The 144179-nt window shown below is 45.1% G+C and overlaps 2 protein-coding genes across 3 annotated transcripts; both read left to right on the top strand.

The window, feature by feature from the left end:
* Window positions 1-29768: 29768 nt before the first annotated feature.
* Window positions 29769-90615, top strand: LOC135399705 (uncharacterized). Of its 2 annotated transcripts, XM_064631442.1 has the most exons (15): window positions 29769-29797; window positions 30422-30509; window positions 30991-31158; window positions 31538-31636; window positions 73853-73971; window positions 75112-75166; window positions 78335-78461; window positions 79210-79298; window positions 81777-81878; window positions 81933-81983; window positions 86512-86622; window positions 88392-88409; window positions 88770-88808; window positions 88884-88937; window positions 90212-90615. In XM_064631442.1, exons 6-15 carry the CDS (start codon window positions 75113-75115, stop codon window positions 90506-90508), a joined length of 942 nt encoding a protein of 313 aa, XP_064487512.1. In that variant the 5' UTR covers window positions 29769-29797; window positions 30422-30509; window positions 30991-31158; window positions 31538-31636; window positions 73853-73971; window position 75112; the 3' UTR covers window positions 90509-90615. The 2 variants fall into 2 exon arrangements, with proteins under 2 accessions (XP_064487512.1, XP_064487520.1); XM_064631450.1 differs by lacking the exons at window positions 29769-29797; window positions 30422-30509; window positions 30991-31158; ... (2 more) ...; window positions 75112-75166; window positions 79210-79298 and having other exon boundaries at window positions 78341-78461.
* Window positions 60693-61673, top strand: LOC135399152 (uncharacterized). The gene has a single exon (XM_064630933.1). It carries the CDS (start codon window positions 60693-60695, stop codon window positions 61671-61673), a length of 981 nt encoding a protein of 326 aa, XP_064487003.1.
* Window positions 90616-144179: the final 53564 nt, after the last annotated feature.

Below are 144179 nucleotides of genomic sequence, written 5' to 3'. Positions count from 1 at the left end.
GGCGGAGACCATTCATCTGTGGCCAGCTATAGGCCCATTTCAGTTTTGCCGGTATTCTCTAAGCCACTTGAGATTATCATACACTCAAGGCTAAACGCTTTCTTCTTATTACGTTCTGTCTAGAATGATATGCAGTTTGGATTCCGAAAGCGCCGCACTGCTCAAAATGCACTTCTCACAATGAAATAGTTGATATTGCGGAACATTGAACGTAGGTTGTATAGTCTCGGGAATTTCATTTACTTCACGGAACGATTCGATCTTTTAGTTCATTCCATACTTCTACAAACACTAGAAGATCGTGGTATATGTGGATTACTGCTTGCCCTCAGTAGTAGAGATTCGTGGCCCACAAGAACCACTGTTTTCTAATCCATTTCTAGGGATTTCTAATTCAACGCCGGCCAATTCTAATCCAGGTCAAACCACTTCTAAGTCCTCGGTCTGCTGGTCGGTCAGAGATACACCTCTTCACGCTCATTGATCGATCCAGGCCATGTCCCTTCACGGTGATCCCTCCAATGCCTACTTGATTGGCTACACTTCATTGCCACCCTATCAACTCACGTGCTCATAGACACCAAAATGGTCTATTCTATTTGTTTCTAAATCTGCTCATAGGCTCCCAAATTGCTCACATGTCTATTGGTCCAACGGTGGTCACTTCCATTCATTTCTAAACTTAGTGATTCGCTCAGGATCCTATTGGCTACCTCTCATATATTCTCCATAGACTCACTGGTCATTTCTACTCACTGCATGGTTACTCGCTCTATGCTTTCAACTGCTTATTGCTTCATAATTTCAGCTGTTTTATCGAAGACCACCGGTCGATCACTTCCATTCATTTCTGGGCCCGCTCACAGGCCCTCAAGTTGCTTTTTCGTCCAGGATGCTTTTCTCGTTCGGCCTGGATGGCTTTCCGCAATGGTTCAGACACAGAAAATCCTGGAAAATAGTTTTCAACGTGTATTAAGCACATCATGGCAGTCTCAGAAATTTGAAGTTCCCTCTGGAGGGGAACTTTGAGGCACACTGGACATTTTCGCTCACACCGATGGCTTTGTTCCCATGAGTATCATGCGGATCACCCAGGCATTCAATCCTCTCCGTTCACGGTCCAGTGCCAAACCGCACGAAGGAACAGAATGTGACAGAAGTATTAGTTCTCTTCCTGAACATCTTCTGAAGCAAAAAAGAACATTATGAGCTTCACTATTTGCATCCCCCGTTTAAACTTACCATATTCACAGCTTCCGTAACGGTAGGAGTCAATGTCATTGCAGAGGTATCGCTTGTTGTCGTATGCTATCAAACTTCCAACTATTCACACTTGCTCGTTCGATACGCTCGTGTGGTTGAACAAGTTATCATAGTATGTCTCGTGAAGTAGGTGCTTGCGTACAATATACTTTTTGGCCCCTTTAGCTTTTGCAGTTTGCTTTCCTTGAGCTAATTTGATGGAGTAGATTTTAGCTTTCAAACATATTACCAGTAATGGCCAGTAGTTAACTACATGTAGTTAAAGTACTAGTGAAAAAGTAGTTATCAACTACTTGCAGAAATGTAGTGGCAACTACTAGTTACGCTACTATTTGAAGTAGTTAACTACAGTAGTTAGGCTACTGCAGGCACCAACTACTTCCGATTTTGCTGCAAGCTTTACGGCAAGATTTCGCTTCCGACTTTTACCTTGAGCTACTCTTTTGATGAGAACGGAGATGCAGAGCAATTGTGCCGTGCATTTGTACTAAATCTCCACTTTTAATGCTTGTCTAGTAAAGCCTCATTGGCTGTGAAATAATTCTGCAACTTAGTTTATCGCGTAGGCACAGAACGAATCCCGCCCCAAGCTTTGTATTTGACAATCGTAGCAATGGCTTGAGCCAAAGTTCGCCGTGTCCTGCGTGTGCGGTGAGGAGGTGAGCATTGGTCATGTGACATCCTTGCGGAGATGCGGTCAGCTCGCAGCAAGCTCTTTTGTCAGCGCATAATATACAAGAGACAGGCAGTGGGTTTTAAGACTATGTGAATTAAGCGACGTAGGCACAAGAGTATATTTTAAACATCATTATCACTGCTTGTCATTCATGTTTAAGTGTTCAAGAACACTACAAGAGATTGGTCTAGATGGACAAAGTTAAGTAGTTATAGATGTAGTTAAAATACATTGCAGTAGTTAAAGAAGTAGTTTTAACTACTCCCTGAAAAGTAGTTGAACTACTAGTTAAACTACTTCATCACAAAGCAGTTAGTAGTTATAGTTAAACTACTGTATAAGTAGTTAGTGGCCATCACTGCATATTACTTCCTCTATAGGTACACAACTAGTCTCGCTTTTTGAAAGCCCAATGTCTCCCACGATTCTTTTCACTGTACAGTAGATCATCCCGGTCGAAGGAAGACAAATCTAAATGGTAGTCAGCGATCGATCGTAATTGATCTTCGTAGTTCTTACAGAACAGGCAGAGGATAAGAGAATCCTTGTCAAAGTAACAGGTAATCACCGGAAAAGTGAGCTTACTCAACAGGGTTTCATAGTAGAATGAGTACATGGTTAATTTACTCAATTCTACAATTGTAAAGCCAATCTGGAGGGGGAAATCGCATCGCAATTTTCTTTTGTGCATTTCGTACATGACAAAATCCGGGGACAAAATTTCCATCCTCACGCATTCTGCTCGACTCCCGAGACGACACGCAGTCTCCTCATGGAAGGATACTCGAATATCACTCATGTTAAATTTATTTAAAAGCATTCTCCCGAAGACTGCATTATTTGTGAGTTTATAGAAATTTTTTTCGAATGTTGTGCCCGAGGCAACGCGTCTGGCAACATTGTCCTCAGTGTAGGGACACAGGAATGGTGCCTGGCAAAATTTTATAATTTGGTGAATTTTCGAAGAATAAAATCCACAGAGCTAAAATCCTTGACCCATTCGAAATTACCGACGGGGAGGTGTTTTATCACACTGAATCTGTAAAGATTGTTGCAGTCTATGTATGATATGTACACCTCTTCTTTATCAGGATCATAGGCACCGCACACGGGGTTGTTGGCACGTAAATGACGTCTGCTCGCCCGACAGAGCCCGCCTCTAACTCCTGATTCAATGGTTTTGTACATGTCTTCTTCGGTGATCAATTCTAATTTTGTGTTCGTATAATTTAGGGTGCATTGCCACGAATAGGATGCCAAAAAAACGCAATGTAGCAATTCCAATCCGCGCGCGCTGTAGCACAGAGGTCGGAAGTGCTGCATCACGTCCGCATGTAATAGGGCATCCGTTTTCAAGTACAATGCATTATAATCCCGTAAATTGGAGCATCCAAAACGTTCAAATATGAGCAACGCATACTAGTAGCCCTCCTCGCTTATATCCTTCCCCGTGAGATTGTTTCAAAAGGAGGATTTTTCCGGCAAGGCCAATTCATCATGCACCATAAAAGAACTGACATGGCTGTATGGGAATACAGCTTTACGAAGTAAAATTTCGTAGCCGTTTCGAAACACCTGCTTCAAGCATTGGAACGCCTCTGCACCCCCATGGATTTGACGGTTTCCATTATCCAGGTGCCAATTTCATATGAACAAATTTTTTCCATGGAGCGGGCCACAATGAAGGGAGGTTGCTTCCACCCAAGAATGTGAAATTCCGCAGCAGTCCGGCCAAATCGTAGGACAAACTGTGTACTACGATCAGCAATTTTTTTCTCGTCGTGCACACGACGTTACAGGGGTTACACAATGTCACAATATAATTTGTCTCGCCCGCACTACAATGCTTTGAATGGTGATGCCGAACATGGTGTAGATCTTCGGCGAACACCTGTTTACTGTACGCACAGGAGGCAGCAGCTCTGTGCTCACTGCATTGCTCATCATTCAGCACCATTGCGGCGGGGCAAGCGTTCAGGGCAATCATCTCATCCTGCATTTCCATCAAAGCTGGGTCATTCCATGCCAAACGTTCCAGACATTGTGCTCGACCATCCCCGATTTCTTTCAAATATAATGTGGTTGATCGTTCCCATGCAGCCAATGCTCTCCCGGCTTATTTTTGCCACAAAAAATGTTTCGAGTCATGGCGGCCTCTTGAAGATGGCGATTTGACATGTAACCTACCTGACGAAAGAAAATTCTAACAAAATAGCTTTTGCGAAAATTCCAACCAAATCTCTTCTGAGTGAAGGCAAAGCATATTACTTTCGTGCGAAGACCCGTTGAAGTTTGATCGACACTTTTTATCGAGAGTTTATGACCTGAGAAAACTGTAAAATTTTGTGGACTTTTGGATTTTTTAACGGAACTTTGCCATTTTTTCATAGCTATTTAAACTGTTTAGCGCTGTTGTGCAGGAGGCGTAGAACGTGTTAAAAATATTTTGAGGGGCGCAGGCTTGGAAGAATACGCAGAAAAAAATCATGAATTTCGGAAATATTGCTTTTTACCAGATATTCAGCCGTCAATTGCACACTGTGGTGGTCCTGATAAAAATATGAGACAAATTGCATTTAACAGTACGCCCCTTGAACACTTATTTTACAAAGTTTCATCGAAACACTTTTTGTTTTAGCAGCGAAAACAAATTTTGAACTTGACCACGCCCGCTCTCATCCGGCATTGCCCCGCAAGCCTTCTTCACCCCAAGACGCATCGCCGCCGCTGCCGCCAAACGGACACTGGAGCTGCCCAAATCGATTTCCGTTCTTCAGCCAAAAAAAGAGAGAGAGAAAGAAAAAAACAATTCTTCCAAGCTTCAGGTTCTCACGAGAACGGCCTACTATGGCGACGCAGTTCAATAGGAGCACTGCATGGGCCTGGGGCTGGGGGGATATCTATTAGAACAAAGAAAAAAGAGGAAAGGTCAGCCAAACGGTATGTCGGCTTGCTATTCTGCAAAACAGAAAGAAAGAAACACGGGATTTACTTCGGAGAGCAGGCGTCATTTACAGGCCAACAACCCCATGTGCAGTGCCTATGGTCCCGATAAAGAAAAGGTGTACCCATATCATACATAGATTGCAACAATCTTTACGGATTCAGTATGACAAAGCACCTCCTTGTCGGTGATTTTGACTGGGTCAAGGATTTTAGCTCCGTGGATCTTATGCGTCACCCCATAGGTTCCAACGTGGGGCACGTGCAGGTATGTGACTTGGAGTATCCAAAATCTACCCACACTCCAACGCGGTACTTCCCCCTGGCTCCCGAGAAGACGGTAGTCCTGAAGGAATGGCTCTTGCCATTCCAGCGAGGGCTTCTCGAAGAATTAATGTATCAGCCAGCGAACAGCCAAAGATCTGTTGCTCACTTGCGAGGACAAAGTCAAGTACGTTGTTCATTACGCACTGCTTGCACTCATTGTAGATTGTGTATGAGGGTGACAAAAATTCACCGAATTCTAAAATTTCGCGAGGCTTCATTCCTGCATCCCCACATCGAGGACAATGTTGCCAGACGCGTTGCCTCGGGCACGACATTTAAAAAAATTTATATAAACTCTCAAATAACGCAGTCTTCGGGAGAACGCTTCTAAATAAATTTAACAAGCGTGATATTCGAGTAGCCTTCGATGAGGAGATGGCGAGACATCTCGGGAGTCTAGTAGAATGCAGGAGGATGAAACTTTTGTCCCCGGATTGTGTCATGTACGAAATGCGTAAAAGAAAAGTGTGATGCGATTTTTGTTAAATTAACCATGTATTCATTCTACTATGAAACCCTATTGAGTAAGCTTGCTTGTCTGGTGATTACCTGTTACTTTGACACGGATTCTCTTATCCTCGGCCTGTTCTGTAAGAACTACGAAGATCAATTACGATCGATCGCTGACGACCATTCAGATTTGTCTTCCTTCGACCTGGATCATCCAGTGAAAAGAATCGTGGGAGACTTGGGGCTTTCAAAAGCGAGACTGGTAGTGTAGCTATCGAGGAAGTAATATGTTTGAAAGCTAAAATGCACTCCATCGAATTAGCTGGAGAAATCCAAATTGCAAGAGCTAAAGCAGTCAAAAAGAATATTGTACACAAGCACCTCTTTCACGAGACATACTGCGAGACCTTGTTCAACCACACGAGCGTATCGAACGAGCTAGTGTCAATAGTTGGAAAGAAGCAGCGCACGTACACCACCAGAAACGTCAAAAGAAGTTTGATGGCATACAGCGACAAGCGATACCTCTGCATATGGACTGGCTCCTCATGCAAGAAGATTTGAGCATCTCTTGTCATGCATCTTGCAGTCTGTTATGCCTCACCCAATGGAAGTTACTCTAGCTTTTGCTCTCCATTCGGTACTGTTCCTGATATACATGAAATTTCACAGGTGCATCACTGAGTCGCACTCAGGCAGCTCCTGGTCACGTTATGCCAGAACACGGTATGTGATTAATGTGTAAGATCACGAATATTACAGCACTGAAGTTTTTCTTGTGCATTTCACATAATCTATTGTTTTCAGAATTTCAACTCCAGGTCTTACGAAGCCTAAATGTTATACATCTGGCCATGCAACAACAAAGTGATTTGCTATCACAACTGACGCCGCCTTCAAGGGACCCTGTCGGTGATGTTCAGCAGCTTGCCGCACAACCATTCAGTCGTATCGAAGACTTCGAGCAGTTTGAGAGCACATTAACCCCCGCCCTGGAGAACCAATTTGTAAATTTTGGTCACCGTTTCAATTATGCCTGCACTCGACACCTCACCTTGGCAAATACAACGCTTTTGAATAATCCAGGTCCAAAAGCTGACACTCCTAGGTGAAGCTACACTTAAGGCCGCCGTTAAGCGGATCCTGGAATACGTCATGACCAACCAGGTCGCGGAAAAATACAGCTGGGAAGGACGTAAGGAGAAGAATGTGTTCCGCGACCTTCGTCTACCTAACATTATAATGTGTAAGTGTGTCACGTTACATGCAAGGGTATGCTGATAGCTAAAAATGTGCTAACGTTTTCGGGTGCTGTTCATGCGCAAAAACAGCTGTCAAAGTGCACGAACTACGACCTAGCAAATGCTACAAAGGACTGGCTTCGTCACTCAGCCGACAGACTCAAGCGGGTTGCGGATTGAACCTTCGCCACGCCACACACACAACGCGATACAGTGCTTTATTCGTAACCTTTTACTGCATTTTCTGCTTCCTGGTTTCATTCACGCCAGTTAACACTGTGCTACGGTTATGCTTATCTTATCGCATGCTCAGTCCCTCCGCTCTCATCTGAAACGGTACTTAGCAATCGTGTAGCAAGTCATGGTACAACTGTGTGCATTGGTACAGCTTGGGACAAAAGTTTACGGAACACAGCACCTGCGTATTTCTTCAGCGGAGCGGCCCCCTGTTAATTATCAGGAAAAGATCAAGTAAGAAAGAGGTGGCCGGTAATTTCATCCATTTCTCAGTATGTGTGTTGACTTGGGTTTGCTGCAAGATAGCCGCTCCATTGGAGAAATGAGACACCCCGGTGTTCCGTAAACGTTTGTCCCAAGCTGTACGTGCTGAGTGAAGTTAAATTTAAGTTAGCAAGTGTTAAGTTAGAGAGTTTTACTGAAAGAACGTTGTTCCTGAAATTGATCCCCAGTAACACCAATACATAATATTGTGTACATTGAGCAGATGACTTTGGTGCAATGGCAAAGCGATATAATTACCGAGGCACATACACAGTGCCTTGAATTCTGCAGGTTTGCCACGTGGACACTAATGCAGACTTTTCTTTTTCAGTGTACTCATTCCTTCATATGAAGCATCGGCCAACAAGCAGGTTGCACATCATATTTCCATATGCATTATATATATATACGAGGGGCGTTCAAGTCAAACCGGGACTTTTCATTTTTCGCAAAAGTAAAATGAACTTACAGGCGAGAAATTAGTTTTATTTTTCAACATTATCTCCAGCTACACTAATGCACTAGTACCAGCATTTCACAGAGGGCTTGGGTGCCAGCAGCGTAGAAATCCTTACCGGCGCGTAGCACCCATGATCGGACCGCATTCTTCACCTCGTCGTCGCAGCTGGGCCCCCAAGGAACACCTTCAGTGGCCCGAAGAGATGGAAATCGCTGCAGGCGAGGTCTGGACTGTAAGGGGGATGTGGCAGCAACTGCCATGCAGCCAAGTTCCTGTAAGGTGCGCTTTCGTGAGATGCGCGGTATGCCTGGGTGCATTGTCCTGTAGGAGGAGGACTCCTTTGGTGATGAGGCCCGGCCGCTTTCGCTTCAGCGCCTTATGCACATCCCTGAGAACCTGGCAGTAATATGCACTATTGATGGTTGTACCACTGGGCAGAAAGTCAACATGAACAATGCCAGCCTTGTCCCAGACAACCGTGGCCATGACCTTACCCGCAGACAGGGTGCTTCGGAACTTCTTGGGAGCTGGCGAGCCCGGATGCTTCCACTGTTTTGATGCGCGTTTAGACTCTGGAGTGAAATGGTGCACCCACGTTTCATCGCACGTGATGATCCAATCAAGGAACGGCTATCCTTCAGTGTCGAAACGGTACCTTAGCTCTTGGAAGATTTCCAGTCTTCTCTGCCGGTCAAACACGAAGAGCTGCCTCGGGACCCAACAGGCACTAACTTTCCAAAACTGGAGGTGTTCATGAATGATAGTGTTCAACGTTCCCACAGAAAGGTCCGTCTTTCGAGCCAGTTCAAGACATGCTATCCATCAGTCCTTGAGGATCAGGCGCTCCACAAGTTGGATGTTCTCAGGAACTCTGACACTGGGCTCTGAACTGCCCCGGCCGGGATCATCCTCCACTGATGTACGGCCGTCTCGGAACCGTTCGCACCACTCAAACGCTTTGCTGCGGCTAAGTGTATCGTGGCCATACTGAGCCTGTAGCCTTCTGTGAATTTCAGATGACTTTACGCCTCCATTCACGAGAAACTTCATGCCAATTCGCTGTTCGATGTGCGCGCTCACCTCGTTGTTGGCCGTCTTGTCCAGCACGTGCCTTCTGTTTTGCACAAACTTTGGAGCACCACGTGGTGAACGCAGAAGCCTGTCGTGTGTGAAAATGACGAAAAAGAAGTAGCGTGAGCCATTTGTACACTCAGGAGACAGAAAGTCCCGGTTTGACTTGAACACCCCTCGTATATTCTGATATTATGAGGTGTGTACACGAAATAAACAATGTCTGAGGCTTAAAATCTGTTGTGCCATTTATTCAAGTAAGAAAATTATGTAATTTTAAAGAAAAATGTGTGATTTAGCAGTCCTATTTATGTCTCAAATCCTATAATTGACGTTCCATGGGTGTTCCTGGGACATCTGTTTTGGGGTAAAAGCATAGTCCCATGGATACCCCATGGTGATCCCCAGGCTTTCTGGGTAGGTCCCATGGATATCCGAAGATCCATTTTGCGGGATGTCTATGGTCTACTGGGCAATGACATCGACTCCTACCTAGGGCTGGCAATGGGGGGGGGGGGGCGAGTAAGGCGACCGCCCTAGGCCCCGTGCTTGCATAGGCCCCGCGCAGGCCTAGCGGGGCCTGTGAAGCAGGCCCCGTGATGTGCCTTTGCCTCAGGCCCCGCACACCACTAGCACCGGCCCTACTCCTACCCTTACTGAAGCTGTGAATATGGTAAGTTTAAACGGGTGATGCAAATAGTGAAGCTCATAATGTTCTTTTTTGCTTCAGATGATGTGCAGGAAGTGAACTAATACTTCTGCCACATTCTGTTCCCTCGTGCGGTTTGGCACTGGACCGTGGACGGAGGGGGATGAATGCCTGGGTGATCCACATGGTACTTATGCGAGCAACGCCATGGTTGCGAGCGGAAATGTCCAGTGTGCCTGGAAGTTCCCCTCCAGAGGGAACCACAATCTTTCCGAGACTGCCATGATGTGCTTAATAAACGTTGAAAACTATTTCCCATGTTTTCTTCTGTGTCTGAACTGTTGTGGAGAGCCATCCAGGCCTAACGAGAAAGCAGCCTTGGGGACCTGTGAGCAGGCCCAGCAATGAATGGAACTGACCGTCCAGTCGTTGTCTATGAAACAGCTGGAATTATGAACCAATAAGCAGTTGAAAGCCTATGAGTGAGTAACCACTGTGTAGAAATGACCAATGAGTCTGGAGCATGTATGAGAAGTAACCAATAGGATCCTGAGCCAATCACTAGGTTTAGAAATGAATGGAAGTGACCACCCCTGAAGCAATAGACAGGTGAGCAATTTGGGAGCCTATGAGCAGACTTAGAAATGAACAGAATTTTGGTGTCTATGAGCATGTGAGTTGATAGGGTGGCAATGAAGGGTAGCCAATCAAGTAGACATTGGAGGGATCACCGTGAAGGGGCAGAGCCTGGATCGATCAAAGAGTGCGAAGTGGTGTATCTCTAACCAACTAGAGGACTTAGAGGTGGCTTGACCTGGATTAGAATTGGCGTTGGATTAGAAATTCCTGGAACTGGATTAGAAAAAAATGGTTCTTGTGGGGCACGAATCTGTACTACTGCCCTCCTCACCTCTTACCTTAATAAAAGGTGTCAGTATGTGGAACTCAATAGATATCAGTAAGTTGGTAATTCGAAACGGTGTTCCACAGGGTAGCGTCCTCGGGCCACTCCTTTTTAACATCTACATTAATGATATCATTAACTGTTCAGCATGACCTGTGTTTATCACATAGTCTGACAAGTTTTTATCACATAGCGGATGACACAAGCATTATGCGTTATGAACAATCTGAGAGAGATATATATACTACCACTGTCTGTTAATTGATGCTCATCTTCAATGCTTTAATCATGTCGCACATTTTATTCTGTCATTTAGTGTGGGCTACAACTTCTAAGCATAACATTACATCCCTTTTCTTGTTACAGAAAAAGACAGTGCGCGTCATTGAAAATGTGCGGTATGATCATCCCACCAAAGGATTGTTCAACAAATACAGAATATTTAAAGTTTTATCACTATACTTACTCGGTAAACACTATCATTCATCGGAACCTTTCAGACACACAGTTCTTATCACTTTGCAACCTCTCAATCATATTCGCCTCATCACAATACTCGTGTTACACCAAGATGGGTAGTCCCTCAACGTCGAACTAACTACGGTGCTCAAATGCTAAGTTTCACTTTATCTTGTTTAGTCAATGAACTTCATGGTTGCCATATGGACCCCGATGTCATGACAATTGGTGCATTCAGGACGTTCATCTTTTCGGAAGCCTCCTGGTTGCAGGCGATTTAATTATGTAACACATATACTTTCAATTGATACCTGTAGTACCCTTTTAATACCTGTATTGCCAATTTATTTGAAATGCAGAAGTGACTGTGATATTCAGTGTTTCACTTCTATACCTTGAACCATCATTAATGTACTTGCATGCAACTTTATTTGTACATTGTTTGTATTGTATTCGTTGTATGTGCCTGCACCGCAGCTGTTGGCCAAATGTAACGCAGGGAGGCTGGGCATTGTCAAGCACACTTCTGTTGGTTTCTGCCCAGTCCCCCCAGCATCATCTTTTGGTGCAAAAATGAACTGGACTGAACTGAGAATGCGTCGCTTAGAGAAACCGGTTCGCTCTGATATGGATGTCTGGTCATAGCTTTTTGGTTGCTATTGTTTGTGTTCCTCGGTTCTTCAGCGTTGAGTCTGGGCTAGTCACAGTTGGAAATTATTAAACGTGTAATGTTCCTCGTTTTGATAGATTGTTTCGCTCTTATTTTCCTGCATGTATCTGTTCTTTGCGTGTTGGAGGATGCACAGGTTTGGCTCTCGATTAGTGCAAGCTGTTGTTCGTGTTGTGTTCTTTCTCATTATTTCCTTACATCTGTACTATTCACTTAATAAGAAATTGATTAATTAAAAGTTGTGTCATATGTTGGAACAAAACATATGCAACTTAGATTCCGTGTTGTGCTCAAAATTCCTTACAGAACTTAACAAAAAAGTCCACGCTACATGATAATGAAGAAATTGTTAGTGTTGCAATAATGGTGATCACGACTCAGACTTGTTATAATAAAACTTGCAATTTTGATTGTAATCGCATTGGTTAAGATTGTCTTCTTTGACTAAATGTAGTGTCCTTTGTTATACATTTTATTTCCTCTTGTGGTTGTGTCATCAGGGTCTCTGTTGTGCACAATTAATTACTTACATCTACCAGAACATGTAATTGAAATTAAAACCAGGGTGTCGAACTGCAAAAAATACAGGTTCGGTTCGGTTCGGGTTCGCATTTCTTGGATTTCGTTCCAGTTCAGTTCTGGTTCGGCCGCGCCAAAAGCTTGTGCCGGTTTGCAAACCAGTTCGCAGTCCCGAACCGGTTTGCGAACTGCTTCAACGCTTCCATTTTATATCTCCCATAAAACTGCTTTTATCGAGAAATACGCAACTAATAGCTTACTGCTACTGTCTGCATTGACGTTTTTAGTGGCCGGGTAGTCCCTTTAGCGAAAGAAAGGAGAAGTGGCTGAACACTTCCCTCTGATGAAGCGGTGTAGCCCTGCTACTATGTTCCCAAAATCACTGTTTTCACACGTACACTGCCATCAAATACACTTAAAGGAAACCAAATAATATAGAGAGCATTTTACATAGGCGATGGTACGAATGCGGCACCCTCCATTCCCAGAGTGAATCGATCTGAAACCGTGCTGAGGCATGTAGAAAATATGCCTGCGAGGCTTGCTCTGTCTGTGCTCACAGCAGTGTAATAGTTAATCCACAACACAAAGGCAATGTGTCACAACACGATTGCACTACGAGTAAGCAGAACTACATTTATTTGTCAAACCACCTCCTATCATACAGGCCCCGTTTTGGGTATGCTCCTTCTCCACTTCTCATGTTTCTGACTTGTTTAATTTTTACTGCTCACGTGTACATGGAGATGTTAGAAGCTTGCGTTAGACTACTTTTATGCCCGAACTGTTTCGTTGCGATCCGGTTACCGCTATTATTTTTTCTGGCTCTGCTCCAGTGCAGGTTCAATAGTGTCATGGAAATTTCGGTTCGGTTGTGGTAAAAATAACGATTCGAGTGCGGTTTTGAGTTCGAATTCGGGTTCGGTTCGACACCCTGATTAAAACCCTACTACTGTTAGTGTCACAATGATGGTGGTCACGTATAGGAATCAGACTTTCTATAATAAAACTTGTAATTTTAATTGTAATCATAGTCATTAAGAATATATTCTTTAAATGGATGTGGTGTTTTATACAGATTTTAATTCTTGTGTTTGTATAGTCCCTCTATGTGACATATCAAATTTTCGAGGGATGTATTTGGTAGGATTCTTATATAAATGCTTCCGAAATTCGTCATTTTTCGGATGTATGGTGCTACCTAAAGAGGTATCGCTTACGTTCCTGAGAGACTAGAGCAGCAAATTATATACCATTCAATAACCCCATGAATGAAAAATTAAATGGCATCAAGCTCAATCTTATCCATTTTGTACTTCGTCGGGAAAGTTGCAGTGAATATGGTGTTTTTTGGCGCTCTGAGTCAACTTTGATATTTTTTTCCAGACAAACAAAAACCGACACAGCATTGTCAACGCAGGAGACTTTTGTGCTATAGGTGGTCTAAAGCCAGAGCAAGAAATCACTAGAATGCGACAAGAAATAGCCTTGCAGAGGACTCTCAAACCCGCGCGCGACGACATAGTCTTCTGAGAGGCTATTTCCCCCCCTCTCGTATTTCCCGAACCGCGCAGCGCAGAGAATTCCGAAAGCGTTTATTTCTTTTAACTGACCGATGGCTTCAACATGTATCTCTCTTTTTTTTTCGCTCATTCGAGACATCAAATGTACCGGCTTATTCGACCTGAGATGGAAGTAGCCAGCATCGAAACGCCGTCCGTGCTCGTGCAATGAGCGGCGTAACGATTCTGCGATGTTCAGGCGATGCCAGCAACGCGCGCTGTCTGGGGTTTTTCCTCAGACGCTTACAGACATATGTCGGCACAGTTCCTTTAGAAGTCGGCCCAGGACGCACATTTCCCCAGGGCGTCAATCGTGACGTTGCCCACCTCTGTGAGGCAGACAACGGCAAGCCCTTTCACCACCACGACCACCACCGCTACAGAGTGAATGCAGTCAACGAACGAGGTTGTGGTCACAAATATTCGGCGTCTCATACGAAAACAAGCCGTAAAATAATAGCACAGGGCTGACAAAGATGGCACTGTACATTTTCCTCTCAAGCATATAGCATTCCTCTCCCTGAATATCCACGTTCTAAACCTTGAATAGAGCACACGTGAAACGATCTCACTTACTCACATAGTGGAACGAAGAACAATAAGAAGTACAACTCATAACATAAGTAACCTTTCATACTCCGCCTCGCGCACACACTAGCACAAGGTCTCGAATGTCTAGTGCTGTTCTCCATGAGAAAATATTAGCGTTCATTCAGCAACCCCCTTTAAATGTCATCCTTTTCTTCCCCATCCTTCATTTCGCTGGCATCTGTAGCAAACTTCAAGATCTTCTTTGACGCTTTACGCCAGCGTAAGCGCAACAGAAATTCAAACATCCCCACAGCTATTGACCACCACGCGAAGTGCACAACGCGCTACACCGAGAGCGCGTACAGTCAGGAACAAATCACGAAATCACATCCTGCACTCTCGCGAGCTGCGAAAGGAACAAGCAGGAAAAAGAGAAACAAAGTAAGTGACGAGGCACCGATTGTGGGAGGACGCGTTATCGCGTCAGCGTGTGAATGTTTCCCTGATACTGCCCTCCCAAACTTATCACTGCTGTCGCGCCGCAAAGTTCTGAAAGCGAATTTTGATTTAACCACACCATTTTCCGTGTTCGAAAAATATTTTTTCAAGCCAGGTCAGATGCTAGACCGTACCTCATCTCGACACGGTCGTAGCTCCTACGCGACATCGCTGATACGGAACTGATGGGGCACGGGCCGGATATTCTTGACAACAGTGTCCCAAACAGTACATCGTTCGAAAGCAGTCACGGCACGCGAGCTACAGAAATATGAAAGCGCCCACCCAATATAGGTAGAAATAAGAGAAAAAAAAAGACAAGCTGATGGTGAAACAATAAGCGGACGTTTTACTGAACTAAGAGCAACATTTCAAAGGAACGGGTTGATCATGACAATCAAAAGTATTGGTCATCTGTTTGGAAGGGCTGTCAGTGATCTTGATTGTGCTGCTCTACACTGCAGAAGAGGGCAGCATACCTGAAAAGACAACTCGACGAAACATAATGTTGAAGGATAAATGCTTGTATGGCAACGTGACTTCCGTTAACCCGCTAAGTGGTTCTTGTAATAGCGGGTCTGGAAGTTGCCAAACATTGCTGTTATGATCACACAACGTGAATGCATCCAGGAACCTCTCGATATACAGAAGCACGTGTATGACAAAGCAAAATTAAAACGAGAGATATACCAGTCACGATGCTTCGAACCATCGGGCAGCTAGGCAGGCAGTAGTGGGTCTCGAGGAATGTCTGCTTCAATCCACGCCATGAAGATCCCAAAGACACTGTGTAACAGAGTCTCGATGCCATCGGGAAACCTGAAAGACATCCTATACGAACCCCCCCTCCCCCCACTTAACCAGTCGGTACGCGAAAGCCACCGTAGGCAGGGAGTGCACACGGAGCACTGCGGCGCGATACATACCTAACAAACCAAAGCTAAAAGCGGAACGTCCCCCCGTTCTCCCACACCTGTGTAATGGATAGTAGTGACTCTCCGGTCACTGTGGGTCACTGAATAAGCTTCGCTAAGCGAACCTTATTCGGTGACAATACGCAGCCTTAATAGGCGTGTTTTGTGTGCATACAAAACCTGGTACCCCTCCCAGCTATGCCACGTCCAGGCTATGACAAGCTGGAAAACCTCGGAGGACGCCTGGATAACTCAGTGAGCCGATGGTGGCACAAGACTCCGTCCTCCCAGTGGGTAGCATCCAACCCTGACGACATCGTACTTGCTGCGTGTCTGAGTACCTGGGTGATAAAATGATACAAGAACAGAAAATTTCAGAAAAGTCGAATCACGTAGTGAAAACAATTAAAAACACATAATCCGAGTACATAATGGCCGTGCACGGCATACGGGCGGAGATTACACGTAACTACGCTTTGCCAGAGATATCTGCGAACGCAACAGTGGCCGCCATATTAACCGCGGTTGGCAAGCATGGCTTGGGCTGGGTAACCGACAACATGGCGGTGCATGCACGACCGTGATAGACCATTTTCATTGACCTCATTCCGTCCACCATACTTTTGTGTTCGCACGTGCTCGCACCACAGTTAATGCTGGTAGCGTGCACGCGCCATGCACAAAAGTATGGCTGCCACAAGCAGGGGGCAAGGCTATGCCGTCTGCGACAGTGACGTCAGATGAAAAGAGCGTATAGTGATAGAATCCTCCTTACAGCATATGAATTGACCTGCCACAACGACAGAAGCATTGATAAGCATAACTTATCGGCAATGCCATCCTACACAGACACAGTACACATACTTACAATGGAATGACAGAATAGTTAAATGCTCCCGTCCGGCTTTCGCACCACCGCTCGCCGCGCAATGTCCAGGGACAATGGCGGGCTACCAACAAACAACCACCCAGACCAAACCAACCGAACCAAACCGCCCCAAACCAAACCAACCAAACCACCTGAACCACGTGATCTTCAGGAGCCGCTCACAGCGCTCCCGTGAACGCAGCGCAGGAAAATACGTGGGTGAAGTGCGCATGCCCGTTTGACCTCGTTTTCGTTCTCTCCTCGGGTTTGTGTCGTTCAGCTTGTCGTCGTCCGCCCCGTCTGCTGTCTGTCGCTCTATCAGCTTCGCCTCCATGACAAAAACCCGAGACTGCCCGAGACTAGAGGAAATGATTAAAAATACGCACACAGACACAAGTATGTGTCGGTCCTGAGGCTTGTCTCTGTGTGAGTCTTTTTACTTATTTGCCCTAGTTTCAGGTTTTTCGCATGGATATCAGCCACGAGCGTGCTATCTTTTTTTATCGTTACAGCTTCGCCCGTTTTTTTTCGGCGTTTGCTCCTATAAGCAACGTCATGCGGACATGCACAAAACACTGCGCAAAAGTATTTAAAATAAGATACTAAATACCCTGCGTAATAAGTATTTAAAATAGAGTACAATACTCAAAACAAAGTAATTGGAGTACTAAATACTCTAAGAAATGTTTAAGATACTCTTTAAAGTACTTGAAACGCGTATTCTGAACGTGGCCGTACAAATGAAAGGAATAAACTTCATCCGTCACACTTAAGCATATTGTTTACTTGTCAAGTAATGTTTGGTAAACTTTGGTGATATGTTCTGACCCAAAACTTCGTAATCCCTCCTGTATGTCAGCTCGGGTCCTTCAACTTCTGGCGCGTAATTATTGCTTGACCAAGGAAATAAATGCCGGGATTCTCTTGTACATAACCCCCTGAGGATTCACCTCGCAATATAAACAGGAACCGTTTTCAGACGAAGGGCTTGGGCTATTGACGAGCAAGGCCAAGCGTGGGAACAGCCTATTGTACAGGAGAATAAATGACAGATCCGCAAATTCCCCAAAAAGAAAAAAAAAAGGGGGGGGAAGTTCCAGCGAGCTGAAAATGTGGACACTGCGGGGAAGTGTGCTGGATACAGTTTAAAGAGGTAGGAAAGTATTTTGAGTACCGAGTAGCAGAAAAAAGTTAAAGGGGTGTTCAAGTCAAACCGGGACTTTTGATTTTTCGCAAAAGTAAAAAGAACTTACAGGCGAGAAATTAGTTTTATTTGTCAACGTAATTCAGCTGCACTTGTCCCAGCGTTTCACGAGGGCTTGGATGCCAGCAGCGTAGAAATCCTTACCGGCGCGTAGCAGCCATGATCGGACCGCATTCTTGACCTCGTCGTCGCAGCTGAAGTGGCGGCCCCCAAGGAACGCCTTGAGTGACCCGAAGAGATGGAAATCGCTGGGGGCAAGGTCTGGACTGTCAGGGGGATGTGGCAGCAACTTCCAGCCAAGTTCCTGTAAGGTGCGTGTCGTGAGATGCGCGGTATGCGGGCGCGCCCTATCAAAAATGTGTCTAAAGACCTCTCAAAATTTCCTGAGAAGTCTGAGAGGACCTTTCAAAAAATCTTGAACGGTCCGGTAGTACCCTTTAGCACTTCTGAAGGGTCTGAGAGGACCTTTCAAGAAATTCTGAAAGGTCTGGTAGGACCTTTCAGGCAGCACAGAGGGGTCTGAGAGGACCTCTTAGAGAAAATCTGGAAGACGTTATAGAATCATTCATCTAGCCCTGAGGGGTTTGGGGGGACATCTCAGACAGCTTTGGCGGCAGTGCGTCGTGCAACACCTCCCAGAGCAAGTTGCTACATGTTTTCCGCGCCGCGGGACATGCTACCTCGTCCGCTTTGGAAAATAGTTCACAAGATTTCACATGTTTGTGCATTATTCCTCCAAGGAATACGTGCCGTGATAACCTTGTATTGCCGTTCCCCCTTGAAGATATTGTTCTTGCAATCCGTGCATTATTGCACTGAACGTAAGTGGAAGCGTTTCGGCCAGTCGCCAGCGGTTCAATCAGTCTGTTTTGAAACGTTGAAGTGTGAGGACGTCTACCGCGGATCTCAAGTAATTTGCGTTTCGTCTTCGGGTTTCTAACTGTTTTTGAGGTATGTAGACGATGTGTCAAATATGCTTTTGTGAGTGACAGACATTCCTGTTCACTTTACACTTTTACCACTGTTCGCAGACACGCATTATGAGCGCCGATAGGAAGATTACCAACCACGTTATGTTACCAACGGCGCTTTGTGCCAAACGGTATGTTACATATTTCGAGCCTATACACACTGACTTACACTGGCATTTTGAAATTGTATTTCTTACAGATTAATCTCGTACGAAGCGACAGGTGGTGAGAACTCAAGGTGGTGAGAACCCAATCTCGCCAGTTAGTTGGCGTCTTGCGCAAGCAAGGGAAACTAGATGGTGCATCGCGAGTCCCCAAGTATACGTAAAACAAACGAACTTGATCACCGAGTAGCAGAGTTCCTCAAGAATATTTTTCATCGCCGCTGTACGGACATTGCGAGTATGTATCCCATGAGTTCACGCTTTGTGGAATACGTTGATGATGACTGTATGCTTTCGTAGACATGTAAGCGCTAAATCTAGTTTCGGTTGCTGGCTGTTTACCGTTTCGTGTAGTTTCTTGCGAGCGATCCTTCAACAAATATTAGATATTCACAATTCTGCAAGACATTTGAAATAACTGTTAGATAATCTGATAGCAGTGTGCATGCCTTGAGTGTATCTGTACAATCGAAGGAACTCAATATATGTGGAGTTTTGTGACATGTACTTGTCTCTATCTATCTCTGGTGTATCATAGCACTGTATGATTGTACCGCTCCGACGACAGGTAAAGAATAGACGGCGAAATTGAACATTGATGTTCCGATGTCAGATCTGGGCATTAGCTTCTGAGAGGTCCTGTCAGTCTGAGAGGTCCTCTCAGCCTGAGAGGTCCACCAGCCTGAGAGGACCTCTCAGTCCCATAACACATTAGACCTGAGGGGTCTTTTCACTAGGGGTGCATTGTACTGTAGGAGGATGACTCCTTTGGTGATGAGGCCCGGCCGCTTTTGCTTCAGCGCCTTATGCACATCCCTGAGAACCTGGCAGTAATATGCACCATTGATGGTGGTACCACTGGGCAGAAAAGCAACAAATCAACATGGACAACACCAGCCTTCTCCCAGAAAACCGTGGCCATGGCCTTACCCGCAGACTGGGTGCTTCGGAACTTCTTGGGAGCTGGCGAGCCCGGATGCTTCCACTGTTTTGATGTGCGTTTAGACTCAGGAGTGAAATGGTGCACCTACGTTTCCTCGCACGTGGTGATCCGATCAAGGAACGGCTGTCCTTCAGTGTCGAAACGGTACCTTAGCTTTTGGGAGATTTCCAGTCTTCTTTGCCGGTCAAACACGGAGAGCTGCCTCGGGACCCTACGGGCACTAACTTTCCGAAACTGGAGGTGTTCATGAATGATAGTGTTCAAAGTTCCCACAGAAAGGTCCGTCTTTCCAGCCAGTTCGAGACATGTTATCCGTCGGTCCTTGAGGATCAGGTGCTCCACAAGTTGGATGTTCTCAGGAACTCTGACACTGGGCTCTGAGCCGCCCCGGACGGGATCACCCTGCACTGATGTACGGCCGTCTCGGAACCGTTTGCACCACTCAAACGCTTTGCGTGGCCATACCGAGCCTGAAGTCTTCTGTGAATTTCAGATGACTTTACGCCTTCATTCACGAGAAACTTCATGACAATTCGCTGTTCGATGTGCGCGCTCACCTCGTTGTCGGCCATCTTGTCCAGCACGTGTCTTCTGTTTTGCACAAACTTTGGACCACCACGTGGTGAACGCGGAGGCATGTCGCGTGTGAAAATGACGAAAAACAAGTAGCGCTAGCCATTTGTACACTCAGGAGACAGAAAGTCCCGGTTTGACTTGAACACCCCTCGTACTTTAAATACTTTAAAAATACTCGTAGCAAAAAGTATTGAAGTATTGCAAAGTACAGGAAAAAATATTTTAAATATGTATTTTGAGTATAGTAATCATAGTCCGCACATCCAATATGTACACGTGAAGTTTTTGAAAACAGCTAAGCCAGGTGTGTCGTTGTCCCCGATGGCTGCGGGAGCGCTGAAGACAGAAAGAAGAAGAAAAACGCTGGACCAAAACTACTGTTCTGTTTATGAATAGGCAATATATGCTGATTTCCTGTTGAACACCAAAGGACACGTGTCACAAACATCGCGGGTCATAATTGTTGTGTTGCTTGATATATGATGAGAAGCACGCACCGTCTACTTCACGGTATACTCTTTATTCCGCCATCTTGAGAATTGCCCTGGTTGCCAGCTCAACAATCGGGGCAGACTGTATGTACGTACCTGGCTGATAGGTCATATCAGGTATAGCGGATAATACAGTGACATAATAGTACAGGTAATATATGACATTCCCCCTCCACCTTATATGTAGAAACATTTTCTGGAAAAACTAGGTGAAAGCACAAATGAATAACGCGAGATAACAAAAGGTTCAAAAGTCACAGCTCCCCTGCTTGCAGCTCTACGGGTATAATTGAGCCTGTCTGGTGGCACACCTCTTGAGCTTCTGATGGAGTACCGGTTGGGAGAACCACAGTCCTGTGTACAAACACCGTCGGGGTGTTGATCATCATCTTGTGGAGGCTTACTGGTTTGGTTTTGTGGGTTGTCGCGTCTCGTGTCATCAAGCAGTTCGTCGTCTTCGTCGCTATTTTCTACGTCAGGTGCGTGCTTGTACTCCGCTCCAAGTTTTTTGAAGAGGCTTGCGTTGCGTGTGATGACATGATTACTTCTTTTTGTAATTTTCTTCTGTTTGACCAAAACAGTATCTCCTTTCCGAAGAGTGTGTCACTTCGTATGACGTTTTTCGTCTGCTCGTGCTTTCGATATTTTTTTTGCTCTTGTATCGTTCGAGAGGGTAGTGTCGCGTGTGTCCGTGGTCTCATGGAGTACCGAACTCGGCAAGGTGGTCAACATTTTCCTTCCAAAGAGAAGCTCATATGGCGAAAGCTTTGTAGCGGTGTGTGCAGTAGCGCGGTAGCAGAGCAGAAAGTCATGTATTTTCTGCATCCAGTTCTGCTCTTCCACATGGCACACTTTAATCGCCTTCATGAGTGTTTGGATGAAGCGTTCTGCCTCCCCATTCGCTTCAGGTCACAACGGAGTCACTCTGCGATGTCGGAAACCGAGTTCCTGTTTAAGTTTAAAAGTTTAAAGTTTAAGTTTAAGTTTAAACTCAGAGGAGTTGAAAGGAGGTCCGTTGTCAGTTTTTATTTGCTTCGGGATGCCGAATTGTGACAGAGTCTTTCTTAGCACTGCTATGGTTGGTGACGCTGTGGCTGATGGAACGACTTCCACCACCGGGAAGCGCGAATATTCATCCACAAGTACCAGAAGATACTTTACATTCGGAAATGGGCCTGAAAAGTCCATGGCGAAGTTTTCCCATGGGCCATCAGGCAGTGGAGTTGGCTTTAGAGGATCGCGTTTTCGTTTATGTGTGGTAGCTTGGCATGGAATGCAATTGCGCACTGCCCTTTCTACAAGGGTATCCATTTTGGGAAACCAAATGGACTCGCGGAGCAGTTGTTTAGTCTTCACCATGCCCATGTGTCCTTTGTGGGCAAGCTGAACTGCACGTTCCTGAAGACCTGAAGGGAGCAGTAACCTTGTGCCTCGCAGTATTAGACCTTGTGGCGTCACAGACAGTTCAGTCTCTAGAGGCTTATAGGGTTTGACGTGCGGCTTATTCCACAGATCATGCATCATAGAAGGCCATGCTTGAATTCCCTGTGTGAGCTCTTGACACGTGACACCGGCCAATGTTGCCTTAATGATTTCCTCGGTGTTTATTACATGAGGTACTGCGATTCTTGACAGGAATAGGACATATTCGTCAGGGACCTTGCTGATTCGAAATCTGGGGTTGGTTTGCCCTACAGGATGTCGGGACATGTAATCTGAAGGATTTTCTGGTCCTTTCTGGTGTTGTACGGTGAAGCTGTACTGCTGAATTCGTAGACACAGTCGTTCAGTCCTCGCAGATGGTCGCGAACTTGGATTTTTCAGTATATACACAAGCGGCGTGTGGTCAGTGTGTAACACCAAATGTGTTCCGTAGAGGTAGATATTGAAGTGCTCTATGGCCCAGACCGCAGCAAGAGTCTCTTTTTGGATTTGTGAGTAGCATTCTTCTGCCTTTGTAAGGCTACGGCTGGCATATGCCACCACACGAGTTTTGTCACCACCATCCTGCGCGAGGATGGTTCCTAATCCCGTTGGACCTGCATCAACCGTGAGATAGGTGGTTTTGTTCTGGTCGAAGTAGGCCAGGTTGCTGCTATGCGTGAGCACGTCTTTTAGCTGGTCCAGTGCTTTTTGATGCTCTGTTGTCCAGTTCCATAGTGTTTCCTTCTTTGTCAGGGAACGTAAAGGCGCTGTTAGCTGTGCTAGATTAGGAATGAACCTGCCACAGTAAGTCATCATTCCAAGAAGGCTTCTGACCTCAGACACGTCTCTAGGACGTGACATATTAGGAAGCCTTGTACCTTAGCAGGATCTGGTTTGATGCCTTTCTCTGAGAAGACATGTCCGAAGAATGTTAGCTCACACTGGAACATTTTTTTTTTTTTTACTCAGTGTGATTCCACAGTCGGCGAGACGTTTCAGGGTAGCGTCAAGGGAGTCGTTGTGTTCTCTTTCGGTCTTGCCGTATACCAGGGTGTCGTCGCTGATGTTTGTCACGCCGGGAATGCCCGCAAGTACATGATGAACCGTATTCTGAAAAAGTTCGGCGGCTGCGTTTATTCCGATGTTCAACCGCTTGTACCTGTAAAGTCCAATGTGAGTTGCGAATGTTGTGATATGACGACAGTCTTCCTTAAGTAGTAGCTGATGGTAGCCGTCGTTTAGGTCCAGTTTCGAGAACATCACTGCACCTTTTAGGCAGGTAACGAGGACTTCTAGCTTAGGTGATGTGTGGCGTTCTCGTATAATAGCTTGGTTAGCGCGGCGCATGTCGACGCACTGACGCACTTGGTCAGGAGCGTGTGGCTTTGGAATCACGACGATGCGGGACACCCACGTTGTTGGATCCGTGGCTTTTTCAATAACATCTAGTGTATCAGCCTGTCGATCTCCTTTTCTACTGCTTCACGAATGTGAAATGGAAGAGGACGCGCTTTCTGTGCGACTGGTGGTACCGTAGGGTCGACGTGAAGCTGAACTTCAAATCCCTTTAACTCTCCAAGGCCAGTGAACAGTTTGGGATACTTGCTTACAGTGTTTTCCTTGCTTGTCACCACGTTGTAAGCAATGGATATGAGCCCAAGTGCTTCAGCGAACCGAAAACAAAGCAATGACTCACTAGGTGTTGTTGTGACAAGGACGGTATCTTTCCTAGCTAGTGTTGTTGTGAATAGTGCCCGGAACTTTCCTAGTAAAGGAAGCTCATTCTTCGATCCATATGCAAAGACCTTTGGCGCGGGTTTGACAAGTTGGGGTCGTTGCGGTAAGCTATTGTGCCTGTCAAGGCTAATTATGTTCACCGTAGCACCTGTGTCTATGATGAATTCTAACTCCTTGTTGAAGTAGTGAGCATTACCCTCGGGGCTTTAGAACTTTTCAGGAACAGTGAAAAGGCTTCATAACTGGACTCGCTGTCTGCACTCTGGTTTGTAACTTCATGAACGACATTTGGTCTTCGCTCGTGTTGTTTTTACTGCGGCACACGACTGCAAAATGGCCACGTTTCCGGCACGCATTGCATGTTGCATTTCGTGCTGGACAAGATTGTTTTCCGCCTTTGTGAGGCAAAGCACCACCACATTTGAAACACTGCTTGTCCTGACGCGTGCTCGTTGACGTTCCCGTGTCAGTAGATGCGTTGCTACGTTGAGACTTTTTGCGTGTAAGACGATGAAGATCTCTGGACATGGATGCCTCAATGTCTTTCACTTGTCGAGTTGTAATTTCGTAAGTGCGGTCTTGTATCAGAAGCTGGTCAAGTGTTGCATCCGTCTGTAGTGCGAAGCGTCTCAGTTTGGTAGACGTTGTACCGAGAACGATTTGAGATTTTATTTCTGCTTCAGTGTTTGCAAACGAGCAATTCCAAGCCATTGTGCGCAAACGCGTATAGAAGGAATCGATGCTCTCATCTTGTTGCGACCTCGTTTCTGTAAAGAGGCCTTTAAGGCCGGAAAGGAGCGCTACTTCAAAGGACTTCTACCCTGCCCTCCCTAGTCCCTACTGTACCTGCTCCATAAGTAAACAAACGAGAGCAGTGTGACACCACAGGGACATCGATGCCCCAAAAGTGCGTCTTTCGCATTACTTTGAGTCTCTGATGCTTGTACCATTACGATAATTAAAAGTTAAACGTGATGAGCTGCAGAATAACTGTCGAAATGAGGGGAACTGCATGCGAGAACCACAGAACACAATAAAAAAAAACAGCAGACCGAGGGAATATTACCGAAGAGTCTCGTTAACCGTGAGGCATAGCGGCAAGCTCTATATGCTGTAAGAACACGAAAAACGTGCTCTCTGCCGACGTCCCTCGAACTCACCATTCGCCCCACGACTTGGCGTTGGGCGTCAACAAGTGTGAACTAGGTATTAGAAGGCTCCTACCCGACGCTGACCTGACTACCTTTCGCGCCTTCTCGCCGTGTCTACATCCACTACGCGCCGGCAAGGTTCGGCACTCGCAACGTGCCATATGTCTATCCGCCCATGCCGACCAATTTGTTGCAGCTCGATTTGGTGAATGAACGACTTATCTCTCCGCGAATGCCATTTATGCAGAATCCCATGCCGGCGCCTCGATCATGCCCTCATGCACTGTGGAGGTCAATACAACATTAAAGGATCAGCTTTAATAGCCTTGAAGGAGAGATGAGATTCAGGTTAGCTGGTTGCACATGAAGGAAAGGAACTCCGAGACAAGGAAAAGCCGTAGGGAGGGACGTTGTTTACCCGTGTACGTCTCCTTCCTGGTCTCGGAGTTCCCTTCCAGCAATTAATAACATTTCTGCAAACACATTTACAAACAAATTTGCAGACCACATGACAAGTGTTGCGACATTTAGCGCCAGTGCCAAACGTTTCGTCAGCGTCAGCAAAAGTCGTAACCATCTGCAGCTGGAAATCGCCACACCTTCCGTGATTGTCTGCAATTTTTTGATTCCATGTTAGTGCCGCAAAGCAACTGTGGCTATGAGCGGTATAGAGACGTGGACAGATGGAGAGAGGACAATAGAAAAGGGTGGGAGACAGGGAAGTTAGTATGCGTCATGGGCCGACTTCAAGGGGAACTGTGCCAACACTCGTTTGGAAAGTCTGCCGGAAAACCCAGGGAAAACCTCAGAGAGCGCAGCCGGTGGTAGGATTCGAACCCACCGCCTCCCAGTCTTCAGCACGACCTTGGCTACCATGAACGAGCGGGACGCCTTAACCTGCTCAGCCGTGCCGCTGGTGTGTTACTTGGCATTGGGCAGGGTTTCAGAAAAAAATAAAATGGAGATTTTGGCTTCACTAGTGCGAGGCCCACAACTCCACATCACTTGCACCAGTTACTTTAGTAGGAAACTCCTGTAATGATGATGCCAATGAAGAGGAGGAGGATGATGGTGATGGTGATGCTGATGATGATGATTAGTGGTGGTGGTGATTGCGACAGAAAACAATTGCACACACAGTGAGATGTCACAGAACGCGCAAACACGCAACACGCAAACAGTCGAACAGCAAAACCCACAAAACACACATAGGCTCAAAACTTGATGTCTGCATCAATGTCCCGGAAAAAATTTCACTATGGTGGAGAACGCCCAGTGTCTGACACTGTGATTCCAGGGCCCAAGTACTTTTGAAACGCTGAGCGGACGGCCGTCCACTGCTGCCAGCTCCGACTGTAGAAGGCGACGAGCTTCAGTGTATCGTACGCAGGACATCAAAATGTGCTCGACACCGCATCTTCCACAACACCGCACATGGAACAGTTTGGGGAGGCTGCTTGTCCGATCATGTGTAGAAAGCTACGGCTGTATTGGACCTTCAGACGAAACCGGTGGATTAGGATCTCCATGGACCGAGGAATCGAGGCTGGGACCACGAACGAAAGGACTGGGTCCATGCTGATCAGTGGCGACCTTCCAGAATCACTGCGCTACAGGTCTGCTTTCTCTTCGTTAAAGCTGACAACGCTAAGCAGGTGTCAAAGGAGGTAAAATACACCTTGCGAACCGTACCGGACTGATGTGCCCGGGAAGCCGCTGCATCCGCCGCGTCATTCCCAGGTATGCAGGAATGGTCAGGGATCCACTGAAGGATGATGTCGTGTAAGTCTTAATGGCGTCGTGTGCGATTGAAGCAAGATCTGCTGATCCGCCCGGCGCTTGTAATGCTCGCAATCCGGTCTGTGAATCACTGTAAACAACCCATGATTTGGGGTCTTCATGTGCTTGTACAAATTGTATCGCCATGATCATCCCATGGAGCTCTGCGGCCGTGGACGACGTGCGATGAGACAATCGTGCGCATCTCTCAATGCAGAGCTCAGGGACGACATATGCACACGTGGATCCTGACTCATTTGTAGACGCATCCGTGAAATGCACACTCTGTCCCTTTGACTGTGCATTACCTGAAGAGTATGCTGACGCACAACACTTGAGGGCACGAACTTTCTTCCCGCGAGACCCGGTACTTTCGCGAACACCCGAGGCTGTAGCAAAGTCCAAGGAGGGCTGGAGTGCACTGGCAAAGGCTTATGCCGGGGGACGTAAGTGCGGCACGGTGTAATAGCTTGATGGAACCATGAAAAACTTCGTGTAGAAATCAGGGTGTCGAACCGCAAAAAATACGGGTTCGGTTCGGGTTCGGGTTGTTTTGATTTTGTTCCGGTTCAGTCCCGGTTCGGCCACGCCAAAAATCGAACCGGTTCGCAAACCGGTTCAACGCTTCCGTTTTATATGTTCCATAAAACTGCTTTTATCAGGAAATGTGTGGCTAATGGCTTACTGCTGTTGTCTGCATTGACGTCTTTAGCGGTGAGGTAGCCCTTTAGCGAGAGAAATGAGAAATGGATGAACACTTATTGCAAATAGAGTCCACGCTTATGAAGCGGTGTAGTCCTGCTACTTTCTGTTCCCAAAATCTCTTTTTTCACACGCACAGTGCCAGCAAGGTACACTTAAAGCAAGCCTAATAAGATGGACAGCGTAACATAGACGACAGTACTTGCCGGCACACTGCCTTCTCAGCGTGAATCGATCTGAAACCGTACTGAAGCATGTCGAAAATAAGCCTGCCAGCCTTACTCTGTCCGAGCTCACAGCAGTGTACTAGTTAATCCACAACAGAAAGGCAATGTGTCACGACACAACTGCACTACCAATAAGCAGAACCACATTTACTTTTCAAACCACGACCAATCAAACAGGCACCGTTCTGCGTACGCTCCTTCTCCCCTTCTCATGTTTCTGACTTGTTTATTTTTTACTGCTCACGTGTAAAGGGAAATCTTGGGCTTTTATTTGATCACATATTCGTCCTGTAGAGCTACATAACAGGCCTACTCCGTTCCTGTTTCATTCGTCCGCGTGGCACCTCGTCTCCGAAGAGTAGACGCCGCACCGCGTGCGTGGGGCGCTAGCCGCGGCGCTCACAAGGACAACTGCGCTTTAACATGTTAAAAAGACGCTGAAAGTATACTTATTATACGTCGTCGTCTGACTGCTAGGTGAAAATTTCTGAAATCCATGATATAGGCGCGTGATGATGATACCAATGTGTCTACGTTCGGGGATAGAGAGGAGCTCTTATGCTGACTTCTTTTATGTCCGAACCGTTTTGTTGCGAACCGGTTACCGCTATTACTTTTTACGGTTCTGCTCCGGTTCGGGTTCAACAGTGTCATGAAAATTTCTGTTCGGGTTCGGTTCCGGCAAAAATAACGGTTCGGGTACGGTTTTCGGTTCGGGTTCGGTTCGACACCCTGGTCGAAATAGCTCTTGACAACGGGTGCTGACGAAATCTCATTGTTAGTCGAACGTAATGGCGAAGCGACTCTACCATCCGTAGCACAGGAAGTGGGGGCTGTCTCGCCTCGGCTACAACAACTGCATTGGACGCTGCTCTGGGAACACCAAGGCAGATCTTGATGCTCTTTGCCAACGCGCGTTCTAGAATAATTTCCGACGACGGCGCATGAGCATGAAGAACTAGGAGGTGGAACGTGAGGGGCGATCGTACCAATGCAGTATGTAGGGTAAGCATTGATGTACACGATGAGCCCCATCGACAAACTGCCAAAAATCGTAGGATATTGGTACGAGCATACAACTTGGTCTTGAGACTTAGGACTTCGGGTCTCCATGAGAGCGAACAATCCCCGATGACTCCAAGGAACCAATGATGCGTAACTCGTGACATAGCATGTCCATTTACATCCAGCTGTAACCTCGGCAACCGTTTCCGCGTGAACGGGAGGAAAACTGTATTTAGCAGAGAGACGTTCATATCCCGCTCTGTGAGAAACCTCATCACCAGGTCAAGGGAGCCCTGCAGCCGGGACTACAGTGCGGGTGTGTTACTGAATAGAAGGAGCAGATTAGAAGTGTGCAAGCGAGCTGGTGGGCATTCGATGAAGGCAACATTCCCTTGAGTTTGAGGAACGAAGAAAAATACAGAAAGATAGGTACTATACACAACCGAGACTCAAACCAGCAATGGGCTAAGTTTTTTTTCCCGCGAAACGTCGAGGGCAAGGTTGAACATTTAGGTGGGAGATAGGAGGTCTACCAAGCAAGGGTGAATTACAATGGTTGGAATTACAACTACTTGTGAAACCATCACTGCTAGTTTGAGTCTCGGATGTACAGTGTCTGCCTTTCTGTATTTTTCTTCGTTCCTCAAACTCAAGGAAATGTTACCTTCACCTTTACTGAATAGCTTTCACGATTGTGCTGTTGACTGTTATTGATAGTTTCTTTTTAAATAGGTATATCGATACTATCAATTGATTGAATTGAGTAGCAAACCAATGGGCCATTTAGCTGACAAACTTCTCCAACTTCATAAAAAACAAAACAGCTTGTCACCGTCGCCACGACTGGGCGTCTCAATACTTAAAAAGAAGAAGACTGGGCGTCCAAGGAAGAAGAAAAACAGGACAACATTAACAGGTGGGTTTCTTACTCCGTGTGGAGCTTGTATAGTGACGAATACAATCAATACTATCCATTTGTACTCGACGTTTCTTCGGGTTTCTTCTCATCATTAACCAGAATCCGACAGGAACAGCCAATTTTCGTGCACGTCACAGAATTCGCGCTAGAACCCAAGATCGCAGTGTGACACCATGCCTCATGCAGGCCAGCCTTGTTGCTCTAGGAAAATCGTGAACTCTAGATGGAAAGATAGATCGTAGAGGAACCGCTTTTCAGTACCTTTAAATAAGGTGCTTTTGACATCAGCGAATCGTCACTATTACATCCGCGCATGGAGAGCATGAAGACCGTGAGCAGGTGGTGTGTCGTGTACGCAGAACCTGGTCGAATTGGCTGTGACCACCGAATGATCATTTTACTTGATTTATTCTCTCGATCCATTTTTGATTATTTTACCAGAAGAAAACAACTCGACATACACACACACCCATCGATCTCCTGGCCAATGGAAGTGCACTCCAGTTCAACTCGTCCTTTGAGGAACTACACGCGAAATTTAAATGAACAAAAGTGAACAAAAACGATTTTTATCACTTCCAGAAAGGCGTTACACTAAGTAGCACCCTTCTGTTTCCGTAGTTGAAGTATGGACTTCGACGTAGCTTACCAGCAAGCAACCACAAGATATATCGGCAGCGCTCATGGATTGTTCACGTTCTTGGAAGGGGTAAGAACATCATCAATGCGAAGAATCGTCAAAGCTTCATCGTGATATTTGACATCATAAAAAAAAAAAAAAAAACGACCTCGAGGTAATATTTTCGGGTTGTGCCCAGATGAGTGAGGACGAATTTTTGCTTCGGCAAACTAAACTAGGTTGATCTCTGTGAAGAGATGTCGCACGCAGAGGTGAGGCAGGCGTTGAAACCGCGTTTATAAGCTGGCCCAGGAAACAATTTCCCAACGATATGTTGTAACAGTCTTACAGTCTGTAGGGCAAAGTGTGACCACTCGGGCGAAGAATCACGTTCTTGTATCATGTGTCATTGGAATCAGTAACATATTTAAGCAGTAAGTAATTATGGGCACTAAATTTTTGCGCATCAGCAAATTGTGTCAGAGGTACGGTGGTGTAACGCAGCTTTAGTTTTTCTCGTTGTACCTTACGAAGTTGGTCTGCAGCAAACTGGATCTAATTGCATTCGCAGTTCATTGGTGCCACCATAGCCAGCTTGTACTTTCTGTTCGGTGTTGAGTCCCGAAGTCAACAGTTCCTCTACCTCTCCGCTATGACTTACGGCATCAATGACATTCACTTGATATTTGCCGGAATACTTTCGGAAGCAGATGCTGTCTTCCTTCCCATTTCGGTATATGTAAGTTTCTTTTTTTGCTTTTGTAGTAGGTCGGACTTGGCCTCTTGGTGTCAGTGTATTCTGTCGTTTAATGAAGGTGCTAATCAAAGACGCAAAGGAAATAGACCCGTGATGCAATGTGATATCGGAGAACTAACAACAGCTTTACGATGAAGTTCTCGCATCAGATGATTATTTTTTTCTTTTTTATAGCACTTCACATAGAGAAATTGATATCGAAATGACAAGGTGATTGTTACTCGTCGCGTTATGTGGCTATTGTGTTCATGCCCAGTGCGTCTAAGAGTCGGGAAATATTCAGGCACGGCGATTGGGAAATTGTCAGTCTTATTGTTTCCGTTACAAGCATGAACAGAATATTTTTTTCTCCTCTCTGTAGTTCCCATTTTACCAGTTTGGAGCGGCGGTCTGCTATGGTATCACAGGTGTTCTCATCCTACAGACGTACAACAGTCCTGGCGACTGCATCTTTGGCGGGGTAAGCCCATTCATTTTCTACATCGCACAAAAAAAGATAAAAGCCTAAACTATAGAACCCCCGTCAATCTTTTAGTCGAAAATAGCGTTGCGGACTCCATCCCAAACCTTAGCAAACGTCTTTCAATCGACCACCCTGGGAACAATTGGCGAATTCAACTGGTCTATCCGGGTAGGATTCACGGTCGTTGAACTCGCTCCGCCACGAATCGCTCTTCCTTCCTCCTCCGAGAAACCTCGGATTGAGCCGGTACTCCAACGAATCCCGGTTGTCACTTCCAGTCCAAACCTTGCGAAACCAAGCGACAGCGAACGTTGGGTTGGCTCGCGCTGTTTGCCGGATGTGGGCAACGACTTCCACCATGCTCTCTGGCCGGAGCGCGATCGCTTTTCGCTGAAGAACTCGAATTCTGTCCCTCGGTACCGAGGGACTTGACTTTCATGCTCAGGAGCCGATTCAGGTGTTCGCACCAGTTCGACCAGTAGAGTTCCCAAAACGACTATGGACAATAAGAATATGCACGTTCCCTTCCCTGCTTATTTTCTTGCCATCTTCATTTCACAACACCATCTGTAAGGTAAATGACATGTGTCTTTCGTGGCACACCGCCGGTCGAGAAACACGCTTTACAGAGCATATCTTCTACGGGCGATGCACAAACATAAATTATCGCTAAATTTTCCACTAAATCTGTGAGAGTGCAAGGGAATAAACCTGGAACGCAAACGCTGCATCAGAGCTCCGAGCTGATATTCGTTTTCTATACCCCCATATCTGTATCACATTACCATACTCGGTGAGTTAGACGACACTGTGAGAAAGCATGCTAGATCATATTGTTTAAAGAAATACTGCAAATAATACACGGAATACCCATATAAACATACATACCGTGAGCTGGGAAACAAAAGTCTCGAGTCATTGTCACTGCAATATAGCGGAGGGAGGGCGCTCTGTTTGAGCGTTATTTTGTATCTGATTAGAAATATCAGCCAGGAGTAGAAAGTGGCCTCTGCATTTTTTATACACCTGAAGCTCTAAATTTTGAGTGCACGTTCACTGTGAAGAGCGCATTTGAGCCTCTAATTTCGAGGATCCCACACCGTATATTCAACATTCCTACTGAAAAATCCTATATGTATAGGTTCCGTACATATGATGTTATGGAATACAGGACCCATAACTGATATAGGCATTACAGGAGTTATGGGTCTTATATGGGTTATAAAAATATAGGTATTATAGGAGATATAGGACCTATTACCCATAGTGTGTGTATGGGGAACAGCATGCACTTTGCCTGTGGTGATACATGCATGCACATGCAATGTACAAAAAAATGTGTTCTACTTCCCTGCTGATTATGTATTAAAATCATTCAGCATTTTTTACATGCAAGGGCACGGCTGTAAAAGCTTGCACTGCCATGGATCAGATGATGGAGTTGCATGGATGAAGTGTATGCCCTGGCACAGTAAACACAAGTTAGTAAAGACCTCTGCAACGCACTCTAGCTTAAATTACTTGATGTCTTTCAACATCTGCGCATCTGTTCATTTTCCCACGTCGTGTGTGTGCTGGCTCCCTGTATTGTTCACCGAAATGAATCCGTCAAAAGCATCTGAAATTCACAGATTCCGCATTAGGAACAGGGTCACTGGAGCTGACAGATAGAGGATAAGGTAATAGGAATGAACAGGGTAATAATCGCACTGAGCGGATAAATAGGAACCCACATGCTAGAAAGGATATCAAACAAAACGGGCACGAAACACCGCTATTAAAAATACCGTATGAAACTCATATGGGTCCTATATCACTTTGTATGGGTCGCATACAGATTTGTATGGATCTTATTTAATATATATGGGTCCCGTATGAAGTCATATGAGGGCACTATGGCATTTGTATGGGTACCATACGAAGTCATAAACGGGGTCAATATAATATTTATATGGGCTTCGTATGAAGTGATATGGTAACAATATGGATGTCGTGCGACTTCGTATCGGGCAGCAATAGTACACATATGGGGCTGTATGATGCCCATATAGGGTTGTATGGGCGACATAGGAATCACATATGACACATAGTTCAGAATATTGATGCTGCTATATAGTTATGATTACAATTATGCCAAACTCATTTTTGAAGTGGGCCACTTAACTGCATCTCCTCAGCCCTCTTACCTTATGAAAATGGATTGTGCTCTGCGAACCAGACTTGTGTCACCGCTCGAGGAATTAAATAAACAAGATAATTAAACTCACTGCTACGATCCTAGGGACAGAATAGTAACGGATGTACGAAAACGATACAGAAATGAGATACACGTTCGGAACGATACCTGACGCACATGACTAAGGGTAGGTCAGGTTGGATCATGTCGCAAAATGCTCTAACGTGCATTTATCCAGCTCTTTATCGTGTTCCCGTACTCAGAGCATCGATTCTTAAGGTATTTACCTGGAGTACACGGGTAGTCCACTCTGGGCTTACTGGGTATTGTGTTCATGGAGTAGTGAGTCTCTTTCTACTGACAGCGATCTCGCTCGATGGGATTTCGGGCGTAATATATCGGCCTAAAACGGTCCTATCGGGACGCGGTTTGTTGTGACGTATTCCCAATTCCTTCCCCTTCACGTGCACGCCCACGGCTTGTGAGAAATACAAACGGTAATCGAGATATTTGGAAATTTTGGGTTTCCATCAGCACTTACAACACATTCGGAGCGCCGTAACTCCTGCCCCATTCGTTCGATTGACTCCAAAATTTGCGTCCGAGTAGGTCTCAAATCGCTCCACGATCGGTCAAATCACACATAGGCTGGCTTTCAGCGGTTCAGAAGTTGTGGGCAGAGATGTATTCGTAATGCTGTTTTTCCAAACTTTGGAGGCTTTTTCGGAAGGAACCCGCGTTTGATAGTGTTCTTTTTTTTTCTGGAGCCTGCTGTTTTCGACGTAGCAGACGTGGCCAAATTTACGGCAGATCTCTAACGTTAGCGGTTCTCGAGATACGAGTTTCCGTGTTTACACTCCTCCCAATACATGGGATGTACGGCTGTCTTTCCTAACACCGCTACTTGAAGCTACATAGTCGTGTGTGAAATCACTTTGAAGGTCTCGACGTGCTCTTTCCAACCGCTTTTGTCCCGTAGGCGCGCGATGTCCCTTTCTCCCATGCCCAGCAATTCGGGACAAAACGTAAAGCAGGCTTCACCTGATACTGCTCCCATAGAAGCCATGTATTAGGAATAGAAAAGTGCGTGTAGCACGTTCCTTTGTTACCGCTTTGCATTCGTTCTCTAGTGAGACGTTCTCTGTGTCATAGCGAAACATATGGTGCAAGTTTCGTTAACGAATATTGGGGTCTTCGAGGTTCCATTTTAGTTCCAAATTTCTGACCTGTAAAGTAGGCTTCACCAGATGCACTGAAGCGCTGGTTGAAGCCCTCTACCTGGTGAGTTAGCGCAAATACTCCATGTACTTTGCAAGAAACGCGTGAGCAATTGAATGCTCTGTACGGCATCTCAAACACTCTGCAAGACAGATAAGTTCGCATAATTTGTTGCGCATGCAAACAAGAAAAAAAAATCTCTTGCTCTCACGAGGCTCTTGCTTCGATGCACGGAGCTTGTGAGGAGGTCTTAGGCCAGTGGCGCGCGCAGCCAAAGAATATCGTGGTATGAGCGGTGGTAAACAAGCACAGAGGCTGATATTAGAGCAACTTTTGCGGTGCGCTCGCACCTTCTGTGGTGCGATCGTACCGTTTCTTTTGTTGTGGGGTAGCAGAATTCGCTTGCGCGAATTCAACCTACCCTTGTTATTTAACCAACCAACAACAAGTTGATTCCTTTCGCATGGTAATAAGCAGGCATCATCTACCTACCGCCGCGGGATGCGCGTATTGAAAATCAAAGAGCGCGTGTAGTGTTGTTTTTGTTATGGTGATGCTTGTAAATGCATATTTGTGGGTGAATATGGTCAGGTTTTTTTGGGGTCTCTCCTGCGTCGACTCCTTCTCAATGTGGCTTTCACCCCACAATTCAAGTGCATGATCAAGTGCTGGCACACAAGCCTCTGCTTAACGTGCGGTGTCGTCGTGAACTCTCAGCACATTCTTATGGAATGTCCACTCTACTGCCCGCAAAGAACATACTGTGTGATGAGGTAGCCCCTATCAAAAAGAGACCACTCAATTTAGCTGCATTCATTGTCCCCATGAAGATCCTGTGCTCCATCCATCTCGGGTTCTTCACCTGGTCATGGACTTCCCGTCTTCCATTGAATGGACGCTCTCATTCTTTCTCGTATTTTCATCCTTCCTTCATCAGCTTCATATAATGTTCCACGTGCAATGGGTTAGGGTACTAAACCACCGCGGTGAAACACCCCATCTCATCGTCATCATCTATTGTTGGTGTTGTCCTTTGAGGTTCCAAACTGTTCCGCTCGGTTTGTTGAGGGAGCTTCACTTGGGAGCCCCAATGTGTGTGTGTGTGTGGGGGGGGGGGGGGATTTTCTCTGCATACTTCCGCATATACTTCGCGTGCTCAACATTCCGCTTGCATGGATTCGAAATAAGGAACAGATCCAATGCTCCTACAACCCGAAGTCTTGAATAGGCTGTGAAAAGAACAATGAAAATCAGGTGAGAAGATGGTGATATTCAGAGGGCGATGGTAACATCCCCTTTCTTTTCCTTTTTTTTCTGCCAATAAATCCTCCCCCCCCCCCCCCCCCGCAATGAATATCTGTTTTCAAAGTCTCGAACGTACACACTCATCCTGGCCTCCTTTAATCTTCTCTATGATTAGTCCTTCAAGGAGCCAGATTTGCGTATGAATGTCTTTGTTTGCGCTACTTGGCTACGCGCGTTTCGGATCGTTTTTCCTCTGTTTGGTTGGTAACATGTGTCATGGTAACATCTATTTCTGTCATTTGTCATCCATTGTACATTCTCCCATCTAATTTTGTACAAGCCAGACATTCTGCTGCTGCACGAAAAAGAAAAGAAACGGAAGAAGCAAAGCTTTTCAGACATAGTATCCGGAAGCAGAATTGGCACAAGCGGAAGACCAGATGTCCAGCACCGGATCAGAATCCGTAAAAGTGAAGCACAATTCACTTTGTTGAGTATGAGGTCATCGTAGTGCAGCGCACAGTTCAAGCAATTCCAAACAGTTCTAGCAATTCGTCGAAACATTTATCTACATAGAGGTGACATCACGGGCTTTTACAGCACCCTGCTGTGTGTGATCAAGAAACTCCAAGAGCGTATACAACGTGTTGCGATAGAACCGTGTCACCTTTGGTTCACCAGTAAAATATCAATGAGAAAACATACAACGCCCTCGTACATTTATCGCTTATCGGTGCTTCAGATGTAAGAGGGAAGCAACGCTGCCTCTGAGACACCCAAAGCGCATAATATCTTCTCTTTTTATCTTCAGATTGATCGAACCACAGTTAAAGCACACGGGTATAAGCAATGGAAGCTATGTGAGCACCTGCTGTACAACGCCTGCGGTCTGTTTATCAGCATCGTGATCATACCATGTAAAGGTTTATTTTAAGCTCTGTACAAAGAGCGGCTGAAACTTCCGAGCATATTGCATGATAAGCCAATCGCCCTGTTTCTTTGAAGCGGGTGGCATCACACTGCTAAGCTTGGATATGAGAATTTATTTATCGTATCGTTTTCGTAGAGTTCTTCCGATGTACTAAAACTCGCTATTAGCGAGGTTTAGCGAGAATTCTTCCGGTGTACTAAAACACACGATAACACGCGATTTAGTGCATCGTACGCTATCGCCTTTGCATACGTAAGGGATAGTGTGGTGGTCCTGCGCAGCTCTCTAATGCGCGAAGCTCTGTTTTCCTCATGCGCAGAACCAACAACGCTATCCTTTACGTGCGCAAAGGAGATACCGTACGATGCACTAAAGCTCACTATCAGATAGTTTTAGTGCATCGTACGCTATCGCCTTTGCGTATGTAACTGATAGCGTTGTTGGTTCTGTGCACGCGTAAAACATAAAGCGATCTACAGAAGATACGCAGCCAGAGCCAAGGGACGACAAACCCGCAACAACTGCATGCTTACTAACAACTGACATAATTTCATGCAACAGAAAACAAGGAAAACACAAGCGGAAGTGATAGGAAAAACTGGCTTGTTAGTCACTATCTTCCTCTTCGGTGGTCTAACAGCGCCTGTCGTACAGGTAGCTAATCTCTTGTGGCGATAAGTCAATTGACCACCGAACAGGAAGGTAATGACTAAGAAGACAACTTTTCTTGTCACTTCTCTTTGGGTTTTACTCGTTTTCTGTTGCATTAAATTCGGTTATTAAGCAGTTCTTGCGTGAAGTCTGTCGTCCCTTGTCTCTAGCTGCGTATCTTCTACAGCGATATGTTCCAGCAAAAGAGAGCTTCGCGCAGTGCGCATAACCACCACGCTATCCCTTTGCACTAAAACTAGCTGTTGGGGATTCCGGTAAATAAGGTACTTTTTACATTGACGCTTGAATGAATGATAACGAAAAGTAAAGTCAGCAAAAGGAAAAAAGAGCATATAGTGCTGTTTTTGACACCCGGAGAAGTTGGCTAATTCGATTACAAACAGCTGAAGAAATATGTCTTCCACATAACACGAACAGCAATTTACCTGCCGAAGCGTGATGTAGGGTACGATCATGGCTTTTCGCTTTTATTTCTTTTTTTTACGTGCGAGTGATCTGAAGCAGTCAGCACCGCATTATTGAGACTCCTCAGTTTGCACTTTGGTTTGATTAGGTAGGAAAACACAGAAATTTCAGTATGCAGAAGGCCACTAAGACAGAAAAGTACAAAAAGTTTCAACAAGAAATGCAGTGGCGGCTCAAGGGCTGTTGCTCAACACACATCGTAATATTTGCCTGAGCTTCCGTATGTCCTTCGAGGTGTCACTATGACAACTCGCCTGATTTGCGTCGAGCTCCGCGCGCAGTTCAGCGTACGTCATTGAACCTACGGATATGTGGTTCCATCAACCTGAAGATAAGAAAAAAAAAACGAAATAAGAAAAACGATATTGTGCGATTTGGGGGCGTCAGAGGCAGCGTTGCTTCCCTCTTAGGTGTCTCTGAAGCACTGATCTCTATGTATAAAGGCTGGATCGCGTATGGGAGAGGGGCTCGTGGGAGAGAGGCACGCATTCGGGCCGCCATGTTGGTGGGCCCTAAAACGCTGCGTGTGCCCATTGGAAACAATGGGAGGCAACAGAGATTGTGAGTATTTATTGCGCTACAGGCGTTGATCATTGTTTGTCGTCACGCGATTTTGTAAGGTGCCAGTATACTGATGTATCCTAACAGTGTTTCGCAGGTGCCCTGCATTTCGATTCTTAATAACGTTATGTTTTGCATTCCGAAACTAGACCGTCACTGCAGTGCAGCGCTGGGAATTGTACTACAGCACGTTTCCCAGCCAATATTTCAATAAGAAATGATGTGAGGTTAACAACAACCATGTATATAATATCCCGTGCTGCGTTCTGGACAAAAATTGTTCCACAAAGAACGGTCCCAGAAGGGATACCCGCATGGTAGAAAGAAATCGCCCCGTAGAATCACAGCCGTTGTTTCAAACAGGCGTATGCGTTTAATTTGATTGATATCAAGCAAGAAAGGGTCTTTTAGTGAACGACAGTGGTGTCTTCGATGTAATGCCTCGCAAATATGAACACACCGAAGCATCCCAAACAATTACTGCTTAGGCCAGTTAATCTAGGTGTTGATGTAAACTTAATAAAGTTATTTAGAAAGTGGTAACACCTCCTTGAGACACAAAACTTATATCCTTTTGAAGTACAGCACTTCTTTTTTCTTCTTCCTTCATTTTTTCTGATTATTTGCAGGTGAAATTGAATGTCCTTCTCGCGTACTCACATGCTTTTGCTGAATAGCACTGCAGCGTGAACAAAGCTGCGTAAGGATGGGGGCCTGCCATCCACTGCTGACTTTGTCATGCTAGTTATGTGGAGCACGTTGCAAAAAATGCAGCTGCACATCTGAAACTCCAATCATTATCATCGTCATCTAAAAGGGAATGTGGTAGCACTGCTGTGAAACCAGGCACGATTTCTGAAAACCCTCTATGGCACTTTCCGCAGTTTGCACACTTTTCTTCAGCGTCAGTCTCTCTCATAGGAGTCACTTTGCATTAACAGTGACTCCCATCTTACATTTTCATATGCGAGGGCTCTCTTGCACTACACATGTACGGTTTCCCAACTGCAACATGACGATTTGGAGCTTGAAACTGGAGCCCTGGTGTTCCCTGTGTATGAAATGATACCAACTGAATCTTGTCAAACGTGATGTTTAGTGGTAGATGGCTTTCTTGGTTGTGCATTCTGAGTGACAAAGATTAACACGATATGCTTTTGTAAAGATAAGTGATGTTATGCTCTATGAATAAAGAAAATATACATTTTTCAAGTTCAGCATTTATTCTGGCATATACGCATTTCAAGATACAATGAATGCGCAGGGAAGTGACAAAACAATACATTTATTGTTTTGTGACCTCCCTGTAATGACAATATATATCACAGAAATGACAACGTACAGGTACACTATGTAAATTTGTTGCACCCAATTTTCATACATGCTGAATTTTAAATTTTTGTTTTGCTGCCTATGTGTTCAGTGTATTACAAATTGCATAATGCAAACAACACTTTGTTAATTTCAAGCTTTTTGCTCCCATCCAAGATATTCCTCTCCTGAAGGAACCGCCCCTTCGACACCATAAATATTCAGTAGGTTTCACTCTGGCAGGCCCTGCCACTGCAAATTTCCTGAATTGAAACCCTTCAATCTGTGTCATAACCTTAAATACGTCAATATTTTTGCAAGTAGTTTACATGCTGGAGGACACTCCTCCTGCAGCTAAGGCAACTACAGAGAGTTCCAAGAGGCCGAAGGTAAACCTACAGCTGCATGAGTTTGATCAACAGTAGTGCATTCTCAAGAAATAATTTTCTTCTTATAGCATATATGTGCATGCCCAGTAACTGAAACAATGACCACAGTTCCGCAACGAATTTTAATTCCTGAGGGTGTACACTGTAGAGGTGGGTTAGATCTACAACAGTTAATACAAGGTATTATATACTATGAATCAGTGATGGCCACTAAGTACTTCTACTATAACTACTAACTACTTTGCAATGGAGTAGTTTAACTAGTAGTTCAACTACTTTTCAGGCAGGGTAGTTAAAACTACTTCTTTAACTACTGCAGTGTAGTTTAACTACATCTATAACTACTTAATGTTGTCCATCAACACCAATCCCATTCTATAACGTTCTAAGACCCCTAAATATGAATCACAAGCAGTGATAAAAGTGAAAATTTAGTACACATGCACGGCACAATTGCTCTGCACCTCCGTTCTCATCAAACAAGTAGCTCAAGGTAAAAATCGGAAGCACAGCCATGCCGTAAAGCTTGCGGCAAAATCGGAAGTAGTTGGCGCCTGCAGTAACCTAACTACTGTAGCCAACTACTCGAAATAGTAGTTTAACTAGTAGTTGCACACTACATTTCTGCAAGTAGTTGATAACTACTTTTTAACTACATGTAGTTAACTACTGGCCATCACTGCTATGAATACCTTTAAAAATCTCATGTGACACATATGCTTTTACTTTTTGGAGGTGCTGCGGTGATCGAAGTTTGTGGGCACTGCTCAGGTTTTGCACTGCTCAGGTTTTGCACCCATTTCTTGCGTATGTCGAGGCAGCTGTGAAGGAGAGAACATTTGTTAGGTTGCAACTAGTTAAAAATAAATATGTTGTTTAGTAAAAGCATCGCATAAATGTTTAAAACATCAGTTTAAAACAGGGTTTACAATCTTGATATCTTTTAAAAATTTCAACGTTTAAACGCTGTTGTAAAAGAAATTATAGCTTCATCACTAAGACACAATGCTGGCTGAAGGGGTCTAAGGTGTATATAAAGCTCTTTGAAGTGATGTGTTCCATGATGTGAACATGTAAAGAGAATGTACAAAATTGAGAGAGGATCACCACAGTGCGTGCACTGGGGTGCTTCCTCCCCGTACAGTAGGAACCCGTGAATGAGGAACATGATACTTATCTGTAAGCTCGATCGCATCAGACGATGACACAGGTGATGCTCGATGACACAGACGATCCTCCGGGTAGCCCCCGTGAGGAAACCTGTATTGAGGGACCACACTGCTGCAAATAACACGACAAGATACAAATTATTATTATCGCAACAAGCTGACAACATAGCTCAGACACAAAGGCGGTATCCAAGTCACACCACACCACCGTTACGTAGGATTCTTTGTCACAAATCAAACCAAGGCACAAAATAATACCAATACAAGAAAAAGGGTGACTATCTTGGTCTTATTATGACGTAATACTGAACTTATACGCGAAGGTGGTTCAAAGAAATGACTGTGCACTTGCTTCCGTAGAGAACACTTGGTACCGTGCTAGCAATGCATGCAGAAAAGCGCTCGAGTGCTCGCACATATTGATGACACCACTATCAGTGTAGTGTAACATGTTATCTCCAGCATGTTATGCACTCAAACTGTATTTGCCGGCGGGTAAAATGCAAGTGGGTTCGATTGAACCTCGGAAGAGCGATCAAACAACTTGCACCCAGTGCTGGTTTTGGACAAAAAAACACTTCATAATTGTCAAATAAATGTACAGAATGGACGCCTATTTATACCTTGATAAAGAATGACTCACCTGTAGAAATTTCGGCCCGGTATCATTGCCGGTACGGTTGGTACGACCGTAATTGCAAGAAGTTGTCATGATCGCTGCGGCGACTGTTTTGGGTACAGTAAGATGGCGGCCGGTTGCCGCACGATCGCGCTCCCTATCCGCGATCCAGCCTTTTACAATCGAGATCAGTGCTCTGAAGTAGCGATAAGCGATAATTCTACCAGGGCGTTGTATGTTTTCTGATTGATATTTTACTGGTGAAGTAAAGATAACGTGGTTCGATCACAACACGTTGCATACACTCGTGGAGCTTCTTCATCGGATACAGCAGGATGCTGTAAAAGCGTCATGATGTTACCTTTATGTGCGTAAATGTTTAAACGAAAATTGCTGGAACTGTGCGCTGCAGTGCGATACTCAGCAAAGGGAATTGACGTTCATTTTTACGAATTATGCTCCGCTGCTGGACAGTTAGTTGGTTTTCCGCTTGATGTGCAGCTTAGGACACCAGTTCACGGCACACCGTGGTGTTGCATTTCTCCATTGGAGCGACAGCCCAGCAACAAACCAGAGCGGGCGCACACACACACTCAGAGAATAGCTGGTCACCCGTTTCTTATTCGATCTCCTCCTGATAGTTAGAAGAGCGCCGCTCCGATGAAGAAATACGTCAGCGCCGTGTTCCGTAAACGTTTATCCCAAGCTGTACCAATAGACCCCCGCAGCGGCACGTCATACCAAGATATCATGAAACTGGGAAAGAGTGGATCTTTGGCAAAGCAAGCACACGTGGTTGTCGCCGTCGTTTAACGTCGTGGTTTTCGCGTTTTGGTGAGGTGAGGTCAGGGTAGTTCTGCCTCGCACATGAAGTTTTCCTTGGTATCTCCTCCTTGCAATGGCATCCATTATCGGAAACAACTCATGTGGTCGGCAGCTGCCAACCCACGTCGCTTTATTTTGCCAACGACGGTCGCGACATTTGGCAGTGTGACGTAGACTGTTCGCAAACAGCGGGTAGTCTATTGCGCACATTCTATGTACGAAATGCTCTGCTTCTTTCTTTTCTTTTGCGGGTAGCAGGAGAATTCCCACCTTGTACAAAGAGAGACGCGATGATAAACACTGGACGACAAAGGACACAAACAATTGCTCTTTTTTAAGTTCAGTGTTAGCGCCGCGAAGCAAATGTAGCTATGAGCGGCGTACAGACGTGGACAGATGCAGAGAGGACAGCAGGAAGGATAGGGGGTTAGTATGCGTCTTCGGCAGATTTCAGCGAGAACTGTGCAGACATCGTCTGGAAAGTCTGCCCGAAAAGCCAGAGAGAACCTCAGACAACACAGCCGGTGCCAGGACTCGAACCCTCGTCACCTCCCAGTCTCTGCGTGGAAATGAGTAATTCTAACCACTATGCCACGGTAGCTAGCACAGAAATATATATTGGGTAATGGGGCAAAATGAGACAGAAATTTGCAATTTAACGTGAAATTTTTATTTTTCGTGTTTTTCAAGAAAACTAGCCATAGACACATTCTCCGGGTTCTACAACTTCTGACCTGTAAATGGAGAACGAATGTAGCCGGTCTAATATAATTACAGAACAAGAAATTTAAAAACGCAGATTGTCTCATTTTGCCCCAACCCTCTGGGCAAGACGAGGCATCGCGTGGGGCAAGATGAGACACGCCGTGGTAATGAACTACACAAATTAGTTTTTGCAATTCATGCAGACAAAGTGAAGCCCGTAGACCCCTACACAATCCCCTGAGCCCACCATAACCACATATAATGTCCAATAAAACCGCACCCAACCCGGTGCTATTTTGCTCCACCGTCCTTTACAAACAGGGCACGGCCCGTCTGACGTGTCGCTGGTGACTCGCTTTTGTGTGCGCTTCTGCTTTGCTGGAAATATCCTAGGAAACAGGAAAATTTGCTGGAAAATACTACACAATATCCACAAAAGAAATCCCTGAGGAACAGGCATAAAGCCACCTAATAGTTGACTTATCAGCTTTTAAATCACATGAAATTGAAATTGCATTCAATTAAAATTACATTAAATTGTCGCGTCTTGCCCCGTGCATGTCATCGGACGCATTATTTTTTCTGTTCAACAGTGAATAACCAAGAGTGCCCATATTTTGTATATACGTATCTAGAAGAATGAATAAAAAAAACGGGATGGTGAACTTCCATTGACAGAAAAGGCTGCGAAACGCTGCCGCACTGATTGCAACAAACGGACTACAGAAAATCGCGCCTTTTTGTCGGGTCTTTACATTCCAGTCAGAAGTAACCGATATTTTTCTCCTAAACGCATACACCAGTACGTACAATTCCCACGTGCAATAAACCGGACATGTAGAGCCGCACATAAGTAAAGTTTCAAGAGCATGCAGCAACGCGTCTCTGAGACAGGCGGCGTCGAGTAAAGAATGTCGCGTCTTTGCCCGTGTCTCATCTTGCCCCACCTTACCCTATATGTTACCAATCAAAGTGAGAAAAAACGATCCGCAACACGCGTAGTCAAGTAGCGCGAACAAAAAATCATCTATACGCAAATATCGCTGCATAAATCAGCTGTTTCAAGGACGAATCATAAAGAAGAAAGATGGCAGATTCTGTACTTTCGAGACTTTCGAATCCGATGTTCGTAACTGGGATGTTACCATTATCGTTTGAATGTATTGCATTATTTGCGCATTAAGATTATTAGCGGTATTTGGAGCACGCGAAGTTCATGCGGAATTGTGCAGAGGAACCATCCAGATTGGGGCTCCCAAGTGAAGCTCCCTCAACAAGCCGAACTGGAAAGTTTGGAACCTCAAGGGACAACAACAACAACAATAAATGATGACTATGAGATGGAGTGTTTCACCGCGGCGGTGCGGTACCCTACCACATTGCACGTGAAACATTATATGAGGAGGATGAATGAAAATACGAGAAAGAATTAGAGCGACTGGAGCAATCCAGTGGACGACAGGAAGTCCATGAACAGGTGAAGAACCCGACGATGGAGCACAGGATCTTCACGGGGACAATGAGTGCAGCTAAATTAAGTGGTGTCTTGCTGATAGGGGCAAGCTCATCACACAGAATCCGCCTTTGCGGGCAGTAGAGTGCACGTTCCATAAGAATGTGCTCAGAGTTCACAACGACACCGCAGGTTGAGCAGAGGCTTGTGTTCCAGCATCTGATCATGCACTGGAATTGTGGGGTGAAAGCCACATTGAGGAGGAGTCGACGCAGGAGAGACCCCAAAGGAACCTGACAATATTCACCCGCAAATATGCATTTAGAAGCATCACTATAAGAAAAACAACGCACTACACGCGCTCTTTGATTTTCAATACGCGCATCCCGTGGCGGTAGGTAGATGATGCATGCTTTACCAGGCGAAAGGAATCAACTTAGTGCTCTAATGTTGGCATCTGTTCTTGTTTACCACCGCTCATACCACGATATTCCTTGCCTGCGCGCCACTGGCCTCAGACCTCCTCACAAGCTCCGTGCATCGAAGCAAGAGTCTCGTGACAGCAAGAGATTTTTTTGCTTGTTTGCATGCGCAACAAATTATGCGAACTTATCTGTCTTGTAGCGTGTTTGAAATGCCGTACAGAACGTTCAATTGCTCACGCGTTTCTTGCAAAATACATGGAGTATTTGCGCTAACTCACCAGGTAGAGGGCTTCAACCAGCGCTTCAGTGCATCTGGTGAAGCCTACTTTACAGGTCAGAAATTTGGAACCAAAATGGAACCTCGAAGACCCCAATATTCGTTAACGAAACTTGCACTAAATGTTTCGCTATGACACAGGCAACGTCCCACTAGAGAACGAATGCAAAGCGGTAAGAACGGAACGTGCTGCACGCGCTTTTCTATTCCTAATACATGGCTTCTATGGGAGCAGTATCAGGTGAAGCCTGCTTTACGTTTTGTCCCGAATTGCTGGGCATGCTGATATCGGCTTCGGAATTTCGGCCCCGACGTGTCTGACTAAAGCAGCACCGAAACGCTTCCCGCTGTTGAGTACCGTAACCAGCTTACCCAACGTCCGACGTATTCTAAAATCTGAGTCCACGTGCTCCGTTCCTTGCGCTACAACTTTCCATTTGGGACAACCCGTCTATTTTCCCATTAATACGGGATTATTGGATATGGAGATTCCCGTATGGGTCGGACGGGTCATATGAGTGGCCATATGGTGCATATAACCTATCTACCCCATATGACCCATAAGCCCCATGTTCAATAATCCTGTATGTATGGGTCCCGGATAATTTCCATGCGTATTGTTTTTCAATAGGAATGGCGCTGCAGGCACACAACTAACCTTCAATTCACGGAATCCAACGGCTTCTGGACGTATCTTCCAAGGTACATACACAGAGACTCGTCCAGGCATCACTAAGGGGCATGTCACACTGGTGCGACACGAGAGGACATGACAGGATGCGACAGCCGGATTTTCAGTGTCCTGTCGTGTCGCATATCAAATCACACCGGCGAGACACGTCAGCTCTGAACACGACATCACTCTGCGACAAGTTGAGTCGCACGCAGTTTACAACACCTCTCGGCAGGTGTCCTGTCGTTTCGCGAGTCACACTGGCTGGGCCCGGGCACCCGAGAGACACCCGACACTGTATGGCGAATGCAAATGGTGGAGGCAGAGGCGTACGCTTCTTTTGCCACGCTTTCAATTCATCTTGCTGTTGACAGCAGTGTAGTGATGCAGAACTTTCGAAATTTTCGATATCGATAAATATCAACATCGTAAAACAATAAACGATAAAATCGACTAAAATAGCGATATTTATATCGATATATCAATAATTTTGAAAGAAATATCGATGTTTGAAAAGCTGTCACGCCAGTACTTGAACAATTTAAAAAAAATAGTACTTGTTTAGTTGTCTTTCATGCGTATTACCGCTGAGGCACGTGATGAAAATTGGGGGTGGCGGTAATGGCAGGATCGGCTCGCTGTTGGCGGTGGCGACGAACAACGTGCATTACGAGGCCCAATGAGGATACGCCCTCAATTATCGTCACAGAAATATTGACGAATAACTAGTGCAAGAATTTAGATGAGTGTAGAGGATATCGCCCTCTTCGGATCCGCACCAACTTGCCTGCCTCCTTCTTCTTTGTTCTTCGAGAAGTGGATATTTGCGCAGACGGAGTCACGGCAGCAACAGAATATCCTCTGTTTTGATTGCCGTGTACGTTGCACGCTCGGTGAACTCGTTCTGCACATTCCAATGCGTCGCTCGGCACGAAGTGAAGCCCTGGACGATCCACGGGCTTTTAGAAACTGACGAAGTTTTTCCCCTAACGTGCATCACATTTTTACAGGAAATGTCGCAAAACCAAATTAAGAGGGAGAGAGGGGCAAAGCCTTCAAGTTTAGTTAATAAACTCGTTGACCCTTTCCTTTTTTCATATCCTATTCCGGCGCAGAAGCCGACGAATTACAGCTATTTCTATCAGCATGCACATCGTTATCTGTATCGATGTAATATCGATATATGCAGGGTGTCCCAGAAAACGTGTCATTGAATTATAATAAAAAAACTACGCCACCTAGAATCATGCGGTCAACGGCATTTGTTCTTGTTAGGTTTTTGCCACCTTGTAAAGGTAATGTCATGTACCCCAAGTTTAATTATGCAAATATTTGCGAACTGAACTCGGAAATTTGCCAAGGGAAGGTCACTTTTTTACCCCACCAATATGAAGATCGTGCCCAATTCACTCAAATTCATGATAATTGGCAGTGATATTCACGAGCTATCCCATCGGAAAAAATAGCCGAATATCATGCTTTTCGGAGCACCGGACCATAACGCGCGATGTCTTTCTGAGCGCAATCGCTCGCAGTGCGACGAAAGGAGGTTCCGAAGCCAGCCCACAGAGGGTGCGTTCCAAAACAAACCCTCGAGTCGAGTAGGTCACATGACCGAGTTGTACCATGTGACCACAGAGTACGCGCCCGGTCGAGTAGCTTTGGGAACGCATGGGGGACACCGACCGAGTTAAGATGGAGGCCGGTGTCATCACCGCTCTCATCTCGCGCGCGTCAGATTTATTTTACAGAGACGACGATAACGACGACTGGGAATGTATTGTGAGCTGTTTACGGGAGTCACCATGCCCCATCAGACATAGTTGCACTCTGTCTTGTCGGCCCAGTGGGCATTTGGCTTTTTCAGCACTTCGTGTATGTATAGTTACTTGTTGCAGTTACATTCAGACATTCCTTGTCTGGTACTATTTCTTCCAAGACACTGCAGAATTATTCTTAAGCCACTCTATTGGAGAATGAAAGGGAAAAGCAACTGACATTGTCGTGATTTATTTGTTAATTTTTTGTGGGATGGGAGTTTTCACGTACCATTAGCTACCCCAAATGCATATAGTGGATACATCCCGTTGCATTTCGTAGTCAAAAGAAATAAAAAAATAAGAGAAATGGTAACACCATGACGACAGAAGATGAAAAATACAAAAGGTGGAAGCTGCTGGTTGGAATCCTGGAACTGAGGTAGTGGTGCGGACGTGGTTTGGGTCACGGAAATGTCCGTGGCGTCGGAGTCGAATGTGAGCTGAACGGCTGAAACAAAACATCCCAGGCAGCACAATGTACTGAAAGTCAAGTGCAATAGGGGTGGAGGGGTAGGTGGAAGGCCTTGAACAGACTCGTGAAACTAAATAAAGTTGATAAGACACGTACCGTCCACCCCCATTGCACTCGACTTTCAGTACATCGTGCTGCTTGGGATGTAATCAGAGCGCGATGAAGCGGTTCTGATAGCACACGTATCGCGGAGCGCGCAAACGCCTCATGCTTCATTTATCTTGAAAGAAGTCTGAGCTTGGGCGAAAAGACGGGAAATTCGTGACAGAGTTCTGTCGTGTTGTCCCTTCCTTCCACAGCTCAGAATTTAGCCAAGTTCCACCCAAGCATTTATCCACCAGCTAGCCTGCGCCTATGGTAGTACATATTTTATCTGAAACCTGTTCACACGAACGTACCGACAAACCATCTTACAACTGTGAAGGTAAAGGAAGAAAAGTAAAATTTCATTTAAAATCCCATTTCCAACACACGCACACAAAAGTAATAATAATAATAATGCTGGACAGTAATAGCCCTTGCTCCTAATATAGTTTTGAACGTTTCACATAGAGCTCCACCTTTACAAGGACCACGTGACTACAAGGCAGTGAAACATTGCAGGGCAGCTGTTAGTGAACACATGCTAAATAGATAATGGAAAAGCAACGTACATGGAGACAAAATAGAAAAGCGCACCAGCGAGACTCATTTTGTCCTAGAAAATGTATCCGGCTCATATGTGTTTGGGTGTTCGCCTGGTCCTCAAAAACCATGTCGCACAATCCGCATAGGAAGAGTGTTGCCATTTCGGTGTCCAGTTGTGTATTGATAACCCGTCGTGGAGGTCGAGGCTTTTTGACAACCACACGTTCAGCTGGTTTCGATGGCGCGCTTTCGCGGAAAACAGCAGACGACAAAAGCATGACGTCATTACTCGGGCGAACCTTCACTGACCGGCCTTCGGAGGAGAGTTGAATCGAGTTAACTCTCTCCTTACTCTACCTTGTTTTGGAACGCGGGTAGTGACGTCATCGAGTTACTCGACCCGGTTTTGGAACGGCGCTTCGGGTAGAGCGCTACTCCCGAGTTGACTCGAGTAGGTTTTGGAACGCACCCAGAGTGATAGTAGAAAAAGTAACTGTTCCTAAAATTGCGAGAGGGAAAGCATTATCCTAGCGAAAGTCGAACGTGATAAGCCATGCCTGTTTTATCTCTTTCTGCGATGTCGGGGTGGGCTGGGTTTCCAACCTCCTTTCGTCGGACTGACACAGATTGCGCTGAAAAATTCATCGTGCGCTATTCTGTGCGACCTCCGTAGAGCATGATGTTCGGCTATTTTTTCCGATGGGAGAGCTCCTGAACATCCCTGTCAATTATTATTAATTTGAGTAAACTAGACACGCTCTTCACATTGGTGGAGTAAAAAAGTGACCTTTACTAGGCAAATTTCCGACTTAAGCTCGCAAAAATTTACATAATTAAACTTACGTCACACGACATTCACATGAGGAGGTGGCAAAAACCCAGTAAGAAAAAATAGCGTTGACCTAATGACTCCAGGTGGTGTAGTTTTTTTATTATAATTCAGTGACACGTTTTCTGGGACACCCGGTATATCTATATCGATGCAATACCCCTGTCACACGGCAAATTGAATGTCATTCCCAGTGAATGATATTCGCACTGAATGACATTCGTTTCGTGTCACACGGTGAAATCAAATGGCAATACATGCGAATGATATTCGCCCAGCGAATGAGTTTGGGGAACTCATTCGCTTTCACTCGCACCGATAGCGTACCCTTATAGTAGGGAGGTATCAAACACACTAGCATATCAACGACACTGACATCATTTTCGAATGACATTCTGTTTTTCGTGTAGCTCGATGTAAGACAAACGAATGACATTCGGTGCGATTGTCATTAGCTGGGAATGACATTCGGTTTGCCGTGTGACAGGGGGACAGGGGTATAAGATTGATATCCATATCGATGTGAATATTGATATTTTTACCGATACATATTGATATTTTGAAAATATCGTTTGATCCCTACAGCCGTGACGACGAGCCTGAGGGGAAGCGAATTTGGTCGCGACCATGGCTACCGCACCGCAAGCGTCTCGGCTGTTATGAGAATTTGATGCGCAAGCTTGCATTGGAGGATCGCAACGGATATCGAAGACAGCGAAGAAAAACGTAAATTGACGTGTTTCTCCCCCAAAATGAAACACAATGGCGGAGAATGTGCCTTAGCGAGCTTAGCTTTAGCGAGCGGTGATCATAGATGTTTGAACAGTTTGAACATCATACGACATGGTCGTACGGCACGTGTCATCCGACTGTTGAATAGGTTCTTCAGTCACACTGACGAAGCAAGTTTTACGACACTGATTTTGTTGTCGTGTTGCGGCAGTGTGACCGTATGTCGGCGACATCCGGAGACGGACCGTATGTCGGCGACATCCGGAAACGACGACTCGACACGACACGACTGCTTTCGACTTCTTATGTCGTGTCGCGGACTGTTGAATGTCATATTCAACATATTATCATGTTTTTGTGCCCTATTAGGGCACAAAAACACAGCCACAGCGAGACACGAGTCCCGAACGGGAGAACTGCCCATACGCGTCTGAACAGTACCGAGGGTTGACGCCGAATGAGCAGGGAAGCGCCCGCCAGAAGCGCTCCGCTCCGAGTCCGAAAGCGCCACCTGTCGCGGCGCTCTTCGCGCAATCCAGAGTATGGAATGTCGTGCAAAGACGGGGCGAAAGCTTTCGGAAAGAGGACCTTTTCCCCGTCAAAACAAGACCTCAATCACCTTCCTACGCCAAAAAACAACTGATATCCGAAGAAATGCCACCGCCCCCTTGTATAAGGAGCCGCTGTTGCCATAGGGCTTAACTCGAGAACGGAGAGAGATAGAACGGTGCCGCAAGTTTCTACGCGTTCGGCGTTCTCGAGTATATTCGACGGAGGCTCGGATATGCCGCTGGGTTCGAACCTAAAATCGGGGGCAAAGGTCGGGTAACGGAGGTTAGCCTCAGGAATTTCGGGAATAACGTCGTAACCGCTGGAAACAAGGAACGCGCATCCACAATTTCGAGTAAATCGGACGTGGGTAAGCAAGTTATGGCACTGAACAGTAAGAAACGTTTCCCTACGGCGTTACCCAGACACGCCGGTGCTGCAAAATCCAAAGTCGATATCTGGAGAACGGAACGCCGCACGCAGCGGTCGAGACCTTCAAAACCGTGTCACTCACACCTATGTGGCTGCAATAGGAGCGGTTCTAGGAAGAAACGGCCGTCATTCCCATGTATTGGGAGGGGTATGAACACGGAGACCGATAAATCGAGAACCGCTAACGTCAGAGAGCTGCGGTAAATTTTGCCACATACATTACGCCGAGAACAGTAGGTTCCCCAAAACTGAACAGTATATACAACGCGGGATTTCTTCCGTAAAGGGCCCCAAAGTTACGAACGCGTGTCTGCCCACAACTTTCGAAAAGCTAAAGACCGGCCCGTGGTGTGATTTGACCGATCGTAGAGCGATATGAGACCTACTAGGATGTAAATTTTGGCGTCCATCCGACGAAAGGGCGGGAGTTACGGCGCTCCGAATGTGTCAGAAGTGCTGACGGAGGCCCAGAATATCCAAATATCTCGACTACCGATAGGGTTTCTCACAAGCCGTGAGCGTGCACATGAAGGGAGAGTAACGAAGAATACGTCACAGCAAACTGCGTTCGGATAGGACCGTTGCAGACCGCGATATTAGACCAGGAAACCCATCGAGCGCGGTGTCGCTCGATGGGGTTCAACCGCCATCGGAAGGTGTCCAACCGCAGGGTATCAACCGCCACCTCAAGTGGGTGTTCACTGCTCAGTCGAAATCCCTGTGCATATCTGATGTAAATAGTATTCAAGTATTGTGATATGCCAAATGTGGGCCTGTCGAGGAATGCACGAATTATGGTATGTTTGATGTTTGGTCGACCAATAATTGACATAACTCTATGCATGTTCCAAAAATGAATGCAGCATCAGTTTTTTTTAAACATTAAAAATTTATTCATTTGCAGAGGGCTGAATGTGTTGCTACACGTTCTGACTTGTTTCAGGTTTTCAGGGACTCATAACTCGTCGGCATAGGACACTATTAAAACTTCTGTGTGGCCAGTATAGGACCCAATATGACTCCTGCATGACCTGCACATAGGACCCCATATAACTCCCACGTGACCGGAATAAAATCCTGTACAACTCCTACATGCTCAATATAGGACCCTTATGACTCCTGCATGACCTGCACATAGGACCCCATATAACTCCCACGTGACCGGAATAAAATCCTGTACAACTCCTACATGCTCAATATAGGACCCTTATGACTCCTGCATGACCTGCACATAGGACCCCATATAACTCCCACGTGACCGGAATAAAATCCTGTACAACTCCTACATGCTCAATATAGGACCCTTATGACTCCTGCATGACCTGCACATAGGACCCCATATAACTCCCACGTGACCGGAATAAAATCCTGTACAACTCCTACATGCTCAATATAGGACCCAATATGACTCCTGCATGACCTGCACATAGGACCCCATATAACTCCCACGTGACCGGAATAAAATCCTGTACAACTCCTACATGCTCAATATAGGACCCTTATGACTCCTGCATGACCTGCACATAGGACCCCATATAACTCCCACGTGACCGGAATAAAATCCTGTACAACTCCTACATGCTCAATATAGGACCCTTATGACTCCTACATGGTTCTACATGACCGATGTGGGACTCTACATAACTCCCGCATGGGCTCGTATAGGATCCCATATTGACCTACACGGAAATTATATAGGTTCCTGTAAAACCTATATGGGTCTTATAGGATCCTGTATAGTCTTTTCAGTTTAGGTCTTTTCAGGTCTAGGTCTTTTCAGTCTAGGATATGATGCTAGGAGCGAAGGTCAGGGTTCGATGCACCGTGTCCTCAAGTTCCTCAAAAGTTATAGACAAAGGAACATAGGAAAAGCTGATCGCTTGCGAATAAGGTTTGCGGTTTGCGAACACGATAAGGGCGCTATCTGGTAATATTAGTATGACGTCATACTAATATTACCAGATAGCGCCCTTATCGTGTTGAAGACAATAGCGAGTTTTAGTGCATCGGAACCATACGCAGACAAATCTTACGTGTAACATCACGGCATATTTAGTGCATCCGAAGAATTCTACGAAAACAATACGATAAAGGAACAGTTGAAATATGGCAGACGTCGAAAACGCCAGACAGTGGGGGGATCTGAACCACGTGCCTCTCGAGTACCGATCAGCCCCAGAACAATTACTTTCCATCATGTTCACCAGATACTGTTCCTCGTACTTGTGCCGTATGAATGTCTGTGTGAAAGGAGAACTGTAAGAGAGAATGTGCGAGTGAATGTGTATCCCGTCAGCCAAATGAGGTCCCGACCAAGTCGTCGGCAAGCTGATGTCAGCGTGGTCGAAGTAGTAAAGGCGCTCGACCGGTAATCGAGAGATGCGTGGTTCAAATTCTGCCGCTGCTGGCTTTTTCGACGGCTGCCATATATGTTTGCGTTGTGTTTGTCCCGTTTTACGATCCAGCCTCGGAAAAATTACTTTCCATCATGGTCGATAAAGGATGTTATCAAATCAAAGCTTAACAATGTGATGTCACTCGCTCCAAAGCAAGAAGGTGATTGGCTAATCATGTTTTCGGAACTGTCATCGTGAACGCCTTCCGATGTACTAAAACTCGCTACTGACACGTATACTTCATTCTTACATTCAGTTACTTCTCAGTCACTTTCCCTATCTTCAAATTATCGCATTTTTTATCACAAAACGCAACCAACTTAAATGCGCGTTCCTCTAAGCGTACCACCTTATGTTTCAGATCGGCGGAGTGCTCTGTGCCCTCCTGCATCTTGGACACATGATTTACTCACTCAAATAAACATTGTTCCAACAATCGAAAACGTTCACCTCCTTTTATGGCGTTTAAAGCTGGAATTGTCCTATAAACAGGGTGTTTGGATTATCCCTTACAGATTTTGTATTAAAAAACGTATGAGTGCAGCATAGATGTGGTTTTTGCAGTTGAGTTATACGACCAAGCGGACATCCTCTGGAAGAGAGTATCTGACTACAAGATGACTAATTACATGAAATTCATTAATTAACTCTTTATTTATTTATTTATTTATTTACCCCACAGGCCAAAAGGGCATCACATGGAGGGAGTGGGAAGCAACACAAAGGGAAAATGAGGAGACATAATTAAAGGGGCCGTAAACGGGTACACAAGGTGCGTATTTCTCTGCGTTATATTATTGCAACTTAAGCAGTCAAAGCTCCTTGCAATTACTAGCGCTCAAAACCAAAAGGCGCTTGCATACGGATGAAATATTCACTGCGCTCTTTCGCTTTTTAGCTCCGCCATGCGCTCTAACTTTACGTCATTTTGACGTGGCGCTTTCCTCACAAATTACGATCAAGTGTTCCACGTATGATTTTATTTCGCTTGCGCAAATTGACTAGATGAATGTGAGTTTTATTCTATTCAAAATCTAAAGAGCCACAACCCCAAACTGAAAAGAAGTGCGTTCAATTTAGATATCACTCGTGCACTACGTTTTCCGCGCAGTAGCACGCAGCACACCGCGAGCGCGAATGAATATCCTGCGCTACAGTTCTGGAGTCTCAGGTGCGCGAAGGGTCATCTTCGGCATCGTCGAATGGTTTGAGCCACGCGGCATTGCGTCATCAGCTCGCGTGGCTCAGTGGTTAACGTGCTGGCCATGTCACGTGGTGACTGGGAGGTACCCGGGTTCCAATCCCGTCATATGATAGCAGCCCAGTTATTGTTGAATTATGCGCTCAGTATTGCTCAGTCCACCCGGAGATGTTGCAGATGTCATGACGCTGAATTTCAGAACCGCCGAGCGCGAAATGTAGTTCCACAAACATAGAAGCACTCCGCCTCACAGCTGATAATCCGTTACACCTCCAGCCGTGAGCTCCACGTCCTTCGAGAGCGTGGAGCTCGCCCCCCCCCCCCCCCCCCCCCCAAAAAAAAAAGGCTACGTAGCCATGCGACGTATACGTGGTGGAGAGAGGCGTGCGGGTTACTCATCTTTGAAAGCGTTTATATGGGCCACTGAGCTGGCACGAGCCCAACGAAATGTATATTTGGGTATTATGACCCGCGTTCTTTCATGGAGTACTATTATTTGTGAAATGCTTGGCGGCCTGTTTACGGCCCTCTAAGGAACAGTAGCAGTACGAGCAGACAAAAGGCAGGCCGCGACATACGTAGGTTATTTACAGACAGTGCATGATAAAACATGTAACCGAAGCCTAAACGATAGGCATCCGCTAATCTAATAAATCTAATCACGAGCTTGGTACCAGCTGACCAGTGTTGCCAACCTACATTCCCATTTTCCCCCGGATTGGACGAAAAATTCCCCAGATTTCCCTAGACTGCAAGTTTTGTCCGGCGGCGGCTCGTATACTCATTGAATTATGGGCGACGGTGTCCAGAACAAATACAAGTAAACAATATCACCTAGGCGCGACCTTGTCCTGTGGTGACAAGCCAGTCACCACGAAAAATACGAATAAATGTGTGAGAAAGTTGTATTTACGTCGTGATTTCATGGTACACTGAACACTTCATAACAGTTTCTCTTCGAGAAAAAAACGAGCATGAGAGGGCGACATGGTGAGAGGCGGCAAGCGGAAAGGAAAACAAAATCGTGGTTCCCTGTCCGAGAGTGGATGTGCGGAGCACATAGGGGCGCCGATCTTGAAGTACCTGCCGTCGGTGCTTGGAAAAATTACGGGACGAAATGATATCAGCGATCAGCCGAAGTCCTTCTGTGGTTACGTTTTTCCTTTGCTTGAGCCAGGAAAAATTTTATATCAGAAAATTTTCGGTACAAGTGTCACCACAGTAAAATTCTCTAGATTTCGAGGAAATTCTTTTTTCACAGACGTCAAATCCCCTAGATCTAGGGAAATTTCCCACACTTGGCAAGACTACAGCTGACCCAAACAGTGTCGTACGTAAATGTGGGTGTATATCTGCTTTGAGGGAGTGATTAATCGAGCTAGATGATGGTTGGTGGTACGAAGGGTATCTTCTTTTTTTATTTTTTATTTTTATTTTTTTGTGTTAGCGCCGCGAAGCAACTGTGGCTATGAGCGGCGTATAGACGTGGACAGATGAAGAGAGGACAGCAGGAAGGAGTGGGGGACAGGGGGGTTAGTATGCGTCCTGGGCCGACTTCAAGGGGAACTGTGCCGACATTCGTCTAGAAAGTCTTCGGAAAACCCAGGGAAAACCTCAGACAGCACAGCCGGTGACAGGATTCGAACCCGTGCCACCTCCCAGTCTCGGCGTGGAAGGCGATCACTCTAACCACTATGCCACGGGAGCTGGTCGAAGGGTATCAAAGTGGGACAAGACAGGGCTGGTAGAAAAATAAAGTTAGATACGGCAATTGGGATAAGTTTAGCGGAAAGATTTCAGGTTCATGTTGGATGATTATTTCATGTGGCAGACTATTCCATTCTATGGCGGCTAGAAGGAAAAAAACATTTGAAGAATGATTGGGGTTAAATGATAACGCTCACATTTAAAGGTGTAATGAGGTGACATTTAACCTCTCTCGAAATCCTGCTTCATCTGTCAAGCTGTCTACCAGGAGTCACAATGCAAAATATTTTCGCTCTGCGATGCGTCATAGCTTTGCAATCGAATTTACAAAAAAAAAAAAAAAAACAGTCGGACAGAGCCAGCCACAGACGGCCGACACGATTCTTGCGTGACGTATTGAGGAGGCTCCGTGCCTTGTTTCTTTGTTTTTTTTCTTCGCAGCTCACGCGCCGCTTATACATGCTTGAGCAAACACCACCTAGATACAGAAAGCCTGCGCGCTCCTTGATGTGACGTAATAATTAAGAGTCAGCCAATCAGGATCGTGTTTTCAACGGTCGTAGCCAATCACGAACGTGCTTTTAGCGGTCGTGGCCATGGAGGAGAACCACCGTCGTCTGCGAGTTGTGATTGAACGTCCCCGCGTACTAAATGGGAAAACTTGGAAATAAAGCGCAAAACGGTCTCAATCTTTCTCAAAACTGGTTTTCTGCAAGCATCTCGCACTTCTTCTCTACATATTTAGGTCTGCAGGTTGCAACAACATCATTCTTATTGGCTATTGTTTAGGGGATACCATTCTCGCAGTCACATGAAGCACTGAAGGGTCAGTTTAAAAAATAAAGGCAATCTGATTTATGTTCTTGCCGACATGGCACAGCGTATGCACGAGGTAGCTCCATTTCAGAAGCGTGAGAACACTAAATGCAATAGACGACCTGAACAAATCCCATGATGCGTCGCGAATCCGCGCAGTGCACGCTGGGCGCCACGTTCTTAGCAATTCAAGATGGCGATCGCGCTTGTCCGGCGGCTATGATGATAGTTGTTATGGTGCTGTTCCTTCGTAACGAACTAAGGGATAGATTTGAGCATTTCAAGAAACTTATGACTGCCTGCAATGCGAGTTTGTCATGAATTGCGACAGCGAACAAAATGAAGGGACGCTCGAGGAAGGGAAGTGTCAGACTTCGCCGGGGCGGCTCGTTTTCGTGTTCTCCTATGCACAGTGACAGTGTTCGTTGTGACATTCAGCCTCAGCACAAGCAGACAGCGTTGTCTCGAATGAGAACACACGTCGTGGTAAAGGAGGAACACGTTGCTGTGTCACTGGCTGCAACAATAACATGGCTTGGGACAGGCATGTCTCCTGGCAAAAGTTTCCCAGTGATCGGGCGACCCAGTTAATATGGGTTAAGAGAGTAAATCGAAAGGGTGAGTGACTTGCTGTTGAACGCACTTGCTAATTGTCATGTGTTTCGAAATTTAGCTGCTTCTGTTTACAGGGCAGGGTGGGAAGTTTTCTCTTTGGCAGCCGACTAAGCACAGTAGGATCTGCCGCATCCATTTTAATGCGTCGGAGAGGAAGGGTTACATGGACAAACTCCCGCGGTTTTTCCCATGGAAGGAATTTCCTCGTGAAATGAATGGTATGCTCGCGTATATGAACAATGCAACTTTTTACATGTTCATTACCCACCTCCAGCTGTGCCAAGGAATAAGAGCACGAAGATGAGTTCCTCATGCGAAGATACCAGAAATGGCCAGAACGAAGCTGGTGGGCTGAATATCTCCTGTGGAGAAGACAGCCCTTTGCAACTTACATTCGACAATGGTGACCTCACTAGTAAGGATCTCACCTTCCACTGCTATTCTAATTTGCTATGAACATTGTTAACCTGAAACTTTATCACATAATGAAAATAACAGCCCCATGCAGGCGATATATTGTACATTTCCCACAATTAGCATTTCCAATATTTTCCAAAATATCAGTTATTTATCTGTGGCATTTTGCAATATCACACCTTGACCAAGGCTTCTACTGCTCAATTGTTAGTGGTTGAATGGTTTTATACAAGGGGAAACAATTGGAAATGGTGTGGAATTGTATTTTGAATGATAATCAAACAATGTCTGCAGTGCTTGCAGGATGCCCCAGTCTGCAGAAATAAACCTCACTTGCCATGACCTCACTGTTGGAGCCATGTTGACCATTGGCAAGTCACCTTCACTTACTGAGCAGACTCAAGCCCCAATGAAACAGCCCACCAACCAGCTGCCACTAAGTCACGGTACGCTACTGCTTGTGCAACATTTTTCAAGAGTGCAAGGTCGGAACGGTCCTGCCAATTCCTACTGCATAAATTCGCTGACTTTTCTCCCTGACAATTTCAACAATACTTCCTGATCATCACAGCATAACGTACCGTCATTTTACATCTCAGGCCACCCACAAAGCTCACCAACTTACTTAATGCAGACAAAGCACGATTTTGCTGAATATATCTGCGTCAGCGATACGCCATTGAAGTAACCAAGGGGTCTGCACATATTCCCTATTCCGGTTCCTCCACTTCAAAAAACCCATTGGCTTGGTCCCTCATTGGCCCCGCTGTCCCTACCCTCTCACTGACTCTTCCCATGAGCAGGGACATGCCTTACTTAGCAAAATCATTGTCCTTGTCCTGTTTGACCTTCTTGATGTTGACGTTCCACTCATCCGCAGGAAAGATCAATGATAAAAGTGCACACAACGATGTGTGTCATAGGTAGGGGCGCTGTGGCAAGTCAGAATTAGTAGTCTTCCGTAACTTTTATCAGCAGTTTGACACTTTACAATTTCCTGAATTTTCCAATCATGTTAAAATTTCCTGACAATTCGCCGTTCTCCAAGTTTTCCAGGTTGGTGGCTACCTTGAGTATAGGGAGCACAACTGTGATTTCGGTACAGATGTTCATACAACTCATCAGTCAATCAATCAGCATACATGCATATCAACTGCTGTTTTCTATGCCGCGTTTTTTACATTGTGCAAGTGTTGTCATGCACACCGTTCGGTAAAATAGACTATGGAGGCGGATCATATTAAAGTGTGCAATGTTCTGCGAAATATTTTAAATGCACCAGTGCCTATTGCTTTGCTTTGCAGACTGCCTGAGCATGGGTACAGTATGCAAGGATGTGCAAAAGAAGCCATTGCAGATTATAGGCGGCGTATGGAGGAGGTCATTGCAGCGAATGCGGTTTTGCAAGCTGAGATTACCAAGATGAAGGCAGCTACATCTGTGCTTGAGAGTAAAATTTGTGTCCTGGAAGCAAAGGTGGCTTCTCAACAAACTGAGCTACTGAAATGTCACACAGCAAAGGCACCTTCCTTTGATGCAATGCTGGCCGATGAGAAGATGTTGAAATTTTACACAGGCTTTTCGAGTCCTGATAGATTCCTCATTTTTGTTCGAGTTGTTGAGAAAGGTGTAGCCAAAAATGAATGTGGGCGACCGACTACGTTAACCCTGCCACAACAGCTAGTCCTAGTCCTAAGCAGACTTCGCGTTGGCCTGCTTGAGGAAGGTTTAGCATACAGGTACGGATTATCCCCGAGCACGGTGAGCAAGATGTGCACTTTCTGGGTACAGTTCTTGGCGAGTTATCTGGAGCAAGTGCCAGTTTGGCCCAGTCGCTTAACAGTAGACCGTTTCATGCCAGAAGCTTTTGTTAAATTGTATCCAACCACCAGAGTAATTTTAGATTGCACCGAGCTCTTTATAGAGACACCAAGCCACTTCAGAACGCAGAGCGACACATACTCCAGCTACAAAAATCACAACACAGCTAAAGGCTTAATTGGGATTGCTCCTAACGGAATGATAACATTCGTGTCAGATTTGGCTCCCGGCAGGCTGTCAGACAAAGCTATCACCAGGAATAGCGGCCCCTACAGCGTGCTGGACAAGGGTGACTCTGTAATGGCCGATAGGGGCTTTCTCATAAAGGATGACCTCGAAAATATTGGTGTGGACTTGAACATCCCTCTGTTCTTGGGTGGAAGGGAACAGGTGTATTCTGAAGAAGTCACAGAAACAACAAAAATTGTGCACCTTAGAATTCATGAAATAACTGATGTTCTGAGGCTTTCATCTTTCATTCATTAGAATTCATGTCGAGCGCATGATTCGAGAAGTAAAGAGATTTAGGATTTTTTTTTTTTACTTTCGTATTTATTTCCAAGGGAAAAGGGAGGTACAGCAAAAAAGCTGCAGAGGCAGCTTGACAGCAACCGTACCCCCAGATACCAGGGTAACAGCAACAGAAAACCCTCTATACAATCCAAGAGCATATCAATCTACCCAACAAGCATTAAAAATATAATGGCAATGCACCACACGCTGCGCGCGCACATTTTGCGCACAGTCTTATTGAAACAGAACCGCATCTGTGGGGAAAAAAGAGAAATATTTAAGCGTAACATCCTGACCTACTTCACCCCTGTGGCAAGGTATTTCTTTAGTTCTCTCTGTAGCATTACAGATATGGCTGACCCGGCGTAAAGGTATGTATTTAATATGTGTGGAATATTGTAAAGTAACATCGGTTTTCCGTATTCTGTTCTGACTGTTGGGATAACCCACCTACATTCTTGTCGCGTGTTATATGATGTAGATGTTTCTCGTACATCCGCTAAACTATTGACATAGGAAATAAACACATCGCCCGAGAAGCGAATTTTTTGAGTAAGAAGAAAATTATAAAGGTCGCGAACACGTACTATTCTAAATTCATTATAAAGTGGTTCTGTATGTACTTATATATGTTTTTCCCAATTCCATGGCGCAGAACCTTAACAGGGCATGGAAGGTGTGCACGCTACTATGCAATTTCACAAACGAGCCACTGGTGACACGGTAGCAGCGAACTAGGTGCACTTCAGGGTTATCCACCCACAATACATGGCTACATATAATTGAATTGAATATAATTGAATTGAAATGCAATAAGGGGATAAGTCGATTTATCACCCTTTTGCAGTTTTTGCTGCAATTAAATCTACATACCGGTATATGTACCTGCCAAAGAAAATTTAGGACCGTATTGCAATCTAATGGCCTGCTACAGGAGGGTAAGAAATGGGAAATGCATGTTTGTCAATGGGACGGACAATCAGATCACGCCTCTTTTCTCGGTTTGGGATTTTTCGACTTATCCCCTTATTGCATAGAGAGGTTCAATTAGACCCTGAAGCTTCAGAGTTTTATTTTTTTCCAAACTCGGGTCTAGATATAATGCAAGATGCCAACACATTTGTATAGAGTCGTCGTGATCAGCCTGGAAGATGTTTGATATAGTCTGAAATTGTCATCATACGATCACAAAGCAAGGGGTACTGCTTTATTTCCTTAAGGAGAACGTACCTCCTTCTGAGTGTCATTTACACACCTACACAGTAACACGTCTCGGTGCACTGTTATGCTGTTGAAAAGCAACTGACAGCTGTAAGGAAGTCATGTAAACGTACTGTTAATATGCAAATAAATGCTCTTTTGTGAAATGCATGCATTACGCTCTTGAGTAATCCTTCCTCTTAACGATGAAGCAAAACAACATGCAGGATGTCTCACTTGAACTGTTAAAAAATCAAAATAAAGTTGTGTGTTCCAAGGCTACATGTTGGGAAAAAATAAATGGCATGGTCCTAGTGCTGGGCCATGTCTAAGTATATTAACAGCTAGGGCCAGAAGTTTCCAGGAGGTATATTTTTCAAATTTGGGATGTAAATATTAGGCTTCGTATTTACGTGGTTAGATTACTGTAACCTCCGTTTAAAAAAAAACTTACACAGCGTGAAGGTTAGGGGTAAAAAATGGGCCTTATACGGCTCTATTGCACACATCTTGAAGCAGAGGTGTTCTCCTGAATATATATAAAGGTTGAGGTCTGTTCAGACTACCTGCACAAGAAGTTTTGTGCTTACTGCTTGGTTTCGTTGCACACAATTGGAACTTTTAGCTTTTTGCAGACAGTCCGCGGGGAAATATTGGGTTAAAGCTTTTTCCTGAAAAGTGCGTCTCTCTACTGGGGGGCTAAAAATGAGGGAGAACATGATTTAAACCTAAAACTTTGGGCTCTATCTATAGCCTATGGTGTTGGAGCTGAGAGTGAGAAGCAGGGGCATTCTCTGCGTGTGCATCAAAAAATGCGGCCACTCGTGGCAACATTTCAAATGTCCACATTCGTTCATCAAGGTATATCCTTTGCACTTTGCAGTCGTGTCCATTGTCCACAACGAAGTCGCACCACTTCAGCCCAGTAATGGCAAGCTGCCCTTGCATTTGATGAAAGTATTTATGCGTCTCCATATCTGATATATGGTGGGTGTTCCATGGCGTCAGCAATGTTCTCCACCTGCAGGTTCATAGCTTTTGCTAAAGTCTTTACCTCAATTAGACCAAACTCATTTGTAGTCTTGTCAAGCACCAGTCCATCAGGGGAGGCACCCAGGAAGGGAACACCTGGATTTACGCCGAGACCAACACTGTACACGCAGTTCCCAGTTTTCTCATTGTACTGCTGCTTTTCATTTTTGCTCCCAGTAGCCATGCAAGCCGTGGGGCGTCCCCCAGAACCTGCTAGTACATCACATGCAAAATTTTCCGTTACTGCAGACTTCCGCCTCCCGATTTCACCAAACCTTGAGGCAGTGATTCTGCCATGCCTTTCACTGTATCGCAGAGAGCTTCGAGACTGATTTCGTGTTTTACAATCAACTTCTTGAGCATCTTCAAGGGTAAGAGTCCTTGAACACGTTGGTCTTGTTGCTCCAATCCAGAGAACAGCAACAGGTAGCCTCACTGGTGGCTCATCCGGTTCATTAGTCTCTGTATCAGGCTGTTGACGTCGTGGTACTGGTTGCATGTTAGTCTCTTCCGAAACTGCAGCAAGCATCGAAGAAAGGGAATGCTCCATAAGGTCCCTGTGGGGGGTGTGCAACGCTGCGGATGAAACAGTGGCGCTTCCAGATGTGTGTCTAAAATACTTCTGGTTGTTTGAAGGCTTTAGTGGCACATGCTTCACAAACACTAGGTCCTCGAAACGTTCCACTGGAGCAGACTGGTTTATGGCACGTGCGGTTGGAATCCCCCACTTTCGTGGCTTTTCAGTGCAGGATGCCACATCTGGCACATACTTCAGGCCCTGCCTGATCACATCAAGTAGGAACCACAGCAGTGCACATACTCTCACAAAGTAACTCATACTCTGGGGTTTCTACGACGTGTATTGCGCATCTACAGATGTTAGATTAATGGCCTACAACACTTTGGTCCGCAGTAAATTGGAATATGCGTCCATTATTTGGAATCCCTTCCAGAAGTATTTAATTGAACAAATCGAGGCCGTTCAAAATAAGGCAGTCCGTTTTATCTTTAAAAAATATGACTGGACCAGCATTACTGAATTCAAGCAATTAAACTGCATCCCACTTCTTGCTAACAGAAGGAAGGTTAAAAGGCTGGTGAACATTTTTCGGCTTTTCCTCAATGGCTCTTCGTATATTGAACCAGCCCACCACTTAGCGGTCCGTCTTGACCACCATCACAAGCTTAAGACGACATTTGGCATGACAGACTATTTTTATAATTCCCCCCTTTAGACAGGCATCCGTGATTGGAATTCTTTGCCTGAAGAAGTTGTCATGAATAATAATATTGATACCTTTACTAGGGCCTGTGAGTGATTGTACTTAGAGTAGGTAATTGCTGTATGGTTGTGTTTTCTTGTGATTGTCATGCTTTTGATATGTATCCTTTTCCTATTGTATCCCCCCTTATGTAATGCCATAGCTATGACATATAAATGAAAATAAATAAATAAAAAGTACATGCTTACACGTACCATCTGTTGCTGCGGGGCATATGCAGTAGCCTCCTGTCACGTTTCCATCATCGCCAGTTCTCGTAAGTGTTCGCCTCAGTTTTCGCAGTGTAAAAGATGACTCCACTGTCGCCTTTACAACAACGAAGTCCTGGCCATAATGAAGAAGCACATTTGTCACCTTGTCACTTTTGTACATCCTGTATCCCTCCTTGCCATGCTTGGATGCACCAGCCTGCTCTTGGTGAAACAAAATTTTCGCTTAATTGAAGGCAGCAGGGAAGTTGCCCAACTGTTTTGTCCAAGGCCCTTTTGGTACCTCAAATTGTATCGTGGACCTGGAAACGTGAATGCACAGAAAACCCTGCTTTATATCACATTTTCACATTTCAATCCTGAAGGACACGAGTCCATGTAAACGTGTTTAAAACTCGCACTATACTCAGTAAGGCAGGGGATGGTAGCATAAACGGATCAGCACCGGTCCCTCTTTCTCTCGGCTCCTGCATATCGTGGCATTTGCTTGTATTACATTTGTACACCTTTGTGGTATCAGGCCATACAAAGAAACCGATTCGTCAAACCAACCATTGTTTGTTGTTCAGTCATTGAGACTCTGTCGACAACAAACCCGACTGTCGGTTGTTTCCGTGACCGAACGCAGCGAGAGTGAAAATTTGATGTAAAAAAAAATTTGGCGGGACGGCCAGTTTCGGTTTCTACAATATCCTTGTTATTCTGCACATTTTGTGATATCGTGGACAGTGACAACGCTTAATATCCACTGCCAGTATTACTACGAAATGCTGTCAGGCGTTTCAGCACACGTGAACTTCTCCAGTTAAAGGACAATGGAAGCGAAATTTGTCCATTGCAAAAAAAGGCCCGAACAAGGTGTAAATATTACGTAGAATTATGGTGCCACTAGTATTTTGCAAGTACGCTGTACGGATGGGGATATTTTTGACGATTACGAGCGCGCTGGGTCGCCCACCCGACACGATCGCCCATGGAGCGCGCGCAGCCGCAAAGCATTGCGGGAAAATCTGAGGAGCGCGTGACGTCAAATATCTCTCGAGCTCCATGTGCGGCTGCCCGATGAACGGGATAAACACGGCGAATTTCAAATAACGCCTGGAGATGTTCGATTCGGAGATCTCGTGGAAGTCTGAAGGCGATATATTCTATGAGAGATGGGTTCGTACATGCTTCTTAATCTCAGTTTTTTCCCCGTAGCGGGAATCAGACGTACGCCGAAACGCTAAGTGGAGGTAAAGATTTGTGCCTTCCGTTTTCGTCAAAATACAGAAGGGGCCGCTCCTTCTTTCAGCCTGCTGTACTTCGTTGACAAGTCAAGGCTAATGAGTACCTCTGGATTTGTTTTGAACCATTCGTCAACAATATGTCTGCGCACTACTTGTCTTGTTTCACCTGTCTGCAAGTAGGCATAGACAGATTCGCGGCGAGAATAAGATTCCTGTCTTTCGGAAACAATTGAAATATGAGAGTCATTAAAAAAAGTCACACGTCGGCAGAATTTCAACTTCGCATCTCTCGATTGCCAGTCGAGCGCCACTGGCCAATACGGCCACGGAAACAACCACAGACTGGTAGAGCGTGTTTGTTCTGAAACATATCCTGGCCGAACGCAAGGTAACACAGACAGCAATGTAAGCAGCAAGACTCTCACCCCTAGAGAGAATGAGATCGCCTTCCTTCGGATGGATTTTGGGTGCCAGCCTCGGTAGTGTTGTCTTTGTAATAAACGTCACTCGATGTTTGACGCTGTGTTTGTGATGTCTATCCGTGTGTCGTTCGTGCAAGGAACACTATGTCCTCCGGTTGCCGAAAGGAAGTCGGCAATATGCTGTAGCACAGCCAGGAAAGACTTCACAAGCATGTACAATTTTTCTTGTCGCGAAAATCAACCTCCGATCGCAAAACAACCGCAAAATGAAAGTCAGGAACTCTAGCAGGAGAGACAACGTGCGTCACTTCCGTGGTCTGCTACGGCGGCGCGGCGACGCTCGACAGGGGCTCAGAGTGCTCCGCGGCCGAATTTTATACCGCGATTTTGGCGGCATTTCAACTAATATACGTAAATCTAAGTCGAATTCCGGATTGTTTTGGTACACATCGCAATATGAGGCAAACAGCTTTGTAGCTTATTTTCGCTTCCGTTGTCCTTTAAGTTAATCACACGTAAAAAGCCCATGTCACGATCCATCACGTCAAGGGGTATGTCACCAAATAACGCTGGCGTCCAATGCATTTCACTTTTCAAGAGATTCAATACATGACCTTGAAGGCTCCTATAGCAAGGACAGACAGCATCTGCGAAGTAATATAAGAAAACATTTACAGAAAGAGCCTTACCTGCATGCATTGATCACGTTTATCAACGCCTGATGTCTTGAGCAGTGACGCACGTAAACAACACCTATGTAGTGTAGGAGAGTTAGGGCCAGTTCTCACTTGGCGACGCCCGACGCGACGTCGTGAGCGGGCGGCAGAAGTAGACGCGCATTTCCGCCGCCCGTTCAGCGCCCGCGATTTTCATGTTCCCACTACAGTGGCATTCCGTCGTCCAAATCAGACGAAGAATCAGGAGGCGTGGTCTTTCTGTGTCACCTGATTGGTCGCCGGTATATCGTTCTCGGCAGCTCTCGCCGACGTCGTGAAAGAAGTTTGGCATGACATTTTTTTTTTGGCTCGACGTCTCCCCCGTCTCAACGCCGGAAATGCACATCTATTTCCGCCGTCCGTTCACGACGTCGCGTCGGGCGTCGCCAAGTGAGAACTGGCCCTAAGCGTTAACGATAGTAAATGAAACTATACGGTGCTGCTAACTGTGCAACAGAATTTATGACAATGAATTGGTAGACGTACCCGCCTCGTCAGTGTGTCGGTGTCAGCCGTGTCAGGTAGCGGCCGGCATAGCAGACATCACCTTCGAGAGCGGAAAAACGTATGTCCCATGATTCCCGGAGCCGCCGCGACGTTCCCCTCTGGCGGCGCTCCAAGTTATTCAGGTGGTGTATTAGTGTGCTAACAATAGATATGGTGTACAGCATTACATATTTGCTTTTTCTAGGGCAACTAAGAAGGGTGGATAGACACAAAGACAAAAGACACTCAGATTCATTAGCAATTTCCTGCAAGAGAGCTAAGGCTTCTCTAGATTACTAGAACATGGGTACCTGGTTATAAATAACAAGAATTCGTCCACCAGAGGTCAGTGTTTCACACACCCTGCTTTCCATCGAAACTATTAAAAGGTGTGATCCTCAAACCTGCGCAAAATTCCTGGGGAGTCTTCACTGGACACTGCTGCTGTCCCACTCTGCTATTCTGGATGCACTGCCTGAGACGATCAGACGAAGCATGTTTTCCCAACATGAATGGTAACTGCTATGAGGAGTGTTGTACTTACTGAAAGCGATATGAAATGCTGTGCCTTGACAGGTAATGTTGATATCCTTCTTAAGACCGTAGAGAGATGTTCCCTGCTCCCTTTATTCCAAACCGCACTATCAGACGCAAGCCCACTTGCCACCAAGCCAATGAGTTGTGCCTCACAGTCAGGGCAATCAAGGGAATCTATCACCGAGGCTCAGAAAAGCTATTTTCCATCGGGTTCTGGTCCAGGGCTCAGCCGTGAGTAGCCTCGTGAAAGCACCAGGGTTTCTTCGAATTTCAGGTGTGCCAGCTTTTATTTTCCTCTCCCTCCTTTTGTTTATGTAGTAGCTGATTACTTTAGCCTTGTACTGCTTTGGAGATTGAAGATGTGGAGATGATGTAAGAGGTGGAATCAGGCTTTAGGCACAATGAGGCAAAGTGCGACTACATATCTTCTGAGAATGTTTATTTATCATTCACATAAAGAGAGGATAGGTGTTACAATAGATGTTACATCTTTTTCCGGTTTTGATATTTATTTATTTGTGAATATACCTCAAAGGCCCCTGCAGGCATTACATGAGGGGGGACATCAACATGGGTCACTTAGCAAATATGGAAGTTACAAGGAATATACATATTTGGAAGACAGGCTCTGTTTTTCATTTGTTCATCAGTCTTGCTCAAGAAATTGTTCACTGTAGCAACGGTACACAATGTCACGAAAGGAGTGCTCATCTATCGTTCTGCAAGGCTCATTAAAGGGACTATGAAATTTCCCGAACCCCCATACTTTTTTTCGATGGAAACTGTTCTTCCCGCAGAGAAACTAATCTGCCACAAATTTTTCCGGACGAAATCGCTCCACTCTGCCAGGAGAGCGCGCTGGAAATGTCTCTTCCGCGTTCCTCCTCTCCCGCGCATATTTCCCTGTCGATGGTGTAACTGTACGGACCGCACTTCGCTTCCCCGTTGCGTCACCGGTGTTGCACAATGGCAAGTAATGCCGCGAGCTCGCGCTGTGGCTGCCGCCACTGCCGAAATCTGCCGATCGGGCGAAAGCTGCTGTCATAGAGATTTCCACTCCCGATGAACGCATACGCGGGATCCTACGGCGCATGCTCCTGGCGGGATTCCTCGGCTCGGCAACACGTCACGATGACGTGTTGCTGAGCCGGCCGTGGTCGCGTCAAGTTGCCCGTTGTGTCTCCGCTAGGCAGCTCGCCACGGCGCGGCGCTAGCTGTCCTCCCTTCGCCGCTCCGTTTAAATTCGCTCCCGAGAAATCCGCTCGCGCGACGAAGGTAAAATTTCGGTTCTAGACTCAGAAAAATGTCTTCTTTCGAACGAAACGAAGAAAAAAATCGTTTCATAGTCCCTTTAAGAAGGACTTGTGTTGTGTTTCAGCACAACATATTGAACTCATGAACCATATGAGTTCAGTATGTTGTGTTCTATGTTGTGTTGTGTTCTCAGCTCTCAGGATGATGCATATGCATCATCCTGAGAGCTATAAATCATCCTAAATACAGATGCTGAATTATTTTAAATGCGATAGACGAGCTGTGCGAAGAGGTACCTCCAGTCAGGATCTTGGGTACTTGAAGCCTGTGGCAGCTTCTGTGGGAAAGGCTTTCCACATGTACCTGAGAGCAACTGCAATTTTCCCGCCCACACCCTGTACATTACTATACATGCTATGTTCTTTTAGAAACCAACATTGTTTTACTTGACACTGAATCGACAATCAAGAACACTCACTATCGCTAAAAACCTACGCTAAAACCCTATGCACAGGGCAATACATAAAAAGGTGACTCAGGACACAGCACACTGACAATTACAAAGTTGCCTATATTGCTTTTCTCTAGTTCAGAGTTGTGTATTGTATAGTCTTTTTATGTGCTGCGCCTGTACTGGAGTTTTTAGCGACTTTAATGCAGGACCAAACCAGTTTTGAGCGCCCAAATTTTAACATCGTTCGACAAGGACACATGTGACTTACTTGTGAATATAGTCGCTCAGGTTCGCGCTGCCCACGGAGTTCAAGATATGCCACCTTCAGGACAGTCATATTGAAGCATAGAAGTTGAAAATCTTCGTGGGTTGTAATGCACTCATACTGCAGTCATTCGGCAGTGTTCGATCTCCTTCGGCATTATGACACACCAGCCGCACCAGCAACATAAACAGCAAGTGCTAATTAAATATCAGGACACGAAATTTCAGAGAACGTTTACATGTTCGATCACAGTGTGCGTTAAAAAGCTCATCGCTTACCTGTCAGTCGAAGGCAGGCGACTGATGCTCTTTGCTTCATCTGTGAACGATGTTCGTAGAGCTCTAACTTCGTCCCGCATTCGCGCCATCGCCTACGTTTCGAAAGAAAGGCTACCGAGCTGTTCAGCATGCAGAATTTCCTTCGCAGAAAGGTCAGAAAAAAGATCCGGGCTCGAAGTCTCCGCATTTCTTGCTTCGACGTCCATATTGAAGATCGCTTTCCGGACGGATGCCGCCTACATCCGTCACCAAGCCACTCACAAACTCTCACAAACTCACACAAACTCACAAACTCTCACAAACTCACTAACAACAGAACTTGCGGCCCGGGCGCCCAATGAAACATGGACCTCGTGCTTTCGTCACGCACACGGAAATTGGAGGATGTCCACTACAAAGAGGCTAGATTTCGGCGCCGATTGTGCGAGTTGAGGAGGAAAAGCGAAGCCGGTTTTCAGCTCCCCGTTTGGCAAACTTTGCCGCCGCGCACAGCCAAAATATTTCGCGTGCGGCTTGGAGGCATATTATATCTTCGTAATAGATGCAAATGGAAGATTTCTGGTCCCTTTAAAACTCCTGAAAAAAGCACGTGCTGTGAAACCTCCATCGCCGAATTTCGCTATGCAAATGAACCGAAATTAAAATCGCGGAGCGCATGACCTTCGCTGACAGAGGCTTATCCTTGCCGCGGATACCCCTGGCTATCAGCGGCATACAGACGTGGACAGAGGGAGAAAGGACTGCAGGAAGGAGTTGGGGACAGGGGGTTTAGCATGCGTACTGGACCTACTTTTGTCTAGTACTTTCCCATCAAGTACCCAACTGGAAATGCAAAGACGAAAAGAAAAAAAAAGGAAAATGTCAAGTAAGTTTTGCGTCTATAGTCAGTGACAACTTAAGTCCTACAATTGGGACCGCCCACTCAACCGTGGAAGGCTCTTGCGATTGGCTACCAGCCTTTCCACGACGCCCCCGCTTCGCGATGTAGTGCCGGCTCTCTCTCTCTCCCCCCAGTCCCCACTTGGCCGCGCCGCACTACGTTCGCGCGCGCCAAGCAATTCTTGTGTGGGGGCGGGGTCAAGTGCATGACTTATGTTGTCACTGACTATAGAAGCAGTGTTTTTGAACATGAAAGTGGAGTGCTGTCCTCCTTTTCATAGTATACCGAGAGATGCAAGGAGGAATAAGTCAGGAAATAAAAATATTTTCCACTAGCAGAGCCGGTTGCATAAGCAGCTGTAAAAGGAAATTATGCCATCTGTTACAGTTCATACTCATGAGCAAGCACACTAGCTGGGCTTCAGAAGAAGAATGTGCAAAAAACTGCTTAGATACGCATTTAGTCAATAAGCAACGCGCACTCTTCCTTAGTCCCGTGTTGTTGTTGTTGTTGTTGTTGCTCCTCAAGCGTACTCCTCATTTGTTCTTGCATGTACATGCATTGCAAGTTTTTCCTCTTCAAGATGTACCAACCTACCTAGATTACTGCCTTAACTCAGTTGCAATGCATCACCTGGCGAGTACAAGCCCCCGTACTTTACTTTAAGTATATTTAAAATTTGGTACTTTGTACTATAGGGGAACGTGAGGCACAGTGAGACGAGACAGTTGATCGATTGTTTGTATTTTTGTACAGGAAAGAAAACTTAGCATTTTTAACTTCATGGGCTAGGACAAATCTTGTTTTATAGCAATTTTAAAATATTAATGACGCTTAAATAATTTCTGTAATCTCTTCTGTAGCGCTGCCTTGCGCTCACTTGGAATGATGTATCGTGTGTGTAGAGAACTTTCAAATATTCCTCCCTTCCTCCCTTCCTCTGGTCAAACCAAACCTCCAAACCTCCCTTCTGGTCACCTCGGGAATGTCGGGATTGACAAATGAATTCGGTCTTTTCTTGCTCTACCTAAGAACATTAACTTATGTAGAAGCCGTACAATTCACCACCCTATTGTACACCTCTTCAGTGTGCCCCATGTGCTCCTGTAACACCGAGCACTATCACACAATTGTTGCGCATAACAGCACATGGCTGAGCACGAGCAAACAGCGTGCCATCTATTCCGCTTTCATTTCATTTCATTTTAGTGATTCCGCTTTCATCTACTGTGCAGTCATAACGCGTAGGATTCAAGTCACTGTTGTTGTATGTCATCAAAATATTTTTTCCCCGTTGATGGCTGTTTGACGGACACAGTTACAGTTTCGCTTTTCTATGGTTTGCGAATGAGGCAGATACCGGCAATGTCACACTTTGCCCCATGCCTCACTGTGCCTCACGTTCCCATACTTCAAGTGCAATTGACGGCAGGCACTTTGTACTTTACTTTAAGTACAATTTTGGGTACTTTGTCCATCACGGCATAACGTATAAGATACAAAAACCGAGAGACGTGGGTCGAAGAGACAATCAAGACAAACGACAGAACTTTGTCGTGTTTGATTTAAAACTGATTTAAAACAAAGGAACACACAATACGACACTTGCTCCAAAAGCAGTGTCGTCTTGTGTGTTCCTTTGTTCATGTTTCGTGCTCCAGTTTTAAATCAGTCATGTACCAACAGGCCCACTTTGCCATTTTGGTGTGTTTCTCTCTTTTCTTCCGAGTCTCTCGGTTTTTGTTCCTGATACATATGACGGGGCTTGCCAAACCGCAAGGGAACCTCCCAAAAGCATCCAATTCTAATTCGATGGTCACGTCCGCAGAGAGCCGCCTCCGAAGTCGTTCATTCCAAACACTTTTAGGCAGTATGTAGAAGAAAATAATGACAGTTTGTACGTGCAGCGCGTGCACCAAGTCTTCTGGTCGAAGAAAAACGATGAAAAGCTGTGCATCTCAACATCTCTACCACCATGCGAAGTGCTGCGCGGATTCCCGTGTCCCTTTTGTGACTCCTGCTGAACGTGAGTCGTCCTCTGCATTTCAAATGGCATTCGTACGTGCGACGCCCAGACGTTGACAAGCGCCCGAGCAGAGGACGTCGCAACCAATAGTGTGTTATCGTAACGTGTTTCCCCTAAGACTAGTATACCTGGCGTGTACCAACTCGGCTATAGCACTTGAACCATTTCCACGAGCGTGCGATATTGTTTTAATGTGTCTTAATTGGCCGCCATTGAGAATGTGCTGCTATGTCACCAAGTCGAATACAAGCAGGAAAGTTAGCAAGTTAGCTAAGCTAACGTCTAAACGATGCGGATATTATGGAAAGTCTTAAAGAAAACGTAGAGAACTTCCGATGTATTCTTCAACAGCAACGACTTTGTTTTAATTAATAAAACAATATATGCTGCAACCCACGTTATAAACTGCATGGGAACAGCGTACTACTTGCGACACACTTGTATGAAATCTCGAGCCTCCGCAAGTATTCCTCAACAGCTACATTGCCTATCAATGACTAAACTGCAAGGGGCTGGGGTGGGGGGGTGGGGGGGGGGAGCTGGTATCTACGGGTACGCCGTGAGATACATTGTTCGTGCTTCTTTGGCGTGATAAAGACGTACACCGGCCTCCCCTCCAAGTTCACCTCAGTGAGCGACACCGCCGCTAGGAGGTAATTACGTAGCGGTACGGAATTTGTGGAGAAGTGTGTCGCAGGCACGCCGTCTTTCGCGAGGGAAGATAAACACTGTGTGCCCTGTGCTGAGATTTTGGGTCCACGTTAAAGAAGCCTCACGTGGGCAAAATTAATCTGCAGATAGACCACTGTGGCGTCGCTCATCATCATAGTTGTCTCGCGATCTAAAGCCACGAATCATTATATCACAAATTATCGACTAGATGTTCTCATGGGGACAACTTCGTAGCTTTTATAATTATTGAGAAAGTTAATTAAGACATTGCCTTTGGAGTAGGAGTGCCCTTCAGCATATGCTATATTGCAATTGATTTCATCTCAGAAAAAGTGATATATATATATTTTTTTAAATAAGTTCGCATTTAGCTGGGACACCCTGTATATACGTATAAAGACACCACAGAATGATTTTCTTCACGAAGCGTCTCCTGAAGGTATTTGTACGAAACTGCTTTCATTGCAGAATGTGCTACACGAGTACCGCTTCTAGCATAAAAGCTCTCGCTGCAATATGCTTCGTAAGTATTTCGGCGACAGGCGATTATGCTCAGGTTGGTATAACGACACGATGTTCAATTGGTGATGGAATTATATTATATATATTATATTATATTATTATTATTATCGAATCGAAAATTAGTATAGCTAGTATATCAGTTAGATTGTGTTCAAGGCAATATCAGACACCTTTCCATATGAGTTTAGCAAAGGTGTTCGATCTCGACTAACGAAATTTTATAATGTGCTCGCCTTACTTCACATTAGAAATTTGACAACACTCAAAAACAGTAGGCACTGAAGCTTTCTGCATTTATTTACGGCACTAGCTTTCTTGTGGTCGACCACCCGAAATAGTCCCGTAAATCAAAGTAAAAAGCCTCAGTGTCTACTGTTTTCGAGTTTGTTTAATCTTCGCGGAACTGACTTGTCCCTTCCTGCTACTGTATCTATTAGAAATTGGAGGGAAAAGCCATTGGTCGGTGAATTCACTCATGATATCTATCACCGACATCATTCACCATCACATCACTGAGAGTGATATGGTATTGAGTGATGGGCAATGGTGTGTTGTGATGCTGAGTTTGATGTTGAGTGATGGGCAATGATGTGCAGTGGCGTAGCCAGACCTCCAAGGTAGGGGTCTCGATACAAAAAAAGCTCCTCCCCCTCCACGCCGTTCAACCAGGGTACACCCACACACTCATCCTTGTGCACACACCGAGGTCAGATATGAAAATACAAAATATTTGAATGTTTAATAATGCGTTTACATATGGGGTGTCATGAGCTGTGAGGCCGCCTCACGAGATTTGAAGTAGCTCGAAAATCTAATAGTTCCAAAAGTATTCAACTGTGCTGCTTAGATAGACGGGACTTTTGCGATCGTCACCCCGTGCCCCCCATATATAAATTTTTCTCCTCAGATTTGCACGATTTGCGTGGGTCGTCCTGTGGCAGGTAAGGAGCTCGAGCCCCCAGCCCACCCGTGGCTACGCCACTGATGTGATGTGCTGGTGAGTTTGATGTTGAGTGATGGGTATTGATGTGATGAAATGTTGAGTTTGATCTCGAGTGATGGGCAATGATGCGGTGTGATGATAGGCTTGCTGTTGAATGATGGGCAATGAGATGCTGTTGAACATAGTGTTAGTGATTGGTAACGATGTGATGTTATGTTGAGTGTGATGTTGAATTATGGGTTATGAAGTGATGTTGACCCTGAAATGAGTTGAACCATGTTGATAATATGTTTCTGGCACCATGATACGAGGGTGTCGCACGCTTTAAAGGGCTCTGCTGCCGCCTTTTTCGAATTTTACGGTCGCCTCTGTTACAATCCCAGCGGAATGGCATGGCATAAGTTCTTTTATGCTATGACTTTAGCACCATGATTAAAGGAATTTTACTCGTTTTAAAGGGCTCTGCTGCCGCCTTTTTTAAATTTTGTGGTCGCCTGTGTTACAATTCCAGTGCAACGGCATAACATAAGTTGTTTATAATATGACTTCGGCACCCTGATTAAGGGGATTTTGCCCGTTTTAAAGGGCTCTGCTACCGGCTTTTTCGAACTTTGTGGTCGCCTCTGTTGCAATCTCAGCGGAATGGCATGGCATAAGTCGTTGATAATATATCTTTGTCACCATGATTGAAGAGGTTTCGTTCGTTTTAAAGGACTCTGCTGCCGCCGTAAGCGACAATAGTAATTCAAATTACGTTGCTCGCCTGCGCCTCCTGAAGAAGTTAAAAACCATTCCTAAAACTGTGTGCACCGCAATATGCAACACGCAGTGGCTGCACCACTGGCGCCAACGTGGTGAACAAGTAATTCAAATTACATTGCACCGCTGTGCTTCTGATAGAAATTTAGTAAAATTCTTAAATCGTCTGCACCGCCCCTTTAAACTGCAGTATACCTGTGGTTGTACCATTGGCACCCAAGCGCTAAACAGTATTTCAAATTACATTGCTCTGCTGTGCTTCAATGAGAAGTTCAAAACTCCTAAAAGCCTGTACACCGGCCCCTTAAATTGCAATATGGCGTTGGTTCTATCATTGACACCGAAGCGGTAAACAATAATTCAAATTACATTGCTCTGCTGTGCGTCTGGGAGAAGTTGAATCAAATTCCTAAGAGCATGTGCACCGCCCCTTTAAACTGCAATATGCCGGTGGTTGCACCACTGGCACCCAAAGGGTATACAGTAATTCAGATTACATTGCTCTGCTGTGCTTCAGGTAAGAGTTAAAATTCCTATAAGCGTGTGCACCGCCCCTTTAAATTGCAGCATGCAATATGCAGTAGTTGCACCACCGGCACCAACGCGTTGAACAGTAATCCAAATTATATTGCTCCGCTATGTTTCTGGTACAAGTTCCTGCACGTCTGTATTAGCTGTCGTACTTCAGTTACAATGCCTCCAGGAAGCAGAAGAAAGTCTCTCCCTGAATGGGCAGAAGTAGAAGAAATCGGGAAAAAATCCGAAAAATTAAAAAAGTTACAAAGTTAAAAAAAAAAGAAAATGTTGTGCGTTCCTGGACTTTTGTAAACAGCCAACACTACAATACAATAAAAGCGGGAGTTTTCCGTGTCACGTTGAATTAAGATTGTCTTTCACATCACATCTGGACAACATCTCTAAAAAAATCCGGATTAAATTGTGTGGATAAAATCCAAAAAAATCCACCGAATAAAATCCGTGTGGATTAAATCCAAACAAGCCTGCGACCTATGGACTGTAGACAGGCAAGCATAGAGAAATCGTGCTCGTCTTCGTTCAGCTGTATAGGCGGTCAGGTTCTTCAACAAGATGCAAATTTGCAAAGATGCAAGATGCAAAGAAAACCAAGCAGCTCGTACTAAAGGTACATTTGAATTTTCGTGTCTCATCAGTGTAGCCCCTCAATTTCCGGTACAGCATCTGTATTACAACAACCAACAACGACATTACCTGACTCGTGTGTTACTACTTCCTCAGCTCAATTACTATCGAAATTTCCCTAGGCGACTACAAAGCACTCTCGACAGAATCTACGATGACCTTAAGTATTCCGATGTAACAGCTTCATTCTGAAAACAGGACACACAGTACAATGGCAACAGGAAAGCAACATATTCCTGTCATTGCAGCTGACGGTGCTACACTGTTTCGCCGTTCTCACCTTCTTTTTTTTTTTAATTATTTCAGTGCATTAACACCTCGAACGTGGTCTACATGTTCCTGCGTTTCCAGAATATTCTTCCTACGGACCCAGAAAACCCTGTTTATCGTGCAGAACATGTCTTTCCTCCAGTCAAGACACTCGACAGATACAGTAAGAAAAAATACTTTCGAAACCAATATTAGGGTGACATGGATTTTCGTGAAGTTTACTTGCCCCATGTGGCCTGGTACACCACGAAATATCGCGTTCCAACTTGACTTGATAATAGGTGGGACAATTTTGTTTAGCATGTAAATGCATCTGCACGCATTGCGTTGTTAGTTGCGTGGCTATAGTCCGGTGTTGCTTATTGGTTCCCCGCTCTTAGTTCAGAATGACGTATAACAAACTAACTACTATAATAACTTTCTACACTGATCTAACTGCATGTTTGCAAGTGAACAGAAACGATACTACTTCACAAAATAAGCTTGTTTAGTCTATAAGCCTACTCTGAAACTCACTGGCTTCATTTGATAGCGTATGCAATGTGCAGTTCTATCGGCACAGATGATAGAACGTCAGTGAAGACCTTATACCTTGTTGAGACATTTTCATTTATTGATGTTTAATTCGCTTATGGAAAGCATTAGATTCGCTTTGGACTTGATCAACACTGAGCTCTGGTGTTGTGCGTTCTGTAAGGGCAACACAATGACTACATTTCGGCTTCCGCTTTGTTTTCAGTAACCGAACCCTGATATGAACCCATATTGTCGTTTTGTTCTATACATGAAGAAAGACTCGATAACAAGGACACTATAGGCTAACGGGTATCGTCTACACACCTGGCGCACTATCACGCCTACAGAAAAGCGTTATCAGGCATTATTAGCTAGAGTCTGTACCCCTATTACAGTGCCTCCAAAGGACGGAACAATCCTGATCGGTAGCCTAGCTGGAATTAGCATGGCCTTCGACCTTGTCCTCTGCATTGGCGTCGCATCCGTAAGCATAATCGCGCTCTCTATATAAAAAAGTGTGAAAGGGCGGTAACTGCGCTCGTTATCACTTGGATAGACTCCTCCTCTGTTGCCTCAAAACCGAAAGAGAATCACTTGTTACCACCTGAGCCCGCTTGCGCGAACGTTGAGGAAGTTCCTCAGCGCTGTGCTCAGTAGCCTTGTCAATGCTCTACGCGAACCGTTGAGAAGTGTGTAGCGTATGCCTGAAGCACTACCGAAACAACTGAGGACACCACTTAGGAACTTCCTCAACGTTCGTGCAAGCGTGCCAGACGACAGGATGTCCGTAATAGCAGGCACACCTTTGCGAACGCCGCAGGCGTGTGTGTGAGATAAAGGCAACTGAGGACTGGTTTGAAATTTGCGAAAACATGGTCAGTCGGCCTACCTTGCGTCTATAGAGCAGCAGTGCTGAGACAACGCATGTAGCAGCAGGTGCTACTCAAGAGACTGTTACTAGGTTAGCAGGCAGCAAAACAAGATGGCGGAACGGGGGTACTTCTTGGGGGGGGGGGGATCTGGTTATTTGTCAGGAAAAGTCAGTCAGAAAAGACGGCTTGCTATTCCTTAGAAAAAGTAAAAAGGTGTAAAAAAAGTTACCAAGCAAATTCTAGCGGGCAGTCAAAGGAGGAAGGCAGGAGACGTTCCATTGCTATTAAAAATCTTTCTTTTTACGTTTGGAGCGGGATAGCACTTCGAGATATAGCGCTCTCGACTATTCTGCGTGTTCTGAAACTGTACCACAAAGTGCTCACAATGTACCTTTTGGAGGATACGCGTTTGTAGCCATAACGTACAAATAATATTCCTTCAGGAGGCTCTAACATTGCCATGACTTCAGGAAGATACAGCGCTTATACCTCAAAAGGGATGTGCATAGGACAAGTCGTTTATACCCAAAAATGCATAACGTTTTCCTATAGAGTGCTGGCTACCTGCTGCATGCGGTAATGTTACGCCTTTGCAGGCTTGCAGCTTTCCAACTTGTGTATTGGGCGCGAGGACATGTGGTGGCGGCCCCTGTCGGAAGCGCATCCCTGTTGTGGAATGCAGGATAACATGCTCGATCGCCGCTTTGGCAGCGTATCTCCTGCGGTTTTGTTTCGTTGATCTGGTCTTCTAGCTTCGTACACCAGTCCTTGGATTGATTGATTTCTCGTGCGATACATCAGCTCGTTCGATATCGAATTAAATTTTCTGAGAATATACACGAGCTCCGTATTTTGAGAGACCACGGAATCCAATGCTGTCATTCGCAGCATATGTCGCAATGGAGATTGCAGAATTATGCATCTTCCATGAACGCGAACTGTAATTCCTGGTGAAACCCTTGTCAGCAACGTATGTCTCGAATTTCTCGAATCTCTTCGCACATCAGAAAAATGAAAAAGCTTTTGCTTAAATAGCAAACTAGTCAGCTTAAAAAGTGATGCACAGTTGCGATTTAATATGCGTCAGTTCATTGTGAATAGTGTCTGCATTGTCACAAAACCATAGCGCTTGCTGTTTATAATTAATTTCGGGTCGATTATTTGTCGCTCAACTCCTGTATACGTCGTTTTATTTTGCATATATAGATTTTTAAAATGTTGAACGTTAAACAGTATTAAATTTCAGGGTTTATGGTTGAAAACGCGGTTTCCTCTGCTGCATTTAGACATAACCTATTAGGAAATACATGCTGAGTACGCTCATCGCGTGTTTGTCACAGAATATTTGTTCCGCAAAGGCAGTACAGGAGTGAGCACTGACCTACACATTGTGTAGCCAGTAGACGAATTAGACGAAATGCAAATATCACAGGAAAGAAAACTGAAGCAGTCTTCCAAAGCAGCACCGCAGGTTTAAATTAGCCGACAAGTGCTTTGATCGTTACTAATCGTCTCATGGGCATGCCTACCATTAGCAAGAAAATTGTTTCTTCGCTTTCTTTCTATTTTTCAATTCTTCATTCCTTTCACCATTGAGTGTCTTTGCCATCTGGCGAAGCTATTCATAGCTCAAGCTGCATGGATGAACCAGTCCAGAAGCAGGCTCGTTGAGCGGCAAAAACTGATTATTGTGGCAAGAAAAGGTGAAAATACGCGATGTGGGCACCAGGCAACGAGCAGAATCAGAAAGAACATCGAAATAGCGAGACTCAATATTCGAGCTGTGCATCCTGCTAGCATGCGCCGAAGCAGGCGGGAGTCACGTGATCCTACTTTCTCCCCCAAAACGACGGCAGCGCCGTCTCTCGAGTGGTGGAGCTCGCACCCCATGGTGCATTAGAGTTGACCCGCCTCCGTGAATCAATTGCTAATGTGGCCGCTTACCGCTCGCGGCCTCCCACACGGTTATTTTACCTCTGCTATATGGCACCTTCCTTGGATCAGTGATAAGCATCGTGATAGTTTTGCAGAAATTTGACTTAGCTGTTGTCTCTGTGCGCGTCTATTTCTTTTATGCGTTTTTTACGCAGGACAGCCGCTGCATGGTACTGTCTGCTTGGATGTGGGGAGTGGTCGACGCGTCCCTTGACTTCTGCATCGGAATCGCGTCGGGAAATATGAGCTTCATGGACGTATGCTTAGCAGCCAATACGTGTGATCATTAGTTTTACGTGGAATTATTCTAGGCCATAGCACGGAAAACTACAACGCCACCAACCGAATCATCGCCTCGTTATGTGAGTTGCAGTACTGAGCACGCATTTTGTCAAGCCCTATCATGAATTGCACACAGATTACCTACAAGAAAGTGAAGCAACTTCTTCACTTGAAAAAAAAAAAAGAACAACACCAGCCTCTCTGGACTACAAGAACTACCAAAATATCATATCTAACAGAAAAAAAAAATGTTTCTTTCGTCCTCCTTCAAGGGAATTAATTCATAATCATGCACGTATGAACCAATGTCCAGGGAAAACACTGATACCCCATCCCATACAGACCCGAAGTGGTATTCATATGCAAAATCACACATATGTATACATGTACATGTACCTAATGGAGCCTATACGTTGAACAAGGAAGTAGTGTGACGTGAACAACGCCTGTAATTGTGCAGATCAACCGCACGGTGCCGTGCACTGCCCGAACGTCAGCTGACCACCATACAAAATGTTTTCTTTCGTGAAGTTCCACCCGATCCAGTCACAGCGTGAACAGTACTGTATAATATGCTCCGCGTACGTCTTCCGCGACTGCACACTGAACACAATCCCGTCACAACTTGTCCAATTGGTGCAGATGGCGTACACACACACACAGTTAAAACAGAACTTCACCACAATGCACGCTCCTAGCCAACCGTCATTCCGAATGATATCATTCTTTGTCCTTCTTTGCTGAAAATGGGAGGAGGCGCCTATCTGAGACACATTATGCCTGTCCCAGATATAGGCTCCTCCCCCTGTTTTGAACGAATCACGACACAGAATGATATCATTCGGAATGGCGGTTGGCTAGGGGCGTGCTATGTGGTGAAGTTCTATTTTAACAGTGCAGGTCTACGTCAGACTACCAAATGACAGTGCGAATTCCTCCGAGAGCGACGAAGTTGCTCAGCGCTAGTTTTTGTATAGAATAGATGGGTCACTGTTCTGTAAGAGCTGAGTGATGGGTGTTCTCCGTAGCACGAAAGGCATGAATGCCACGTATAGCCTGCTTGAAAGCATCAAAACATAAAACTTTGCAAGAAACGTACCTGTTCGGGGAATCTTAAAGGAGGTAAGAACTCCTATCTGCAGGTATTTAGTTATGGGTGTAATAGGTGTAATATTGTTCTTCTACGCTTCTTAATTCTATTTACAATTTAATATTTAATACTTCTCGTTCATAACGTGTGCAGCGTTAATACAAAAATGCACTCTTTTTCGGATACGGGCGAGTAGACGTACCGCCGTCCAGATACCTCTATCCATTGTTACGTCATTTGAAGAATTGTAGCACCCAATCAGACGCCAATGCGGAGGTACACAACATTCTGCTCTACACTCTTAAAAATGAACTTCACCACATACAATTATGAACCGCATAAGTGTCACAAAAAAGGCGTACGCCTCCCGTTTTCAACAAATCAGGGAAGATAACGATATCATTCGAGATGATGGTTGGCTAGGAGCATGCTATGCGGTGAAGTTCATTTTTAAAAGTGCACGTTTTTGATCTCGAAAAGGCGTACGATACCACATGGCGTTTCGGGATTCTGCAAGATCTACACGCATATGGTGTCACAGGGTGCATGTACAGGTGCATTGAGAATTTCCTCAGGGATAGAAAGTTTCGTGTCCGTCTGGGCTCAACTTTATCTGACGTCTTTGTACAAGAGAACGGGGTTCCACAGGGGTCTGTGCTGAGCGTTACGCTATTCGTTGTGAAAATGAACACGATAGCGAGAGCCATTCCACCTGGGTCCAGTACTCGCTTTACGTAGACGATGTCCAGGTTTCCTACACAGCATCAAGTCTTTCGACAGCTGAGAGACAGGTGAAGCTCACGATCAACCGTCTGTCTAAGTGGGCTGATGAAAACGGCTTCAGGTTTTCCGCGCAAAAGACAGCGTGTGTTGTTTTTACGAGGAGGCGAGGTACATTTGCTGAGCCCTCGCTGCTCCTCGGTGGCAACATACTGCCAGTTTGTGATGGGCAAAAATTTCTGGGGGTGGTCTTTGACAAGAAGCTGTCTTTTGTGCCACACATAAACTATATAAAACAGAAGTGCCTGAAATCCTGCAACATACTCAAAGTTCTATCCCATCGATCGTGGGGAGCCGACAAAGTCACACTGTTTCGGGTCTACGACTCGGTTGTGCGATCGGTAATTGAGTACGGGAGTGTTGTGTACGGCTCGGTGCGGCCTTCGGCATTGAAGGTGTTGAACCCCATCCACCACGAAGGCATCCGACTCGCCACCGGTGCCTTCAGGACGTCCCGTTTGTATGTTGAGGGCAATGAATGGTCGCTCGAGAGACGGAGACAATTTGAACATGCGAAGGCTGCGCTAAAGTACAGATGCCAAGGCGATGACCCAGTTGTACACTGTAGTGTGAACCCCGCTCTGGAGCGATACTTCCTTGCAAAGCCCTCTATTCTACCCTCGTTTCCGCTTCGTGTGCAGGCGGCGAGTTCTGGTGTGGGATTCAGTCCCTTTGTCCTTTCGCTGCAGCAGGCAGTCCTCGATGCTGCCCCTTGGCAGAGACACCTAATACAATCCAACTTAAAAATGACACAGTTTGACAAACAATCCACTGTACACACTGTCATTCTCCAGGAATTCCTGGAGATTCACCATAACTTCGGGAACCACCATGCAATCTACACTGACGGGACCAAAGTAATAAGCAATGGTGTGGTGGCCGTTGCCCTTGAAGGTGATTCTATTATAACGGCACGCTTGAATACGAACGCCACAGTTTTCACCGCAGAGCTTTACGCGATTCTCCTGGCTCTGCGGCACATTCAACAAAACGACCCTGAAAATTCAGTTACTTACTCCGATTCGATAAGCTGTGTGCGTGCGCTGCTTTCATGCTCTGACAGCAAGAATCACCTCGTCAAGCGAGTACGGGCGCTTGCGACTCAGCTTTGTTCCCGAGGCTCTTCAATCTGTCTCTGCTGGGTCCCCAGGATCCCGGGGAATGAACGAGCCGACCGTGAGGCTCGGCGAGCGTTGGCACAAGAGGAGTCAGCTCTAGGACTACCCTACCAAGACATCCTGCCAGTGTTAAAGAGAGCTGTCTACACACAGTGGCAGCAGGAGTGGGACATCGAAGAAAATAACAAGCTACACGTCACACAGCCACACGTCCCCCCCCCCCCGCCCCCCGCATCGGACTGAACACATCAACAGATCCTCCGAAGTTCTTTACGCCAGATTGAGGATTGGGCACACAGGGCTCACGCATAACCACCTACTCAGAGGTCAGGATCCGCCAGCTTGCGCGCACTGCGGTGACAGCTTGACTGTCTTGCACGTACTGGCACCCTGCCCTCACTTCGAACACCAACGCCAATAGTATTTCACCGCATTCTACAGATACCATGTCCCACTCCACCTATAGCCCTTCTACTGGGTGACACTCCTCTTGTGCCGTTTGATAATGTCATCCAGTTTTTGACAATGTGTGGGTTACTTAGTCAGATGTAGATGTTCAGCATTGCTCCGCTTTTACCCTTTATCACCGAACTCCTCCTGTAAATATCTCATCCTGGATCACCTCATCGCTCACACTTGTAGATAGCTTTTAACTGCCATACTCACTTGTTATCGTTATCCTCCTCTCTCTCTTATCCTGGACCATCTCATCGCTCATACTTGTAGATAGCTTTTAACTACCACACACTCTCTCTCACATCATCTCGGCGGGCCGGCTTGGTCATAGCTCGGCATTTCGGCTCGGAACTCACGATCATAATCATCTGATAAGGCTTGAGTTCAGCCGCGGCTACGAACTCACGTGAAGGTCTCGACATGGCGTATCGGTGAGCTCGATCATGCCGCATATTAGTGTACTCACCGGATAACATCACACACTCTTAAAAATGAGCTTCACCGCGTAGCACACTCCTAGCCAACCATGATCTCGAATGATATCGTTCTCTGCCCTTATTTGTTGAAAACGGGAGACATCCGCCTTTTTTGTGACACTTATGCTGTTCATAATTGTCACAAAAAAGGCGTACGCCTACCGTTTTCAACAAAGGGCAGATAACGATATCATTCGAGATTATGGTTGGCTAGGAAGCGAGCTACGCGGTGAAGTTCATTTCCAGAAGCGCACTTGTAAACAGAGCAGGTGTGATGTTATCTGGTGAGGCGCTACACTCTTAAAAATGAACTTCAGCGCATAGCACGCTCCTAGCAAACCACCATCCCGAATGACAACGTTCTCGCCCTAGATTTGTTGAAAACGGGAGGAGGAGCCTATTGTGTTCATTATGCACGGCACAAAATAGGCTTCTCCTCCCGTTTTCAACAAATCAGGGGCGAGAACGTTGTCATTCGGGATGGTGGTTGGCTAGGAGCGTGCTATGTGGTGAAGTTCATTTTTAAGAGTGTAATATGCGACATGATCGAGCTCGTAGCCGCAGCTGAACTCATTCCTTAACAGATGATTGTGATCGTGAGTTTCGAGGCCCGAAATGCCGAGCTATGAGCTTGGTAGAGTTCATAGAGTATGTGCGGAGCACGGATAACCCCTTCCTATATACGCAGGCTGATGCCTACCGCAGAACCACGTCCGGATCTGAACCAATAGAAAAAGGAAACCCAGCAAACAAGTACAGGATTGATAATGAAACAGAATATTTTGACGCTCCTCTTGAGGTATGTGGTACTTCAACATAACACAGCATGACGTTAGTATTGGGACGAGCGAATCGTATAAGGACGAGAGAAATTGCTCGCCACGATATAGAGTGGAGGCACTCCATCATGACCCAAGCTTTAGAAAAACGTGCGCGAATGAGTCGATTGCATCGGGTATGTTTTGTACTGCCTCTAATTAATTAATTAGATATGAACTATGGATGTCCTAAATATCAGTCGTACAGTGTCAAACAGTTGTCTAGCGCCTTCAGAAACCATGGATTCAATTGTTGCATTAATATTTCAAGAATACGTAACTGATCTCAGTTAATCAACTAGAGACTGTACAACAGGCACTGACTTGTACAAGACAACTACCAACAATATACAGCTGGTTTCATTCTCGAACAATGTACGCGTCTTTCTTTGTTCGAGTTACATGGGACCCCGTACGAAAATTCCAGATCGGCCGGACACGAGCCCGGATTCAGGCCAGATCGGGTCAGATCTGAAAGCGAGCATGGTATATCCGGTTTTATCTGGTTTTAACCGACAGGTGCCGGACGCAGATCCGGAAACCAGTCTGTGTTAGTCCGGATTCATCAGTATTATCCGGACACCTGTCCAGATCAATTGGAACCAGATCCGACCAGACAAGGTCCGATCCGGATTCACGACCATATAAGGTCCGGACAGGCCGGATCCGGAACTCATCGGAATGATCGTGCCCTTTACGAGCATGTCCTGTGTGATGCATTTCACGTTGGACGAATCTTTCGTGATAATTAACCGTCGCAATTAATGTCCGGTGCGAACGACTAGTGAGCTAGAAAGAATAATGGAGAAGAGAGACAGGAGAGGAACTAGTTAAGGTCTCTCAGTCCCGGTCGTCAAACAGCAACGACAAATATCAGTGTACGACTGTTCACGTTTATTTTGCATGCTAACCAGTAAAAGTGAAGTTCACTACAAATTCAGTTCTGTAAAGTTGGGCGATAAGCAGACACAGTCAAAAACCCTCACACATTTCTTTAGATCCTGCGGCAAAGCAATTATTTCCAATGCACAAGTTCTGGCCCTTAATGCACAAGTTCATGTGTTAGCTGGTATGTCTTTCCAAATTAAATAATGAGGTATAAGAGAAAAGTACTGCGACCTACCACACAACTGCAATAACTATATAAGGCCAGATCTGGCCGCACACAGTGTGTCCTACTGAAATGCACAATGGTTTCAAAAAGTGGTACCACACTGCAAAAGTAGAAAACAACATACATATGCTGTTTTCTACCTTTGTGGTGTGATATCCACCTTCTTTAAATCTTTGTGAATATTTTATGTGGGACACTGTTTGCAGTCAGATCTGGCCTGATATACAAGCAGATCTAGTCAGGCCAGATACCAGACAGAACAGGAATTGGGACATATCCAGATCTGGCATATTAATCAGGCCAGATACCAGACAGATCAGGAATGGGGACATTTCCAGATCTGGCCTGACAAGAAAGCCAGATCTGGAAATGTCCCAATTCCTGATCAAAAACAGATCTGGAAGTTGTGATCAGGTCAGATAAAAATCAGATCTGACTTTTTCGTAAGGGACATCCTGTATCGAACTGAGGTATAAGATAAAATGAGTTTTAGTTATAGCACAGTATACATAGGACGGCAGACATAATGTGCGCTGCATTGTGTCAGTATGAGTCAGGAGTATGGGTCAAGATGCAAGCAGTGGCCACCATGGGTACTACCACATTGGGTACTACATTGTGAAAATCTGTTTACAGGTTGAGCCGAATGCGCTGGTAAGCATATAGGCACTTGCCTTCACATTACATTCGACTGATTCCGACAAGAACACTTGGTGTTCCACGTGGCAACATTTCTGAAAGAGGAAGAGTTTTGTTATTCAATTGTAATCATAAAAAGTTTGTGATGGGAGCACGTACGAATTTGCATAATTTGCGAAGCATAGGAGCTATAGCTCCTACACTTCATTAATCCAAATAATTACCAAGCGTCACGCAGGGGAGTGCACAAAAGAGGCGTGCTGCCATGCTGACCACAAGTTACGCGATAAAAATAATGAAAGTTTATCGAAACCATTCTGCTAGTTCATGATGAACAAAGGGTGCCTCAACACCTCTGTTCTTTCTTTCACCCAGGTTACTCCCGAGCCTGAAGAGCAACCTGTTCGGTTACCCGTAAGTTACGCAGTTTCGAGTCGACACAGGTTGCAGAATCATGCAATATGGAAATGATTTCGCTTCGGAACGCAGGTGGGAAGACTACTGTACTTGATCGCATACGTTATACTGAGGCTCGTCATCAAGGTAAGTTAGCTTGAAAGTGAAAAGATGAAGGTACGCGTCCTGTATCTCGACACCAAAGAATACCTCTTGATGTCAGCAGTCTCCACAGGCTGTTTGAGAAATTAGCAGCTTTAGTCGCTTGCCTAGACCTCGGATATCTAGATGCCATGCGCGAGGTAGTACTGCTGTTGAGCGTTTAATATTGTATTAGACGAAATCTTGCGACGTTCATTCATTACAGCAATTACATTTTGCGTGTGAATCCTATGGATCTGCTTTCATTGAGAGTATGCCAACCTAGTTGTATTACTGTTCCGCTATGAATTCGCAAAGCCGTGCGCCAGAGCGTTATAAGTAGAGGCCCAACCGCTCGCGGCGTTTCTCGAGCTGCACGTGACGCTGTTGAGAAACGCCTACATAAACGTAAGCAAGCAGGAAGCGTCTTACCAGTAACTCAGCGGACAGCTTTTATTGTATTGGTGTTACACCGATCACTGTAGAGCGGAGAATAGATTAGTAACGTCCAACAAAATATCTTAAGAAAGCGTGCACAGGAAACTCAACGTCCTGCTTACGTGTTCGGACGTGACGGATAACTCCCTACGATTGGCACACATCTTAGCATCGCAGTTAAGTAAATTAAAAGTCACCCACCAAAATAAATTATAGGCTCAAAATCATGTGGACCCACCCAACGTAGAGGGCCTCTCAAATGTTCGTGTGGGCTGCAGCGTGTTGTACGCCCGTTCTTGCGCAAGAACAACAATCGCGGCTGACACGTACCACGCAGGAGAGAGAGAGAGGTATTTCATGTGCGGGTCCCTCTAGAGATAGCTTCACCCTCCTTCCGGAATCCCGTAAGAGAAAAGTGAGGTTGACGTGTGTCCGTGACGCAGCAGGACCCAATGAGAGTGCCGATCGGGAGGCTTCCACGCAGCCGCTTGCTATAGATGAGGCAGCGCCTCCAACATCAGCGCTACTCGGCAGATGGCATAGCGTTTTTGTGAACTGTAGCGAATTCAGCTGGTCGTTGTGGTGCAGAAAAAGTTCCCTCAGTCCAACGTGCGCCGCGTTTCATTGGTCCTTCTGTTCGCTCTTTGTTCGTTTGTAGGCTGAACCCACGCTGGTACACTGCACTGCGCTGCACGAAAACGACCAGCTGAATTCGCTAAGTTGCGCACTGATAGCACGCCGTTCTGCGAAAATGTTTTACGTGGTCTGTCTTGCTGGACTGCTGAGGATATGAACATCGTTTCGCGAGCAATCGCAAATGCCACTTCTTTGCATTCTTCCAGACAATAGCGCTAGCAGGTATCCAAGATTATGCATCGAGAATGGGAGAAGGCAAGGACGACGAAATCCACGACCATGGCGCAATGCAAAAAAGCGATGGGCATAGAGAGGACGGTGGTCCAGAAGGTAAAGACGTTCAATCCCTGGTACCGCCAGAGCAACCACCGCCTTCTTTCACGCCTCCCTACCTCCAGTCGGCAGAAGCGTCCACCCGTGACAAAGACAATTACGGAGGGCCTCCTGCAGGCTTTCATTTTCCCCAGTTTCAAGCGACGCCTCTCAGGGGGCACACAATATGACTCGCGTTAGACGTTTGTTCCATAGCACTACCGCGCTTGATTGTTATTTACTGACTACTGTGTGTGCTGCACAGAAAATGGATTCTTAATTAAAAGCTAATACTTTACTCGTTCCGTTCAGATCATTGCTAAATATTTCTTCTGGCTGCTATGAAGGTGACGGGGAATGTGAGTGGAGGTCAGGAGCTAGCCTCTTCCATGGTGGTGCGCTTTATGAGGGGGAACACGCGTGGCGGCGCTCTGTGGCGACACAGGAAAGCAAATTGCGGGAGTTTTATGGCGAATTCGGGTGGTCATTTCGTGGCAACTTTTTTTGCCAGATCCCGATCAGTCATGTTCGCCTGGTCAAAGCGAAGCAATCTCCCATGTTCGGGGGGGCTTTCCAAGCAGCTAGAATTTTGCAGAGATAGCACTTTTTTCACCCGGTCTCGGAACGACCGAGTAGCGGGTTGCCCAACTATATCCGGTGTCGTCACATCCGCACTGAACGGTGGCGAGTGCCCTCATTGGTCCGCACGTCGAAATTCACGCGGTTTAGCAGACGACGGAATCCGAAGACGAGCGACTGCGATGTCCCTAGCGTGATCCAAGTGACTAAAACCGCTAGATTCCTGGCGCTCATGTTCGGGTGGCAACGGTCACGTGATCCAGCTCTGACACCGACCTAGCAATTTCCGAGCGCTAGGCCGTGTTGCCATGAAATGACCACCCGAATTCGCCAATACTGTTTTGTCTGGTGCCGGCACCCCCGCCCTATCAGCCTGTGATACCAGGTCGTAACAGCGTCGCTCGCCGTTATCAGTTGTCAACGCAGTGCTGGCGGGAGTGACGGCAACCATAGAAATCATAAGGAGAGAGGCTAGAAGAAACGCTGCGAGGAGAGAGTAATGGGGGACAGCAAAGGAGCTGTACGGAGGCGAGACCTCCTCCCATCATCCTAGTCCAGGAGGCGCCATGATCGAGATTGTGGATTCGGCCACAGCCTTTCCACGCGTGAAGGCCAGGAGCGTTCGGCGCCATGGTATCCAATCCCATGCGTGCTTGCTTCCGCTGGGCTCCGTGTGCTATGGCGTGTGCGAAGTGTGTTTGTTTTGTCTGCTCTCACGTGTGCGCTTGGATTGTGTCTTATTCCGTAAGGGACGAGTATCGTATGCTTTAAACCTTGTGCTCCGACATGAAAGAACGGCGCCACGGAACTCGTAGGAGACACCTTTCGTAACACGCTAGGCCTACCGTATCTATCACGGCAGCTCGCATGTTGAGATGCCCCCTTCACTAGCTTGGTTTCTAGTTATTATGCGAGTTCTATGGACGGCAACAGAAGGTACGGCAGCGCAGAGGCGGAGAGTTTTCATTTTCCCAGGGGGGGCAAGGGCGCACCGCGAAATAAGTACTCTGGCAGGGGTGGGGGATATGTTTATTAAGAAAAAAAAGAAAGGTAAGCCAGATGGATGTCGGCGTGTTATTAAAAAAAAAGTGAAAGGGGGAAGACAAAAAAGGAAAAGAAAAAAGAAAACAAAAAAAGAAGGAAAGAAAAGAAAAATGAAGAACACAAAACTAATCACACACTCTGGCGGGATCTTATGATGTATGCAGAACTGGTATAGAAATAAGAGGAAGGAAGAACAGAAAAAAAGAAAAACAGAGAGAACGTAAACAGTGAACATGTGCACAACTGAAGGCATTACGCCTTTGAAAACTGAGTGCAAAAGGAACAAAATGCATTGAATCCTCGGTGTTTGACCCGAAATGCGCGCAATATTATGAATATGGTCAATGAAATGGACCAGCGGGAGTTGAACCAACTCCCAACGGATATGCGTTCCGAAGATTCTACCGTTGCACCTCACTGGCAGCTGCAGGTACCTTTTCGACTGCTTTTGTTTCATTGATCTGATTGCTTTGGGCGAAATTCAGGCAATGTGTTGTGTCATCCTCTGTGTTCTTCGCCTCACCTTCTACTGTGATAATGAGTATGGTGGGCGGATACATATATTACAAATTGCAAGATGCGTTTTTGGGGTTGGTGCCTCTTCGCTCTTTTGACCCGGGCGCTCCGAGCCCCAAAAGTTGGTGTCAGTCTCTGACTTCCCGGGGGGGGCGGCGCCCCCCTAGTTCTTGTTCCGGGGGGGCAAGGGCCCCCGCGCCCCGCCGCAGTCGGCGCCTATGCGGCAGCGCCCTTTCCACTTCCACACAGAATGAGCCACAATGCGGCGGCGTAAGTAACGCACGAGGCTATCTGCTACACGCTACCGTGTTCCCTTCCATAAAGCTCACGATGGTACTAGTGATTTATTCAGACCCCCCCCACCCCCTAACACCCCCAAAATCTGGAGGAGACCACCCTAAACTTTCGTGAGATTGCACAATATTTCATCAAAAGCCCACCAAGAACGAAATTCTGAGTAAACCACTGGATGATACATAACCCATTCTCCGTCAACCACGTGCCTGGGTGCTACACTGAAGCCTCAGTTGATTGACGGCAGTTGAAGTCTACAACGTTGCACTGGAGCCGATCCATGAGCATCCGTGCATGAACAACAAGACCGGTAGTATGAGACATGGAAACAGTTCGATATCACTGGGCCGAAGTCTGATAAACGCTGTTGATTTCCTTCCCTCCAACATGCAAAGAGAGCGAAATCCTTGTAGCCTCATCCTCTTTGTGATACTTGAGTGCGCGTTCGTAATTAAGTTTCATACGAGAGGGCGCTGAAAAGTTCTGGGCCCGACAAGAGAGAACGCGGCCTAGAGTCACGAACCTCTATTTAAATTCGACATATTCACCTCAAAGTACAACGCACTTGGTACATCGTTTCTGAAACTTCTTTAACCCTTGAATAAAGAAATCCGACATCTAAGTGCAACTCGCTATCACAATGTAATACACTGATTAAGCAGCTGCAAAACCGTTCACGAAACTTTTTAGTGTAAACGATTCACTGTATATCTCCCCAAGTGCGCACCACACATCAGTGCATTGCTCGCTACTATCATGCAGCTTCTTTGAGAAAAGCATTTCATACAAGCCGCAAAACAACGAAGGGCACCCTGTAGGAAAAGTCTGGGTTGCGATAATGGATTCCTCTACCCAGACGCCTCGTAGCGAATGAGACGTCGTGGTATGCAATCAGCAGGGATACTCTAAATAAATCCATTACGCGCGCACCGGGTGATAACATGAAGCACAACTCACCTCAGCGCCTATGGATGACAGTTCTTGTTTGAATGCAGTCTGGAAGGATGACCGTGGTATATAGTGGAATGCGTAGTCAACAGAACTTGTCCCGTATGTACTGGAAGTGCGGTCCACCCTAATCGAAAGTACCTCATTCATTTGTTTGTACGCATACTTCCGGCGACGAGAGATTTTTGCTTGGTATGGAAGACACTGGCATGGCCATAATAAAGAGCTTTAGTACATCGTACGCTATCGCCTTTGTGTACCTAAGGGATAACGTTGGTGGTTCTGCGCACTGCGCAAAGCCCTCTTTCTGTTATGGGAGCGCGCGCAAAACCATGAACGCTATCCCATGCAAAGGCGATGACGTACGGTATACTAAAACTCTGCAGTACAGAGTCTGTGTTTGGTTCTCTTCCTAGCCATATTGTCTCTGGAGCCAGACCACAGGCAGCTTTTGACGGACACTTGTTTCGTATATGGGCTGCTGTAATAATAGCATCAGCCCAAAGGGCTTTGCTGAGTCCTGACTCGATCAAGAGGCATCTCGTCATGTCTAGTAACATCCGATGCATCCTTTCCGCAACACCGTTCTGTTGTGGCATTCCAGGAATTGTCAGCTGACGCCGTATTACATGCTTGACCAGGTAACTATTGAAGCTTTTTCCTGTGTACTCTACTCGCCACCACTGTCACTGCGAAGAACTTTGATGGTAGTACCGTGCATACTCTCAGCCATGCGTCTGTATTCGTCGAATTTGTGAACGTAAAGAAAAAGCGTGGAGAACCCATGGTGGGGTACTTGAGCCGGTTAATGGATCTTCACGGAAAGCTGTCCACAGGAGGTTACTGATTCACCGGTAAAGAAGTTGCCTTGATCATGCTTATGGGTTGACCGGAAGCCTACGAACCACTCATTCTGAAGCTTGAACAAGACAAAGCCACTCTTACGACGAGAAAAGTTAAAGCAAGACTATTGGTTGAGGAGAAGCGGAAACAAGGGCGTGACGAAGAACAGGTGACAGATCCTGATGGTGAAGCGAAGGCCCTTGCAACCAAGATCACGTTCAAGAAGTACGGTCAGAGGAAAGACTACAATCAAAAAGCCTTCGAGAAAGGAAATGACAACAAGATCTCCAGAGGAACTACTGAGTCAACAAAACGACGTATGAGAAGTGTGGGAGGTTTGGTCACATCGCAAGGAACTGTGAAGCAGAGGATGCTGACGACAGGAGTCAACCTCAGATGCGAGACGGTACATTGCAGGCAAAGAAAGTAACTCGTAAGGCATTATGTGCGAAGAATACGGGCCAAGAGAGAAGGCACATTTGGCATTTGGACAGCGGCGCAACTGGCCACACGACATCGGACAGGACAAAGTTTCTGAGATTTTACTCGTACACTTCAGCAGTGGAAGCAGCAAACAAAGAATTCATGCAAGTTCTTGGTACAGGGGAAGTAGAATTCCAGCGCCCACAGAAGTACGGCGGAATATATCTCAGCCTAAATGATGAGTTTAGGATGTTTTGTATGTGCCAGACTTAGATGGTTCTTCTGTCAGTTGGAAGAATTGAGGGTCTTGGATTTACTCTCGTGTTCAACGATGGAAAAGCAGCTGATATATTTGGCTATATTTAGCTGATATGTTTAGCTCATATGTTAGCTGATATGCTGATATGTTCAGCTAATATGTTTACCTATGTTTAGCTGATATTAGCCGACAAGTTTACCTGACATGTTTAGCTGATATCAGACTCGTATGCCTAGCTGATATATTTAGCTATTTTAGCTGATATGTTTAGCTACATATAGCTGATATATTTAGCTATGTTTAGCTGATGTGTTTAGTTATGTTTAGCTGATATTAGCCAATAAGTTTAGCTGATATATTTAGCTGATATCTAGCTCGTATGCCTAGCTGATATATTTTGCTATGTTTAGCTGATATGTTTGGCTCATATGTTAGCTGATGTGTCGCTGATATGTTTAACTACATACAGCTGATATGTTTAGCTATGTTCAGCTGATATTACCTGATATATTTAGCTGATACCTCGCTCGTATGCCTAGCTAATATATTTAGCTATGTTTTGCTGATAAATTTTGCCATCTTCAGCTACACTGTGGTGTGATGATACGTTTAGCTGTGTTCAGCCGATACAGCTATATTTGGCTGATATGTTTAGCTGATATCCTAGCTTATGTTTCGCTGATATGTTAGCTGATGTTTAGCTGATATGTTTAGCTATGTTCAGCTGATATGTTTATGAATGTTTAGCTGATATAGCCAATAAGTTTAGCTGATATGTTTAACTTATATTAGCTGACATGTTTAGCTGATATCTAGCTTGTATGTGTAGCTGATATATTTAGCTATGTTTAACTGATAAGTTTGGCTATGTTCAGCTATATTGAGCTGATACATTTAGCTATGTTCAGCAGACACAGCTATATTTCGCTGATATGTTTACCTATGTTTAGCTGATATTAGCCGACAAGTTTACCTGACATGTTTAGCTGATATCAGACTCGTATGCCTAGCTGATATATTTAGCTATTTTAGCTGATATGTTTAGCTACATATAGCTGATATATTTAGCTATGTTTAGCTGATGTGTTTAGTTATGTTTAGCTGATATTAGCCAATAAGTTTAGCTGATATATTTAGCTGATATCTAGCTCGTATGCCTAGCTGATATATTTTGCTATGTTTAGCTGATATGTTTGGCTCATATGTTAGCTGATGTGTCGCTGATATGTTTAACTACATACAGCTGATATGTTTAGCTATGTTCAGCTGATATTACCTGATATATTTAGCTGATACCTCGCTCGTATGCCTAGCTAATATATTTAGCTATGTTTTGCTGATAAATTTTGCCATCTTCAGCTACACTGTGGTGTGATGATACGTTTAGCTGTGTTCAGCCGATACAGCTATATTTGGCTGATATGTTTAGCTGATATCCTAGCTTATGTTTCGCTGATATGTTAGCTGATGTTTAGCTGATATGTTTAGCTATGTTCAGCTGATATGTTTATGAATGTTTAGCTGATATAGCCAATAAGTTTAGCTGATATGTTTAACTTATATTAGCTGACATGTTTAGCTGATATCTAGCTTGTATGTGTAGCTGATATATTTAGCTATGTTTAACTGATAAGTTTGGCTATGTTCAGCTATATTGAGCTGATACATTTAGCTATGTTCAGCAGACACAGCTATATTTCGCTGATATGTTTACCTATGTTTAGCTGATATTAGCCGATAAGTTTAGCTGATATGTTTGGCTTATATAAGGTGGCATGTTTAGCTGATACGTTTAGCTGATATTAGCGCGTATGCCTAGCTGATATATTTAGCTATGGTTAGCTGATAAATTTGGCCATGTTCAGCCACATTGAGCTGATACGTTTAGCTATGTTCAGCCAATACAGCTATATTTCGCTGATATGTTTAGCTGATATATTTGGCTATATTTAGCTGATATGTTTAGCTCATATGTTAGCTGATATGCTGATATGTTCAGCTGATATGTTTACCTATGTTTAGCTGATATTAGCCGACAAGTTTACCTGACATGTTTAGCTGATATATTTAGCTATGTTTAGCTATGTTTAGCTGATATTAGCGAATAAGTTTAGCTGATATATTTAGCTGATATCTAGCTCGTATGCCTAGCTGATATATTTTGCTATGTTTAGCTGATATGTTTGGCTCATATGTTAGCTGATGTGTCGCTGATATGTTTAGCTATGTTCAGCTGATATTACATGATATATTTAGCTGATACCTAGCTCGTATGCCTAGCTAATATATTTAGCTATGTTTTGCTGATAAATTTTGCCATCTTCAGCTACACTGAGATGCTACGTTTAGCTATGTTCAGCCGATACAGCTATATTTCGCAGATATGTTTAGCTGATATGCTAGCCTATGTTTCGCTGATATGTTAGCTGATGTTTAGCTGATATGTTTAACTTATATTAGCTGACATGTTTAGCTGATATATTTAGCTGATATATTTAGCTGATATCTAGCTTGTATGTGTAGCTGATATGTTTAGCTTATATGAGCTGGCATGTTTAGCTGATACATTTAGCTGATATCTAGCGCGTATGCCTAGCTGATATGTTTAGCTATCTTTAGCTGATAAATTTGGCCATGTTCAGCCACATTCAGCTGATACGTTTAGCTATGTTCAGCCAATACAGCTATATTTCGCTGATATGTTTAGCTGATATGCTAGCTGATGTTTAGCTGATATGTTTACGTATGTTTAGCTGATATATGGTATGTTTAGCTATGTATAGGTGATATGTTTAGCTTATATTAGCTTACATGTTTAGCTGATACATTTAGCTGATATCTAGCGCGTATGCCTAGCTGATATATTTAGCTATGTTTAGCTGATATGTTTGGCTCATATGTTAGCTGATGTGTCGCAGATATGTTTAACTGCATACAGCTGCTATGTTTAGCTATGTTCAGCTGATATTCCCTGATATATTTAGCTGATACCTAGCTCGTATGCCTAGCTAATATATTTAGCTATGTTTTGCTGATAAATTTTGCCAACTTCAGCTACATTGACATGATACGTTTAGCTATGTTCAGCCGATACAGCTATATTTCGCTGATATGTTTAGCTGATATGCTAGCTTATGTTTTGCTGATATGTTAGCTGATGTTTAGCTGATATGTTTAGCTATGTTCAGCTGATATGTTAATGAATGTTTAGCTGATATTAGCCGATAAGTTTAGCTGATATGTTTAACTTATATTAACTGACATGTTTAACTTATATTAGCTGACATGTTTAGCTGATATATTTAGCTGATATCTAGCTTGTATGTGTAGCTGATATATTTAGCTATGTTTAACATACGTTTGGCTATGTTCAGCTATATTGAGCTGATACATTTAGCTATGTTCAGCAGACACAGCTATATTTCGCTGATATGTTTACCTATGTTTAGCTGATATTAGCCGATAAGTTTAGCTGATATGTTTAGCTTATATAAGCTGGTATGTTTAGCTGATACATTTAGCTGATATCTAGCGCGTATGCCTAGCTGATATATTTTGCTAAGTTTAGTTGATAAATTTTGCCATGTTCAGCTATACTGAGCTGATACATTTAGCTATGTTCAGCCGATACAGCTATATTTCGCTATGTTTAGCTGATATGCTAGCTAATGTTTAGCTGATAGGTTTAGCTATATTTACCTGACAAATTTGGCGACGTTCAGCTATATTGAGCTGATATGTAGCTGATGTTTAGCTATATTTAGCTGATATGTTTAGCTATCTCCAGCTGATATGTTTGGCTATTATGTTAGCTGATGTTTAGCTGATATGTCTAACTACATACAGCTGATATGTTTACCTATGTTTAGCTGTATTAGCTGATATGTTTAGCTTATATTAGCTGATATATTTAGCTAATATCTAGCTCGTATGCCTAGTTGATATATTTAGCTACGTTTACCTGATAAATTTGCCCTTGTTCAGCTATATTGAGCTGATACATTTAGCTATGTTCAGCCGATACACTATATTTCGCTATGTTTAGCTGATATGCTAGATGATGTTTAGCTGATATGCTAGCTAATGTTTAACTGATAGGCTTAGCTATATTTAGCTGATAGATTTGGCGACGTTCAGCTATAATGAGCTGATATGTTTACCTATGCTCAGCCGATACAGCTATATTTCGCTATGTTTAGCTGATATGTAGCTGATGTTTAGCTATATTTAGCTGATATGTTTGGCTCTTATGTTAGCTGATGTTTAGCTGACATGTCTAACTACATACAGCTGATATGTTTACCTATGTTTAGCTGATATTAGCCGATAAGTTTAGCTGATATGTTTAACTTATATTAGCTGGCATGTTTAGCTGATATATTTAGCTTATATTAGCTGGCATGTTTAGCTGATATGTTTAGCTATATTTAGCTGATAAATTTGGTGACGTTCAGCTTGATTGAGCTGATATGTTTAGCTATTCTCAGTCGATACAGCTATATTTCGCTATGTTTAGCTGATATGTAGCTGATGTTTAGCTATCTCCAGCTGATATGTTTGGCTCTTATGTTAGCTGAAGTTTAGCTGATATGTCTAACTACATACAGCTGATATGTTTACCTATGTTTAGCTGTATTAGCTGATAAGTTTATCTGATATGTTTAGCTTATATTAGCTGATATATTTAGCTGATATCTAGCTCGTATGCCTAGTTGATATATTTAGCTGCGTTTACCTGATAAATTTGCCCTTGTTCAGCTATATTGAGCTGATACGTTTAGCTATGTTCAGCCGATACAGCAATATTTCGCTATGTTTAGCTGATATGTAGCTGATGTTTAGCTATATTTAGCTGATATGTTTAGCTATCTTCAGCTGATATGTTTGGCTCATATGTTAGCTGATGCTTAGCTGATATGTCGAACTACATACAGCTGATATATTTACCTATGTTTAGCTGATATTAGCTGATATCTAGCTCGTATGCCTAGTTGATATATTTAGCCATGTTTATCTGATAAATTTGGCCATGTTCAGCTACATTGAGATGATACGTTTAGCTATGTTTAGCTGATATATTTGGCAATGTTCAGCTATATTGAGCTGATATGCTAGCTTATGTTTAGCTGATATGTTTAGCTATGTTCAGTTGATATGTTAGCTTATGTTTAGCTGATATATTTAGCTATATTTAGCTGATATGTTTAGCTATATTCAGCTGATGTGTTTATGAATGTTTAGCTGATATCTAGCTCGTATGTCTAGCTGATATATTTAGCTATGTTTAACTGATAAATTTCGTCATGTTCAGCTATATTGATCTGACACGTTTAGTTATGTTCTGCCGAAACAGCTATATTTCGCTGATATGTTTAGCTGATATATTTAGCTATATTTAGCTGATATGTTTAGCTATGTTCAGCTGATATGTTTACCTATGTTTAGCTGATATTAGCTGATATATTTAGCTGATATCTAGCTCGTTTGCTAGTAGATAGCTAGCTCGTAGTTAGCTAGCTGATATATTTAGCTATGTTTAGCTGATAAATTTGGCCATGTTCAGCTATATTGAGCTGATACGTTTAGCTATGTTCAGCCGATACACCTACATTTAGCTGATATGTTGCTGATGTTGAACTGATACAATTAGCTATAATTAGCTGATATGTTAGCTGACGTTTAGCTGATATTTCAGCTCACATGTTTAGCTATGTTGACCTACGTTTGACTGATATGTTCATCTGGTATCTAGTTGATAAGTTTAACTGATATCTAGCTGATATGTTTAGCTCAAATTTAGTTGACATGTTTAGCTCATATTTAGCTGATATGTTAGCTGACATCTTGGTGGTATGTTTTAGCTCATATATGTATCTATGTTTTAGTTGATAAATTTGGCTATGTCCAGCTATATTTAGCTGATATGTTTAGGTGCAATGTTAAGATATGTTAACCTATGGTTAGGTTAGCTGATATTTTATCTGGCATGTTTAGCTGATGTCTAGCTATGCTTAGCTGACACGTTAAGCTGATATGGTTCACTATGTTTATCTATGACTAAACAACAAAAAGCCGGAGACAGCGGACACGGACGAAGACGAAACACACAAATTATGAGGTCTTCCTCTTCTGTTTAGCTGACATGCCAGCTGATGTTTAGCTGATATGTTAGCTGACATGTTAGGTAATGTATAGCTGATATTATTAGGTACATTTACCTAGCTATAACCTGTATGTTCAGCTTTATATAGCATGTTCAACTATTCTTAGAAGATATATAATTAGTTAAGTTTGGCTCATATGTTTGGCTATGGTCAGCTCTGTTTAGCTGACGTGTTAACTGATGTTTAGCAGATATGTTTAGCTATATCTACCTATGTATAACCTGTATGTTCAGCTTTACTTAGCCGTGTTCAGCTATATTTAGCTGATATGTTCTGCTGTGTTGACCTGTCACGAAAAATATGAAACTCCGGCTTGACACAACGGGCAACAAAATGTACTTGTAACGTTTCAACGCCTATGCGGGCGTCCTCATCAGACAAACGCGAAACAAAATAGTACAGATTGCGTTTGTCTGATGAGGACCCCACATAGGCGTCGAAATGCTACAAGTAACTTTTGTTGCCTGTTGTGCCAAGCCGGTGCTGCATATTTTTCGCATAGATTGAGAAGTTACCCGTCAAAAAGAACTCGTTACAAGTTAAGTTACCGTGTGCAAAATGTAACTAAGTTAATAACGAAGTTCTTCAGCCTGAAATGTAACTCGCAGTTACTGAGTTACTTAAAAAAAGAACGAGTTACTTCCAAGTTACTTCGGACACAAAGTAGCATTATACAGGTGCAGCGCGCGTGAGCAGTTGAGTTAGACCTTGAGTTGCCTGCTGAGGAGTGCAACACGCTTAGATCGTTTTCGTTTATGTACAACAATAGAGCCTGTTTGTAAACAAATGACGTCATAGTGTTCGACAGCGCCACAAATTTGGTAGAGTTAAACTACGCTCGAAGCTAGAGGTGAACATGCAAGGTCAAGCCCGAAGGCCACGGTCTTTGTGGGATTATGATATGGTCCCTTAAACGGACGCGACCCTCGGTCCTGCTTTTCCTTCAATGGGAGGCAGCGAACAAGTGCCCGTTCGTGGAACCCAGCGCTCTCCTTCCGATTTATTTCGGTTTCAGTCTGTCTACCAATGTCATGATGACCTTTCTTTGGTAGAGGTCTATTCGAACGCTTCGGATCTTACTCCCTGTGGGCGCACCATGGTTCATTTCAATGGCAGCGGTTCTTACTTCCTGTCCAAAATACTGTCATTGATTGAATAACGGCTTTTATGGCAAAAAATGCCATGAAGGAACTGGAGAGAAAGCAAGAAAACATGTGGACGTGAGTGAAAAGCCAGTAAAAAGTAACTTGGAACTTAACTTAAGTTACTTTGGTAAAGTTACCTGAAAAAGGAACGAGTTCCTCTGAAAGTTACCACGGCGCAAAAGTACCGAGTTAAGTTACAAGTTACCAAAAAAAGGAACTTAGTTACAGTAACGAGTTACTTGTAACGAGTTACCTCGAACTCTGATTTTTCGACATGAACCTGTCCTGGCTTTTGGTATATCATCTATGTTGAGCTGATATGTTAGCTGATGTTTAGCTGATATGTTTAGCTATGTTCAGCTGATATGTTTAGCTTACATTAGCTGACATGTTTAGCTGATATATTAGCTGATATTTCGCTCGTATGCCTAGCTGATATATTTAGCTATGTTTAGCTGATAAATTTGGCTATGTTCAGCTATATTGAGCTGATACGTTTAGCTATGTTTAGCTGATAAATTTGGCTATGTTCAGCTATATTGAGCTGATACGTTTAGCTATGTTTAGCTGATATATTTAGCTGATACCTAGCTCGTATGTTTAGCTAATATATTTAGATATGTTTAGCTAATAAACTTGGCCATGTTCAGCTACATTGAGATGATACGTTTAGCTATGTTTAGCTGATAAATTTGGCCATGTTCAGCTACATTGAGATGATACGTTTAGCTATGTTTAGCTGATATATTTGGCCATGTTCAGCTATATTGAGCTGATATGCTAGCTTATGTTTAGCTGATATGTTTAGCTATGTTCAGCTGATATGTTAGCTTATGTTTAGCTGATATATTTAGCTATATTTAGCTGATATGTTTAGCTATATTCAGCTGATGTGTTTATGAATGTTTAGCTGATATTAGCCGATAAGTTTAGCTCATATGTTTAGCTTATGTTAGCTGACATGTTTAGCTGATATATTTAGCTGATATCTAGCTCGTATGTCTAGCTGATATCTAGCTCGTATGTCTAGCTGATATATTTAGCTATGTTTAACTGATAAATTTCGTCATGTTCAGCTATATTGATCTGACACGTTTAGTTATGTTCTGCCGAAACAGCTATATTTCGCTGATATGTTTAGCTGATATATTTAGCTATATTTAGCTGATATGTTTACCTATGTTCAGCTGATATGTTTACCTATGTTTAGCTGATATTAGCTGATATATTTAGCTGATATCTAGCTCGTTTGCTAGTAGATAGTTAGCTCGTAGTTAGCTAGTTGATATATTTAGCTATGTTTAGCTGATAAATTTGGCCATGTTCAGCTATATTGAGCTGATACGTTTAGCTATGTTCAGCCGATACACCTACATTTAGCTGATATGTTAGCTGATGTTTAGCTTATATGTTTTGCTATGTTCAGCCGATACACCTACATTTAGCTGACATGTTAGCTGATGTTGAACTGATACAATTAGCTATAATTAGCTGATATGTTAGCTGACGTTTAGCTGATATTTCAGCTCACATGTTTAGCTATGTTGACCTACGTTTGACTGATATGTTTACCCATGTTCATCTGGTATCTAGTTGATAAGTTTAACTGATATCTAGCTGATATGTTTAGCTCAAATTTAGTTGACATGTTTAGCTCATATTTAGCTGATATGTTAGCTGACATCTTGGTGGTATGTTTTAGCTCATATATGTATCTATGTTTTAGTTGATAAATTTGGCTATGTCCAGCTATATTTAGCTGATATGTTTAGGTGCAATGTTAAGATATGTTAACCTATGGTTAGGTTAGCTGATATTTTATCTGGCATGTTTAGCTGATGTCTAGCTATGCTTAGCTGACATGTTAAGCTGATATGATTCACTATGTTTATCTATGACTAAACGAACAAAAAGCCGGAGACAGCGGAAACGGACGAAGACGAAACACACAAATTATGAGGTCTTCCTCTTCTGTTTAGCTGACATGCCAGCTGATGTTTAGCTGATATGTTAGCTGACATGTTAGGTCATGTATAGCTGATATTATTAGGTACATTTACCTAGCTATAACCTGTATGTTCAGCTTTATATAGCATGTTCAACTATTCTTAGAAGATATATAATTAGTTAAGTTTGGCTGATATGTTTGGCTATGGTCAGCTCTGTTTAGCTGACGTGTTAACTGATGTTTAGCAGATATGTTTAGCTATATCTACCTATGTATAACCTGTATGTTCAGCTTTACTTAGCCATGTTCAGCTATATTTAGCTGATATGTTCTGCTATGTTGACCTGTCACGAAAAATATGAATATTGAGCTGATACGTTTAGCTATGTTCAGCCGATACAGCTATATTTCGCTATGTTTAGCTGATGTTTAGCTATATTTAGCTGATATGTTTAGCTATGTTCAGCTGATATGTGTACCTATGTTTAGGTGATATTAGCTTATAAGTTTGGCTGATATGTTTAGCTTATATTAGTTTATATATTTAGCTGATATCTAGCTCGTTTGCTAGTAGATAGTTGGATCGTAGTTAGCTAGTTGATATATTTAGCTATGTTTACCTGATAAATTTGACCATGGTCAGCTATATTGAGCTGATACGTTTAGCTATGTTCAGGCGATGCAGCTATATTTCGCTGATATGTTTACCTATGTTCAGCTTATATGTTTACCTATGTTACCTATGTTTACCTATGTGCTGATATTAGCCGATAAGTATAGCTGATATCTAGCTCGTATGCCTAGTTTATATATTTAGCTATGTTTACCTGATACATTTGGTCATGTTCAGCTACATTGAGATGATACGTTTAGCTATGTTTAGCTGATATATTTAGCTGATATTTCGCTCGTATGCCTAGCTGATATATTTAGATATGTTTAGCTGATAAACTTGGCCATGTTCAGCTACATTGAGATGATACGTTTAGCTATGTTTAGCTGATAAATTTGCCCATGTTCAGCTATATTGAGCTGATACGTTTAGCTATGTTCAGCCGATACAGCTATATTTCGCTGATATGTTTAGCTGATTTGCTAGCTTATGTTTAGCTATGTTCAGCTGATATGTTAGCTGATGTTTAGCTGATATGTTAGCTGATGTTTAGCTGATATGTTTAGCTGTGTTCAGCGGATATGCTTACCTATGTTTAGCTGATATTAGCCGACAAGTTTATCTGACATGTTTAGCTTATATTAGCTGGCATGTTTAGCTGATACATTTAGCTGATATCTAGCTCGTACGCCTAGCTGATATATTTAGCTATGTTTAGCTGATAAATTTGGCCATGTTCAGCTATATTGAGCTGATACGTTTAGCTATGTTTAGCTGATATGTTTACCTATCTTTAGCTAATATTAGCCGATAAGTTTAGCTGATATGTTTAGCTTATATTAGCTGAGATGTTTAGCTGATATCTAGCTCGTATGCCTAGTTGATATATATTTAGCTATGTTTAGCTGATAAATTTTGCCATGTTCAGCTATACTGAGCTGATACGTTTAGCTATGTTCAGCCGATACAGCTATATTTCGCTGATATGTTTAGCTAATATGCTAACTGATGTTTAGCTGATATGTTAGCTGATGTTTAGCTTATATGTTTAGCTATATTTGGCTGACATGGTTTTCTGATATATTTAGTTGATATGTTTGGCTGATATATTTAGCATTTTAGCTATTCGGCTATGTTCAGCTGTATTTAGCTATATTTAGCTGATACGTTTAGCTCATATCTTGCTTATATGTTTAGTTGATATGTTAGCTATATCTCATTTGAATTTTTATTTATTTATTCCTCAGGGCAAGAAGCGTTACAGAGGGGAGTGGATTGCAAGAGGTTACAACATGATAGTAATCTGGCAACATGATAGTAATAAGAACATACTACGTTAGGAAATTTCACACTTGGGTAACATAATCACAGACAGCGGTTTTAAATAAACTAATAGATGAAATCCATTGTGGTAGATCGTTAATATAAATTAAGAAAAGTAAGGGATCAAGTACAGAGCTCTGGGGCACACCGGACAAAACTGCGGCAAGGTTCGAATCTGTATCATGAACTGCGACGTATTGACTGCGACCAGATAAAAAGGAATGAAGCCAGGTTAATACATTAGAATGAATGCTTAGTACACTAAGTTTGTGCAGAAGCAACCGGTGTGAAACCTTGTCGATTGCTTTTTTGAAGTCTAGAAACATAAAATCAGTCTGGGATCCGTTATCAAATGCAGAAGGGAGTTCGTGTATGAATGATGCCAACTGCGTTTCGCAGGAGAAATTCTTGCAAAACCCGTGCTGAGTGTTGTGAAAAAATGAGTGAAATTGTGCTAAGTGTGAATAGATTATATACTCAAGGATTTTATATGGTATACTCGTCAACGAAATGGGACGGTAGTTATATGGAGATTGTTTGTTACCTGGTATCACCACACCATTCGGACTGTTCGAATTCCTGAGGATGTCGTTTGGGTTAAACAACGTCGCGCAAACCTTTCAGAGATTCGTTGACACAGTTTTCATATGGTTAACTTTCGCATCCTCGTATATCATCAACATCCTGCTGCTCCATCCTCCACTGCGTGCATGGCCGGTGGGCCGTATTTCACCTTCGCCACATTACCGTTACGAAGACGGGCGGCGTTCGCATCTTAATCGGCATGATGCAAAGTCGAATGCAAAGCCATGACGAAACAAGCCCCCGAGAATTGGCAACACGAAAAACACGAACATACGTCTCTGCACACGGCATCATAGACACCCACTAGCACGCAAAGTTATGCATTGAAACTCTCGTTTTTTCGCAGCGATTGCTCCACATCATCGAGCTTTGCCAAAAGCAATCCTCGACAATCGACCCATCATCTCCCTTGGACATTTATGTTACCTAAAATCTGTTTAACTGTGCCCGGTGTGCACCCAGCCAGCTCTGCCATCCGCTGCGCTGAGACAGTACTGTCTATCCATGATGAAAACTAGCCACAACAGTACAGCTTTTTTCACCGATGGATCGACGACAACAGTTGGGTCCGCGTGTGGCTTTGTTGACCCCGAACACAACAGGGGAGGAATGACACGGCTACCCCACAGAGCATCCTCAAAACTAGTCGCCAATACTATACTCGATCTTCGATATGTGGTTGCATACCCGTCTGCAGCGCAATGGGTCATATGAGCGTGATATGAGAGTGAAAAATGAGCCAGAACATTAAAAAAACGGATCATCGCGTACTAAAAAGTAAGAGTGCATAGTGCTATCAGTCGTGTGAAGATCGAGTTTCCAGCGGCAAAATGTAAAAAGCTGTATGTGTGTGTGCGTGAGAGAGAGAGAGATGGGGAAGCCTCACCGAGGAGAGGTATAAGTGAACATGTAAAGGGGATATAAGAGGGTAAATGAGGTAAATGATATGAAATTGAAGTAGTTGGAGGTAATTAACAGTAGGAGGTAAGATTAATTAAAGTTAGTTGAAGGTAATTAAAGCAAGAAAGTTCAGCTTAAAGGTAATGAATGTAAGATATATGAATTAAGCGAAAGATTAAGTCAAATTCAAGATTACCGAAAGTAACCGCAGGTTACCGGATGTATATAAATGTTATTAAAGGTGATTAACGTCATTAAAGGGAAATTGAGAGTAATTAAAGAAAGTAAACGTAATTAAAGGGACATAAATGAAATTCTAGATTACCTCATTCAAGGTTTTGGTAATTAAATGATAATTGAAAGTCATTGAGGCTAATTAAAGGTTAATTAAATGTATTTACATACAGTATTTGAAAGTGTCGAACCGGAAGTCAAGTATAGACCGGAGGTGGACAACCAGAAGTCAGGTTAGACCGGAAGTTGAGTTGGACTGGAAGTGGATACCGGAAGTCAAGTATAGACGGGAAGTGGCCAACCGGAAGTCGGGTTTAGACAGAACGTGGCGACTGGAAGTTCCGCTTAGTCCGGAAGTGGATACCCGGAAGTGAAGTATAGACCAGAAAAGGTGGAACGCATTTACCACTAAATCGGCACTGAATTTTTCATGTTGCCCATGCTCAGGCTTGTTTCTCTCTGTTTTTTCTTTTTTTTCATGGGTTTCGTCCGCTAGCTAGCCTGCGTTTAGGCTATTTTATCAATCACGAACGCAAAGTCTTCATCTCCAAGATTTATATCTGTGGTGCAAGTATTCTTTGATGTGCACTGCACAACGAAGGCAGCTTTACTTTGCCGTGTTATCCCTAATAAAATACTCACATCTAATATTAAACATACATTTATACATACTATATTTGGTGCATTGCTTTCGTACCAAGAATAATGAAAAACGATGCAACAAATTATTTTGAGGATTTTTACTGCATATTTCGAAGATTTGTACATAGTGACATGCATATTTCGGGGGTATTTAGTGCTTATTTATCCGCGCTCTAGTTATCACTATGTCCAGGAAGCGGATTCGGGACGGAAAAGCACCAGCATAACGTCTCCTGTATTCGTAGCTGTCAATGCCCTACGTTCTTGCTGAACACGCGAGTCAAGTTCCTTTTCGAAAGGTCACGCAATTTCATATCAGGACGACAAAAATTAATCTGCGGAATGACAGATACGACGTTACACTATGCAGGCAAATTGACTGATATGAAGGATAGTTCAGTCACGTCTTTGACGTCAAGAAACATGACGACATGGGGATCCCACTGGGTCGCACCGTCCTCAGCGAGTGTTCTTTCAGTTCTGCTCAATAGACCTCTCCCTGTTTGAAAACAAATGACGTCATAGTGTTCGACAACGCCACCAATAGACCTCTCCCTGTTTGTAAACAAATGACGTCATATTGCTCGACAGCGCCGCCGGTTTGGAAGAGTTGAACTATTCTCGAAGCTATGTGGCGAACAAGGTCGCGCCCGAAAGCCATGGTCTTGAACGGATTACGGTGGTTCCTGAAAGAGACGCGACCTTCGGTCCTACTTTCCTTTCAATAGGAGGCAGGGAACAAGTTCCCATTCGTGGAACCCAGCTCTCCCCTTCCGATCTGTTTCACTCAGCCTACCAACGTCATGATAACGTTTCTCGGGTAGAGGTTTATTATGTAGAGTCGAACTACGCTCGAAGCTAGAGGGCGAACAAGGTCGCGCCCGAAAGCCATGGTCTTGAACGAATTACGGTGGTTCCTGAAAGAGACGCGACCTTCGGTCCTACTTTCCTTTCAATAGGAGGCAGGGAACAAGTTCCCATTCGTGGAACCCAGCTCTCCCCTTCCGATCTGTTTCACTCAGCCTACCAACGTCATGATGACGTTTCTCGGGTAGAGGTTTATTATGTAGAGTCGAACTACGCTCGAAGCTAGAGGGCGAACAAGGTCGCGCCCGAAAGCCATGGTCTTGAACGGATTACGGTGGTTCCTGAAAGAGACGCCACCTTCGGTCCTACTTTCCTTTCAATAGGAGGCAGGGAACAAGTTCCCATTCGTGGAACCCAGCTCTCCCCTTCCGATCTGTTTCACTCAGCCTACCAACGTCATGATAACGTTTCTCGGGTAGAGGTTTATTATGTAGAGTCGAACTACGCTCGAAGCTAGGGGGCGAACAAGGTCGCGCCCGAAAGCCATGGTCTTGAACGGATTACGGTGGTTCCTGAAAGAGACGCGACCTTCGGTCCTACTTTCCTTTCAATAGGAGGCAGGGAACAAGTTCCCATTCGTGGAACCCAGCTCTCCCCTTCCGATCTGTTTCTCTCAGCCTACCAACGTCATGATGACGTTTCTCGGGTAGAGGTTTATTATGTAGAGTCGAACTACGCGCGAAGCTAGGGGGCGAACAAGGTCGCGCCCGAAAGCCATGGTCTTGAACGGATTACGGTGGTTCCTGAAAGAGACGCGACCTTCGGTCCTACTTTCCTTTCAATAGGAGGCAGGGAACAAGTTCCCATTCGTGGAACCCAGCTCTCCCCTTCCGATCTGTTTCACTCAGCCTACCAACGTCATGATAACCTTTCTCGGGTAGAGGTTTATTATGTAGAGTCGAACTACGCGCGAAGCTAGGGGGCGAACAAGGTCGCGCCCGAAAGCCATGGTCTTGAACGGATTACGGTGGTTCCTGAAAGAGACGCGACCTTCGGTCCTACTTTCCTTTCAATAGGAGGCAGGGAACAAGTTCCCATTCGTGGAACCCAGCTCTCCCCTTCCGATCTGTTTCACTCAGCCTACCAACGTCATGATAACGTTTCTCGGGTAGAGGTTTATTATGTAGAGTCGAACTACGCTCGAAGCTAGGGGGCGAACAAGGTCGCGCCCGAAAGTCATGGTCTTGAACGGATTCCGGTGGTTCCTGAAAGAGACGCGACCTTCGGTCCTACTTTCCTTTCAATAGGAGGCAGGGAACAAGTTCCCATTCGTGGAACCCAGCTCTCCCCTTCCGATCTGTTTCACTCAGCCTACCAACGTCATGATGACGTTTCTCGGGTAGAGGTTTATTATGTAGAGTCGAACTACGCTCGAAGATAGGGGGCGAACAAGGTCGCGCCCGAAAGCCATGGTCTTGAACGGATTACGGTGGTTCCTGAAAGAGACGCGACCTTCGGTCCTACTTTCCTTTCAATAGGAGGCAGGGAACAAGTTCCCATTCGTGGAACCCAGCTCTCCCCTTCCGATCTGTTTCACTCAGCCTACCAACGTCATGATGACGTTTCTCGGGTAGAGGTTTATTATGTAGAGTCGAACTACGCTCGAAGCTAGGGGGCGAACAAGGTCGCGCCCGAAAGTCATGGTCTTGAACGGATTACGGTGGTTCCTGAAAGAGACGCGACCTTCGGTCCTACTTTCCTTTCAATAGGAGGCAGGGAACAAGTTCCCATTCATGGAACCCAGCTCTCCCCTTCCGATCTGTTTCACTCAGCCTACCAACGTCATGATGACGTTTCTCGGGTAGAGGTTTATTATGTAGAGTCGAACTACGCTCGAAGCTAGGGGGCGAACAAGGTCGCGCCCGAAAGTCATGGTCTTGAACGGATTACGGTGGTTCCTGAAAGAGACGCGACCTTCGGTCCTACTTTCCTTTCAATAGGAGGCAGGGAACAAGTTCCCATTCATGGAACCCAGCTCTCCCCTTCCGATCTGTTTCACTCAGCCTACCAACGTCATGATGACGTTTCTCGGGTAGAGGTTTATTATGTAGAGTCGAACTACGCTCGAAGCTAGGGGGCGAACAAGGTCGCGCCCGAAAGCCATGGTCTTGAACGGATTACGGTGGTTCCTGAAAGAGACGCGACCTTCGGTCCTACTTTCCTTTCAATAGGATGCAGATAACAAGTTCCCATTCGTGGAACCCAGCTCTCCCCTTCCGATCTGTTTCACTCAGCCTACCAACGTCATGATGACGTTTCTCGGGTAGAGGTTTATTATGTAGAGTCGAACTACGCTCGAAGCTAGGGGGCGAACAAGGTCGCGCCCGAAAGTCATGGTCTTGAACGGATTACGGTGGTTCCTGAAAGAGACGCGACCTTCGGTCCTACTTTCCTTTCAATAGGAGGCAGGGAACAAGTTCCCATTCGTGGAACCCAGCTCTCCCCTTCCGATCTGTTTCACTCAGCCTACCAACGTCATGATGACGTTTCTCGGGTAGAGGTTTATTATGTAGAGTCGAACTACGCTCGAAGCTAGGGGGCGAACAAGGTCGCGCCCGAAAGCCATGGTCTTGAACGGATTACGGTGGTTCCTGAAAGAGACGCGACCTTCGGTCCTACTTTCCTTTCAATAGGGTGCAGATAACAAGTTCCCATTCGTGGAACCCAGCTCTCCCCTTCCGATCTGTTTCACTCAGCCTACCAACGTCATGATGACGTTTCTCGGGTAGAGGTTTATTATGTAGAGTCGAACTACGCTCGAAGCTAGGGGGCGAACAAGGTCGCGCCCGAAAGCCATGGTCTTGAACGGATTACGGTGGTTCCTGAAAGAGACGCGACCTTCGGTCCTACTTTCCTTTCAATAGGAGGCAGGGAACAAGTTCCCATTCGTGGAACACAGCTCTCCCCTTCCGATCTGTTTCACTCAGCCTACCAACGTCATGATGACGTTTCTCGGGTAGAGGTTTATTATGTAGAGTCGAACTACGCTCGAAGCTAGGGGGCGAACAAGGTCGCGCCCGAAAGTCATGGTCTTGAACGGATTCCGGTGGTTCCTGAAAGAGACGCGACCTTCGGTCCTACTTTCCTTTCAATAGGAGGCAGGGAACAAGTTCCCATTCGTGGAACCCAGCTCTCCCCTTCCGATCTGTTTCACTCAGCCTACCAACGTCATGATGACGTTTCTCGGGTAGAGGTTTATTATGTAGAGTCGAACTAAGCTCGAAGCTAGGGGGCGAACAAGGTCGCGCCCGAAAGCCATGGTCTTGAACGGATTACGGTGGTTCCTGAAAGAGACGCGACCTTCGGTCCTACTTTCCTTTCAATAGGAGGCAGGGAACAAGTTCCCATTCGTGGAACCCAGCTCTCCCCTTCCGATCTGTTTCACTCAGCCTACCAACGTCATGATGACGTTTCTCGGGTAGAGGTTTATTATGTAGAGTCGAACTACGCTCGAAGCTAGGGGGCGAACAAGGTCGCGCCCGAAAGCCATGGTCTTGAACGGATTACGGTGGTTCCCGAAAGAGACGCGACCTTCGGTCCTACTCTCCTTTCAATAGGAGCCAGGGAACAAGTTCCCATTCGTGGAACCCAGCTCTCCCCTTCCGATCTGTTTCACTCAGCCTACCAACGTCATGATGACGTTTCTCGGGTAGAGGTTTATTATGTAGAGTCGAACTACGCTCGAAGCTAGGGGGCGAACAAGGTCGCGCCCGAAAGCCATGGTCTTGAACGGATTACGGTGGTTCATGAAAGAGACGCGACCTTCGGTCCTACTTTCCTTTCAATAGGAGGCAGGGAACAAGTTCCCATTCGTGGAACCCAGCTCTCCCCTTCCGATCTGTTTCACTCAGCCTACCAACGTCATGATGACGTTTCTCGGGTAGAGGTTTATTATGTAGAGTCGAACTACGCTCGAAGCTAGGGGGCGAACAAGGTCGCGCCCGAAAGCCATGGTCTTGAGCGGATTACGGTGGTTCCTGAAAGAGACGCGACCTTCGGTCCTACTCTCCTTTCAATAGGAGGCAGGGAACAGGTTCCCATTCGTGGAACCCAGCTCTCCCCTTCCGATCTGTTTCACTCAGCCTACCAACGTCATGATGACGTTTCTCGGGTAGAGGTTTATTATGTAGAGTCGAACTACGCTCGAAGCTAGGGGGCGAACAAGGTCGCGCCCGAAAGCCATGGTCTTGAACGGATTACGGTGGTTCCTGAAAGAGACGCGACCTTCGGTCCTACTCTCCTTTCAATAGGAGGCAGGGAACAAGTTCCCATTCGTGGAACCCAGCTCTCCCCTTCCGATCTGTTTCACTCAGCCTACCAACGTCATGATGACGTTTCTCGGGTAGAGGTTTATTATGTAGAGTCGAACTACGCTCGAAGCTAGGGGGCGAACAAGGTCGCGCCCGAAAGCCATGGTCTTGAACGGATTACGGTGGTTCATGAAAGAGACGCGACCTTCGGTCCTACTCTCCTTTCAATAGGAGGCAGGGAACAGGTTCCCATTCGTGGAACCCAGCTCTCCCCTTCCGATCTGTTTCACTCAGCCTACCAACGTCATGATGACGTTTCTCGGTTAGAGGTTTATTATGTAGAGTCGAACTACGCTCGAAGCTAGGGGGCGAACAAGGTCGCGCCCGAAAGCCATGGTCTTGAACGGATTACGGTGGTTCCTGAAAGAGACGCGACCTTCGGTCCTACTTTCCTTTCAATAGGAGGCAGGGAACAAGTTCCCATTCGTGGAACCCAGCTCTCCCCTTCCGATCTGTTTCACTCAGCCTACCAACGTCATGATGACGTTTCTCGGGTAGAGGTTTATTATGTAGAGTCGAACTACGCTCGAAGCTAGGGGGCGAACAAGGTCGCGCCCGAAAGCCATGGTCTTGAACGGATTACGGTGGTTCCTGAAAGAGACGCGACCTTCGGTCCTACTCTCCTTTCAATAGGAGGCAGGGAACAGGTTCCCATTCGTGGAACCCAGCTCTCCCCTTCCGATCTGTTTCACTCAGCCTACCAACGTCATGATGACGTTTCTCGGGTAGAGGTTTATTATGTAGAGTCGAACTACGCTCGAAGCTAGGGGGCGAACAAGGTCGCGCCCGAAAGTCATGGTCTTGAACGGATTCCGGTGGTTCCTGAAAGAGACGCGACCTTCGGTCCTACTTTCCTTTCAATAGGAGGCAGGGAACAAGTTCCCATTCGTGGAACCCAGCTCTCCCCTTCCGATCTGTTTCACTCAGCCTACCAACGTCATGATGACGTTTCTCGGGTAGAGGTTTATTATGTAGAGTCGAACTACGCTCGAAGCTAGGGGGCGAACAAGGTCGCGCCCGAAAGCCATGGTCTTGAACGGATTACGGTGGTTCCTGAAAGAGATGAGACCTTCGGTCCTACTTTCCTTTCAATAGGAGGCAGGGAACAAGTTCCCATTCGTGGTACCCAGCTCTCCCCTTCCGATCTGTTTCACTCAGCCTACCAACGTCATGATGACGTTTCTCGGGTAGAGGTTTATTATGTAGAGTCGAACTACGCTCGAAGCTAGGGGGCGAACAAGGTCGCGCCCGAAAGCCATGGTCTTGAGCGGATTACGGTGGTTCCTGAAAGAGACGCGACCTTCGGTCCTACTTTCCTTTCAATAGGAGGCAGGGAACAAGTTCCCATTCGTGGTACCCAGCTCTCCCCTTCCGATCTGTTTCACTCAGCCTACCAACGTCATGATGACGTTTCTCGGGTAGAGGTTTATTATGTAGAGTCGAACTACGCTCGAAGCTAGGGGGCGAACAAGGTCGCGCCCGAAAGCCATGGTCTTGAACGGATTACGGTGGTTCCTGAAAGAGACGCGACCTTCGGTCCTACTCTCCTTTCAATAGGAGGCAGGGAACAGGTTCCCATTCGTGGAACCCAGCTCTCCCCTTCCGATCTGTTTCACTCAGCCTACCAACGTCATGATGACGTTTCTCGGGTAGAGGTTTATTATGTAGAGTCGAACTACGCTCGAAGCTAGGGGGCGAACAAGGTCGCGCCCGAAAGTCATGGTCTTGAACGGATTCCGGTGGTTCCTGAAAGAGACGCGACCTTCGGTCCTACTTTCCTTTCAATAGGAGGCAGGGAACAAGTTCCCATTCGTGGAACCCAGCTCTCCCCTTCCGATCTGTTTCACTCAGCCTACCAACGTCATGATGACGTTTCTCGGGTAGAGGTTTATTATGTAGAGTCGAACTACGCTCGAAGCTAGGGGGCGAACAAGGTCGCGCCCGAAAGCCATGGTCTTGAACGGATTACGGTGGTTCCTGAAAGAGATGAGACCTTCGGTCCTACTTTCCTTTCAATAGGAGGCAGGGAACAAGTTCCCATTCGTGGTACCCAGCTCTCCCCTTCCGATCTGTTTCACTCAGCCTACCAACGTCATGATGACGTTTCTCGGGTAGAGGTTTATTATGTAGAGTCGAACTACGCTCGAAGCTAGGGGGCGAACAAGGTCGCGCCCGAAAGCCATGGTCTTGAGCGGATTACGGTGGTTCCTGAAAGAGACGCGACCTTCGGTCCTACTTTCCTTTCAATAGGAGGCAGGGAACAAGTTCCCATTCGTGGAACCCAGCTCTCCCCTTCCGATCTGTTTCACTCAGCCTACCAACGTCATGATGACGTTTCTCGGGTAGAGGTTTATTATGTAGAGTCGAACTACGCTCGAAGCTAGGGGGCGAACAAGGTCGCGCCCGAAAGCCATGGTCTTGAACGGATTACGGTGGTTCCTGAAAGAGATGAGACCTTCGGTCCTACTTTCCTTTCAATAGGAGGCAGGGAACAAGTTCCCATTCGTGGTACCCAGCTCTCCCCTTCCGATCTGTTTCACTCAGCCTACCAACGTCATGATGACGTTTCTCGGGTAGAGGTTTATTATGTAGAGTCGAACTACGCTCGAAGCTAGGGGGCGAACAAGGTCGCGCCCGAAAGCCATGGTCTTGAGCGGATTACGGTGGTTCCTGAAAGAGACGCGACCTTCGGTCCTACTTTCCTTTCAATAGGAGGCAGGGAACAAGTTCCCATTCGTGGAACCCAGCTCTCCCCTTCCGATCTGTTTCACTCAGCCTACCAACGTCATGATGACGTTTCTCGGGTAGAGGTTTATTATGTAGAGTCGAACTACGCTCGAAGCTAGGGGGCGAACAAGGTCGCGCCCGAAAGCCATGGTCTTGAACGGATTACGGTGGTTCCTGAAAGAGACGCGACCTTCGGTCCTACTCTCCTTTCAATAGGAGGCAGGGAACAAGTTCCCATTCGTGGAACCCAGCTCTCCCCTTCCGATCTGTTTCACTCAGCCTACCAACGTCATGATGACGTTTCTCGGGTAGAGGTTTATTATGTAGAGTCGAACTACGCTCGAAGCTAGGGGGCGAACAAGGTCGCGCCCGAAAGCCATGGTCTTGAACGGATTACGGTGGTTCATGAAAGAGACGCGACCTTCGGTCCTACTTTCCTTTCAATAGGAGGCAGGGAACAAGTTCCCATTCGTGGAACCCAGCTCTCCCCTTCCGATCTGCTTCACTCAGCCTACCAACGTCATGATGACGTTTCTCGGGTAGAGGTTTATTATGTAGAGTCGAACTACGCTCGAAGCTAGGGGGCGAACAAGGTCCCGCCCGAAAGCCATGGTCTTGAGCGGATTACGGTGGTTCCTGAAAGAGACGCGACCTTCGGTCCTACTCTCCTTTCAATAGGAGGCAGGGAACAGGTTCCCATTCGTGGAACCCAGCTCTCCCCTTCCGATCTGTTTCACTCAGCCTACCAACGTCATGATGACGTTTCTCGGTTAGAGGTTTATTATGTAGAGTCGAACTACGCTCGAAGCTAGGGGGCGAACAAGGTCGCGCCCGAAAGCCATGGTCTTGAACGGATTACGGTGGTTCCTGAAAGAGACGCGACCTTCGGTCCTACTTTCCTTTCAATAGGAGGCAGGGAACAAGTTCCCATTCGTGGAACCCAGCTCTCCCCTTCCGATCTGTTTCACTCAGCCTACCAACGTCATGATGACGTTTCTCGGGTAGAGGTTTATTATGTAGAGTCGAACTACGCTCGAAGCTAGGGGGCGAACAAGGTCGCGTCCGAAAGCCATGGTCTTGAACGGATTACGGTGGTTCCTGAAAGAGACGCGACCTTCTGTCCTACTTTCCTTTCAATAGGATGCAGGGAACAAGTTCCCATTCGTGGAACCCAGCTCTCCCCTTCCGATCTGTTTCACTCAGCCTACCAACGTCATGATGACGTTTCTCGGGTAGAGGTTTATTATGTAGAGTCGAACTACGCTCGAAGCTAGGGGGCGAACAAGGTCGCGCCCGAAAGCTATGGTCTTGAACGGATTACGGTGGTTCCTGAAAGAGACGCGACCTTCGGTCCTACTTTCCTTTCAATAGGAGGCAGGGAACAAGTTCCCATTCGTGGAACCCAGCTCTCCCCTTCCGATCTGTTTCACTCAGCCTACCAACGTCATGATGACGTTTCTCGGGTAGAGGTTTATTATGTAGTGTCGAACTACGCTCGAAGCTAGGGGGCGAACAAGGTCGCGCCCGAAAGCCATGGTCTTGAACGAATTACGGTGGTTCCTGAAAGAGACGCGACCTTCGGTCCTACTCTCCTTTCAATAGGAGGCAGGGAACAAGTTCCCATTCGTGGAACCCAGCTCTCCCCTTCCGATCTGTTTCACTCAGCCTACCAACGTCATGATGACGTTTCTCGGGTAGAGGTTTATTATGTAGAGTCGAACTACGCTCGAAGCTAGGGGGCGAACAAGGTCGCGCCCGAAAGCCATGGTCTTGAACGGATTACGGTGGTTCCTGAAAGAGACGCGACCTTCGGTCCTACTTTCCTTTCAATAGGAGGCAGGGAACAAGTTCCCATTCGTGGAACCCAGCTCTCCCCTTCCGATCTGTTTCACTCAGCCTACCAACGTCATGATGACGTTTCTCGGGTAGAGGTTTATTATGTAGAGTCGAACTACGCTCGAAGCTAGGGGGCGAACAAGGTCGCGCCCGAAAGCCATGGTCTTGAACGGATTACGGTGGTTCCTGAAAGAGACGCGACCTTCGGTCCTACTTTCCTTTCAATAGGAGGCAGGGAACAAGTTCCCATTCGTGGAACCCAGCTCTCCCCTTCCGATCTGTTTCACTCAGCCTACCAACGTCATGATGACGTTTCTCGGGTAGAGGTTTATTATGTAGAGTCGAACTATGCTCGAAGCTAGGGGGCGAACAAGGTCGCGCCCGAAAGCCATGGTCTTGAGCGGATTACGGTGGTTCCTGAAAGAGACGCGACCTTCGGTCCTACTTTCCTTTCAATAGGAGGCAGGGAACAAGTTCCCATTCGTGGAACCCAGCTCTCCCCTTCCGATCTGTTTCACTCAGCCTACCAACGTCATGATGACGTTTCTCGGGTAGAGGTTTATTATGTAGAGTCGAACTACGCTCGAAGTGTGAGGCAAGATAGACCAAGGGAAAGGGGTAAAGAAAGGTGTTAACGCTGGTGATGGACCCGATGTCCCTGGCTATCTGCCAAACTCAAAATAAGATTCAGGAATACGGCATTTGGATAACACACAGACAGTTTACTGACACTCTGGTATGATACATACAATGAAATACAATAAAGATATACCTAGCAATTTGGGTGATGAAGGGCCGAATGAGCTAAAGCGAGGATCCAACAGACTAACGACGTATGTTGACGAACGTCGTACAATGAAAGAACTGACAACAGCACGTGGCGCGCGCTTATAACCATGTAGCGGCGCCACTGCTGGCTCATGACAATGACGGTGAGGCCGAATTGAACAGATTGGCTCTCACACGCCCACCTCTAACAAAAAATGAAATGTCCTCATTTCGTTATTACAGTGAGGAAAAATGAAACGCTACAATAGCGGTAATGCAGAAATTTAACAGTTTAAAATCGAAGCTGTTCTGAAACAGGATAAAAAAAACAAAAGAGAACATGATTCATGCCAGGGCCCTTGGCAGAAGCATGCAGCATCTTTTGTCCTGAAATGCAGAACAACCTAGATTTAAGAGAGTTTAATAATCCACCCTCAAATGAAGTAGTAGAATCTCCCGATTCTAAACACATTGTGAATTTGTTAACATTGAAGTAGAAAGTTCGTAGTTCAAGTTCGTAGTACATGACATAGCACAGCATAGCATGAATAGCATTGAGACATGCAGTACATACACAGTACATGCAGTGATACGAAAATGAAGAGAACTAGTGTGAAGTAGTGACTAAATTCGAAACACTAAATTCGAAACACTAAATTCGAAATGCAGAAAGTTGATCTGAAGAGGTCAGTAGAAGGGAAATGCTAAACAGCAACAATGTAAGCGTGTGTTTGAGTGTGGCTGTGTGCGTGAGTAACTAAGAAATGTGGAAGTAACCCAAAGCGAAAAGCACAAAAATGACCGCAAAAATTCATATTGCAGACACTGGATACATTTAAAGCAATGTAGTACAAAGTCATTTATGGACCAGAGCGTCCCCTGTCCATGAATGAACGACATTCACCAAGGCGTCCCTATGGAATGATGTATTCTTTGAAACAGTCAAACAAGGTCGTACGCATGTAATGGTACCCTTTGTTTGGTGACGCGTCCATACCTTGTCGTGTAAGGTGGACTAAGTGTTTCTTCGGATTCTGAAGAACTGTCTTGATGAACAGAGACATTCTCGTCACTGTCTGCATGATGAAACGTAATGTTAGGATCCCAATCTGGCTGATCTTTGAACAGTTTCATTTGTGAAACATGAACTGTTTTTGTTATTCCTTCATCCAGACTTTGAACAGTACAAATGTCATGGGGATGAGTGGAAATAACTTTGAATACCTTGTCCTTGTACTTAGGATCAAAAGGTGAAGTTGAAAAGGATTCTATCCAAACTAAGTCACCCGCAGAGAACTGCGATGGGTTTCGACCGTAGTCGTAACGTCTCTTCTGAGAGGATAGAGCTTTTCCTAGGTTTTCCCGTGCTTCTGCACGTATATCGTGTAGCATTTCAATGCTCTGAAGTCGCGACATGTCGTCAACGATTACACCAACCTGAATTTCGTTTTCAATACGAGGTTCAAATCCAAAGAGAAGGAAATGTGGTGAAAATCTAGTAGAACCTTGTCTTGAAGTGTTTATGAAAGAAGTGGTGTTTGCGATGTATTGGTCCCATTTTGAAGGATTCTCAAAGCAATATTTTTTGAGAATATTCTTTATGGTGGCTACAGATCTTTCCACTAGACCATTTGCCTGATGGAAATAAGGACAAGAAGTTGTGTGTTCAATTCCTGTTGTGGTTAGGAATTTTTCCATGTTCTGACTCATGAAACCTGAACCTTGGTCAGAAACAATTGTCATAGGAATACCAAAAGTTGTGTTGATCTTTTCCTTAATGAACTGTATGATATGTGACGATGCTGTTGATTTCACAGCCTGTGTTACTACAAAGCGTGTAGTGTGGTCAACACATACAATGATGTACTTGTTTCCATTTCCTGTTTCCGGAAGTGGACCAATGTGATCGAGGGATATTGTGGTGAAAGGTTGTGTGGGAATTGGTCGAGGATGTAAGTATCCCACGGGCTTCGATGTTTGTCTGTTGAAGCGCTGACAAATGTTACAACCCTGGACGTACTCTTTGACGTCCTTATTAATGGACGACCACCAGTATTTACTCAGAATACTGCTTTTGGTCTTGAATTTGTCCATGTGACCACGTTTATCATGAAACTTAAGCAATATCTCTTTCCTAAGAGATTCTGGTATGACAATCCTTGTTTTCGTCAGTCCGTTTTGTTGAGTGGTTTTGTGGCAGAGTATGCCATTTGACAACATGAATGTATTCCGCATGTTCTCAGCTTTGCGAGAAGAAATATTAGGATTTTTGAGGACTTCAAAAATCTCTAATAACGACGGATCTGACTGTTGGTGATTGGAGAGATGAGAATTCTCGGCAGTGAGAATTAGTGACGCAACCAAAGGTTGTGGGATGCGTGATAGAGCATCAGCGACAACATTGGTTTTTCCCGAACGATGGTGAATCTTCAGAGGAAGTTCTTGAAGATCGAGAACCATGCGAGCAAATTTTCTATTGATTTGCTGTGCATTGGTCATTAAGGAGACACTGTAGTTGTCTGTCCAAACATGGACGATAGGCAACCCGTACACATAAATACGAAATTTGTCTGTAAGTGCCCAATGAAGAGCAATGCATTCGAGCATGTTTGAATGCAGTTTTTCCTCTGTTGTGTTGGTTGCTCTGCTGGCATACTCAACAACATACTCTTTTCCATCGTGTTTCTGTGAGATGAACGCTCCTAGATGTTTCGCTGAAGCGTCAACATAGACATGAGTTTCTCTGTCTGGATCAAAATGAGCCAAAATAGGTGGAGATTTTAAAAGAGATTTGAGGTTACGTACAGCCTCAGTGTGTGTAGGTGTCCACTCTGACGTAATGTTAGTTTTGCCAGTGCTTTTGGACTGTTGCTTGTTTCGCAAGAGGAGTGATAGAGGTCGCGCAATTTCAGCAAAACCTTTGATGAATTTGCGAAAGTAAGAAGCAAAGCCCAAAAATCTCTTTACGTCTTGTATTGTGTTCAATGTATCGGGGTATTTGTCAACAGCAGCTGACCTCTCCGGATCTGGCAGTTTACCCTCATGAGATACAATGTAACCCAGAAACTTTATATGAGTCTGAATGAACTGACACTTATTGATCTCGATTTTGAAACCATAATTTTCCAGTATGGACATAGATTGGTCAAGAACATGGAGATGTTCGTCTATGGTGGAAGTGTAGATACAGATGTCATCGAAATAGACAATTACAACGTCCTTCCACTTGAGGGAATGAAATGCTTCATCCATTACTGCTTGCCAAGTGGCAGGAGCACCAGTTGGACCAAAGGGCATTCGAACGAATTCGTAAAGACCGTCAGGTGTAATGAAAGCTGTCTTATGTTGGTCAGATTCCCTTATTTTGATGTTTAGGTAACCTTTCTTTATGTCCATAGTGGAAAAGTATTTGCCTTTCCCTACTCTGTCAACAGTATCATCAATTCGAGGCATACTATACACTCTTTTGACGGTTTTCCCATTTAGCTTACGGTAGTCAACAACAAGCCTGCGTGGTGTTGACGGATGAAATGGTTGATCAACAACGAAAACTGGGGAAGCGTAATGAGACTCCGATTTTCGAACTAGACCTAACTTAAGCCAGTTGTCGATTTCTTCTTTGATGAATTTTCTGTCATTCCATGAGTAGCGGTAAGACTTTACGCGAACAGGAATGCTGTCAGAGAGATCGATGCAATGTTCGGTTTTTGGACAAAATCCGATGTCATACTTTTGCTTAGAAAACACGTTCGCGTGCTTAAGAATGATGTCATGGAGTTTCTTAAGCTGTGAGTCATTTATGTCTGAGGTTACTTTGTCTTTAAGTTTGTCTAAGTAGTTCAAGATTTCGGCATGCTGTACTTCAGTTTTTGCATCTGACTCTCGTACAACAACCCTATCCAAAGGAATGATGTCATTGACTTGTACGGTATTCACAAGCAAGAGGTCAGATGACTCATCCTTTTCGTCGTTATGCAACATGACATTTTCACATACCTGTGATGGCTGTGTTGTATGAAGGTTGATAACATTACGGAATTCACTAACACGTTCGCAAACACTGTTGTTCGCCGGAAAACTGTTTGACGAACTTGTTCTTGCGGAGACTGATGTTGCTTGACGAGATGGTATCTTCACCTTGTCCTGGGATGCCACGATGTTGGGGCCGTCCTGGGGTGCCACGATGTTGGTGCCAGGGAGAAGTGGGAATGGACAGTTCCTTGGTGGAGATTTACGTTGTGTTGATGAACACGTTGATGTCGAGGCTTTGTTGTTGTTTACTTGCACGTTGTTGGAAGCGTGAAGGATGTGATGTGTTTTGATGTCTGTCGAAGTGTCTTGATCCTTGGATGTCGTGTTGTAGAAGATCCTTTCCTGTATGGGTTGAAATTCTTCAGCGTGAGATGGAGAAAGTTCCTGGAGGAAGTCTTTCTTTAAGAACATGCTGTTGAAGATCTTCTCCTGGTGGGACTTTGGAGGTGACTGGATGGAGACGCGTCCATTAGGCCAAACGGTGATTCCAAGCTTGGCAGATGTGCGCCAGTCGCATTTTGCAGAGATGAATACTTAGGCTGTGATGTGGACGAAAAGCCTTGCTGACGTTGATGTTCCTTCTTCATGTAGTCCTTTGGCTTGGCTCCTTGTTGACGCCAGTTTGGATCACGGTGTTTCTGAGAAGGTTCGATCTGTCGTGCCAGCTTGATCAGAGTGAGACAGTCACATCCAGTAGACATGTAGTAGGAAGTGAGACTGGTCGTCGTTGCCTCGCTCTGTAGACCCATGGTGATGTAACGGATCTTGTCACGTGCCCTGAGCTGATAAGGGCACTTGCAGAGTATTTTAATCTTTGCGTGAATATAATCAGAAATAGATTCTTCACTTTTCTGTACTCTAGCTTCACAATCGCGATTCCAATCTGGTAGATCCGGATCATAATCAAATTGATCTTTCAAACCTTTGACCCAGTCTTGCCATGTGACACAACTTCTTCCGGATCCATCGTCCCAATCCTTGGGCACACCACGAAGCTTACTCTTTGCAATGGCTAAGGCGGTATAATCGTCCCAACCGTACTGGATACGTAACACCTCAATTGATGAAAGCCATGCGCGAAAATCATCGTTGGGCCGGCCATAAAAGAACTTCAATGTCTGACTAAGGTCCGGGGTGGTTACTATCCTCTGTGGTGTGGAAACCACCTGTTTGAAAATCTCAGCTAACTGATCGATGGTGATCGGAGCAGATGAACTCGCGGTAGGTGTCTTCTTGTTTTGTTTGTTGGTGAGGCTTGTTCATCCTGATGTTCATCTTCGGATGATTCGCATTCTTCCGATGTTTGGTATTCCTCGTTGTCTTTGGTGGGAATAGCACTCGTAGATGCATGTTTCCTCCTTTCGTCGTCTTCCATGATGAGAATTGCTGCTTGACGAGGATCAGCGTTCTCTGGGAGTGTGAGATTACGTGAGACGCACTCTTCAAATAACTCTTGTGCTGGACGCAAAAGAAGTCTCAACACCTTTGGACTGTCCATGAAAGAACAAACTCAAAAGACGATATTTGTTAAGACAACGAAAAACGAGAGACGGAAACAATACTGAACCAAGCTCCAGACAGGTGTTACCAGCAGAACCTAACATCGAACGTCGCGTTCGAAATTGCGAACAACTGAAAAATGCACAAATGCAACGAAAAACTGAAGACGCAATTAATGCGTGACAAAAAAGAACTAGAAGTTACGGAGGGATAGAACTGTTCGAAAAATGCTATGCAATGCGTTCGAATGACGAGGCTAAGCCTAAATCGAACAAGCCTTTCGAACTACGTCAAAAGCGTAAGACTTCAAAGTCGAAGTACTTGCAAAAAATTCATATGGTATCAACCAGAAGTGAAAAATCAATCACTTGCCGTATCCTGTCGACTGCGCCATGTGAGGCAAGATAGACCAAGGGAAAGGGGTAAAGAAAGGTGTTAACGCTGGTGATGGACCCGATGTCCCTGGCTATCTGCCAAACTCAAAATAAGATTCAGGAATACGGCATTTGGATAACACACAGACAGTTTACTGACACTCTGGTATGATACATACAATGAAATACAATAAAGATATACCTAGCAATTTGGGTGATGAAGGGCCGAATGAGCTAAAGCGAGGATCCAACAGACTAACGACGTATGTTGACGAACGTCGTACAATGAAAGAACTGACAACAGCACGTGGCGCGCGCTTATAACCATGTAGCGGCGCCACTGCTGGCTCATGACAATGACGGTGAGGCCGAATTGAACAGATTGGCTCTCACAGAAGCTAGGGGGCGGACAAGGTCGCGCCCGAAAGCCATGGTCTTGAACGGGTTACGGTGGTTCCTGAAAGAGACGCGACCTTCGGTCCTACTTTCCTTTCAATAGGAGGCAGGGAACAAGTTCCCATTCGTGGAACCCAGCTCTCCCCTTCCGATCTGTTTCACTCAGCCTACCAACGTCATGATGACGTTTCTCGGGTAGAGGTTTATTATGTAGAGTCGAACTACGCTCGAAGCTAGGGGGCGAACAAGGTCGCGCCCGAAAGCCATGGTCTTGAACAGATTACGGTGGTTCCTGAAAGAGACGCGACCTTCGGTCCTACTTTCCTTTCAATAGGAGGCAGGGAACAAGTTCCCATTCGTGGAACCCAGCTCTCCCCTTCCGATCTGTTTCACTCAGCCTACCAACGTCATGATGACGTTTCTCGGGTAGAGGTTTATTATGTAGAGTCGAACTACGCTCGAAGCTAGGGGGCGAACAAGGTCGCGCCCGAAAGCCATGGTCTTGAGCGGATTACGGTGGTTCCTGAAAGAGACGCGACCTTCGGTCCTACTTTCCTTTCAATAGGAGGCAGGGAACAAGTTCCCATTCGTGGAACCCAGCTCTCCCCTTCCGATCTGTTTCACTCAACCTACCAACGTCATGATGACGTTTCTCGGGTAGAGGTTTATTATGTAGAGTCGAACTACGCTCAAAGCTAGGGGGCGAACAAGGTCGCGCCCGAAAGCCATGGTCTTGAACGGATTACGGTGGTTCCTGAAAGAGACGCGACCTTCGGTCCTACTTTCCTTTCAATAGGAGGCAGGGAACAAGTTCCCATTCGTGGAACCCAGCTCTCCCCTTCCGATCTGTTTCACTCAGCCTACCAACGTCATGATGACGTTTCTCGGGTAGAGGTGTATTATGTAGAGTCGAACTACGCTCGAAGCTAGGGGGCGAACAAGGTCGCGCCCGAAAGCCATGGTCTTGAACGGATTACGGTGGTTCCTGAAAGAGACGCGACCTTCGGTCCTACTTTCCTTTCAATAGGAGGCAGGGAACAAGTTCCCATTCGTGGAACCCAGCTCTCCCCTTCCGATCTGTTTCACTCAGCCTACCAACGTCATGATGACGTTTCTCGGGTAGAGGTTTATTATGTAGAGTCGAACTACGCTCGAAGCTAGGGGGCGAACAAGGTCGCGCCCGAAAGCCATGGTCTTGAACGGATTACGGTGGTTCCTGAAAGAGACGCGACCTTCGGTCCTACTCTCCTTTCAATAGGAGGCAGGGAACAAGTTCCCATTCGTGGAACCCAGCTCTCCCCTTCCGATCTGTTTCACGCAGCCTACCAACGTCATGATGGCGTTTCTCGGGTAGAGGTTTATTATGTAGAGTCGAACTACGCTCGAAGCTAGGGGGGCGAACAAGGTCGCGCCCGAAAGCCATGGTCTTGAACGGATTACGGTGGTTCCTGAAAGAGACGCGACCTTCGGTCCTACTTTCCTTTCAATAGGAGGCAGGGAACAAGTGCCCATTCGTGGAACCCAGCCCTCCTCTTCCGATTTGTTTCGGTTCAGTCTGTCTACCAACGTTATCATGACGTTTCTCGGGTAGAGGTCTATTGTACAGGGTAGTTAAAAAGTTACCAGACTTTTTAAAGTAATTTCAACCGTGTCGAAGAACATCGTAGGGCGTAAAGAAAATCGATGTGCAAGTTTCCGGCGATACTGAATAATGAAGACGGTTAAGAGCATCAACTGTTACTATATACAAATTAAAAACAAGACTTTCGTACAGTAGGCTGCACTTCTTCGGGTTTGAGGACACCCCATCTCATCGTCATCATTTATTGTTGTTGTTCAGGCTTGAGGACCTGTTACAAGCGGATATAGGGATTACAAGGATATATCGAAGTCATGTCACATGGTACAAGAGAAAAGGGTGAGGGCTGAGAGAAATACAAACATTGCATTTGTTTGTACTGCATTTGTTTGTATTTCTCTCAGCCCTCACCATTTTCTCTTGTACCATGTGACATCACTTCAATATATCCTTCACCGCTTGTAACGGGTCCTCAAACCTGAAGAAGTGCAGCCTACTCTAAGAAGGTCTCGTTTTTAATTTGTATATAGTAACCAGTTGATGATCTTAACTGTCTTCGTTAGTGTCGAAGAACCGCAGAAGTGAATGAATCCACACCACTAAACGGATAACGGATTAGGCTCGTATAAAAAACGTCATAACGGAAGAATTAGAACAGGTGCTCAAACTTTGCTCCTTCGGCCTTCAATACATTTATGGATCCGTTTTCTTAAATTGCCGACGATGCTAGTGCATTGCTCCACCGTAATTTCGTCCCACACACGTATCAACGCCGTTTTTCAGCGCGTCCACGGTGTTGCATCGTGTTCCCGAGATCTTGTTCTCCAGGATTGACCACACGGAGTGGTCCATTGGATTGAGATATCCCGAATTTCGAAGCCACATATCCTTGCCACAAAAGCCGAGAAACAGCTCCTCGAAGACGGCGATCGTCAATCTGGCAGAATGCGCGCGCGTGTCAAGTCTTGCTGAAGAGTGAATCCATCTTGGCCAAAGTGCTCCATTGCCCGCGACTCCAGTACGTCACGGAGAACGCGCTACTGGTAGCTGGAGGATTTTGACGTTTTTATCGATGAAGACCAACGCCGTCTTCCCAGTTGTGCCTGCCCAAACCCATTAATGAAGCCGGGAAATGACTGCGACTAGTGATGTTCGCAGCGGCGGTCTTCTATTGTCCCTTCTTGAGCAGTTGGCGGCGGCTCTGGCGGTTGTGATACGGGTCGACTGTGAAAATCTTCTCATCTGTGAAGGGAAAGTTCGACAAGCGAGCAGCCGGAACATTCCGCGTGACTTCTCCAGCCGTTTCGCCTTCACTGCGTCATTGAGGAAGCGGAGGCGAGCTATCTTGTAACTTTGACGGTTTAACTTCCTTTCGACAATGTTCCGCACACTCTCTTTGCTGGTATTAAACTCTTTGGCCATTCTTTCACATCAAACGCTATAGGGACGCGACAGCTGACCTTCTGCACGTTCTTCCGCGTTGTCGCGGTGGTCGGTCATCATCAAAAATAAACGAGACACTTCTTAGATCAAATTACGGGACAAATTTAACAAAATCGTCAGAATATACAAAATACTCCAGAAACGGTACTAAACAGTACTAAAAACGCCACAAAAAAAGTCTGGGAACTTTTTAGCCACCCTGTGTGTGTAAGTTCTTCCTCTCTCTCTCTATCTCTCTCGTAATTTCTCATTTGGTTGGCGAATCCGCGGGGCTTGAGATCGCTTTTCAGCCACTACCACGAGTGCTGCAACGAGAGTCTTTCCTGGGAATAACGCATGCCCAAGAATTAGGGACAAAACGTAAAGCAGGCTTCACCTAAAACGGCTCCCATAGAGCCTGTGTATTCTGGAACGAAAAGCGCGTGCTACATGTTCTGCTCGCAGCGCTTTGCATTCGTTCTCTAATGGCATCTTGCCTCTGCCAGGACAAAACTTTTGAGCAATTTTTGGGGCATGAATAGTGGCATCTTCAAGGTTCCATTCGGGTTCCAAATTTTGAACCTGTAAAGGAGCTTTCCATCGTCGCTAGAGCACGTTGCGGCGAAGCCTACGTTCAAGGCCACGCGCAACCACAGGTTTGGGAAATGGCTCAGCGCAGAAGAGACTACAAGAGAAGACAAACAAGAAATAACAATACTGGGAGCAAAGATTTGTGTGTAACATCACGTGGTAAGAGTATAGGATATAAAAAACTAAAAACTTGACAGCTGTTAGCAGAACTAACATCGTTGAGGTTGTTATAAAGAGCAAACGTGTGTACATTATGGCTGTTACGAAGTCTGTTGGTATCTGCTAAACTGTGAGCAATCAAACAAAACATAAAATAAAGGTGTGCTCGGAGTGAACGGCACAACAATAACAACAATAAATGGTGACAATGAGATTGGGTGTTTCACCGCGGAGGTGCGTACCCTACACCACAGCACGTGGAACGTTATGTGAAAATGATGAAGGAAGGATGCAAATACAAGAAAGAACTAAAATGAACGGCAGAAAATAGACCAACGACAGCTTAAGACGACATGTACTACTTTGCAGAGGAAAATGTGATATCTGAGGTTCTGAATCGCCCACCCCATTACCATCCAATGTGTGTGTGTGTGTGTGTGTGTGTGTGTGTGTGTGTGTGTGTGTGTGTGTGTGTGTGTGTGTGTGTGTGTGTGTGTCTGTGTGTGTGTGTCTGTGTGTGTGTGTGTGTGTGTGTGTGTGTGTGTGTGTGTGTGTGTGTGCGTGCGTGCGTGCGTGCGTGTGTGTGTGTGTGTGTGTGTGTGTGTGTGTGTGTGTGTGTGTGTGTGTGTGTGTGTGTGTGTGTGTGTGTGTGTGTGTGTGTGTGTGTGTGTGTGTGTGTGTGTGTGTGTGTGTGTGTGTGTGTGTGTGTGTGTGTGTGTGTGTGTGTGTGTGTGTGTGTGTGTGTGTGTGTGTGTGTGTGTGTGTGTGTGTGTGTGTGTGTGTGTGTGTGTGTGTGTGTGTGTGTGTGTGTGTGTGTGTGTGTGTGTGTGTGTGTGTGTGTGTGTGTGTGTGTGTGTGTGTGTGTGTGTGTGTGTGTGTGTGTGTGTGTGTGTGTGTGTGTGTGTGTGTGTGTGTGTGTGTGTGTGTGTGTGTGTGTGTGTGTGTGTGTGTGTGTGTGTGTGTGTGTGTGTGTGTGTGTGTGTGTGTGTGTGTGTGTGTGTGTGTGTGTGTGTGTGTGTGTGTGTGTGTGTGTGTGTGTGTGTGTGTGTGTGTGTGTGTGTGTGTGTGTGTGTGTGTGTGTGTGTGTGTGTGTGTGTGTGTGTGTGTGTGTGTGTGTGTGTGTGTGTGTGTGTGTGTGTGTGTGTGTGTGTGTGTGTGTGTGTGTGTGTGTGTGTGTGTGTGTGTGTGTGTGTGTGTGTGTGTGTGTGAGAGAGAGGTTCTACGATGTGCTAACGTTGTCACACCAAGTTTATCGAGGATAGGTTCACAATTATAGACACCAATGTGTCGGTCATAGAGAATGTACAATGACTCCAAGGGCTTCGATGCTGTCATTGGGTAAATCTCTTATCTTTGAAAATTAGTGAAGCTAATTAAGTATACCATTTTAGTTAGCCATCGAACACTGATGCGACCGGCTAGGAAAGATATCCGAGAGGCCAGGTATGTTAGGCGCCCTAACGGCACGTCTGGGGCTCTCATAAATTTTTAATAACAACTGTAGCCCCTAACAAAGGACAACCTGTATATCCTCATGTGTTTCCATACTGACTCCCGGAAGAATTCGAGGCTCGCTCGAGTAGACCGAATGTACAATTGTATTTATAAAATTGCGCACACGCACACATACACAAAAAAGGACACGGTTGCAAAATTTGAGACATACACAAGATTTGACTAAATTTGGCGGGCTAAAGTGTGCCTAACGAACAACCAACATTCAGTTTGCTTGTAGAAACAAGCTATTTTGAGGCACTATATAATTTGAGTGAATATTAACGTGGATATATCACGGTGACGTAGTGGTGTCGTCTAGACGAAAAGAAAGGCTGAAGGCTGAATGCTCGGCAGTGCAGAGAACCTACGGATACGCATGTAAAATGAGGGAAGTAGCACAACCGTGCACGCACGCGCATGAGGCTGAACTATAAAACCGATCTATATATTAAGAAACTCAGAGTGGCTCAACACACCGTTTGTATAGACTGCGGTTTCGTTTTCGTTTCTTCTTTCTCGCTCTCTCCTTTTCTCTTTTTTTTTTTGGGGGGGGGGGGGGGGCGAGGAGCTTATTAATACCTGAAGACAATTTATGGTACAGCTATAGGATGTCACGCTGCCTCGCGAACGCAGGAGTCTCTCTAACGAGGAAAACGCAATTGTAAAAGGCGGTCACGTGGCCCATTTGTATTATAACAAATTACTCTGCTTTCTTTTGATCACAATAATGTTCGTTGCCTTGTCACTGTCCTGTGCGTTTTTTAGATACTGTAGATTTGTCGTTCACCTCGAAACTACAAAAAAAAAAGTTAAGAAATCACGACTTTCTGTTGTTTGAATTTGAGTTTGATTTGCGATTTTCTGGCGGCTTTCTGTTGTTGTCATCTCTCAAAATCCATCTATCAAAATCCATAGCACAATTTCAGACAACGGAAAATTTCGTTCTGCGTTCCTGTCTTTTATTTTCCATACTTAATACAGCTAACGCCGTAGTGGATCAAAGCGTTCCCTCTCGACGACCCCCGAGGACTGAAATAGTTCACGTCGTTCGACTCAAGCCGTACTACAGCAGGTAGCGCTGAAGACTGACTGGAAGGAAACAACATGGAAAAAAAAGAGAGAAGGAGAAGAAACGGCATCGAGACGATGCCCCGTCTACGGAGGGGGCAATGCCACGAATCATCATCGCGAAACTTCCAGGGCAGGCACGAAACGGTACATCTCATCCCGGCGTATGCTGAAGAAGAAGCAAGAAGCTTCCAGACACATCGCCTACTCTCTGGCAAACGCACGTGCTGTTTCTAGACTTTTCGGCGCGACGCTTAAATGCTTGTGCGCTCCAAGCTGGAGCATTCATTCTTTGGACTCAGTTGTGTTCAGAGAGCTATCACTCTTGTGTTTTGCTACCAAGTAGTCTAATAAACCGTTCGCTGTTTATTCGACGACTCGCCGACCCATTTCGCTTCGTGACAGTATTGTAACACATTACTCTGCTCTCTTTTGATCACAATAATGTTCGTTGCCTTGTCACTGTCATCTGCGTTTTTTAGATATTGTAGATTTGTCGTTCACCTCGATACTACAAAAAAAAAGTTAAGAAATCACGACTTTCTGTTGTTTGAGTTGCAGTTTGATTTGCGATTTCCTGGCGACTTTCTGTTGTTGTCATCTCTCAAAATCCATCTATCAAAATCCATCAAAATAAGCACAATTCCAGACAACGAAAAAAAGGAAAATATCGTTCTGCGTTCCTGTCTTTTATTTTCCACACTTAATACAGCTAACGCCGTAGTGTATCAAATCTATCCCTATGGCAGCCTAATGCCGCGTGTTTTTCGACAGCCGTACTCCTGGCTTTTCTTTTCGTCAGTGGAGAGGGTGCTAGCAAGTATGCTGTCTTATCAGCGTTCTTCTGAAGATTTATAATCTTGATCCAGCCGTACATGCTCGCGCTTTCAGCAGACTGCTTGGGACTGTGTTGTTCGCTATCGCGTCTTTTTTTCATTCGTACATCTTTGTTTCTGTAGGTGTGAAGAAAAGTTTATTGACTGGTTGATAAGCAAACTGCGTGCACCACGTGAAACTCAGCCCAAGCAGCACAATGTACTGAAAGTCGAGTGCAATAGGGGCGGACGGTATGTGTCTTATCAATGTTCTTTAGCTTCACGAGTCTGTTCAAGGCCTTACACCTACCCGTCCACCCCTATTGCACTCGACTTTCAGTACATTTTGCTGCTTGGGAGGTGTGTAGCATCGATTGCTAGTACGTATGAGTAATAAATGATGAATAAATACGAATGAAGCACGATGAACATTTGATTTACACATAAGAGTTAGTGTCCTCTTCATGTTGGGAAAAACTTCGCATGGCTGCATATGCGATCACAATGTCCCCCTTTTAACGTTGAAGCCAAAATAAACGGGGGCAATTCAAACCACCTTACTCAAACTGTGACGCAACATTTGCCTCAGCTGGATCGGGTCGTCTGGATCTTTGGACGTCGTTCCCGAGTTTCGTTCTTAGCTCACCTCGCGTCATAGAGTCCACATCTAACATGCGTGACACGCGCTGTTCGAGTTCGACACTTAAACGTGGCCTCTTTCCTCTTGTCTCTTGGATGCCACTTTCTTCCCAGTACGTGACGTCACGTTTCTGAAATCTCCAAGCCTGTAGCGCTGGTGAATATTCTTCTATCCTTTAAATCCCATGCTGCGTCCCATTTGTTTGTTCGCCGATGACGTAGGTTCTCTACGACACAATTTTTCTAGTCCTTGGCTAGAAACCATCCTAGTCAGCGCTGCTGCATGTGGCTCATCGCGGCGTGATGCGAAAAAACTTTAGCAACTTTAATACAACAAAAACAACTAACAAACAGCTTACAACTTAACAACCAGCAAAAAAAAAAAAAATTTAGCAACTCCCGTTTTGCTGTCAGTGAGCAGTCTGACATTCGCACCAGATCCCTTTATAATGTCCACCAGCTTTCTCACGTGTAATATATTCCTTGCATATTCCCATACAGATGATCGATTACCGTTTCAGCGTACCGTTTATTTTCGTTCTTAGCTCACCTCGCGTCATAGAGTCCACATCTAACATGCGTGACACGTTTCTGGTATCTCCTAGCCTGTAGCGCTGGTGAATTTTCTTCTATCCTTTGACATATATTTTAGCCCATCCCATGCTGCGTCCCATTTGTTTGTTCGCCGATGATGTAGGTTCTCTACGACACAATTTTTCTTTTCTAGTCCTTGGCTAGAAACCATCCTAGTCAGCGCTGCTGCATGTGGCTCATCGCGGCGTGATGCGAAAAAAACATGTATATACGGGGTCACGCTCTCCTGTCCGTGCCCCTTGCATTTGGTTCCCAGGTCTAGAAACATTGTTAGGACGTTTAACGTCTCCTGACGCAGATCTTTCCCTGCAGTATCTTGCTCAAGTTCTTTTACCACGCCTCTGAAAAGATCCCATAACTGTGCTCGTTCATCTCTGGTGTTCGAGGCGAGGACTAGGGTCACAAGGCGTGGTAGATTCTCAAGAAGTAAATCGACATTCTTTCCTGTTAATGATGTGAATTTAGCAACTCCCGTTTTGCTGTCAGTGAGCAGTCTGACATTCGCACCAGATCCCTTTATAATGTCCACCAGCTTTCTCACGGACGTGTCTTTTCCTTTCGGGTGGCGCACTTGTTAGCAGTGTATACGTCCTGCATTTCCAAGAGCAGGTTTCAAGAAGCCGCTCGACTATTCGTACCTTCATATGCAAAACGTCATGGACAATGAAGCGGGGTTCTATGGAGAACAATGGGGGGTGCCGCACTGAGTTTTTCATGTTGCCATACATAACCTCAATCTGCGACTGCTTTCCACTCGCCGAATAATAACTTGTGAGTGTTTGTTTCACAAAATTGATTATCATAATAATACCTAAGAGGATCGTTAATCCAAGAGCTTATATGCATTCCATTATCGATGCCAAACAATTTAAGAAATGTTTATGCGACCGCTTGGGGGGTGACGTGGAAATTCGAGCGATATGCATGCCTACACTGGCGGCACTTTGCTCGGTGAAGGGACGAAGAGGGGGAGATGAAGAGGAAGGCTCACGCGTCTGGCTGACATGACCGTTGCGCTGCATAGTCATTTTTCAATTTCCACGTCGTGCGTGTTGTCATTGTTTGCTCCTGTTGACCAAAATGTTTCATGTATTTGTTTATTTGCCTCCAGGTATCTGCGCAATTTTTTCATGTGTGGTTGTAAATCATGTACGCTGCTATGTTAACATTATTTTACCAAATGTTAACCTCCCGTTTGTATTGCCTCATGGCCGCGGGGGTAAATAAAAAAAATGAGTCTGTAGGTCTCACAGCACAACAACCGTCCACCTTCCGCGTACAAATTCTCTGAGAGCGATAAATCAGCTTCTTTTGCGGGACTCGCCGATGCCACGCGACTACTGAAGTTTTTTTTTTTTCTCTCTCTCTCTCTCTGTTTCCTTTTTTTTTTTTTCTTCTTACCGCGGCCGCAGACCGGCCACTGCTGCACAGCTCATGATGTACTCATACCGGGGCATAAAGCGCGGAATTATTATTTTATCTGTATCTTGTAGAGTTGCCCGCTTCATCACGGCTTCCGCATTAACCACATGACAGACAGAAAGGCGAGGGCGATTACAGCAGCTTTCAACGAAACCCGTGCACAAAAGTAACGACCGACTCATTGTTTTGTTTGATTTTAGTGCCTTTTTTTTTTCCTTCCATACTTCGTCCAATGAAACCATTCCTTGTTCATCAATACATCTACTGAAGCTGATAGCACTGCGGTCTTGTCTTGAGTAGGAAGTATGCTAGGACGTTGCCCAAGCTTATTCGCTCTGCGCGCGTTCTTGCTATTGTCTTGTATGCAAGAGCTTTTGTGCCCGTATAGCTCTGCGACTGAGAATTCAGAGAGTCTGCGACGGGAGTACCAGCTCCGGTGGCGCAGCGGTAACGCGTGCGCTTGGAGACTGGGAGGTCCGCGGTTCGAATCCGCGGGCCGGCTGTGCCGTCTGGGGTTTTTCCTGGGTTTCCCTCAGATGTGTAATAGGCGTATGCCGGCACAGTTCCCCTGAAGTCGGCCCATGGACGCAGCTATCCTCCCCCCGAGCGGATTCCGCTCGGTCTTCCACTTCACCCTTTCCTCTCCTCCTCTCCACCACCTTTCCCTTCCCGAGAAACATGCCGCCTAATCAGGCAGGCAGACCCCTTGGGTTCCTCCCAACGACACTCCTCCTCCTCCTCCTCCTCCTCCGAGTACGAACAGATTCCTATATGTCTTCAGACTGCCTGTACGCCGTAGAACGAATAATTGCTAAAACGGTAATCGATCATCTGTATGGGAATATGCAAGGAATATATTACAGGTGAGAAAGCTGGTGGACATTATAAAGGGATCTGGTGCGAATGCCAGACTGCTCACTGACAGCAAAACGGGAGTTGCTAAATTTTTTTTGCTAGTTGTTAAGTTGTAAGCTGTTTGTTAGTTGTTTTTGTTGTGTTAAAGTTGCTAAAGTTTTTTCGCATCACGCCGCGATGAGCCACATTCAGCAGCGCTGACTAGGATGGTTTCTAGCCAAGGACTGGAAAAATTGTGTCGTAGAGAACCTACGTCATCGGCGAACAAACAAATGGGACGCAGCATGGGATTTAAAGGATAGAAGAATATTCACCAGCGCTACAGGCTTGGAGATTTCAGAAACGTGACGTCACGTACTGGGAAGAAAGTGGCATCCAAGAGACAAGAGGAAAGAGGCCACGTTTAAGTGTCGAACTCGAACAGCGCGTGTCACGCATGTTAGATGTGGACTCCGTGACGCGAGGTGAGCTAAGAACGAAAATCGGGACCGACGTCCAAAGATCCAGACGACCCGATCCAGCTGAGGCAAATGTTGCGTCACAGTTTGAGTAAGGTGGTTTGAATTGCCCCCGTTTATCTTGGCTTCAACGTTAAAAGGAGGACATTGTGATCGCATATGCAGCCATGCGAAGTTCATCGTGCTTCATTGGTATTTATTCATTCGTATTTATTCATCATTTATTACTCATACGAACTAGCAATCGATGCTACACAACTGAGTTTTACGTGGTGCACGCAGTTGCTAATCAACCAGTCAATAAACTTTTCTTCACACCTACAGAAACAAAGATGTACGAATGAAAAAAGACGCGATAGCGAACAACACAGTCCCAAGCAGTCTGCTGAAAGCGCGAGCATGTACGGCTGGATCAAGATTGTAAATCTTCAGAAGAACGCTGATAAGACAGCACACCTGCTAGCACCCTCTCCACTGACGAAAAGAAAAGCCAGGAGTGTACGGCTGTCGAAAAACACGCGGCATTAGGCTGCCATAGGGATAGATTTGATACACTACGGCGTTAGCTGTATTAAGTGTGGAAAATAAAAGACAGGAACGCAGAACGATATTTTCCTTTTTTTCGTTGTCTGGAATTGTGCTTATTTTGATGGATTTTGATAGATGGATTTTGAGAGATGACAACAACAGAAAGTCGCCAGGAAATCGCAAATCAAACTGAAACTCAAACAACAGAAAGTCGTGATTTCTTAACTTTTTTTTTTTTGTAGTATCGAGGTGAAATCGAGGTGAACGACAAATCTACAGTATCTAAAAAACGCAGATGACAGTGACAAGGCAACGACCATTATTGTGATCAAAAGAGAGCAGAGTAATGTGTTATAATACTGTCACGTAGCGAAATGGGTCGGCGAGTCGTCGAATAAACAGCGAACGGTTTATTATACTACTTGGTAGCAAAACACAAGAGTGATAGCTCTCTGAACACAACTGAGTCCAAAGAATGAATGCTCCAGCTTGGAGCGCACAAGCATTTAAGCGTCGCGCCGAAAAGTCTAGAAACAGCACGTGCGTTTGCCAGAGAGTAGGCGATGTGTCTGGAAGCTTCTTGCTTCTTCTTCAGCATGCGCCGGGATGAGATGTACCGTTTCGTGCCTGCCCTGGAAGTTTCGCGATGATGATTCGTGGCATTGCCCCCTCCGTAGACGGGGCATCGTCTCGATGCCGTTTCTTCTCCTTCTCTCTTTTTTTTTTCCATGTTGTTTCCTTCCAGTCAGTCTTCAGCGCTACCTGCTGTAGTACGGCTTGAGTCGAACGACGTGAACTATTTCAGTCCTCGGGGGTCGTCGAGAGGGAACGCTGCCCTCAGGTACCACTTCGTAGTCCAGGTCTCCAATGCGTCGAAGTACTTTGTAGGGACCGAAGAACCGCTTCAGTAGCTTCTCGCTCAGGCCACGTTGTCGAATCGGCGTCCACACCCATACCAAGTCGCCTGGACTGAAGCGTACGTCTCGTCGGCGCAAATTGTATATTCTTTCATCGACGCGTTGTTGTTGACCAATCCGTAGTCTGGCCAGCTGGCGGGCTTCTTCTGCTCGCTGTGTGAAGTCCAGAGCGTCGTTTTCCACATCACTGGTTCGTGGGGCAGCATCGCGTCCAGCATAGTCGATGCGTCATGGCCGTGTGCAAGGCGGAACGGTGTGAATCCCGTTGTTTCCTGCACAGCCGTGTTATAGGCGAACGTGACGTAAGGCAGTATTTCGTCCCATGTCTTGTGCTCGACGTCGACGTACATCGAAATCATGTCTTCGCGGTGCCTTCCAGGGAGAAATAGACGTTGACGAGGTTCTAGTCGTCACTCCAGTTGTTGAACTTGGCGATCCGCTCATAGTGGTCGACCCAATCGTCCACGTCGTCGTAATACTCCCCGCTGAATGTCTTCGGCGACCGTGCAGGGGCTATGGGCGTGGCAACAGGTTGCGCCACTTGGGTACTGGTCTCCGCAGTCATCTTCTTCTTGCGTTTGGGGGGTTCTAATGGACCGAATTCTGCAGGCAGACCAAGCTGTCGTCTGCTTTGAGCAGTTGGTCTTCCAGGCCGTTGGACAAGGAATGCCCCGCACCTCCACCAGAAATGTCACGAAGCGAAATGGGTCGGCGAGTCGTCGAATAAACAGCAAACGGTTTATTGGACTACTTGGTAGCAAAACACAAGAGTGGTAGCTCTCTGAACAAGCATTTAAGCGTCGCGCCGAAAAGTCTAGAAACAGCACGTGCGTTTGCCAGAGAGCAGGCGATGTGTCTGGAAGCTTCTTGCTTCTTCTTCAGCATGCGCCGGGATGAGATGTACCGTTTCGTGCCTGCCCTGGAAGTTTCGCGATGATGATTCGTGGCAGTACAAATGGGCCGTGACCGCCTTTTACAATTGCGTTTTCCTCGCTAGAGAGACTCCTGCGTTCGCGAGGCAGCGTGACATCCTATAGCTGTACCATAAATTGTCTTCAGGTATTAATAAGCTCCTCGCCCCCCCCCCTCCCAAAAAAAAAGAGAAAAGGAGAGAGCGAGAAAGAAGAAACGAAAACGAAACCGCAGTCTATACAAACGGTGTGTTGAGCCACTCGGAGTTTCTTAATATATAGATCGGTTTTATAGTTCAGCCTCATGCGCGTGCGTGCATGGTTGTCCTACTTCCCTCATTTTACATGCGTATCCGTAGGTTCTCTGCACTGCCGAGCATTCAGCCTTCAGCATTTTTTTCGTCTAGACGACACCATCTACGTCACCGTGATATATCCACGTTAATATTCACTCAACTTATATCGTGCCTCAAAATACCTTGTTTCTACAAGCAAACTGAATGTTGGTCGTTCGTTAGGCACACTTTAGCCCGCCAATTTTAGTCAAATCTTTTATTTGTGTATGTCTCAAATTTTGCAACCGTGTCCTTTTTTGTGTATGTGTGTGTGCGCGCAATTTTATAAATACAATTGTACATTCGGTCTACTCGAGCGAGCCTCGAATTCTTCCGGGAGTCAGTATGGAAACACATGAGGATATACAGGTTGTCCTTTGTTAGGGGCTACAGTTGTTATTAAAAATTTATGAGAGCCCCAGACGTGCCGTTAGGGCGCCTAACATACCTGGCCTCTCGGATATCTTTCCTAGCCGGTCGCATCAGTGTTCGATGGCTAACTAAAATGGTATACTTAATTAGCTTCACTAATTTTCAAAGATAAGAGATTTACCCAATGACAGCATCGAATCCCTTGGAGTCATTGCACATTCTCTATGACCGACACATTGGTGTCTATAATTATGAACCTATCCTCGATAAACTTGGTTTGGCAACCTTAGCACATCGTAGAACCTCAGATACCACATTTTCCTGTGCAAAGTAGTACATGTCGTCTTAAGCTGTCGTTGGTCTATTTTCTGCCGTTCATTTTAGTTATTTCTTGTATTTGCATCCTTCCTTCATCATTTTCACATAACGTTCCACGTGCTGTGGTGTAGGGTACGCACCTCCGCGGTGAAATACCCAATCTCATTGTCACCATTTATTGTTGTTGTTGTGCCGTTCACTCCGAGCACACCTTTATTTTATGTTTGAAGGGAGTTGCCTCAGGACAGAAGCCGCCGATATTTCGAACAGAGACTGTTCTTCAAGTTTTTAGTTTTTTTTTGTTTAGTTTGTTTAGTTTTTTAGTTTTGTTTAGTTTTTAGTTTTTTATATCCTATACCCTTACCACGTGATGTTACACACAAATCTTTGCTCCCCGTATTGTTACTTCTTGTTTGCCTTCTCTTGTAGTCTCTTCTGCGCTGAGCCATTTCCCAAACCTGTGGTTGCGCGTGGCCTTGAACGTAGGCTTCGCCGCAACGTGCTCGTGCGGCGATGGAAGGCTCCTTTACGAGTTCAAAATTTGGAACCCGAATGGAACCTTGAAGATGCCACTATTCATGCCCAAAAAATTGCTCAAAGGTTTTGTCCTGGCAGAGGCAAGATGCCATTAGAGAACGAATGTAAAGCGCTGCGAGCAGGATATGTAGCACGCGCTTTTCGTTCCAGAATACACAGGCTCTATGGGAGCCGTTTTAGGTGAAGCCTGCTTTACGTTTTGTCCCTAATTCTTGGGCATGCGGGAAGTATTAAATACGATGGAAAGGCAGGAGTATGTCAGAAACTTGCAGTTGCTGATGTATGCACAAACTTTCAATTGATATCAGGAATGTTTGAACCGAGTAGTGGGGAGGACCTCCTTTGACGCACCAATTACATCTTCGCACCAATAAATTTGGACGCACCAAGAAAGCCAAGAAACATTTTCAGTGTCGTTGTGAGTCCAGCGTCTCTTAGACACCAGAGCCTTTAAACTGCAATGAAATTTCTTTTGACGGGCTCCATACTGAACTTCATTACAAAATCTATACCATTCAGTACACGTTTAGTAGCAATAGGTATTGATGTGCCCACGTTCAGTGTCCCCCTACTGCTAGATTTGCAGCGCGCATTGTTTTGCGACGTACCTTTTTATTCGTATCACTCACCGTTAGAAACCCCATGTGAAGACTGTAAAGTCGGCTTGTCTCCTTTTCCGCGAACGTCAACATCACCATCGACTTCTCTCACTAGTTTTCATCAAATATCAACTGTTCGTGCATATGAACCAGACAAATGTGGTGGAAAAGGTCCTTTTCTCGTCTTTTTTTTTTTACCCTTTCTTTTCGTTTTCGTTTTTTTTTTTTTTTTGCTATTTTCTTTGTGTCCCTGCAATGATTACCCTTAGCTGGCCCGCAACATTGGACATGGCTAGTGAAACCATCGCGAAATTCATCTAGCATAAAAGAATATTGAATGACGCTGTCGTAACAACAAAGCCTGTAATGTAATTGGAGCCGTTTTTGTAGTAGAAACAGGTCGCCAATAAATCAATAAGTCATCCTCGTGTCACTCAAATTCCCGTCTCTCGACAGATAAAGGGCATGCACAGCGGCGTTTCATCAGTAAATTATCCCACATGCACTGAGGTATGGTACCGCAATCGTTGCGGTGAATCACCTCATCCCATCGTCATTCATGTAGTTGTTCATCTGTTCGTGAATCTTCCAGTTTGCAACAACGGCGGCCGCAGTTTCGTGCAGACACCTGAATCTTTGAGCTGAGATAGCATGTTCAACGGCGGAGATACCATAAATTTGAGCAAGATTTTGTCGAGAAAAACTGTGAGACGCTGGAAGCGTTCTCATATGGTTTCTGTAAGACATTACTCAGGTTACACAGATTCTCTTGATTGTTAATAGTTCAAAAAGTGCAAGTGAAATACGCTCAGTTTGAACATATGTTGCTCTTAACAAAGTCAAGCTGGTACACCGAACCAGACATCGAATGGAACGTACCAGTTCATCAAAGCAAGTCCGGTACCAGTTAGGCAAATGCAGTTCTTTCTGCGTGGAATGATATAGCACATTCAAGCCCGGGCTTGCATACCGTCAATCATGCAGCCCAACGTTTTTAACATATAGATTGAGAAGTTACCGATCAAAAAGAATTCGTTACAAGTTACCGTGTGCAAAATGTAGCTAAGTTAATAACGAAGTTCTTCAGCCTGAAATGTAACTCGCAGTTACTGAGTTACTTAAAAAAAAAAAGAACGAGTTACTTCCAAGTTACTTCAGACACAAAATAGCATTACGCAGGTGCGGTGCGCGTGAGCAGTTGAGTTAGACCTTGAGTTGCCTGCGGAGGAGTGCAACACGCTTAGATCGTTTTCGTTTATGTCCAACAATAGACCTCTCCCTGTTTGTAAAAAAATGACGTCATAGTATTCGACAGCGCCACAACTTTGGTAGAATTGAACTACGCTCGAAGCTAGAGGTGAACACAGTCTTGAGGGGATTACGATATGGTCCCTTAAAGGGACGCAACCCTCGGTCCTGCTTTTCTTTCAATGGGAGGCAGCGAACAAGTGCCCGTTCGTGGAACCCAGTCCTCTCCTTCCGATTTGTTTCGGTTTGAGTCTGTCTCCCAATATCATGATGACGTTTCTCTGGTAGACGTCTATTCGAACTACGGCTCGGGATCTAACACGTTTTTCCGACTTTCGTTTAAAACGTTTCCGTTTAAACGTTTTATACGCCGTTTAGATTCACGTATAGTCTGGAAAACGTTTCCTTATGAAACGTTTAAACGTTTTGTTTAATGCGAAACGTGTAAACGTTTTGTTATTGCGAAACGTGTAAGCGTTTTGTTAAAATGAAGCGGTTGAACGTCATGTCAAGTTGAAGCGTTAAACGTCTTGTTAATACGAAACGCAACGCCTTTCGAAATGGATAGCAATTTAAGCAACTTCTTATCTTTATTAATGGGAAACATGGACGCGCCAGGCATTACTGGGACAGAGACAGAAGTTGTCCCCGTTATGCCTGCCGCGTCCATGGTTCCCACCAGTAATTACCAATACGCCAGTTTCTCACTTTCTTATAAGTAGCGTATTACTTCAGTTCATATTTGTCTTATAAGCCGCCCTATCAGTGTTCATTTTCGTCGTACATTTCATTATGAACCGACATGTTTCACTACAGTTTTAAACATGTCGAGCTCGTAATGTCGGTGATGACGTTTGAATCATTTGGGTAGTTTATACTAAAAATTCCCTATTTACCTTCTTTACGCGAGTAGTATTTTGGTGAAAAGACCAATGCGGAAGATTGTCACCTTGAGCGACCACTTTATCCTGAAGCATGTAACCTGCTCTTTCCTACTGGTTCCCACTATTGCACTCTAAAACCAGAACAAACGCGTTAAGAACAAATCACTGTCCCGAATGATATCATTCTTGTGCCAAAGTGGGAAAAAAGGGATGAACACGACTTTTGCGGCATGATGCGCTGACCCGAATTCCCACAAAGAGCCGTATACACCTCCCGTTATGAACAAACTGGGATGGAGAAAAGGATAACACCCAGAATTGTAATTCTGCCGGACGATGTCGATGAGATAAAGCTCCGTTTTTGGAGTGTCAGCGATCCCATTGTCATGAGTGCACGCGGAGCGGAGTTCGGTGTACGCTGCGAACGGGCCCGTGGCAACGCTCTATTAACCACCAAGACATTTATATATGTATACGTGCCGCTGTACGTTTATGCGAGCGAAAACGTTTAAACGTACCCTGGGAAAACGTTTAAATACCTATACGTGCTGTTGAACGTATATCTAACAGAACACGTTTGAACGTGAGATAACTGATGTTCTGAGGCTGGAACAACATAGAAGGGACAATCACATACAAGGCCCCAAGTTGCCTAAGATTGTCCCTTCTACGTTGTTCCAGCCTCAGAACATGGTATGACGCCGAAATAAATAATGTAAAAATAAAACGTTCAAAAATAAACCTCTTAAATATCAAATTTGCAAAATAAACTCTTCAATATAAATCATGAGAAAATCCACGCTGTCGAAATAAACTCCGAAAAATAAACTTTGAAGAATAAACG

The sequence above is a fragment of the Ornithodoros turicata genome, chromosome 1 (assembly GCF_037126465.1).
Source record: "Ornithodoros turicata isolate Travis chromosome 1, ASM3712646v1, whole genome shotgun sequence".
Lineage (NCBI taxonomy): Eukaryota > Metazoa > Arthropoda > Arachnida > Ixodida > Argasidae > Ornithodoros > Ornithodoros turicata.
The sequence above is the reverse complement of the archived record's forward strand: the minus strand, read 5'-3'. Positions and strand labels throughout refer to the sequence as shown.

Excerpts from the sequence above, each read along its gene's own strand:
- LOC135399152 (XM_064630933.1), top strand. The coding sequence starts at position 60,693 with ATGCAAGGATGTGCAAAAGAAGCCATTGCAGATTATAGGCGGCGTATG.
- LOC135399705 (XM_064631442.1), top strand. The coding sequence starts at position 75,113 with ATGTGCTACACGAGTACCGCTTCTAGCATAAAAGCTCTCGCTGCAATA. Across the intron at positions 78,462-79,209 it reads CAAGACACTCGACAGATACA|TGCCTCCAAAGGACGGAACA; the intron begins GTAAGAAAAAAT and ends CCCCTATTACAG. Across the intron at positions 88,938-90,211 it reads TACTGAGGCTCGTCATCAAG|ACAATAGCGCTAGCAGGTAT; the intron begins GTAAGTTAGCTT and ends GCATTCTTCCAG.